This window comes from Trichechus manatus, unplaced genomic scaffold (genome assembly GCF_000243295.1).
Source record: "Trichechus manatus latirostris isolate Lorelei unplaced genomic scaffold, TriManLat1.0 scaffold00016, whole genome shotgun sequence".
In the NCBI taxonomy this organism is placed as follows: Eukaryota; Metazoa; Chordata; class Mammalia; order Sirenia; family Trichechidae; genus Trichechus; species Trichechus manatus.
Genome location: NW_004443952.1, coordinates 11872130 through 12016308, shown reverse-complemented (window position 1 = coordinate 12016308; position 144179 = coordinate 11872130). Strand labels below are relative to the sequence as shown.

At 42.3% G+C, this 144179-nt stretch overlaps 1 protein-coding gene across 2 annotated transcripts; it reads right to left on the bottom strand.

Annotated features, from left to right (window-relative positions):
- Positions 1 to 28823: 28823 nt before the first annotated feature.
- On the bottom strand, positions 28824 to 129962 carry PTPN3 (protein tyrosine phosphatase non-receptor type 3). Of its 2 annotated transcripts, XM_004372183.2 has the most exons (25): positions 129727 to 129962; positions 124858 to 124965; positions 124739 to 124781; positions 121174 to 121252; positions 114348 to 114392; positions 110437 to 110489; positions 105634 to 105754; positions 104308 to 104395; positions 101744 to 101832; positions 97244 to 97307; positions 95325 to 95497; positions 89116 to 89250; positions 86851 to 87027; positions 78505 to 78691; positions 78279 to 78356; positions 77036 to 77092; positions 75623 to 75779; positions 72507 to 72667; positions 44588 to 44678; positions 44239 to 44300; positions 42179 to 42325; positions 32061 to 32189; positions 31457 to 31602; positions 30888 to 31023; positions 28824 to 28901 (listed from the first exon to the last, which is right to left on the bottom strand). In XM_004372183.2, exons 1-25 carry the CDS (start codon positions 129862 to 129864, stop codon positions 28824 to 28826), a joined length of 2742 nt encoding a protein of 913 aa, XP_004372240.1. In that variant the 5' UTR covers positions 129865 to 129962. The 2 variants fall into 2 exon arrangements, with proteins under 2 accessions (XP_004372240.1, XP_004372241.1); XM_004372184.2 differs by lacking the exon at positions 89116 to 89250.
- Positions 129963 to 144179: the final 14217 nt, after the last annotated feature.

Below are 144179 nucleotides of genomic sequence, written 5' to 3'. Positions count from 1 at the left end.
GTGGCCAGGTGGGTTCAAACCACCAACCTTTTGATTAACAGCTAAGCGCTTTAACCAACTCACTACCAGGACTCTTTAAGATACAGATAATGAAATTTATCTGACAGATTTGTTGTGAGGATTAAAAGTGATGATTATATGTGAAGGAACTTAGCACAATAGCTGTCACGCGGGAAGCGCTCAGTGGATGTTGAATCTGAACCTGAACTCTGTCTCCTGGAAACTTCTATTCATTGGTCCCATATTTGCTTCCTGGAGTGACCCAGAGCATGTCCTTTATTTTCCTCACAGTGGTCCTCCAGACATTTAAATAAATGGGAATATCCCCCCTGAGTATTCTCTGTTTCAAGGTAAACATTTGCTGTTCCTTCAACCATTTTTGTTTTTCAGCTACTCAATCCTCCTCCAAACAATGAACTGCCTTGATCTTTGACCCCGTCTCCATGGTCAGAGTCAATTGGTACCACGGAGGTACTTGACTCAAGCCAGCCAATTAGATTCCTGGTCTGGGAGTTTTGAAACTGGAACTGAAGCAAGTCAGGTCCCTCTCCTGGGAGAAGCTAAGGAATGTGAGGTATCGAAAATGTCAGCAGCCGTGTTTCCTGCTGTGTGGAGGAAAGACTGTGCAATAAAGAGAATGAAGGCGACTCCCAAGAGGAGCAGAGAGATGGCAGAGAGACCACTGGCAGGGTTCAGGCATCTAGTTACTACTGCTCCAGAAGGCCAGTACTATATCTGCTCTTCCACTGGGTTATTGTTCAATCCTTCTTGGATTTTGGGAACGAATAAAGTCCCTTTTTCTAGCCCAGGTACCTGGGTGCACAAACAGTTTGCGCTCAACCACTAACCTGAAAATTGGCAATTCAAACGTACCCAGTAGCACCATGGGAGAAAGGCCAGGTAGTCTGCTTCCATAAAGATTACAGCCAAGAAAGCCCTATGGAGCAGTTCTGCTCCGTAACAAATGGGGTCCCTGTGAATCTGACTCAACTCAATGGCAACAGGTTTGTTTTTATGTTGTTGGTTTTGTCTATCCCAGTTCAAGATGGGTTTCTGAGACTTTCAAATAAAAGAATCGTATTGGCCATCTTTGAAAGCCTAGAGCATGGAGTTTGGAGCCCAAAAGACGTGGGGTTGAATCCTATATTAACTATTTACTAGCTATATGTCCTTTAGCAAGTTTCGGAACTACTAGGAACCCATTTTCCTCACTTGTAAAATGGGAATAATATTATATACCTCGCCATTTTACTATAAGGAATAAGAAAGGATAATGTATATAAAGTCTAGTTCTGTTCCTGACTCACAATAGACTCATCCCATTGGCGATATCAAAGTAAAATTTACCTTTATTATTCCTGAGTTTGCAGTTAATTCAGACAGCCACACAAACTGTCATAAAATCCATTTCCCCTGAACTTTGCACTGACTTTTTGAGCCTAATTGTAGGATTTTAAGAATTTCCCTGCTCAATTTCCCCTTTGTTAATTCCAGAGAAATTGTTTAACAGGAATGTAGAAATTTCTGAAAAGACAAATGGTCTTCTGTCCCCAAGGAAGCCCCTGACTTGAGTTGTTTTCATTTTCATGACCAGAGCAATGGCAGCAGTCAATGTTTAAAGAAGTCTTTCTCCTCTGCTGTGTATAAATTCTTGGGCCCTTTCCCAGAAATGACTTTCCAGAATAATTGTCCTAGAAAGCTGCACACAGACTGCCTGTCTGCTGAATTGCCACACACTGGAGTTAGTTCACAGCTCCTATCATTTACACACAACGGTGACGTGCAAAAAGCTCTCGGCTTGGAGTTAGAAGATTCTGGGTTCAAGTTTCAGCTCTGTTTACCAAGTTTCTAGTAAGTGTGTGCTTCAGGTGGAATGATTCATTCACGTGTAACTCATTCAACACACAGTAAATGACTACGTCTCATATCCCAGGCCCTGGAGGGGCTGGCGCTGGAGTTATAAGGATGAGGACCTGCTATTGACCTCTAACAGATCATATTCTGATGAAAGAGATTAGCAACATACATTTAGAATTTAACAGGTGTAGTAGTCAGGGTAATTAATGGTAGCTTCTACAACAAGCCCCCCAAGTTTTAGTGGCTTATCACAAAAAAAATTTATTTTCCTGCTCATGCAAAGTCCAATGTAGGTCACGTGGTCCTCTTCCTTCTTGTAGCTGCACCATATGGAACACATTGTTATCAAAGTAGGGAGAAAGAGAGATGGAGGAGGTACATTGGCTCTTATCTGTCTTGGTCCAGGAGTAACACCCATCATGTCTGCTCATAGTTCATTGACTAGAACTGGTCACATGGTTCCAAGCTAACTTCAGGGGAGTCTGGGAAATGTAGGGAGCGCATAGATACTTGGGGAGCACGAACTGTCTCTGCCACCCTAGGTAATGCTATGATACCAGTGAGCAAGGGACAGTGTATTAGTTATGACTTTTTAGAGTCAAGTAATAGAAATTAGCTTTGTTATCTTAGACAAAAAAGGAAGGACTTTAAGGGTTTTGAGGTGTCTTTGAGAAGTAAAGGGCAGAAATGCAGCTGAACGTCAGGAAGGGATTAGAATAGGAAATGCAAAGGCATTGGGATATTTGTCTTGTCTCTGTACATCTCTGTGAGGAGAAAAGGAAGCAGCTGGCTTTCAGCTTCACAGACACTCATTTGGGTGTCCTTTGCCAGTAGCTCAGGAAACCCTGAGGACAGACATTTAACCCACACTAAGGACAGAGGGAAGGGGCCCCAGTGGTGCAATGATGAAGTGCTTGGCTGCTTACCAAAAGGTTGGAGATTCGAACCCACCAGTGGCTCCACGGGAGAAAAGACGTAGCAATCTGCTCTTATAAAGATTACAGCCTTGGAAACCCTATGGGGCAGTTCTACTCTGTCCTATAGGGTCACTATGAGTTGGAATTGACTCGATGGCAGTGGGTTTGGCTTTGGTAAGAAGAGAGGGAAGGAGCCCTGGTGGTGCAATGATTAAACACTCGGTTGCTAACTGAAAAGTTGGCGGTCCGAACCCACCAGTGGCTCCTCAGGAGAAAAGACCTTGCAATCAGCTTCCATGAAGATTATAGCCTAGGAAACCCTATGGAGCAGTTCTACTCTGTCATATATGGTCATTGTGACTCAACAGCACCCAACAACAAGAAAGGGAGGAAGGAAAGGCATTCCAAAAGAGCCCGCCCTAAGTTTTGAAGGCTAAGAAGAAGTTTGTTAGGTGAAGAAGAAAGGCAAAGCCGTTCCAGCCAGCAGATACAAAGAAATGGATACATGGAAGAGCTTGGTAGAGAGTTTAGAGCGATGTGGCAGGCACTGTAAACTGACTACCTAATATATGCCTTTCCTTGTTCTTCTTGCTGACATATCCTTGATTTTATTTGAGGCATCTGAATCACCATTTCCAAGGTGAGCGTGGCAAGGTAATCTAGGTCACTCATGATAATTCTGCTCCTCGCTTTTTTAGGTTCTCTTGAAGCTAGAGGGAACCCGAGTGGTGCAGTAGTTAAGAGTCCGGCTGCTAACCAAAAGGTCGACAGAATCCACCAGGTGCTTCTTGGAAACCTTATGGGGCAATTCTACTCTGTCCTATAGGGTCGCTATGAGTTGGAATTGACTTGACACAACAGGTTTTTTGGTTGAAGCTAGGGATGGTCAGGGGACTTTGTTCTAGTCAATGAAAACCAAGCAGAAATCATCTAGGGGTTGCTACTGGTAAAGCTCTTGCTTTTCTAATAAAAGGGAAAGAGATGAAGCCAGTATGGTTCCCTCCTCTTTCTCCTTTCTTCCTGCCTTATGCGATGACTGGAACTGTAATAGCCATCTTAAACCATGAGGCAAGAAACATGAAAAGTGAGGCCAATATGCCAAGATTGGCACAGGGAAAAGATAGAAAGAGACAGAGTCCCTGATGGCATCGTTGAGCCGCTAAATCATTGCCATCTACTGCCCACCTCAAGATTTCTTGTCATGTGAGAAAAATAAATCCTTGTTTGTTTAAGCTAAGTTTCTAATTCCTGTCATGGCTGTGGTGAATTAGTCGGTGTGGTTCTCCATTCCTACCTTAATCAGGTTTAATTTATATACAATAAAATCTTCCACTTAAAGTGTACAACTTGAAGAAATTTGGCTATTGTATACAGTTTTGTAATCAATACCATAATCAAGATATAGAACATTTCCATCACTCTAAAAATTTCCCTCATGCCCTTTGCTCTTCCCCAGGTAATCACTAATTTGCTTTCTGTTACTATAGCTCTGCATTTTCTAGAATTTCCTATAAATGGAATCATACAGTACATAGTCCTTTGGGTTTGACTTCTTCTACATAGCATGTTTTTGAGATTCATCGATGTTGTTGCATCTCTCAGTAGCTTATTCCTTTTTTACTGCTAGTGTAGTATTCCACTGTATAAATATGCCATATATGTTTATCCATACTAGATTGTTTTTGGTTTGGGACTACTTTAAATAATGCTGCTATAAACATTCATGTACATGTCTTTGTGGGGATACATGTTTTTATTTCTTTTGGGTAAATACTTAGGATTAGGATTGGTTAATCATACGGTAAGTGTACGTTTAACTTTATCAGCCAGTTTTCCAAAGTATTCCCACCAGCAATGTAATGAGAGTTCCAGTTGCTTCCACACCCTTGCTAACACTTGTCTTGTCAATCTTTTTAACTTTAGCTATTCTAGTGAGTGTAGAGTTCTCTCATTATGATTTTAATTTGCATTTCCTCAATGAGCATCTTTTCATGTACTTATTAGCCACTTGTATATCTTCTTTGGTGAAATGTCTATTCAAAAATTTTTGGAGCATTGTTTATTGAGTTGTTTTTCTTGTTATTATTAAGTTCTTCATATATTCTGAATACAAGCCCTTTGCCAGTGTAAAATGGCAAGAGTAAGAGTAGTAATAGTGTGAGAACCTGCCTAACATCAGGGGGGATAATGTGAATCAAGATCAGCCCAAGGCTGATCCCTGTGAGGTAGAGGTCAGACAAAACTCCACCGTCCAACCTTTTTATCAATTCTGACACCAGCTGTCCTTCCCATGGCACTCTCTGCTTCTCTTCTGGGCTTGATAATACATTGCAATTGCCACACAGAACTCACAGACCATACTTACAGTTAAATGGTTTATTAAAGAACAGGGTACAACTCAGGATCTGGAAGTGTGTAGCAGAAAGTCTCCCTACTTAGTGCAGGACAGCTCTCTCAGCTCCTCTCGGCAGGACAGGCCTCCTTTCGGCCCTGAGGACAGGCTCCTCTTGGTTCCCTGAGGACAGGCTTCTCTTGGCCCTGTCTCTGTTACTGGGATTGAATTTAATTTCCAATTGTACTCTATAGTACATGTTGTCCTCCCCAGGGAGACCTCAGCCTGTAGAAAGCCCATGTGGTAAATGGGTAAGTGTTCTTAGACCACGTGCCAGGGATTAATCACCACAGCTTTTGTGTTCTGCCACTTTGAATGTTTTCTTCCACTTCCCCATGCCCCTACAACAGCCTCTAGGTCTTAAAAGTCCCCACCGCCAACTTTCCTCCTTCAGCTTTTTCCTTTGTGATACATTCTCATATCCAAAGAGGGGCTCACAGTTCCGTTTTTACGTGGCTTTGACCCCATGTAAACTGTGTGACAGAATCATGGCAAGAGGCATTATCTGCTATGGTAAGGCCTAGACAATGCTGTCCAGTATGGTAGCCACTAACCTCCTATAGCTAATTTAAATTAAAATTAGTTACAATTAAATAAAATTAAAAATTCAGTTCCTCAGTCGCACTAGCCACGTTTCAAGTGCTCGATAGACACACGTGTTTAGTGGCTACCATATTGAATAGCGCAGATACAGAATATTTGCATTATTGTAGAAAGTTTGGTTGAATAGTGCTGCCTTAAAAAGTGAGCTTCAAGTCCATGTCTGTCTTGTTCTCTTAGTAGCCCCAGCTCCTGCAACAGTACCGAGTACATTGCTGGTGTTCAATAAACAGTTGTGGAATGAATAAATTGATGACAAATCTTCACTGACAGAGGAGACAAAGAGACTCAGAGAGGCATGTTTCTTCTATGGGTGGTCCAGCAAACATGTGACAGGGCTGAGACTGCAGCCCAGTCCTCCCACCTCCAGGCACGGTCTTTCTCCAGCCCCTCCCTGCAGCTGCCTTTAGTTGCCACCAAGCTCTGTGACAGAAGGAAGTGGTCATCTGTGTTACCTTTGCAACCTCCTGCTAGTTGATTGGATAAGTCACTTTAAAAAATAGCTTGTGACTTTTTCCCCCAAGGTAAAAGGAATAGAAAATGTGGAAAAGAGAGACAAGTAGAAAGAAAAGAAAAATCCATTCATTCCTCCAACACTAAAAAATAGCTCACTTAACATTTTTGTATGTTTCCTCCCAATCTCTTTTCAATACAGAAGTGTTTGAGTTTTTCCACATGATTGTGTTGCTTGCTTTTGAAAATCAATTTTCCAAGAAAGTATCTGTTAACCAAACCAGAAACTGTCTGCTTTCTCCTCCCAGCCTCATCTTGAAGCATCTGGTCCCATTTTTCTCTTTAGATATCAGTATAGGCCAGAATCCATGGACATTTTCCCCATCTATTGTGTGTGCCACACTAATGCTATGGCAGGGACTGATGAGGTATCCAAACTGGGAAGGGCAAAACAACTACAACAAAAAAAACAAAAAAATGGGTGGTTGTGTCTGAAGATTTCATACCTGCCTGTGGCCAGAGGCTCTATGCTCAAAGTGGGGTGAAAATGAGTTGCCTACCTAAAAGAAGCTTGGAGTCACAAAGGGCTGCCTCATAGTGGAACCAGGACTAGAAAACTCCACCTCTTGGCTCTAGGCCATGTGGGGTCCAAGTTCATACCACCTGTATGGTATGGGGATTCTAAGTAGAGAAATCAACATAAAAACTTGCCCAGAACTGGAAAAACTTGAAGGACCTGAGGATCCGTGAAGCCACACGATAGGGACATGTCCATAGTCAGTGGTCATGTGCACCTTCAGAAATCCATGATGAAAATGAGTTTGAAACCCATTTACAAACCCACATGGGGAAATAAACTACACACAGAGTCAGCAGCTGCAACAAATAGGAGACTTGGCACCCCAAGAACCAAAAATAATAAAGCAACCTAAAAGAGACTTAAATTAAGACAAGCAGGTTTAAAGTTTGTTTAAAGGAAGAAACAGACACTTTAAGCCTTAAGACAAGAGCAGAATATTATGAGAAAAGAACAGACAGGTTTGAAAAGCATGCACATAGAAATTCTAGGAAAAAAGTAATACAGTCATAGAAATAAAGGGAGCCCATGAACTCAAGGCTCCATGGGTCCCTTGGGTTTCACCAGTTTTGGCGAAAAGTTTTGGGAAAGTTTTTATGTTAATTTCTCCACTTGGAATTCCCATGCCAAACAGGTGGTGTGAACTCACACCCTACATGGCCCAGATTTCAGGAAAAAATGAATATGGCTTTTTAAAGGATGTTTCTGTTAATGCTAACAATTATTAACTCTTCCTATGAACCAGGCACTAATTTTAAGCATTTCAAATATACTAACTCATTTAATCTGTACAACGACCTTCTGAAGTAGGTGGTGCTATTCCATATTAGAGAACATTCCAATGGACCTATGGATCAGTCATCCCCAGGATAGTTAAGGAATAATAATAAATTGTGTATTTAACCAGTTGTTATGAAGTGGATTCCAACTCATGGCAAGCCTGTGTGTATCAGAGTAGGACTGTGCACCGTATGGTTTTCAGTGGTTGATTTTTCAGAAATAGATCACCAGGCCTTTCTTCTGAGACGCTTCTGAGTAAACTTGAAGGGCCAAACTTTGGGTTAGCAGCCAAGTGTATTAACCATTTGCTCCACCCAAGATATCCAAAATTTAGTATTTAATATGAAAACCAAAACCAAAGCCATTGCCGTCAAGTCGATTCTGACTCATAGCAACTCTATGGGACAGAGTAGAACTGCCCCATAGGGTTTCCAAGGAGTAGCTGGTGGATTCATACTGCCACTCTTTTGGTTAGCAGCCAAGCTTTTAACCACTGCGCCACCAGGGCTCCATTTAATATGAGGTAATGTATAAAATACAGCACTTTACATGGATATCTCATTTTATAATCTCAATTATTTCTCATAACAACCCCTCTAGGCAGGTGCTATTATTACCTCTATTTTGTGGATGAGGAAATTGAAGTTTACAAATGTTAAGACATTTCCCCAATGCTTACACGGTCACCAAGCAGTGTAGTTAGGATGTAAATGGACGTAAACTGAATCCACGGTCTGAGCTCTTAACAACAATGCTCAGGAACCCAGTGGTTGTTCACTTTGACTTTAATTTCATGCATTACTTATTACCAAGTGGGTAAGACAGTCATTGATTCAAAATGTGCTAAAACGTGTATAGTACAACATCTCTCTCCCACCTCTTTCTCCCCCAGAGGTAATCAGTGTTCCCAGCTTCTTGTGTAACCTTCCAGAGTTATTTTATGCCTTTTAAGCAAGGGTCTATAGATATAGCAATAGACAAGTCTATCTGCCTACATGGACGGATATTCTGCTTCTCCCCTTTTCCACAGTTAGGGGCTTCCTCTACATATTTTTCTGTACTTTGCTTTTTTCATTTAATGTTCTAGCTTGGAGATCATTCTATATTAGTACATAAAAGGCTTCCTCATTCTTGTGTATGACTACAGAATTTTGCATTGTATGTCTGTATCATAATTTATTTAACCAGACTTCTATGATAGCCATTCAAGTTGGTTCCAATCTTCTGCCATTAAAAACAGTTCTGCAGTGAATACTCAGATGCATGGGCTATTTCATACACCTGAGGAATACATTCTTGAAGGTTGAATTGTTGGGTCATAGTAACGTGCATCTGTGACGTTAAAAAAATTTTGCCACACTGCCTTTCACTGAGGTCGTATCATAAAGCAATCTTTGACTAGTTAAGGTCGCTGTTTTTTTTAATGATCTTTTTTCTGATTATAAAAAAATATGGTAACTAAAATTATCCATAATTCATAAACATAGAGATAGTCACCATTCATATATTGATGTAATCTTTGGAGGCCTTTTTATATACACACATACACATGCACACACACTAGTATTGTATCCAGCCTTTTTCACTGAGCCATGACCATTTAAAAATGCTACTTAAGCATTCTTTATAAATGGCATCTTCGTGGCTGCATAATATTCCATTACATGGCTAGTCGATACTTTAACTCACATCTTCAGTATTGGACAATTGCACTGTTTCTGATTTTTCTGTATTTTATTTTTTAAATAATATTTTGTTGTGTTTTAGGTGAAAGTTTACACGCAAATTAGATTCCTACTTTAATGATTTTTATACAAACTGTTCTGTGCCATTGGTTACAATTATGACAATGTGTCAGCATTCTTATCATTTCCATTGATTTAGCATTCCTTCCCCTCCTTGCCTTCTCATCTTTGCTTTTGGGTAAATGTTGACTGTTTGGTCTCATGTAGTTAATTGTTTATGAGAGCATATTACTCATGGGTGACACTGTTTATTTTATAGGCCAATCTATTATTTGGCTGAAAGGTGACCTCCGGAAATAGCTTCAGTTCCAAGGTCAAAGGATATCTTAGGGCGATAGTTTCGGGGGTTCCTCTAGACCCTATTGGTCCAGTAGGTCTGGTCTTTTTTAAGAACGAGTTTTGTCCTACATTTTTCTTGTATTCTAGCCAGGACCTTCTATTGTGTCCCTGGTCAGAACGGTAGGTAGGTAGTGGTAGCTGGGCACTGTCTAGTTCTTCTGGTCTCAGGTTAGAAGAGGCCGTGGTTCATGTGGGTTATTAGTCCTGTGGACTAGTTTCTTCTTTGAGCCTTTGGTTTTCTTCATTCTCTTTTGCTCAGAAACTTTTAAGACCCCAGACACTACTCACTGAACTAGGATGTAGAACATGATCTTTATAAACTATGTTATGCCAATTGACTAACTTGTCCCCCTAGACTATGGTCCTAAGCTTCTTAACCCAGTAAATCAATCCTGTGAGTTGTTTGGATATGTCTAGGGAATCTCCATAACTGTGCCCCCTGTGTGGTATATATGGGTATATATGCAGCACACACAAACGTGTATATTCTTATGCCTACAGATGTACCTATACATGCATGTGCATTTACTCGCATATGCCTTCCTATATACATATATACATATCCATACATATCTACCTACATAACCACACACGTATTTTTGGTTATTGTTACTGTTGTTGCAAAATTGTATATGTTATGTATAGCATTTATCGAAATTGTCCCTTTTTCTTGTGTACTTCTTAGTGTCTTTTTTAACCTTGGTCAAATTGTGCTAATTTCACCCATATTTGGTATTGCCTTTCCCATCACCAAAAATCACAAGTGTCTACTATCTAGAAAGTGATTCCTCCTCCTTCTCCCTCCTCACTCCTGGTAACCATCAAAGAACATTGCTTTCTGTGTGTATATCTCTTTTTGGCTTTTTATAATAGTGGGACCATAAAGTATTTGTCCTTTTGTGATTGAATTATTTCACTCAGCATAATGTCCTCCAGATTCATCCACGTTATGTTTCGAGGACTCCTCATTATTCTTTATACTTGCATAGTATTCCATTGCATGTATGTTCCACAGTTTGTTTATCCATTCATCCTTTGATGGGCACTTAGGCTGTTTTCATCTTTTTGGTATTGTGAATAATGCTGCAATGAACATAGAGGTGCATGTATCTATTCATGTGACTGCTCTTATATCTCTTGGATATATACCTAGAAGTGGGATTGCTGGATCATAAGGTATTTCTATTTCTAGCTTTTTGAGGAAGTGACCTACCATTTTCCATAGTGGTTGTACCATTTTACAACGCCGCCAGCAATGCATAAGACTTCCAATCTCCCCACAACCTAGCCAGCATTTGTTGTTTTCTGCTTTTTTGATCATTGCTATTTTTGCAGGGGTGAGATTGTATCTCATTGTAGTTTTGATTCGTATCTCTCTAATGGCTAACAATTGTGAGCGTCTTTACATGTATTTGTTGGCCACCCGAATGTCGTCTTTGGTGAAGTGTCTGTTCATGTCCTTAGCCCATTTTTTGATTGGATTGTTTGCCTTTTTGTTGTTGAACCAATTTTTCTATATTGTAGAAGCCTCTGCAATTAATTTTTCTTTATATAAATCATCATTCCAATTTCTGTTTTATTTCCTTAAAATCAATGACTAGAAGTTGGGCTAAAGAATATAAATATTTTTAAAGTTCTTAATAGATTCTGTTAAATTGCCCTCCTCCAAAGTTATACCAACTTAGCTCCAACGTCTGAATCACCACTCCCTTACAAACATTGAGTCTTATCTTATAATTCAGGATATAAAGCAAAAAGTGGCATCTATTATTTTGTTCTTCTGATTATCTATGTAATGCTTGCTTATTTAAAAAAAATTGAAAAGACCAAAGTTTTAAAAAGAAAATAAAACTCATCTGTAATCCCACAAATTTGGGCTAATCACTATTAAAATGTTGTTGACTTTCTGCCTAGGCTTGCTCTATTCAAATGTTTTCCAGAAAATAGGCACTGAATATGTTTCAAAAACATGATTTATTTTTTGCCAAGTTTAAGCTAAAAATAGCATCTCATTTAAATTTGTCATATTTATTGCAAATATTTTTCTCAGTTTGTTGTTTGCCTTTGTATTGTGCTTACGGTGTTCTGAATTTTTATGCGGTCAGATGTAGACATATTTCTTTCATCTCCTCCCTCCCCCTTAAAAACTCCTTACAGAGGGGGTGGGGTGTTAAATAACATAAAAAAAGGAAGAATGTTGGTGATAACAGGATCTGGGATAGCAGTGTAGGAGAAAGTGTACCAGCCTATATTCATTCAATAAGCATTTATTAATGCCTACTTATGGGCTGGGAGCTGTGTGTATGTGTGTGTGTGTGTGTGCACGCTCGTGTGTGTGTGTGTGTGTGTGTGTAGGGGCACAGAGATGAACCAGGCATGATTCTCTCTCTAGTAGGGAGATAAGCTGAACATAAATGGTGACTCTAACACAAGGGAGGGAACCTATTCTGAGGGCTCAGAAAGGGTCAGAAGAGGAAACATGGCTTCCAGCTCAGAAAGGGGCAGTCAAGGAAGGCTTCCTGGAGGAGAGAGCATCTGAACTGGACTTGGACGGCTGGGAAGCCACGGGGCATGTGGATATGAGGAAAGAAGAAAATAGTTTTAGGAATCACTGTGGAGAGAAGTTGTCACATTCCTGCTAGGAGGGGAGCAAGAAGGGGACATTTGGCCAAAAAAACTTTATCCTTGAAGTGGCTGGCAAATACAGGCTGTCCTCAGCTTGCAAAAAAACAAAAGAAGTTGTGTTAAAAAAGGTCATCCTTATATTTTATATGTCGGTTTGAGATTTTAAATAGACTTATCCATTTAATCCACACCATGATTGCTACCTTAATTAGGAGAATACCTTATGGCAGTGAAGTTGTAAATCAAAATGGAAACCAGAAGGAAAGATTTCTATTTTTTGAAGATCAATCCTTGAGTAATACAGTTTTAATTTGAGTAACATGAGGCAGGAACTGGGTAGTTTTGTGACTCTGGAGGAGGCCTCTGGACACTCTCCAGGGCTTTATGCAATGAATCAAGCATGTCAAGTGCTTTGGCCAGTGACAGGCTCATTATACATATATATATATATATATATATATATAAACAAACCAGTTTGCAGTGCAGGGAATTACTTAATATGGCACTTCTAGCCATAGTCTTTGTACCTCCCACCAAAGGACTGGGAGGTACTACGCGAATGAGGTATATGGAACCTTAACGAGTGGATTGGTCAGTTTTGCCATCCCACTAGGCTTAAATTAAAGGGAGACACAGAGACAGAGAGAGAGGAGCTGTACCAGAGGAGACAGAGAGCGAGAGCTATAACTCCAGAGATGGCGAGAAGCAGTGGCAGCAGAATCAGGAGACTGTCAAGAGACTGCAGGAGACCTCCAGGAAACAATGTGGTGGGCTTACCGGCCCACGGAGTGAGAAAACTGAGTGCCTTTGGGCCGAGGCTTACTGGCGGAGTGAGGTGCTTCTGGATACTTATTGCAAGAGCTAAAAGAGCTTTGTAATACTTGCCTGAGCAGAGGCCAGGCCAAGGGACCGAGGGTCAGAGAAAGACCTGCTTGCAGGCATAGCTGAGAAGAGGCTGTTCTGATCAAAGAACTGTATCCTGAGCACTCCTGAACCTGAATTGTAACCTGTTCCTTCCCTATAAGCCCCATAATTGTGAGTATTGTCTGTGAGTCCTGTGTGGCCATAGCAATAGATTCTCAAACTCAGCAGAGTAGAATGAGCCACGGGAGGGACTGGTAAAAAGGGCTGGTGAGAGGAGGTATGTCTGAAATGTACCTCATAGGAATCAGCCTTGGGCTGTTGATCTTGATTCTCCTTCCACCTTGTGCAGTTAGAGGAGGTCAGACGCCTCTGCTACACTGTTTTTACACAGTTGCTGTTGAGTTGATTCTGACTAACTGGGACCCCATGTGTGTCAGGGTAGAACTGCACTCTATTGGGTTTTCAATGGCTGATTTTTCAGAAGTAGGTCACCAGGCCTTTCTTGGAGTGAATTTGAACCAGCAACCTTTTGATTAGTAGCCAGACACTTAATCATTTGCACCACCCAGGGACTCCAGGCCCATTAGAGAGCCCACCAAAATGTCAGTGCCCTTCAGAGTTTACCCAGGACAACTCTTTCTCTTCTTTGAGGGAGCAATTCTTTTCTCCCACTCTTGAGTCCAGTCATGGAGCTCTGTGTGGGTGGGTCTGTGACCCATTGAACAACCCCTGGGCCACAGTGATTGGCTCAAGGATAAAACACTTAACCCGAGCTAGGCCAATCAGAATGCTCTGAATTGGAACTGGAGGGAACATCGTCCTTCCTTTCAGGCTTTGGAGCTATGAGGAAGAGCCCTCTGAAAGGCCATTTGAAACCTCCAAGGTAATGAAGTCAGAGAAAAGCAGAAACAAAAGAAGCTACGAATTCAATCTTTCCATCCTGTACCACACACAAGTAAAATTATGCTGAAGATCTTTCAAAAGCAGTTGCAGCCGTACATTGACAGAGAACTGCCAGAAATTCAAGCTGGATTCAGAAGAGGACAAGGAACGAGGGATATCACTGCTGATGTTAGATGGACCCTGGCTGAAAGCAGAGAATACCAGAAAGATGTTTAACTGTATTTTATTGACTATGGAAGGCATTCGACTGTGTGGATCATAACAAATTATGGATAACATTGCCAAGAGTGGGAATTCCAGAACACTTAATTGTGCTCATGCAGAACCTGTACATAGACCAAGAGGCAGTCGTTTAAACAGAACAAGGGGATACTGCATGGCTTAAAGTCAAGAAACATGTGCATCAGGGTTGTATCCTTTCACCATACTTATTCAATCTATGCTGAGCAAATAATCTGAGAAGCTGGACTATGTGAAGAAGAACGGGGCATCAGGATTGGAGGAAGACACATAACCACCTGTGTTATGCAAAAGACACAACCTTGTTTGCCGAAAGTGAAGACTTGAAGCACTTACTGATGAAGATCAAAGACCACAGCCTTTAATATGGGTTACATCTCAACATAAAGAAAACAAAAATCCTCACAACTGGACCAATAAGCACATCATGATAAACAGAGAAAATATTGGAAGTTGTAAAGGATTTCTTTTTACTTGGATCCACAATCAATGCCCATGGAAGCAGCAGTCAAGAAATTAAAGGACACGTTACATTGGGGAAATCTGCTGCAAAAGACCACTTTAAAGTGTTCAAAAGCAAAGATGTCACTTTAAGGACTAAGGTGCCCCTGACTCAAGCCATGGTCTTTTCAATCACTTCATATGCATGTGAAAGCTGGACAATGAATAAGAAGGCTAGAAGAAGAATCAATGCATTTGAATTATGGTGTTGGCAAAGAGTTTTGAATATACCATGGACTGCCAGAAGAATGAACAAATCTGTCTTGGAAGAAGTACAGCCAGAATGCTCATTAGAAGCGAGGATGGTGAGACTTCATCTCACGTACTTTGGACATGTTATGAGGAAGGACCAGTCCCTGGAGAGGGACATCATGCCTGGTAAAGTAGAGGGTCAGTGAAAAAAAGGAAGACTCTCAACAAGATGGGTTGACACAGTGGTTGCAACCATGGGTTCAAACATAACAATGGTTGTGAAGATGGCGCAGGATTGGGCAGTGTTTTGTTCTGTTGTACTTAGGGTTGCTTTGAGTCAGAACCGACTCGACAGCACCTAACAACAACAACAATTAAAACATTAATAGACACTTGAATGTTTATTATGCAACAGGAATTGCCTAAACATTTTGCACATCAAAGTTCAATCTTCACAACAATCCTATGAGGTAGGTACTATTATTGCCCCCAGTTTACAGATGAGAAAACCAAAGCTCGGAAAAGCTTAGCAAAGTTAGAGAAAACAGGCTCAGAGAGGTTAACTTGCCCAAAGACACACAACTGGTGAGCAGTGAGGAAGTGGCATTCAAATCTAAGGCTGTTTGACTCCTGAGTAAGTATTCTTAGCCACCACATTATACTGCCTTTATCTAAGTTAGAAGCACATAGTTACACTATTCTGTAACTTGAAAGTCTTACTTATCAAAATATCATGGATACTTTCTGTGTATGGACATCTATAGCTCCCATATCAACTTTTACAGTTGCATTTTATCCCATAATAAAGATACACCAAACTTTACTGAACCAGCCCCACACTGGTGAGCACTGAGATTCCTTAAAATTTTTCACCATTATAAAATTATCTTGCTATAAAAAATCAAAGTAAAAAACTGTTTTTTGGAAAAGGATAGTGAGAATAGCAGCACAAATGGAAGAATGTAATCAATGTCACTGAATTGTACTTGTAGAAATTTTTGAAATGGTGTAACCTTGGCTATGTATATTTTCACAAAAAAAAAAAAAAAGGTCCTCCAAGGTCGAGAAGGGAGAGTGTTGACATGTCGTGGGGTTGTTAACCAATGTCATAAAACAATATGTGTACTGACTGTTTAACGAGAAACTATTTGTTCTGTAAACTTCATCTAAAGTACAATTAAAAAAAGTAAAAAATTGTTTTGATATAATAAAGCAAAACCTTAAGGTATTTCCTTAGGTCAGATTCCCAGCAGTACAGTTACTAGGTCGGAGGGTTTGCAAATGTTACAGCTTTGATGCCTGCAGCCTACCTGCCTTTCAGAACAACTTAAACTCTCCTTTAAGAGAGTTGAATTGAAGCACTTATTTCATTTTAGTTTTTGCATTAAAAGATTTTGAGATTAAACTAAAAAGAATTTACATGTGCAATTCACCAGTTTTTAGTATATTCACAACGTTGTGCAACCCTAACTACCCTCTAATTCCAGAACATTTTCGTCACCCAAAAAGAACCCACATATCCTTTAGCAGTCACTCCCCTCCCTCCTCCCTCTTGTCCCTGGCAACCACTAATCTACTTTCCATCTCTATGGATTTGCCACTTCTGGACATTTCCTATAAATGGAATCATGCAGTATGTGGCCTTTTGTGTCTCGCTTTTCTCACTCACATAATGTTTTCAGGTTTCATCCGTGCTGTAGCATGAAACAGTACTTTATTCTTTTTCTAACTTCTAAAAAATTTTTATTGTGGTAAAATATATATAACAAAACATTTGCCATTTCAACCATTTTTTACATGTATAATTCAGTGACATTAATTACATTCAGCATGTTGTGCAACCATCACCACTATCCTTCCCCTAATTATTTTCATCACCCTTAACTCAAACTCAGTACCTTTTAAGCAGTAACTCTCCATTTCCCCTTCCCATCCACTCCTGGTAACTACTAATACATTTTGGTGTGTATCATTTGTCTATTCTAGATGTTTCCTACAAGTGGAATTATATAGCATTTGTCCTTTTGCACCTGCTTCATTTCACTCAGTATAACGTCTTCAAGCTTCCTAATTTATCATAATCCTAATCAGAAGTCCAACTTCTCTCTGAACTTCCTCTGCCCACTCCTCCCCACCCCTCCGATACACGTTGTAGCATGTACCAGAACTTCATTTCTCTTTATGGCTGAGTAATATTCCATTGCATAGATATACCACATTTTGTTTATCCATCCATCTATTGATGGACATTTGGGTTGTTTCCACCTTTTGGCTGTTATAAATAATGCTGCTATGAACATGTTCTTTAGTTCTTGAGGCTATGAAGAAAAGACAGAAGAGATTTTCCTGAGGTGAATGAGGAGGGGTTTGAAAAAAGGAAAATGATCAAAGAATTTATGGGGGAGGGCTCCCCAGAGGCCACTTTACTTAAATATTGAAAGATATAAATAAGGGAGGTTGGTAGTGGGAGTGTCTAGAGGGAAAGGTTCAGCTCTTTGCCCCCTTGCACTGCTACGCTTCTGAACATTGCCTACATAGGCACAAATATAATCCCTACAAGGCAAAGATATAATCTCTATGATCTCTTTGTAACTGAGCACAACCCAGATTTGATGCAAGGAATGAGGGATTACTGAAAAACTCTAATATTTATTTTAGAATTTATTCTTCTAGGCAATTATCAGTTCTGTTTCAAGTTACTAAGTTTTTGCAGTTGGTTTATAAACAGTATGTCTTTTTGTTTAGGAACTTGACTTACTGGCCTTGATTACTATCAAGTCTGTTCTCATTTACACATCCCCTGAGTTTGCCAGGGAGATGTCTCACTGCAACCAAAACTCTGCACCTGGGTGAAATCTAAGAGGTGAGATAAGCTCCTCACTGGAGCCCAAAGGCTACGGTCAGAGTGACCTCACACTCTGGACAGAGTCCAGATAGCACCCCACTTTTGAACAATGCCTCTTCACACCACGTGGTTCTAATTTTTTCCTTGCTGAGTCATGTATATTTTAAAAAAAAATTTCATCTAATTTCCTTCTTTTCCTCCTTTTTCTTCTTACTGTTTTATAAGGTATACTGATAGTTGTCACATAAAATTTCAGCCATAGGTTAAAGGATAATGAAATAGGATTGTGATCAAATGGAAAAGGAATTGATATCCACAGGTCCTGGATTTAGGACCTTAGAAGTAAGTGCTGAGAGTTCTGGTTGACCCCTTTTGGGAAAGAGGCAAGTAGATTTTTAGTTATATAGGGGATGACTGTTCTATGTCAGGAGCTATCATTGTTATGTGTACAAAGTATGAAAAGGAGATTAGATAGCAAAAGGGGTGGACTATAGTAAACAATTGTTTTTGATCACCCAGCTTCTACAGTTGGAGACACCTCTGCCACATGAGTCAGGAATTGCCTCCCATATCTCCCATTTTAGATGCTCAAAGTGCCAAATGCTGGCTTTTCCAGCCTCCCTTGCAGCTAGACACAGGCACATGATCTAGGCTCTGCCAGTGAGAAGCATCTGCCCTGAACTCTGAATCAGAACTCAGAGATGCCAAGAAGCAGGGACTGTGAGATTCAGTTTGGTGAGGGTGGCAGCTGCAGGGCCAGCTACATCTAGTGTCCAGGGCAGGACAGCTGCAGTCTAGACTCAGTGGCTCAGCAGTTCACCCCACACTCTGCACTCAGGGCAGTGACAGTGGGGTCCTCAGGGACCATTTCTGAGATGTGATTTTGACATGGCCATACTGCTTTACAGGGATCACCATTCCTGTATGGGATCCTTCCTTTGTGTGTGTGTGTGTGTGTGTGTGTGTGTGTGTGTGCGTGTGTGTGTGTGTAGGGAGGAGAGGCAGACGAGAGACATTTCCTTCCTTTTTCACAGTTGTCTGCTTGGGTATTAAACTAGGGGATGCAAGATAAAGCCTCTGAGGCATGAGGCTTATTTTCAGTAAACATCTGTTCAATCTGAGCCTTAGGCTTGCTGTTAGGTAGTAAATGAGCAGTTTTGAAAGACACAGAAACTGTGGACCCATTTCTCAAAGCACAGGTGAGAAGTGGATGGAGTACTAGTTGGGGAAGAGGGTTTCAGCCTAAGCCAGAAACTCATCAACCACCAACGAGTTTTCTGCAGGATCCAGGGCATCTGAAAAGACCCAGAGGTTCCCATGGCTCTGTGTGAGGAAGCATGGTCAGTACTGCCAGCTTGCACAACCCCAGCGGGCACTATTCACATTTCCATCTACTGAGGAGCAAAGACTCTAAAGAGTTTAAGTTGCTAGTTGTTGTCGATCCTGATTCTGACTTATGGTGGCTGTGTGTGTGCAGAGTGGAACTTCTCCATAGGGTTTTCAAGGTTGTGATCTTTCAGAAGCAGATCACCAGGCCTGTCTTCCGAGGTGCCTCTGGGTAGGTTCAAACTGCCAACCTTTTGGCTAGTGGTTGAGTGCTTAACTCTTTGTGTAATCCAAGGACCTCATACAAGAGTGGGATGGGTCCTAATCATGCTGAATGGTGTCCTTATAAAAGGAGAAGAGAGAGAGAGGGAAGATGGCCAAGGAACACCAGAAGCTGAGAGACACAAGAAAGGATCTTCTCCTAGAGCTTTGGGGGAGGATACGGCCCGTTGGCACCCTGAATTCAAACCACTTGACTCCAGAACTGTGACACAATAAATTTCTGTTCTTGTAAGCCACCCAGTTGGTGGTATTATGTTACAGCCTCCGGGAAACTAATACACCTATGGAGCCACCTGGCCAAGTGATGGGCTGTATAACTCAGAGATCCAGCGGGGGTGGGTCCGCTGATGGGGCTGAAGGAGGGCATGCTCCCTCTGGGAGGGGGAGTGTGGTTTCTCCAGACTGGAGGGGGGCCAGGGTAAAGCTGAACACTACTAAAGAAAACCACACAGTGCCTGTGTCCAGACCATCAGCCAGCAGAGGCTGACAGCAGAGCCGAGACTGGGGATCTCTCCCAGCCTCAATGTGCTGCCCACAAGTGAGTACTTCCCTCTATGCCTGTCTTTGCTGCAGGCTGTAGAGGAGAGTGTGGCCCCTGAGAGTTCTGACAGACAGAGGAAGGGTGGGGAGAGGAAGTTCAGAGAGAACATGGACACCTGATAAGATTATGATGAAATATTAATTTGACTACATATTTGCTTTAGGTTATTTTAGAAACTGGGTTTGATTACAGAAATTATTTTTATTGGAGTAAAATTTAAACAGGAATGGCACAAAAGAAATCTCCTGTGGCAGACTGGGATGCTTGGGACTCAGAAATGTATGCACAGTCTTGAGAATAAAGGAAGTGTCATGTACAGACACAGATGCCTTGAGACTCCTCAGACTGGTTACACATGCGTCCCTAATGCTCGACTTCAGACCCAAAGAACAATCTCATCATCTTCCCCCACACCCAGTCCTCCTCTTTCTTGGCACTAGCATCCACCCAGTTGCCCAACCTAGAAACTGGCCCCATCCTTGGCTCCACCCTCTGCACACCCCTACAGTTATCAAGCTGTCACTTCTTCCTCATAAATCTCTCTTGTCTTACGACCATTTGCCTCCATCTACACTGCCACCGTCTTCCCCCCAAGCCTCTTCAACCATGTCCCGACAGGTCCTCTTACCTGGCTCTTCCTCTGGTTTGTACAATGATGTGGGAAGCTTTGGGGTAGCCTCAAGGGAAATTCTGGGGCCTTCCTTTACTCTGAGAGGAACCCAGAGGTTTAGGAACTAACCAGCAAAGGATATAAGGGTGGCCACAGATGAAGGAGTTTACCCTGTGTAATTTGGGGGTGGGGGATGGATAGGGCTCTGTGGCTTCTAGAAAAGAGGTTAAGTTTGCGTTATCAGTATATTCTTATTCAAGTGATTCGTTTATGTAATGGATGGCTGCTGGTCCTGTCAGGAGCTGTCAGTATTATAAGTCAAGATGGTGGGTCACTCTTGCTTAAAGGACATAATTATGTTTGTTTCTGTGTGCTGGATCTTGAGCAGGGTAACCCCTCGTAAGTCAGCCCTTCAGCAGATCGGAAGTCAAAGAATCTGCAGCAGTGGCTAATTGTGCCCTAATAATCATTCCCCCTTCTTCTGCAATAATATTTCTGAATTTTGGCTGGGTGAAGTGTTATCCAGAATAAAGGCTACATTTCCTAACCACCCTTGCAGCTAGGTGTGCCCATATGTTTAAGTTCTGGCCAACTATGTACAAATAAAGTAAGCAGTATATATAACTTTTAGGAAGTATCCTTAAAGGGAAGGAGCGTTCTTTTTTTCTCCCCTTTCCTCTTTTTTGGTTGCTGGAATGTGGATGTGATGGCTGGAACCGGAGTAGCCATTTTGGAGCATGAGGTGGAAGCTGACGATAGCAGAGCAACCAGATTGGAGAAGCCTGGGTCCCTGATGATCCCGGAGCCCTTGTTCCAGCTCTGGACTGCCAGTGTTTATATGAGAGACAAATAAATGTCTATTTTGTTCAAGCCACCTTTACTTTGGTTTTCTGATTCAGCGTTTGATACCTGAAAAGGGATGGTGCAAATCACATCTAAAATGTGATGCTAAGTGGAATTGTAAGCCAGCAGATGACAAGGATACAATCCTTTTATATAATGGCTAACCAAATGATGAAACTGTGGTAACCTGTGGAATGGACCACATGCTGACGGAGACCACAGCAATAGAAGAAATGGCAGAAGAGATACAGAAAGTGTGAGTGTTGCTTCTTGTTGCTTTTCATGAAGTCCTATAAAAGTGAGGTGAACTGGGGCTAGAGCCAGCCAGACTGCAAGCAGAGATGGGAGAGAAGCCAGCTTTGCTAAGGGAGGCCCTGTTGGCAGCCTGCATTAAGTTGATTAAAGTCTTGAAGAAATGAAAACGCCAAAGGTTTCTGTCCTTCAAACTGCAGCTGTTAAGAGTATTGACTTTGAGGTGGCAGCCTTAGCAGGAGCTAAGACTGGGGCAGCAAGCTGTTTTCAAGACTTCTCTGCCAGAAAAAGATGACTCCAAAGATCAGATTAAGGATGTTGTCTTACCCTCAAGCTTCTCTTTCAGGTGGCCTCAAGGTAGCACCTTTAAGACGAGAAAGAGGCAGGAGCAGGGCACAGAGGCCAGTGAGCAAAACACCAGCATCTAGACCAGACCTTGGGCTGTGCATACGTGATGGGATTCTATTGGCAAAGAGACCACAAGCCTGGTCTGCAAGAAACATTCAAGCAACCCTAGGGACTCAAAGCCCCAAATTGCTCCAGGCGTAAGCAGGCTACAAAAGCTGTGCCATTCTCAAGTGGGTCACCCTCTGCAGTCCCACCTCTGATGTGGCTATGGAGCCCAATGGACAAGGAGCTCCTTTCAGAGAGCAGGGCCGGGGCTGTGGTGGGCTGTTCAAGACGTACCGTACGGCCAGAGAAGGGCCTCTTCACTGTTCCTGTCTAGTGGGATTTGGTAACCTCTATGGGGCAGTAGAAGGAACCCTGGTTGCACAGTGGTTAAGCACTTGGCTGTTAACTGAAAGGTCAGCAGTTCAAACCCACCAGCCGCTCCGTGGGAAAAAGATGTGGCAGTCTGCAAGTTTCCAAGATTACAGCCTTGGAAACCCTATGGGGCAGTTCTACTCTGTCTTATAGGGTCACAAGAGTCGGAATTGACTAGACAGCAATAGGTTTACGGGACAGTGGGGAGTCCCTTGGTGATGCAAACAGTTAAGCACTCGGTTGCTAACCAAAAGATTGGAGGTTTGAGCCTACCCAGAGGTGCCTTGGAAGAAAGGCTTGGTGATCTGCTTCTGAAAAAATCAGCCATTGAAAACTCTATGCAAAAAAGAAAAAAAAAGAAAACCCTATAGAACACTGTTCTACTGACTCACATGGGGTTGTGATGAGTCAGAATCAACTCAACAGCAACTTTTTTTAAATGGAGCAGTGACAGGAATTTGTTTCCCATTTTCCCCTCTTAGGAATGAGTCTTCAATGGCTGTTTTCCTGTTTCTACTTCACTACTGTTTACGGGCTCTGCTGTCTTTTAGTTTATAGGTCATGAGATGATAAGAAGCCACTCAGGCCTGATGAAGAAGACTGCACGTTGTTTAAAGACCTGGAACTTTAGTTAAATGCCGTAATTGGGTGGGGTTTGAGTTTTCTCCCTTGGAGAGAGGATGAATGGGTTGTATGTGGGGGAAAAAGGGGGGTCAAAGGGTTGAGTCATGGCAGAGACCACTGATTGTCCCTCAAAATCCATTCTTTCTCAGATATAGAACCATTTCACCTCAGTTAGGCACATGGCTTCTTGGGAAAAAAAATGACCTTTCCCAGACTCCTTGCAGTAGGTATGGCCTGTGACTAAGTTCTGATCAATGGGATGTGGGCATAAGTAGTGTGTATAGCTTCTAGGACACATTCCTAAGGGAAGAGGTCTTGCTTTTCCTCTCCCCTTTCCTCTGTTCTCCTGGCTGGAACATGAACATGGTTGGAGCAGTCATCTTGGTCCTCAAGGTAGAAGCTACACACTGGGGATGGCAAAGCAACAAGTCAGAAGGAATGGGGGACCCTGACGACCACGGAGCCATCCTAGCAGCTGCATTAGAAAGTAAATACACATCTATTTTGTATAAGCTACTGTTGTTGCTGGCAGCTGAACCCAATTCTGATCTTGAATTTGCAACCCAAGGTCGAGGCAGAGAAGGTAATGTGCATGGGACGCCATGCTCCTGACCAGTGGGATGGTGGAGATGGGTAGAGCATTCGCCTCTAGAAGTTAAAACCCACTGCCGTCAAATCAAGCCCGACTTACAGCGACCCTATAGGACAGAGGAGAACTGCCCCATAGGGTTTCCAAGGAGCAGATGGTGGATTTGAACTGCCGACCTCTGGTTAGCAGCCATAGTTCACCGCAGCTCTTAACCACTGTGCCACCAGGGCTCCATCCAAAACAGTATTTATTAAAATAAAGGCAAGCAAAATGAGAACACTTCCCAGAAAGCAAGACAATTATTAAAATAAAAATGTCAACAGACAATAATAGTGTTGCATAGCTTCAATGTTTTTATATTGATCAAATTGTTTTTCAGTAGTCACTGATGAAAAACATTCCAAATTTACAGAAAAAAATATTGCTGATCAATTAAGATACTTTTCTTTCTTTTAAATAATATTTTATTGTTTTAGGTGAAAGTTTACACAGTAAAATAGGTTCTCCTTTAACAATTTTTATATAAATTGTTCCTTGCCATTGGTTACAATTTCTACAATTTGTGTCAGCATTCTCATTATTTCCATTGTGTTTGTTCTGTTTCCATTGATTTAGCTTTCCTTCCCCTCCTGGCCTTCTCATCTTTGCTTTCGGGTAACTGTTGACCGTTTTGTCTCATGTAGTTAATTATTTATGAGATTACATTACTCATGGGTGACAATGATTTTATAAGCCCATCTATTATTTGGCTCAACGGTGACCTCCAGAAATAGCTTCAATTCCAACTTCAAAGGTTATTTTAGGGCAATAGTCTTGGGGGTTCCTCTAGACTCTATCGGTCCAGTAGGTCTGGCCTTTTTTGGGAATTTGAGTTTTCTCCTACATTTTTCTCCCATTCTGTCCAGGACCTTCTATTGTGTCCCTGGTCAGAACAGTAGGTAGAGGTAGCTGGGCACCATCTAGTTCTTCTGGTCTCAGGTTAGAACAGCTTGTGGTTCATGTGGGCTATTAGTCCTATGGACTAGTTTCTTCTTTGAGCATTTGATTTCCTTCATTCTCTTTTGCTCCATAGGAGTAGAGACCAATACAGGCAGTCCCTGGGTTACAAACATCTGACTTATGCGCAACTTGTACTTACCCTTTAATGTTACGTAAATTTCCCCTCACTTTGAAATGACTGAACCAACCCCTACTCACAACTAATTCTTTATCACAATCACCGTCCCTTGTTGCCCTTGCAGCTTTTAAATCATTGAACAGGCTTTGAGCCTTTTCTCGCAATAAAGCAAGGCTAAATAAGAACCTGCATGCACCTGTTCCGACTTACCTACAAGTTCTTAAAGACACACTCAGGAACGGATCTCGTTTGTAACCTGGGGACTGGCTGTAGTTGTATCTTAGATGGCTGCTCACAAGCTTTGAAGACCCGAGATGCTACTCACCAAACTTGGATGTAGAACATTATCTCTGTGAACTATGTTATGCCAATTGACTAAGATGTCCCCGGTAAAATACTTTTCAATCTCCATGACTTAACACAAATCCTTTAGCTGCTCCAAACAGAATGTGAGCTATAAAGATGGTGGGACAACTCTGCCGTCAGACTTGCATGCATTTGATTCCCCAGGTCATCTTTACTGAGACTGGTCTCAGTTTAGGATGACAGGCAAGGACCAGAGGACGGCAATGGCAATCCTTGTCTTTGCATTCAACATAGCCTAGCTCTGAGGGATAATCCCTGGAGGACAAAAACTGTGATAAATATCTCTATAGCAGCTTTGGTTTAGGATTAATTTAGATTTTCTGGAATCTCAAACCCCCACCATGTTAATCTGGAAAGAACCAAAGAGCTCATGTAATCTAGCCCAATCTTCCCCTTTTACAGATGTGCACAGACACGGGCCAACAAGTGACACATCTTGCTTAAGCCTAGGTCTAGATCCAAGTCCTACCTCTTACAATCTTTCCCCATGATGCTGCCTCTTCATTGCCTCTAGAGAATGAAGAGGCCTGTTGCTTGCCCTCAAATGATAATTCCTACAGAATAAAAAATGTCAAATGCATCTACACTAATGTAAAAGCATACTTAAGTATAAATTACCGTGGGAGGAACTTAAGACCAGTAGAAGTTTGTGATCCACCCACCCCTACCCCCACCCACCCCAAATGAGTTGAATCTTTCTCTCTGGAAGGTCAAAACACCAAGTCCAGGTTCTACAGAGTGGCACCAGTGGGGATCTCCCACCTTGATTAACTCAGCACATCAGTGTGTCTAATTAAACTTCCTGAGAGCACCAGAATGTAGGATGTAAATGTCTTCTCCATTCACACCCAGCCAAATTTCCCAGGCAAAATATTTATCATGATTCTGATAAAATTCTTTACTTATGACTAAAAAAGCCTCCTTGAGTATAACTGCTTAAGTGTATAAGGTGGTGAAACAGGAATTTTGAGCTACAGAATTTAATTGGTAATATCTACAGTATTTACTTGTATATTTTGCCCCCATGAATGATTCTCTTGTCTTGTTCTTTCCCATTATTCTATGGATTTTCTTCCTGGCAACATCTGCTGAATCTGAACTGCTGACCAGCACAGTGGCAGGAAGACTGGCTGCAACCTTTGGTAAGCTTTTTAGAAATTTGTATGTAACAATAGTGGCAGCATTTCTGCAACCATATTAAACAACTTAAATTTGTTTTTTAAAAAAATACAGCAAATCTGTAAAAGCAGGGACCTGCGTAAGGTGGAAACCTGTCAGAGAAGGAAAATCCAAATATTTTCCACTAAAACGAGTCATAGAAAAGTGGTAAGACTGCACCCTGTCAAAGGTGGAAAACTTGCGAGACCTGGAAAAACAAGGCAGTCCCTCAGAGTTTCGGCTATCACAGGTTTCACTGTAATAATAAAAGACAAATCTCCAAACACATTTAGACCTCTCAGACTTTTAGCACACAGGGTGACTATGCATTTTCATCAAGTGGCAATCATTTGCTAAATATCCTGATGGCACTGAAATTTATGCTAGCGCTCCCTCTTCCCTCTTATTTTTTGGTGCTTTGCTAATAGAATTTTTGAGACTGAACTGAACAAAGGTGCTGGTATGATATTCCTTTGTGCTCTTGTTTTCCCTAGAAGAAAAACAATTTTCTCTTATAAAAACCCAGATGACCCTATTTGATATGTTTTTGGGCTAACTGCTTAACAAGTTAACTGTTCCACGTAACTCATCCACAGTAGTGTCAGTTATAGCCCAGCTGATGAAATTCACATTAATAACTTGATCCTACTCAATCCTCATAATCAACCTAATGCATAAGCATTGTTTCTCCCAATTTACAGATGAGGAAATAGAGGTAGAGCTCTTAAGCGATTGGGACTTGAACTAATTAGCACTGAGTAGGGTTAAGTACCAAATCTCCTACCCCTTAGCTCCAAATTTTCCTGCTCCCTTCTGCTAGCTGTTCTTGTTTCACAGTATGGGGTTACAGCACTGTATAACACCTCCCTTTTATCCCTCCCATTTAGCAATAAAATATTGGTGGGGAAAAGATGGGAAGTATGCAAGTAAGTTTGCTAGCTCTGGAGATAAAGAACCCTCAGAAACCTAGCCCCTGCTGTATAGGTTTTTTTTATCCATCTTGCAACCAGGAAACTACTCAACTGGTCCAGAGTTTGTAAAATAGCAAAATGGCTTCATTTACGTGCACTATAGTATGAAAGCATCCTTTTTCTATAAATACTGTTGAGAAACTGGCTTAGCTTCCTCTTCTGGATACACAAAAACAGCTATTTAAAAATACCACATTAAAATTTTCATGTAATTTATTTTCCTTAAATAATAATTTGCTACAATCCTGTCACAAATTTTAAAAAAATTTAACACAGTATTAACAAAGGCAGAATTCTTTAAGGACAATCAAAATCATGGTGTACTTAGAATAAATTAACATCGAATTGTGTTTATATTCAGATACTCTGATCCTCTCCTTTGAAATGAAAATGGAGACCACTGCAACTGAGGGTGAATGCACACATTTGTTCTTCTATACAGAGACTCATTCTTTATATAAACTCAACTGTAATTTGAATCGAGTTAGGAATCCTGAGAAACACTCACCCATGGGCGCACACACATGTACACACACCCACGGACGACCCTCCAGAAGCTGGGTTTCCCATGGTTCAATTACTAGATCTTTCTGAGAAGGGCCACAGATTCTGAATATTTCGATGATATCCTGTATCCCCTCACGACAATCATAATGTTTCAAGTGTCATAGCTTGAAGTAGCAGCAATACATGTAGTAGGTTCAGTAGTAAATGATTCCAGTCCTGGATTCTGAGTATACAGCAAGCGGTACGGAGAGGCAAGAGACACCTGCTTCTAAAACTAACAAACATGACGACAAGACTCCGAGAGTCCTAGTTCTCAGTCTCAACTGAAAATTCACCAGAACGTAGCATTATTATTCCGGTGCAGGCACTGCGCATGAACCTGAAGAGGGTCATTAATGCAGGGAGGAAGTCAGGGGGGCTGGGCATGGTTCTCACAAACATGACCATCGGAAGTGACAGGGAGATGGCACAAAGGAAGGGAGGGCAGAAAAGGTACTGCTCATTCTTCAGCCTGAAAGCCTACCCTCCTGCTGTTGTAGTACATTCATCAGGGGTTCCTTAGCATCGGAGGTGTGCCAACTCTAATTTCCAGCTCCACTTAGAAGCACAGAAAGCTCAGCCCTTATACTCCTATACACATACACACACAAAACATCCACGCAACCCTAAATAACCATACCACCGTGTTTCTGGGAGGTCAACAGCACTCCTGGCATTCCTTCTGCATTGCCCAAGGGTGGCTTACAGGGGTATGGTAATGTCTAGGTAGAAGGCATTAGGACAGGCCCCAAACAGAGATCCCCTTTGCTTATATCTCCATAGGGACAATGGGTCTAAGTGATGCTATATATAACAGCATGCGTATCTACACAATTCCTATGTACATGATACCTTTTCTACAGTAATTTAAAGTGCCTGGGTTCAAATGTGCTCATTCCTTTCCCACAGCCCACACAGGTTCCTCTTTCTGCTTCTAGAGAGAAGGTCTGTCCCTTAAGGAGGATGCCCCTGGGAAAGAGGAATGAATGTTTTCACAGTTGTCTTAGCTGGGATCCAGCATTTGGACTAAGCCTTCTTCATATACACGAAGAACTGCTTCACACACAAACTTGTACTGGCTCTGGAAAAGAAATACAGCAGTCAAGTCAGGCAGCTCCAAAACCATTGCACGATAGCATGTATGTGGTTATTCTTTCCCATCATTCACAAGTACTCACTGAGCGCCAGCTCTGGACCAGGCCAGACCTTGTGTTACGTGTCAGGGAAACATGTGCAGAAGACACACCCGTGAACTAATAATTCTTATCTGATGCGGGGGTGGGGGGGAAGTGCTCCAAGAGGGGTGGGCAATGTGTCATGCAAACACAACGGAGGGAGAAACTGGCTGTCTAGGGACATCAGGGAAGGCTGCGAAAGGGAAAGGTCACTGCAAGGTGGCCACGCTGGGCAGAAAGAGCAGTGTAAGAAAGGTGGAGGCCCACATGCTAGGCAGAGGGTGCCTACGTGACCAGCCCCCATTAAAAACCCTGGGTATTGAGTCTCTAATGAGTTTCCCTGGTAGACAACATTGCACACATGTTGTTAGAATTCATTGCTGCAGGAATTAAGTATAACCTGTGTGATTCCACTGGGGGAGGACTCTTGGAAGCTTGTGCCCAGTTTCCTCTGGACTATCCCCATGTATGTTTTCCCTTTGTTGATTTTGTTTTGTATCCTTTTGCTGTAATAAATCACAGCTATGGAAAAAAAAAAAAAAAACAGTGTCGTGGCCTCTCAGTCAGGGCTCACTGTCCTGGCCCAGGCTACTTGGCGTGGGGAGGAGAAGAGCCTGCACAGGTGGGCCGCCACCTAGTTGTGGGGGCCTGATGCTGGGTAGGAGCCTGGACTTAGTCGTACAAATGGCAACAGCCACTGAAAGCTGTTACACAGAATAAGGCTTTTAATATTAGCAAATACCTAAGAAACTTATTTAAGTGAAGTGTACAGGGCACAGGAAAGCATTTTAGACTGAGCTTCACCAGCTAGAAAATCTACCAAGACAACGCACTTTTCTTCCCTTTTTACCAGCAATGAGGGCTTCCATACAAGAAAACAAGGTAGAGAACAGCTTTAATAACCGAAGCCATTTTTTTCTCTTATCCAGAATTCCTGGTTACAAACTAATATAAAGCCTCAAGAGCTCATAATGTATTAGGGAAATCATTTAAACTTTGTCCACAAGCCTGTGAGGATACAGAGCTGGCTGGGACACAGAATTCCTGCTCCTTTCTTTGCTAACTCCTTCTCATCCATCCTGGGGGTTGTGCCTGAGAAGCCACTCTCTAGGAAGCCTTCCTTGAGCTCTCAAAGTCTGCTTTAGGCACCCTTCCTCCAAGTTCTCAGACCCTACTAAATGTCCCATCACTGATGGGACTTACAATTGACAAATTCAGTTCTCCTACTAGATACAAGCTTGGTCTCTCCAGTTTGTGCAATTATCTGTTGAATGAATGAATGAATGAACATGGGATGGTCTCCATTTTGCAGATGGGGAAACCGAGGCTTGGAGAGAGGTTAAAGGACTATCCAAAGGTTGCCCAGTATGTGGTGGAGTCTGAACTATGCTCTTTCCACACCACCACACTGTCCCTCTGGTAGTTCTGAGGGAAAGCCACAAGACTGCCTCTTGGGGACACTTGAAGTGGCAAGAACTCAGGTACTACATAAGTGGGAGAAAGCCCAAAGGAGGGAGTGGGGCTGTGTGAAAGGTCCACCTAGTCAAAGGGTCACCTAGAACACGTGGGTGGGTGCAATTCCCCAGGTGGCCTTGCTTACTTCTGATGGTTTGACAATGCAGAATGCAATCAGAGCGGCTCCTTGGCCCAGAGGCTGACAGGAAATGAACCACTGATGCAGCAGAAGGGAGGGCAGCGAAATGCAGAGGTTAGACAGGTGTGGGCTCTGGAGTCACTCAGCCCCCAACAAGCTCTCAGACCCTGGACAAGGGACTCAATCCCTTGAGCCTCAGGCTCTTGACCTGAAGAGCCCTCAGTGCAGCCTGGCCCAGGGTCAGCACTTGGTAGGTGACAGCCATTGCCACTGTTTTTATTACTGAATGTCTACTTACTGATGTCTGCACCATCATGGCACGCTGGTCTCGCATTTTCCGGACAATATCCAGTGGGTAGACGGGCAGGTTCCTCTCAATTAAGCACATGGCTGTTTCCATAGTGACCAACACACCAGTTCGACCTATTCCCGCACTGGAGAGGGGAGATGGAGAGACTTGGGATTTGCCCAAGCAGCACTTCTGCCCAGTCCAGCTTAACTCCTACCCAGTTCCCACGTTTGCTAAGAAAGAGCTTTCCTCTCCTCACCTTCCAGAATACAAAACACATCCTCCTCAGGGTGTGCTCTCAGGCATGCCTAAAGAGCCTATCTTCATATATTCTGAGGTCAGGGGGCTTAAGAACCAATGGAAAGAAACCTAGGGTTAAGTGCAAAATCCACCCCCTTGTTATTCACATCTGTTGTGAAGGTTAGTAGACACGACAACAAAGGTAAAGATGAGGATGGAACTCTCTTCTTCAGTTTTGCATTATATTTGGAAGTCTGTAATGTCAGAAATTCCCAGTCTTTTAAAACAGTAAAGAAATAAAGTAATACACGTACTTATGAAACAACAAGCCACAATACCTGCAATGAACTAAGACGGGCTCATTGTCTATTCTCAGGGACCGCATATGGTTTACAAATTCCAAAAAGTCTGAGGAATCATCAGGAACGCCGTGGTCAGGCCATGAAACGTACTGGAGATGGGTGACCGTGTGCTCTTCTCCTGTCTGGGGAAGACATGGTGCCCTTGGTGACTCAATGCAGACGAGCGGGCAAGCAAACCCCAGCCCCGCCTGGCCACCAGCCAGGATAGCCCTGTCTCCTGATGCTCCTTCTCCCACTATGCGTGGTCCTGCTGTGGCCCTGCTGATGCTGGGCTTCCTGTCTGTCTATCCACCCACCTACTCTCTCAAAACACCCCCCACCCCCTGCAGGAGTGCTTCTTTGACTGCTTCTGCCTACAGCCATCTCTTCCTGTTGGTGCCATGTGAGGACCACACATGACTGTTCTTGTCCGGTCAGTCTTGCGTAATTATTGAAATGCTCACTGGAGAAAATGTAGACCCACAAGTACGGCCCAACTCAGGACCACAGCAGATGCTGACTTAGTGCCTGTATCTAAGCTGTGCCCTCCCCACACCACCCACTGCCAGGCCCTGCTCACTGCCAAGGAGGCACTGCTCACCTCACTGTTGGTGACCAGCATTTCTCGGAATACGTAGGCGATGGTGCAATCCTCTGACTGGCACCGGATGTGGAAGCTGCCGTATTCCACGACATCAGGAGGGTTAGGCCAGTACTGGTGACATTTGGTCTGTAAGGGAACCACTGTTTGTCAGTTGGGTAGGGCTGGGCTATCAGGCCTCAAGAACCTCCTCTGCGGGTGTGTGTACCCAGTGGTTAACCATGGACAGACGGGTCGGGTGTTTGGGCAGAGTTCTCTCATTGCTCATACCCAGATACTCTGAGTGTGGCTGGGAGAAGAGAAACTCAGTGAGGCTGATCTGTGCTGTGTATGTTCTCTGCAGGAGTGGAGGAACCTCCTTCCTCTTTTGGAGTCTGTGGTGGTGGTCAGCCCAACAGGGGCCAGGCCACAGCCCTCCAGTCAGAGCTGGGCTGGAGCTTGGAGGCTGAGTACAAGAGATTCACCTTCAGGGCATGCCACAGACATGGGCATTAATTTTTTTTTATTGAACTTCAGATGAAGGTTTACAGAACAAACTATCTTTTCATTAAACAGTTAGTATATATATTGTTTCATGGCATTGGTTAACAACCCCATGACATGTCAGTACCCTTCTCAACCCTGGGTTCCCTATTACCGGCTTTCCTGTCCCCTCCTCCCTTCCAGTCTTACCCCTGGGCTGGTGTGCCCCTTTAGTCTCGTTTTATCTCATAGGTCTGTCTAATCTGTGGCTAAAAGGTGAACCTCCACAGTGACTTCATTACTGGGCTAAAAGGGTGTCTGGGGGCCATACTCTCAGGGTTTCTCCAGTCTCTGTCAGGCCAGTTAAGTTTGTCTTTTTTTATGCGTTAGAATTTTGTTCTACATTTTTTTCCAGCTCTGTCCGGGACCCTCTATTGTGATCCCTGTCAGAGCTGTCGGTGGTGGTAGCCAGGAACCATCTAGTTGTACTGGACTCAGTCTGGTGGAGGCCATGGTAGTTGGGGTCTATTAGTCCTGTGGACTAATCTTTCCCTTGTGTCTTTAGTTTTCTTCATTTTCCCTTGCTCCTGAAGGACTGGGACCAGTGAAGTAACTTAGATGGCTGCTCACAGGCTTTTAAGATGACATGGGCATTAATCTGCGATGACTTCTCTACTCTACCTCCCCACCACCCCCAATCAAGCCTACTCCAGTCCTTCAGGTCCCCTCTCTGCTCTCAATGCCCTCCCCCTCTACCTAATCCCTCCTCCATCATCCACCTCCCATCCTCTTGAGGCAGAAGACCTTGAGCTATAGTGGGCTTTGAACAAGCTATTTAACCTCTCTGATTCTCACAATTACCACCTGAAAGATGGGGACAGTACCTGTGTCATAGATGGAGGAAAGGCTGGCTCACCATGGGGCCAGGACAATGGGGGCCATTATTATTGCTGCTCTATTGGGCTGTGTGTCAACCTGAGCAGGGCTGACCAGGCATTTCACAAAAATCCAGATGAAAGACATCCCCAAACGGAGATGAATAACTCTTCTCACTTGAGCAGCATCTCTTGGGTCTGCAAATGCTTTCACCAACGATGGCTGGCAGAACTGATAAGTACTGTCCCTCCTCAAAGAATAGATGAGGAAACCACCGGGACTCAGCAGAAGTAAGCACAAGGTCACGGGACTAGGGTAACGCAGTCAGTGTTCTCCCTACTGCACCCCAGTGTCTCTGGTTTCCCCATAGATTCACTGGATTACCCTCCCCCTTTCCAGACTCTGTAGCTTGTCCCATGAGACAGCTTAATGCCTGCCTATGGCCTCTAAGCAAATTCAGAGCCAAGCTGTCCATCCCATCATAGTTCCTTCTGTCAGTCAAATTCTAGCTCACTAAGAAAATTAATATTTTCTAAGCCTATATTTGGGCCAACTTATATAAAAATTACATTTGCTTATCACTGAAAGGGGGTATGGTTTGTCTGGAAATAGCTTTTCTATTCTTATTTTCAAACATCACAGTGACTATTGAAATTAAAGCAAGCTGCTGGAAAGTCAGGTTTAAGATTTTACCTTTAAATCTTAAACACGGGCACCTCAGTTAGCAGCCACTTCCCAACTCTGCTTAGAGGTGAAAGGGTTGCTATCTATAGAACCCAAGGCAGAGTTGACAAACATAGGCCTACACCTGCCTCATGTGTAAGGAGGCGCAAATGCCTGTCCTGCAGGCCCCCAAGATCCTGTGCTCTCGAAAACTGGTGGGAAGATATTTTCTGAAGTGAACAACCGTGCAAGGCAGAGCTACATATATCTGTACTTCAGACAGTCCCCTTATTCCAGAGTGAATGTGACCAGGACTGGCCTCTCGCAAATTTAGTCTTTAGGTCTATTTGGATCTGAAAGCATGAGTAAACTGAGGCTGACAGAGATGAATCAACTTGTGTCAGATCACCCAGATAGGAAGTGGGGCAGAGCTGGAATTTCACTCTAGGACTGTGATCTTGTAGCGAGGATGATATAAAGTGAAATGACACAAAAACCGTCCTGTGAAGAAGGGCTGTGAGCATCACACAGTTAACGTATGCAGAGGGCCTAGCCTAGCACTGCAGGAAAGAGGCACCAATGGACAAAGAAGACAGTGAAGGTGCTAGGCCAGTATTGGCTGCTCTGAGTTCAGCTGGGACGGCTCAGCTGTGGCCCGGCCTGGGGGGGGCACAATCCTAGGGCAGATGCTGCCAGAAGACCCAGAACATTCTCTCCTTAGGGAATGCAGGCCTGAGTGGGGATTGTTTCTCTCTTTCCACTTCTAAGTATGGCTTTGGGTGAGAAGAGGGTTCAGGAAGTGAGAGTTGACCATAGAAGATGGCTTCTTAAAAGATCTGGTGTTCTGGACCAGAAGATACGACACTGGAAGTCTGGGCTCCTGATGGGAAAAGAGCATTATCTCAAGAAGATGAACAAGTTTAGGTTTGGTGGGAGAGTCATGGACCCAAGTAGCCTTTATAACATAATGCTTGTTTTCTTGCTCACTCAGTCAATCAACAAATATTGCTGGGGATGCTGAGATGAATTAGACATGGTGTGGCATTGTCCTCGAGGCGCTTTTAAGTCCAGTGGGGAGGGGTGACATGTATGAAAGATGGGGACAAGGCAGGGACAAAAGAGGCTCATGAACAAGGTGGAGTGGATGTCCTGGACAGAGGGAGCGGTGAGCTCAGTACTGAAGGGCTGACAGTTCACCATATGGGTGAGGCAAAGATAGATCAATTGAGGCAAAGGGAATGGGACACATAAGATACATAGGTATGGAAGTACCTGGTGTACCTGGGGAACAACCAACAGTTCAATCCAACTGGACAAAAGATACAAGTCAGGCTGAGGTGGAGAAGGTTAGGCTTTGCTCTGAGGATCTGGGGAGCCACCAAAGGGTTCTGGGCAGATAAACAACAGGAGCAGGTTTATACCCTGGAAAGGTCAAGCTGGAAGCCATATCAATGGACAGGACTCAGGGAGACTCTAAGCCAGGGGGCCACTAAGGTGGCTGTTGATTCAGGTGAAAGAGGAAAAAGTTCTGAGAGATGGCAGAGCTGTGGGGCAGAGAGGAGAGGGAGGATTTGAGAGCTGTAGAAAGCAGCCTGTGGGGGAAAACTATGATGAGTGGATGTGGGAGGTGAAGAAATGAGAGGAATCAACACTGAGCCCAGATTCCTGGCTGAGGTGACTTGATAGATAGATGCCATGGACCAAAACGGTGGGCACAGGAGACGGGGCAAGTGTATGTGTATGTGAGTGTGTGCACATGTGGGGCTGACGACTTCACTTGGGCATCCTGCCTGTGAGGACACTCAGGTAGATATGTCCTGCCGACAAATCAGCAGATGGGTGTGGGTTCAGGAGGTGGAATGAGTCAGTGCCCAGATCCATTTACTTAATCTCTCACAGGAGTGTGCTGACCAAACACAGTGTGTATGAAATGGATAATGAGAGCAAGAAAGTTTACAGACTTTCTCTTCCCATCACCTCACTCGGTCCTCATGACAATCCAGTGACCCTTAACACCTCACAGAGTAGCAAATCCATTTGCTTTAGCCCAGTAAGACATGGCAGGACCAAACCCAGGGTTACTAATTTAGGAAGAACCTACTATTGACAAGCATCGTGCAGGGGAGTTTATTCCTGACCCTAAGAACAACCCCAAGAAAGGGGTATTATCACCCCCTTTCTAGTGATGAGGAAAATGAGCCTTAGAGTCTTGTCCGAGGCTAAACAGTTAAAAGAGCTAGTGCTAAAATCAAATGCCTCCTCTGAATCCAAAGCCAGTGTCTCTGATGACCAACAGACTGTGATGGAAAGGTAGCTGTATTATAAATAGACATACAAACATTAATTTTTTCCACCCAAAGAAATATATTGAATGGGAGATAAGGGAAAATGACTTTTTCCATTAAAAAGATACACCATGGTAGGGTAATTCATGAGCCTGAGGGGAGAACACAATGAAGCCACTTTAGGTGGGAATAAAAAGGGAGAAAGCAAAGTAACAGCATTTCAGAGAGCACATAGCGACAACAGGCTTCAGAGGGCACGCTCTTCACTTGCAGACTTTACTGCAACACAGAGCAGCGACAGGGGCTTGGCCATCCACACGCCTGCCGGGAGTCTCACGCATTACATGGGAGAACTAAGCAGGACTTGCTGAAAATGTCCTCTCTCAGAAACAGAAAGGGGCAAAACTACTCACCTGGACTGACTACTAATCCAGAAGAACTGGTGGGTGGTGATGAGGAAGATAGTGACCTAATGATAAAGCGCTGGGGTCACCTGAGAATTTGTAATAGAAGTGGGAGGAAGCATGCACCCTAGATTTTAGAAGAACAGGTTTCTAACAATTGATAAAACGAGACAGGTGAATTCCCAGGGCCAGAGATTATAAAGGGAACGCTGTGACTCCCGAGAGATGGGAATCTCTAATGCAGGAAACCGATGGAACCAGACAGAACAGGCTCACTTAGGAAGAAAGGACTGGGAAACAAAGAAACCCATTGGGTCCCAAAGAAACCTCAGATGAGCTCAGGTTCAGCGCCAACACCAACAAAAGAGGAGAGGGACGTAATCATGGACACAGCAGGAGGGGCAGCACCATTAAGAGCAGGCAGAGGAAAGCAAGGCCTCTCGGATCACAGAAAGGGTCTTTTCTGCTAAGTTGGAATGAGCAGGATGAGGGAGAGAAGGGGACTGCTATCTAGGGCAGATCATCTGTCACTGACCGTAAGACAACAAACCATTCCTGTTGAGGCTCCCTTTTCTCTGAGAAGAATGTCCTTCCATCTGGAAACGGTACAGCAAGCTTTGTGAAAGGGGAAAGAGAAGGCTAACACAAGTGAGAAGACAGAGACAGCACTGAGAGGCCCTGAATGGATTCAGGCATCAGCGCTCAGGGATCGCATCATGAACTAAAAGGCCTTATGAGAGAGGCAAGTGGACATCCATGAATTGTTTCTGAGAAAACATGGCGCACCTAGGCCACTAGGAAGCAGGAGAACAAGGGACCAAAGAAGACAAATACAGTAGGGTTTTCAAATGGACTAACAAGTAGATTTTTGAAAATAACAAGGCAATAAGCTTGATGTCTGTTATCTGTAAAACGCCGAATGGCCCAGTCCAGGGCTTGCAAAGCATGGGATGACTGGGGATACATTAGCAGGAGAATGAATGTGCACTAAATAATGTTAAACCACACCGTGGGAAAGTGATTTTTTTCTTTCAAAATTTCTGACTGTGCCATGGAGACAGTCTCAATTTGGGTCTTGTATAGCTTTGACACCACCTCCCTAATGATTTTACAATCCACGTTATGGCCGCTAACCAAAAGATCGGCAGTTCGAATCCATCAGGTGGTCCTTGGAAACTCTATGGGACAGTTCTACTCTGTCCTATAGGGTAGCTATGGGTTGGAATCAACTCGATGGCAATAGGTTTGTTTTTTTTTTTGGTTTGGTTTGTAATAGAGAGTATGAGCAAGCAGGCTTCCGGTTCTAACTCTGGAAGGTAAAAGCATTTATTCAGAGTTTAACAGCACTGTTTTGTGGTCTCTGTATCTTTATATATACCTTCTATTTATGGCAAGTGATACTGGATTTCCATTTAAGATCTATCTTTTAAAGAAAATGTATTAAAGCAAAAAAGGTGAGAATTTAAAGAAAAATAATAAAAAAATAATAGTACAGAAAATAAAATATCATACAGACCCAGCAATAATTGTTAAAATGATACCCAGATTACTACTACTGTTGCTACTACTACTATTACTACTACTTACATAATGTGTATTATGTGCCAAGCACTCTTCTTGGTTACCTGGGTTAACTCATTTAATTCCCCCACAATCGCATGACTATTATTATCCCATGTTACAAACAGGTTTTTTAGTTTGCCTAAATCATGAATTTGGGAAGTGGGAGAGCCAGGTTTTGAACTCAGGAAGCACAGCCCCAGAGTCTGCAGTCTTAGCCTCTACAACACAGAACCGGATGGCAGCAAACACTTTAGAAGAAAAGATAGTACAGTACTGCATGCCAGCTGGGGTTCCCTAAGTTCAAAAAGAGAGTCCAAGAAACTTATTTTCCTAATAAAAACAATAACAAAAAAAATAAAAATAAAAAACAAGAGTCCTAGACAAGGAAATAAAGTGATGACACAGACATGATGTGCTGTGATTCCAGCAAAGCCCGTGACAAAGCCTCTCTAACTGTGTAGACAAGATGGAGAAACGGCGTGGGCCAAGAACAGAGCTGGGAGGATTAACCGCTACTCTCCAAGGAGTGCCCTCAAAGCTTCTGACTAACAGCATTCTAGAAGGAGGTTTCTACTGCCTCTTGAAGACCTTTAAATTTTTTTTTTAATTGTACTTTAGATGAAGGTTTACAGAACAAACCAGTTTCTCGTTAAATAGTATATCTATTTATTGTTTTATAACATTGGTTGATAACCCCACGACATGTCAACACTCTCCCTTCTCGACCTTGGGTTCTCTATTACCAGCTTTCCTGTCCTCTCCTGCCTTCTAGTCCTTGCCCCTGGGCTGTTGTACCCCTTTAGTCTTGTTTTGTTTTATGGGCCTGTCTAATCTTTGGCTGAAGGGGGAACCCAGGAGTGACTTTGATTACTGAGCTATGTCCAGGGGCCATACTCTCGGGGTTTCTCCAGTCTCTGTCAGGCCAGTAAGTCTGGTATTTTTTTTGTGAGTTAGAATTTTGTTCTATATTTTTCTCCAGCTCTGTCCAGGACCCTCTACTGGGATCCCTGTCAGAGCAGTCAGTGGTGGTAGCCAGGCACTGGACTCAGTCTGTGCAGGCCAGAGAAGATGTGGTCCATTAGTCCTTTGGACTAATCTTTCCCTTGTATCTTTAGTTTTCTTCATTCTTCCTTGCTCCTGAAGGGGTGAGACCAGAGGAGTATCTTACATGGCTGCTAGCAGGCTTTTAAGACCCTGGACGCTACTCACCAAAGTAGAATGTAGAACATTTTCTTTGTAAACCATGTTATGCCAATTGAGCTAGATGTTCCCTGAGATCATGGTCCCCACAGCCCTCAGCCCAGTAATTTGGTCCCTAAGGGAGTTTGGACTTGTCCATGGAGCTTCCATGACCTTACCCTGAACAAGTTGTGCTGGCTTCCCCAGGATTGTGTCCTGTCTTACCCTTCACCAAAGTTACCACTTATCTACTGGCTATTTGGTGTTTTCCCATTCCCACCCCTCCTCTCCCTTGTAACCATCAAAGATTGTTTCTTCTTGTGTGTAAACCTTCTCATGAGTTTTTACAGTAGTGGTCTCCTACAATATTTGTCCTTTTGTGATTGACTTATTTCACTCAGCATGATGCCCCCCAGATTCATTCATGTTGTGAGATGCTTTGCAGATTCACCATTGTTCTTTATCGTTGCGTAGTACTCCAGCGTGTGCATGTACCATAGTTTGCTTACCCATTCATCTATTGACGGGCATCTAGGTTGTTTCCATCTTTTTGCTACTGTGAACAATGCTGCAATGAACATGGAGTGTGTATGTCCATTCATGTGACGGCTCTTATTTCTCTAGGATATATTCCTAGGAGTGGGACTGCTGGATCATATGGTATCTCTATTTCTAGCTTTCTAAGGAAGCACCATATTGTTTTCCAAAATGGTTGTACCATTCCGCATTCCCATCAGCAGTGCATAAGAGTTCCAATCTCCCAGCAGCCTCTCTAACATTTGTTTTCTGTTATTTTTAATCGTGCCAGTAATGCTAGGGTGAGATGCATCTCATTGTGGTTTTGGTTTGCATTTCTCCAATGGCTAGCCATTGCGAGCATTTCCTCATGTGTCTGTTAGCTGCTTGATGTGTTCTTTGGTGAAGTGTTCATTTCCTTTGCCCATTTTTTAATTGGATTATATTTGTTGTAGAGGTGTTGGATTTTCCTGTAGATTTTAGAGATTAGACTTTTGTTGGCTTTGTAATAGCCAAAAATTTTTTCTCAGAAGACCTTTAAAATTTTTATCAGTGACTTAGGTGAAGAGATTCTGATCAAATCTGTGAGTGACAAAAATCTAGGAATGATAGCCAACATAAAGAACAACAGGAGTCTAAAAAGTCTCAAAGAGCCAGATCTGATGGCTGAATGCAACCAATGATGAAGACGAAGACACGCACACACCAAACAATAGCTAACATTTGCTGGACACTTGCAACATGAAGTTCTCTAAGCTTTTTAGTTTTTATAACAAACCTACAAGGTGGGTACTGTTATCTCCATTTTACAGATGAGAAAATTGAAGAGCAAAGAGGTTGAATAACTTACTCAAGAGGAATCATGCTTTGAACCCACATAACCTGATTCCAGAGCCTGACAACATGCTGTATGTGGGTTCCAAAACTCAAGGGCATGAGTACAAAATGGGGGAAACTGGCTCAACAGCAACATTAAAACAAAAAGAAAACAATTTCTGCTGACCACAAGCTTAATGAAATCCCAGTGGATGGCTTGGCTTTGAAAAGCCTAAGGTTATTTTCAGATATGGGAAGGGGAGTTATGAGGAAAAGAGGGATAGCTTATTTTGTGCTGATCCTTGAGGCAGAACGAGGTGGGGTGGAAGTCAAAGTGACATGGATTTTAGCTTGTGAAGAGGAACTATAGAAAATCAGGGCTGAACACCCATAGGATGGGCCCTGGAAGTGCCCTGGCAGAGGTGGGGAGTTGTCTGTCTGGGACATGGCATGTAAAAGCCCTTTGTAATATGTGAGGCTCTGTAGGATTAGAAGTTCTTATTTTGTTGTTTTGGGTGAGAAGGTCGACTATCTCAAACATATTATCCACTCGAATCCTGTGTATTCTGATTTTCAACACAGATTAATTTGGCATTCTGAACTAGATCCTGAGGAAGGGCCTCGGAGAAAATGGCACACAGATCATTCAAAGCAGGTGGTTCAAAATTAATTTAGATTTCATTTTGGAGTATCTTTAAGAATAGACATTTAATAATGAAGATCCAGCGCTATCCACAAGTTAGGGGATTCATCCAGCGTGTGCATGTACCATGTACACCTACTTCTGTTAGATAATCAGTGATTTGTTCCTATGGAAAATGCACGCTCTGTATGCATATGGAAGCTGCTATGCCCAGTACGGTACCTGCCACTCTCCTAATTAAGCCCTTCTCACCTCTTCTGCATCAGGCTTTGCTGTGACACATGCAGAGGTTGGTAGAAGACGTAATTTCTCCTACTTTCTATGGACAGTTAGCCTGGCACCCATACTGCTCTTCCCAGGACCAGCCCTTGTCCTGGGTGGGCAAGGCCCCAGCAAAAGCAGGGGTTCTGGGGCAAGGAAGGTGAGGCAAGGGGAACTGACTTCTGGCTTGTTGTAATGGAGCCAAGCCAGGAATGGGAGTGGCCGGCTGATCATTCTTTAGGGTCAAGCTTGGGGAAGGCCAAAGAGTGGCGGGAAGGAGTGCTGAGCTTCCTGTCATTGCAGGTGTCCATCAGTGGGTCTGAACAGATTTATGAGTTGCACAGGGGATGGACTGGGTGACATTTAAGACCCTTTCCAGCCCTGAGATTCAAATTCCACAAAGCGCCTCATGACACTACACACATTTGAATTGGAAATCAAGCCGCTTACCCGCCCTCGCTCCGTGAGAGTTGTCAACATGACGATGAGTGATAACTTCTGATCCCAAACGATTTGCCAAAACTGTGCACAGGTATGTGGCAGGGGTCCCTGAGTGGCAAGGTACTTGTTTACAAGGTTAGCAGCAGGAATTTCCATCTGACAAGAGATTATTAAGGAATTAGAATCTGTTACTGCCACAAGTTGCACAGGAAACTGGATTTTAAACTCTTCTACTTGGTAACTGACATCGCACCAGAGTAAGATCTCTCATCCATTTACAGCAAATGAGAAATGTCAAAGAAAAATTGACAGTACTCTAGCAATAGTTAAGATAAGTAGGCAATCATCAGAAATGTAACTACAAGATGGCAGAAGAGTTTTAAATGACTTTCATTGCTCTATCTTAAGTATAATCTGTCAGTATTGGTTATTTTGTATTTTCAGCAATGCATACCAATCCTCACCCCAAGTCTTTCCCTCTGCAGGGCTTTCTATCAAAATCTATTTACTTTTCTTTGAAGCACAAACTATACAGGCACATGCCACCAACCACCCGTGCACGTGGCTTTTTGCATTGTTTCCACTGCCTGCACCATTAAGTTGGTCAATCTTGACATTAACCAGTTCAAATGGTTTTAAGCGTCCTCAGTGTCTCTCTCCCATCCCACTCTGCTTTTTGCCTTCTAAACTGAGTCCTTTCTTAGAAAGAATACTCAGAACCTGCTGAGCTTTGGACTAGCACTGTGATTTGATTCAGGACTCATTCTTAAGTGAGGAAGGTAAATGGAAGCTCCTAATTCATGGTTTGGTTAGTGCTTAAGTCAATGGCTCCTCAGTCAGTCCTGGTCTCAGTCCCGTAAGGCTAACAGGAAGGGACTGGGCTGCATGGTCTTGCTGCCTGCACCATCTCTGACACTGAACAGGAAGTCAAAGAATCCCACGGGTGTGGAGGAAGTGGGACCACTGACCAGACTCATTTTTATTAGGGCAGTTCATGATACTCTGTGACAACTTGAGAACTTAAACTGAGAAATCATCTGTTCTTTTAGATCAGGAGCTGGCAAACTATGACCTGAGAAAAAACCTGCCTAAGTGACTGTTGAGTTAAGAATGGTTTTAACATTTTTAAATGGTTACATTTTAAATGGCTATACAAAAAAAACCTGTTGCCATTGAGTCGATTTGAACTCACGGTGACCCCATGTGAGTCCGAGTTGAACCGTACTCCATAGGGTTTCCAATGGCTGATTTTCAGGAGTAGATTGCCAGGCCTTTCTTCTGAGGTGCCTCTGGGTGGACTTGAACTGCCATGCCAACCTTTTGGTTAGCAGCTGATCAAGTTAACTATCTGCACCACCCAGGGACTCCTAAATGGTTATATAAGTACCTACTAATATCCTCGATTTTGCCTCTTGGCCTGCAAAGACCAAAATATTTACCAGCAGCCACTTCTTGGAAACCCTATGGGTCAGTTCTACTCTGTCCTACAGAGTTGCTATGAGTCAGAACCAACTCGATGGCACATAACAACAACAACCTGGCCTACAGGAAAAGTCTGCCACCCCTGGTTTAGATGATGAAATGGAGGTTCAGAGAGGTCCGAGAGAGAAATAATGCTTTCCCCACAACATGTGAAACCTTTCAGCTTCTCCTTTTGGGTTATATACATAGAAGAGATTTTATTTTTCTTATTTTTGGACAGGATGGGTAAAAAAAAAAAGATAGAAAATTACAAATGGACCACTGGCAAGGAACAAACACCTAAATAAATGTCAGCAGTGAAGACAGAAGGCACGTGGACTACGGAGTCAGGAACAGAATCCGAGTTTTGGTCCCACCTCCCGTTAGCTTTGTGACGTTCTCAAATTACTTAATCTCTATGAACCTTAGCTTTCTCCTCTATAAAATGAGACAATCCTGCCTTCCTTCATGTGGCTGTTGTGAGGCTGAAATGAGGTTGTGATCAGAAAAGCATGTTGCCAACCGTAACGCAGGATACATGCCATCATCATTATCGTTGGTACAACGTTCAACGTACTCTTTCTTATTACATAAGATTCCTAACTTACGTTCACATAACTCGCATTAATATAATCTTCATTTCCCTGCAATAATACCCGGGTGGCGTCATCTGTGGGGGAGAGAAAAATTTACCAATTATTCTGAGTGTTATTTTTATCATACCAAGTAAACACGAGTTTCTTTCCCAGCCCCATCTGTAGCGCTCGCCTTATTAGCATAAACACTATTCCCCAACTGTTCAGAGTCTGAAATGGCTGCAATAAAGACTGTGGTGTTTACAGACACACTGAAGATCGCTCCAGAATACCAGACAATCTGTTTTAAAAAGGGAAACGATATCTCACTGCCAGGTGGGGGTGGGGGGTAGGGAAGGAGGCATTCGTGCTGGATACTCACAAGGCAACACATCTTTATATCGGTTTTTGTCCAAATTCTGAGGCAGCTTTGCAAACGTGATGGCCAGACCAGGCTTCTTTCTGTAGAGTTGCTATATAACAAATAGAGAAGTAAAAAAATCATTGCAGAAAACAGCTATGAAAGGAATGTGAAAATGTACTTTACAGTAAAGCTCACAGCACTAAAATCTTAAGATTTAAAAGCTGATTATCAGCTATACATTAAAAGAAAATCTTTCCAAAGAAATTCTACAGTTTCATGGGAAATTGACTAAATTCTTCAATAATTTTTTTCTTTTCTAACATGAAGATCTTTGAGAAAAAAAAAAGTCATAGGAATGGGTCTGAGTCACAGATAACGGATCATGGTGAGTAAAACCTTATTTTTTTTGACAAATGCTAAAAGCAAAAAGAGTAAAAAAATAAATAAATAAAAAAGAATTCTGAATCAAAATTAAAGGGAAATCATCTAAATTAGTGGAAAAACAATTTCCTCCAATTCAATACAGCGAACCGTATTCTTTGCTTAAGAGTATTTCATTCATCATTTCAGACGTATATTTCTACAGTAAAAACATCCATCCCAATATGTAGTAAACTTCATTTAAAGGGGTATTTCCTTGTACACGCAATCACTATCAAAAAGTTTAAATACTCTTTGCATGTGTACAAGCACATTAGACACTGTACAGTACTTAGCATGATTTTCACAACAGCCCTGCGAGAGGTATTAATAGCATCCTTATATTGCAAGTTACAGTCAGAGGACAAATGCTTTGCTGAAGATCACAAAGGAGAGGAAAAATTCAGATCTGACCTCAGTGTTCCGTTCTCTTTTTTATACAGTTGTGTCCCCCACCTTGAACAACAGAGTTGGGTCCTACTCACCATAGGTTTTTATTAACTCTATGGGAATTTAAAAACAACATAACTTTTTTTTCTATGTTGTAAGTGATCTATGTTTTTCCCATTAACTTTGAGAAATTCACACACAAACACACACACAAAATTACGAGTAATCTCACAACCCTGAGATGACCTTTCCATATGTCTTCTCTAGTTTATTTTTTCTGTGCACGACCAAAACCAAACCCACTGCTGTCAAGTTGACAGCATAGTTGACAGAATAGGGCTGCTCCATAGGGTTTCCAAGGAGCAGCTGGTGGATTCCAACTGCCAACCTTTTGGCTGGCAGTCAAGCTCTTAACCGCTGTGTCACCAGGGCTTCCTTTCTCTGCATACATGTACACAAATATGCACATATACAAACACATGTAATATACACAGTGAAACCTGTGAGAGATGGAACTCGACAGGGCTGCCTTGTTTTTCTGGGTCTCACAAGTTTTCCACCTTTGACAGGGTACAGTTTTATCACTTTCCCATCACTCATTTTAGTGGACAATACTTGAGTTTTCCTTCTCTGACAGGTTTCTGTCTTACACAGGTGCCAGCTTTTGCAGAATTTACTCTATATACATGTCTTAGTCATATAGTGCTGCTATAACAGAAATACCACAAGTGGATGGCTTTAACAAAGAGATATTTATTTCTTCATAGTAAAGTAGGCTAAAAGTCCAAATTCAGGTTGTCAGCTCCAGGGGAAGGCTTTCTCTCTCTGTTGGCCTTCTTCTCATCAGTGTTCCCCGGAACTAGGAGCTTCTCCGCATAGGGACCCTGGGTCCAAAGGACACGCACTGCTCCTGGCACTGCTTTCTTGGTGGTATGAGGTCCCCGTCTCTCTGCTCACTTCTTGTTTTATATCTTAAGAGATTGCCTCAGGACACAATCCAATCTTGTAGACTGCATCCTGCCTTACTAACACAACTGCCACCCATCCTGCCACATTAACATCATAGAGGCAGGATTTACAACATATAGGAAAATCACACAATACCAGGAATCATGGCCCAGCCAAACTGATACACACATTTTTTGGGGGACATAATTCAATCCATGACAATATACATGCATTTTTAAAACCAAAAAATGAGATTGAACTATATATTATCACTTCTCATATTCTACAGAACTCAAGTGTCCTGAAAGAAGCTAACAGGTATTTTTTTAAAAAAGTTTCATGATCAAAGATATTTGGGAGATACCACAAATCATACTTTTTTGGAGATTCACAGAACATAAATCCTGTAGTGCATAAACCTAGTTCTGATTAGCTGAGTATTTCTCAATTTGACCTTGGAAGGTCTCAGCATTTCAAACAAGTGTTTAGTGAAATACTACCATAGTTTGGAGACTGTTTTTTCCTGATTATATAGGTTTTTAATAGTCTCTATACACATGATTTTTAACGGTTTGATGATAATCTACCATTTACTATGATTTAACTTTTATCCTACATTTGAATTAAGCTGTTTTCAATATTTTACTCTTATACATTCCTAGGAACAGAATTACTGCATCAAAGCATATTTTTAAGAACTGTGATATAAATAATCAAACTGCCCTACAGAAAAGTTATATCCGTTTACATGCTCACAGCGTAAAAGAATGATTAGTTCACCAAATCGTGGCCAACAGAATCAACTAAGGTGTCTCTGTAATTTGAGTGTGGAGGTTGAACATTCTTTTTTCCCATTTTTGAAATTTTTACTTCTTGTTTTGTAAGCCGGCTCCTGTTGGAGATTTTGGGCCATAATAATAGTGCCACATCAGATTCACTTACAAAATGCTTAGAATTTCCAAACTACAGGAGCTCAGCTACTGATCATCATCATGATTTCAGTTTATAATGATTAAGGAGCCACTAAATAACTTCTTAAATAAATATCTGCAGGCTTTAATGGACTGTCTGCACTCATTCTAGAAACAAATTCATGATTTATTGGAGGTTTTGGTTTAGTTCCGGCAGGAGGAGGATATGTGAGTCAGTCAAATTTACCTAAATGGCATCTCAGTTATAATTGATTAACTGCATAGAAGTGAAATCCAATTAAGTGAATCTAATCAGTAAAGCTGATCTGGAGGTAAAAAGAGGTTTTTTTTTCCCTCCAAACAACAAAAATGTAAATGCAATCAACTTGAGATGATTGAGCAGAAACGCACAGATCTAGTTTTAATTACAATACAATTTTAAATGTATCTTGGCAGTAATGATCTGTTGACAGGACTGTAAAGTACTAAAATAGATTTTTATTTGTAAATAAAATACTACGGCAGCGTTTTAAAAATTTTAAATGTGCGCACTTTGGGCTTTATTTGACGGAAGTACATAAAAATACATGTCAAAAAAGTTTACCTGCAGAATTTTTTTTATTAGCAGAAAACTGTAAACAATGTCAACGTTCCTATATAGGAAGAAGTGTTGATTTAAATTATGGCACAGTCATACCACAAAATTCTGTGCAAGTAATAAAACAGACTAAAAGTACAGACTTGAAAGGATGTTCATTCATCTATTTTTAAGTTCAAAATGCAAGTTTGAGAATAATATATACAGTGGTGATTCCATTTATACACATATTGGCACACATGTATACGTACACATTATGTGTAGATACACACAATCCTGTGTGTGTGTATACATTTATGCATATGTAAAAATATATTTGCATGAGCAACGGAGTAAGTATGAACAATATACATCATACTATCATTTATAAATTATAATAAAGAGGAAGAAACTGAAGGTGGTGGAGGTCAGGAGACAATTCTTCTTTGGCCATTTCTGAATTACTTCATTAGCATAAGAGTGAGAATTAACATTTCTTAAATTAAAATGACTGAAATGATAAGAAGAACTACAACAAAGGAAACCTATTTATAAAATTAAAAAATAAAACCTTTTATGAAAAACTAGGCAAACAAATCTAGTTTTTTTTTCTTTTGGCAGGTTTGACAACCCACTCAGATTTATGTATGCCTTGCAAAGTCCAGTGCTGAATCCTACTTCCACTGAATTGCTGCAGTCCTATTCAAACAGTTAGTGTCTGAAGTGTTAAGAGTTGGTTGTCAAGCTCCTTTAAAGTCAGTAGACTCGTCTCCAAATCTTGGGGGCTGCCTGGCAGGCTGGGTATGAACAGACTGCTCTGAGAAAGAGGGAAGAGAGTCGAAAGTACTGCATAGGAAACACAGGTAGGTCTTTCTGGAAAGGTCAAAGATGTGGAGGAAAATGAGTTAAGGCTTTATTATATTGGCCAGAATCTGAGACAAAGCTTTTTAAGGAACTACTCATTGGAAAAACACAATTTGCTTAGTTAATTCCTGGGCTGGAAGTATGTGAGGCGGACAAGAGCTTCCTTGAATGAGGGTGATCAGGAGGCTGAGAAGCAGGGTCATGGGACAGAGGGTTATAAACCACTTAGTTGAAAAACTATTAATTTTTATGTCTTAAAATGCTTTGTTATCATCCTATCTAAGAAGCTCTGAAACTAAGGCTAAGTTATAAAAAGATTGGCTGAGAGGGGTTGCTAAGGAACAGTTGTATTTAAATTACAGCATCAGTATCAACAGCTCTGGCCTCCAAAGACAAAAAATTGAACAGTAGGAGCTGGGTTACTCTAGTGCAGTATGGTGGGATAGAAAAGAAGAGATGGTTTTCCAGTTTAAATGTTTCTTATTAAAATAAGCCATTTAATATTAGAGAGAAGGCATCAGGAGATGACTCTGATCTCCTCAGACTTCTCACCCAGTCAAAGATGTGAAATCTAGTAACATGCCTCAGATGAGGGCTTTAGACACCCAACTGGTTGCAACTAGTGGATGTTGGCAAGGCCCAGCACAGTGGAAGGAAAAGGAAACTCTCAATGAAATTCTTGAAGGCTGAGAGCCCCAGACCAGTACCAGTTGCCACTGAGTCAACTCTAACTCATGGCAACCCCACGTGTCTTGTCTCAGAGCAGAACTGTGCTCCATAGGGTTTTGATTTTTCAGAAGTAGATCACCAGGCCTTTCTTCCGAGAAGCCTCTGGGTGGCTGCAAACCTCCACCCTTTCTGCCAGTGGCCAAGCACATTAACTGTTTGCATCACCCAGGGACTCTAAGAAGCCCAACAGGAGGAGGAAAAAGAGAAAAGACAGACAAAAAAGAAGGTGGGGGGTGGGGAGGGGTTTGAGGGAACAGTGGGTAAGGAAAGAGCAAACAGCAGAAGGCCTTTCACGCTCTCAACAATGACCCAGAGTCCACCTCAGGGCAACAACTTTCAAAATAACTATTTACTGTCAGTTTCCTGTTTGAACCACTAAACTGTGGTCTTCAAGAAGGAAACTTACTTCTTTTTGTCCACCACCATAAATCCTGAGGCCAGCATTACACCTGGTGCATAGTAGGTTCTCAATAACGATTTGTAGAGTGAAGGAATAATGGGATCTGCTGCTTTAAAAAAGGGAGCAAATGTTCTACAGTCTACCTTCATGGTAGCGTCTAAGGTCTTAAAAACCTACCTGTGAGCAGCCATTTAAGATACTCCACTGGTCTCACCCCTTCGGAAGCAAGGGAGAATGAAGAAAACCAAAGACATAAGGGAAAGATTAGTCCAAAGGACTAATAGACCACAACCACCATGACCTCCACCAGACGGATGGTGCCCGGCTACTACCACTGACTGCTCTGACAGGGATCACAACAGAGGGTCCTGGACAGAGCTGGAAAAAAATGTACAACAAAATTCTAACTCACAAAAAAAAAAAATGACCAGACTTACTGGCCTGACAGAGACTGGAGAAACCTCAAGAGTATGGCCCCCGGACAACCTTTTAGCTCAGTAATGAAGTCACTCCCGAGGTTCACTGTTCAGCCGAAGATTAGACAGCCCCATAAAACAAAATGAGACTAATGGGGCACAACAGTCGAGGGACAAGGACTAGAAGGCAGGAGGGGACAGGAAAGCTGATAATAGGGAACCCAAGGCCGAGAAGGGACAGTGTTGACATGTCGTGGGGTTGTTAACCATTGTCATAAAACAATATATGTACTGTTTAATTAGAAACTATTTGTTCTGTAAACCTTCATCTAAAGTACAATTTAAAAAAAAAAGAATGCAAACCAAATTAAACCGTGAAAAATAAAATGCCAAGTACAATTAGAAAAAAAAAGAAAGGGAGCAAACCACTTGAATAAAGCATGACAGGATGGCAGTCTCTGCTTTCAGATATGGCACCTCTGCGTACACATAATTAAAATCAAGGGTAACTCCTTTTTCATAAATGTTCTGAGAGGCTGTTTCATTACCACTTTGTAAGCAAATTAACCATTCACTACTCACAGGTAGCTCATCCTCATTGGTTACATCCCTTTTCCTTTGTACCTGACCCAGCCAGAAGGCAAGAGATACTGTCTAGAGGGGCCTGGAGCCTCTACCTACTTTCCCATAAAAGTTTGCTGAGTTGAACTGAAATTGTTGCTGGTAGTTTTGGAAACTTAGGTAGTGCGACTTTAAATGCAATCCCAGGTTTAGATCCCCCTGCTAGCATACTGGGAGTCCCTGGGTGGTACAAATAGTTGACACGCTTGGCTGGTAACCTAAAGGTTGGCAGTTCGATTCTACCCAGAGGCACCTTGGAAGAAAGGCCTGGTGATATGCTTCCAAAAACCCTCCGGAGCCGAGTTCTACTCAGACACATATAGCGCCACTATGAGTTAGAATTGACTAGACAGCAACTGGTAACAACCTGTAAACTAGCATATTTAACAAGTATTCTTCCAGAGCCCCTTTCACAGATAAATATCTGACAATAAGTTGGGGCAGCACTTTCCTTTACATGGGCCCTTGGCTCTTGAAATGTGGACTGCACACACAGCCATTCCAATTTGCCCCCTGTATCCCACACACGTTATATTGATAATGTGTTTCCTGTCTTCAAAAAAGGAAAAAAAATTTTTTTTTTAAAAATGCATCCTTTTAAGAGATAGGTTCTAATCTTGAAGGTACAATTGCCCTAACTTCTACATATGTCAATTTAAGTCTTCCATAAACTCTTCAATTACCATTGCCTTTCCAAATGTACCTTTTATAGTTATCATAGGAGCCAATGAGTTACTTGTTTTGACACCGTACAAGGGAATTAAAAAGAAAAAATTGAGATACCTAGTAAGATTTGAAATGGCCAGTTTCAGGACTGAGTGCAATTCCTTGCTTGCTGGTTCCATTTTCACCCTAGCAGCAGCCATCTTCCGTACTGTTTCTAAGCGAAGAATATCTCATAATGACGAAGTAACTACACTGTGACTCCTCCCTGGACTCCTCCCTGTCACCTGTGTAACTGCCATACCGTAACCAATCTAAAATAGAGACGTAAACCCTTTTAAGCCAATTGCCCTATAGAGCTTGGAAAAGGAAGTGCTCCTTACAAGTTCGGCAACAGGAACCCATCCTTCACGAGTTCTACCACCGGAAGCCACGCCTTAAATGAACTACCAATCAAGTAGTTCCTTTTGGTGATCTAAGCTTGTAACTACCAATCAAGTAACAGGTGTCATAGTCATTGTTTCACCTCCTATAAAACGTCAACGCTGAGTTGCCATTTTGAATTACTGGATTCCACCGCACGGAGATCAGTCTATTCCTAGATGGAGCTACTGGCGTCGTCGGTAGGGTTCTGAAGGAATGTTATCTTCTGCATTCTCGAGAGGCCGCGGAGCCGGCTCGCTCTGGTACCAGCAAGGGCCCTTTGCGTCCAGAACTGTCTCCTCGAATTCTCGGGGCCACAGAAGGTAAGCCCTTCAGATCAAAGCCTCTGCTTATTGCGAAGATGGCTCTTTGAGAGATTTATCTATAGCTCCGTTTTTCTGCTCAGTCTCCTGAGTGTCTCGTTGGGTTCGTTATTGAACTCTTTCTTTCTGGTGCACCGTAAAGTTTTTCGCATGCATTTAGGTCTTTATACTTGCAAGGTTCTCAGTAAGACTGGGAATGCCATGTCCAAGACTGGTGCAGGAACGCCTAATGGGACTCCTGCAGATCCTTCTCACCGCGGTTCAGTCTTGTGTTTTAGGGTGAAGTATGCACTTGCTGAGGGAAATATAAAAGACTGATGGCCACTGTAGGGGTTATTTAATTTAAATAAATTAATCTGCTCAGTACATTAGAAGCTAAGGGCCCCCGTGTCAAAACTAATGGGAGGCATTTTTTAAATTATTATTTACTAGTACTTGGAAGCTTCCCGAAGAAATCAAAATGTTCATTTCGCCTCCTTACAGGGGACTGTTTCAAAACAAGCTAACAAATGAAAAATTACAGTGTCAAAGCTCTGTAACCTCGCCAGCTACCTACTCTGCAACAACCCCTCCCTATACCTTCCCTTTCCCAAAATGGCGGAGTTCCCAGTGTCTATCATTCACCCCTAGCCTCAGAGGCCCAGCTTCCTTCCCCTCCTTCCACCTCTCTGGCAGTCACTCCTCTTTACCCTTTACCTCCTACCTCCTCTGAAAATACCTTATCTGAACTCTCAAACTACCGTAAAGAACCTTTAGAAAAACTAAAACCCATTTTTGAAATGCTTTTTCAAATGAAATATCCAGAACAGGCTGAGGAACCTGCTCATGTTACGTTAACCCCATAGTCTAAAGTAGAACTTAACGTCACTGTCAAGAAGTTTCCCAATCCCTACAAGTAACCCCAGAATTTAAAATTTTAGCTGAAACTTATAAATCTGGCCTGGCACGTAAATAATAAATATGTTAATCAGACTAAGCCAATTCGTGCTCCCTTTGTCCCGATGCCCACCCGGCCTGCTGATTAAACCAACAGGGTGTCTCAGAGAGAACACGCCTCAGCAGCTCGTAGATGCCCCGGATGGAAACTATTGCCACATAGCGGCGATATGCAGGCAGAAGGGAAAGGAGGCAGTCGGAATGTCGCACAGTTGTCCCCTACTCCCCGCCCCCCTGCCTTGGCTCTAGAGGCTGTATAGGTAAGTTAAACGTGATGGCTTAAGCCCCCTGCAGCAGCAATGGCTGGAGGCAACAGCACAGGGCCCCAATAAAACTGTTCACAGGCTGGCTGTGCTTGAGCCTGGCATCCATGTAACTGTCGCAGAGAATGTGCGCGCTGCAGAGTCCACCTGCCTGCTCCCTGTACGTAAACAAAAGTGGTCTAGACAGGACGGCAGTGGCCACAGGCAGCAAGATTTAAAAAAAAAAACAAAACAGCAAAACACCTGGTATTGGGACAGGGCAGGGAGCAGGGCGGGGCCGTGGCAGCCAGGTCTTAGTGCGCTTGCCCTGGCTATTGTGCCGATCAGCTCGGTGAGAGTCGCCCAGCTGCCCAGGCCCCTCGGAAAAGTTTTCCCCACAACCCCAGGGCACCCAGCTCTAGCCCCGTGGCACCCTTTGTTACCTGGGGTCGGCAAAGAACAGCACCCTCCCCCCCCCCCCCCGCCCATGAGCGCCTGCAGCCCTGTATTGTTCCTGGGTCTCCAACGGTAACTGCAGATACTGGGCCCCCTCGGAGTCTGCTCTCAGTATCAGAACGCTAGGGCCAATGTATGGTGAAAGACACCCGCCTGACACCCAGGCCTGTGATTTAAAGGACTAAACCAAACCCATCATCCCAGACAGCTTTTGTAATCCTTGAGGGGGAAAAGAAAAAAAAAGATGGTCCACTTCTGTTGACTAATTTGAATCTCTGGTTGTACAAAGGGTCTGTCTACATTGTTGCAATAACTTAATAATTTACTGGGTGGTTCTAACTCTCAACAGGCATGTCTTACCAATTGTGTCTTGTTGTTATAGCGTTTGGTCAGACCTTCACAAGGCCTCCAAAGAAAAATTACAGTTAGCCAAATCTCCTGTTAAGTACTTGAGACATAATCTCAGCAAAAGGAGTCATTGTAAACACCAGAATAAAAGACTATCTTACTTTATCCTGTCCCTACTACAAAAAAAAAGAAAGGATTTTTAGAACTCTGCAGTTACTACAGAACTTAGATCTAATTTTTTTTTTTTTTTAACTGATTCAGTCTCTTACCATTATCTTAAGTGTTCAAAGTCTAACCCCTTTCAACTATCTGAGGATATCCATGCCTACTCTAGGGTTTCCTAATTATAATTCAGACTTTTCCATTTTTTTTCCACAGGGCTTCTAAAAATATGCCAGGACTCCTCCTTCGAAAACACAGAAGACAACCGGAACTAACTGGTTATTATTGTATCTAGCCGAACCCTGTAGCAATGGGCTACCTTCCTTGCCCTAGTGCAGTTGCTACAACCACTAGACTAAGTAAGACCACATATAGTTTTGAGTAATTTTTTTTCACCTTTATGTTCCTCAGAGGTTGGCAGCGATTCTAAATTTAACATTAGCTCAACATCTTTCAGCAAGCAGACTGACTTCTTATGAAGTTTTCCTTTTGGCAGCTTCTAGTATTCACTTATATACTGTAACTTTTCTGAATCCAGCTATGTGGTTACCTTTACTGAATAACAATAACCATTCATCTCATGACTGCTTAAATCTTACTAAAGTTTTGTCTGCTAGGCAAGATTTACAAGAAACCCTGTTAGCAAATCCTGATTTAATCCTATTTGTTGATGAGTCATATTTAATGGTTAAACCTACCAGGTCTCATTACCAGGGAGGATATGCTGTGGCCACTTCGACCGAGGTCCTCGAAAGCAGTGGTGCCCTTTCTGACATCATTTCAGCTCAACAAGCTGAACTGACCGCACTCACGAGAGCTTGCAGACTGAATACACAAATTCAAGTTTGTTTGTTTTTGTTAATTACTCATGATTTTGGCATGTTACGGAAACATAGGGGGTTCTTAACTTCTCCTAGGACCCAAGTTAAAAATAGCCCTTTAGTAGCAGACCTCCTAGAAACCTTTTGCTACCTTCTGAGAGTGCTGTAATTAAAATCCAGGCCCACCAATCCAAAGGGGTTCCACGAACAGGAAATTAAACCAAACAACTTAGTTGATACAGCAGTTAAACAAGCCACTTCCCAATTACCCTTTAAAGATGTCACCCTCATTCACGACCACAGTAATTCCACTCGTGATCATGATAAAAAGGAGAGAATAGATACAATAATAAAACAATCAGGACACCTGCAAATGTGGCACTTGTAAAATGCTACCCACCAGAATTTTACCTGAAAGAAATTTCAGAATCACTTTTTTAAACACCAACAATCAGTCCCTGCAGAGGACATTAGAAAATGGAAACAGGCAGGGTGTCATCAAGATCCAACCACTGGATTGTGGATCGGGCCTAATGAAAAAAAAAAACCCGTCTTGCCAGAATGCTTACATGTTCCTATGGTTAGAAGTTACCGGCATGATAATATAGGAATAATGACAGATGAACTAGTCAGGGCTTTAGAATCCCACCAGTGGGGAGATTTTTCTGTTGCTGTAGACCATGTTTTTTCCCATAAAGATCACATCCTTCCCTCCCATCCCTTGTTTCAATGTTCCTCACAAGCTTTTAACAGTTATCTATGGTCCCTTACACTGGGGGATTGTTTCAGATGATGAACAACCTTTCAACATGCTTGTAGAGAATCCTTCTAGGCCTGAAGAAATTGCCTTAAAGGATTTATTTGAACATCAAAAATCAGCTCCGCATGATGAGGTTGAAAAATGGAGGAAACACGGTTGCTCCCAATTCCCCACCTCTGGAGTATGGATGGGACCCAGTGAGAACTTAGTTTCCCTAAATCCCTGCAAGCCCCTGTACTGGAGGCATTGCACATGAACATTCATTTGGGAAGAAATGAGATGATGGAGATTTTAAAGAAATAGTAGTGGGGGCATTTTTATGAAGCTGCTGAACACGTGGCTTCCCAATGTTTGATTTGCTCTGTTTAATTCAGGTAAACCTTATAAAGCTCCACCTGGCAGATTTCCCTTGCCATCAGGACCAATGCTTGAATGGCAGATTGATTTTATCCAACCCTACCCGGCCCTCCCCAGCGGTTACAAGTTTGTATTAGTAATGATTTGTAAATTTTCTCATTGGGTAGAAGTTTTCCCCAGTCACTGAGCCAATGCTGTGTTTGTGGCTAAGGAACTTCTTGAGAACATCATCCCCACCTGGGGAGCCCAAGGGTCGTTTGTAGTGACTGAGTCACCCATTTTACTGGACAAATAAGGAAATACATAAAATCTTAAGGATATATGTAAAATCTTCCCTGTTTTTTCAAATACTTCATTGTCCTTATCACCCTCAATCCTCTGGTCTAGTTGAAAGAACTAATGGTATAATAAAAACTCAACTAGCCATACTTCTCAAATCTTTACATTTGCTTTGGACTAAGGTGCTGCCTGTGGTCCCTTTAAATATAAGAATTACTCCATTTGGATCTCACAAATTGACTCCTCATGAAATTATCACTGGACAGCCAATGGCCCTCTCCTACTGGGCAACTTGCCCTGTTTCAAATTAGATTCAATCTGATTTGTTTCAGTATTGTAAATCTTAAATTCAGTATTCTAAGCTTCTGATAATCAAAAGCAAGAAATGTCTAAATTACCTAATATTCAACCTAGAGTTTATGCTTACTGGAAAAGATACCAATTAAAGATTCACTCAAACCTTGATAGACGGGAACTTACCTGGCCCTTCTCACTAATCCTTAGACTGCTAAACTACACGGATTAGGGTTTTTGTTTTTTGCTGTAGAAGTGTTGGATTTTCCTGTAGATTTTACAGATTAGACTTTGTCGGATTTCTAATAGCCAATTTTTTTTCCCCCAGTCTGTAGGTTCTCCTTTTACTCTTCTGGTGAAGTCTTTCGATGAGCATAAGTGTTTAATTTTTAGAAGATCCCAGTTATCTGGCCTATCGTCTGGAGTTTGTGTGTTGTTAGTTATGGTTTGTATCCTGTTAATGCTGTGTATTGGGGCGTCTAGCATTGATCCTATTTTTTCTTCTATGATCTTTATAGTTTTTGGCTTTATATTTAGGTCTTTGATCCATTTTAAATTAGTTTTTGTGTATGGTGTGAGGCATGGGTCCTGTTTCTTTTTTTTTTGCAGATGGCCATCCAGTTTTGCTAGCACCCTGGCCATCCAGTTTTGCTAGCACCCATTTGTTAAAAAGACTGTCTTTTCCCCATTTGATGGGCTTTGGGCTCTTGTTGAAGATCAGGTGACTGTAGGCAGATGAATTTACATCTGGGTTCTCAATTCTGTCCCATTGGTCAATGTACCTGTCGTCGTTACCAGTATTAGGCTGTTTTGATTACCGTAGCTGTATAGTAGGTTCTGAGGTCAGACAGTGCAAGTTGTCCTACTTTATTATTTTTCCCTAGTGCTTTACTTATCTGGGGCTTCTTCCCTTTCCACATGATTAGTTTTTCCATCTCTTTAAAGAATGTTGGTATTTGGATCAAGATTGCATTGTATTTGTAAACTGCTTTGGGTAGAATTGTCATTTTCACAATGTTGAGTCTACTTATCCATGAGCATGGTATGTTTTTTCATTTATGTAGATCTCTTTTGGTTTCTTGCAGTAGTGTCTTGTAGTTTTCTATGTATAGGTCTTTTGCATCCCTGGTTAGATTTATTCTTAAAGTTATTTTGTCTTTTTTTAGTGACTATTATAAATGGTGTTATTTTCCTGATTTCCTTTTTATCATTCTCTTTTTTGTATGTTTTATCTCGTATCCTGCAACTCTGTTGAATCTGTTTTGTTCCACTAGTCTTCTCGTGGAGTCTTTTGGGCTTTCCATGTATACTATCATATCATCCACAAATAGGGATGGTTTTACTTCTTCATTACCAATTTGGATGCCCTTTATTTCTTTTTCTTGCCTTACCGCTCTAGCACTTCCAGCACAATGTTAAATAGGATTGGTGATAAAAGGCATCCTTGTCTTAGTCGTGTTCTCAGTGGGAACGTTTCCAGTCTCTCTCCATTAAGAATGACGTTGACTGTTGGTTTTGTATAGATGCCCTTTATTATGTTGAGAAATTTCCCTTCTATACCTATTTCATTGAGAGTTTTTATCAGGAATGGGTGTTGAACTTTGTCGAATGCCTTTTCTGCATCGATTAAGATGATCATGTGATTCTTTTTATGTAGTGGATTATGTTGATTTTCTAATGCTGAACCATCCTTGCATACCTAATATGAATCCTACTTGGTCATGGTGTATTCTGTTTTTGATATGATGTTGAATTCTATTGGCTAGAATTTTATTGGGAATTTTTGCATCTATATTCATGAGAGATATTGGTCTGTAATTTTATTTTCTTGTGGTGTCTTTGCCTGGTTTTGGTATCAGGGTTATGCTGGCTTCATAGAATGAATTCAGTAGTATCGCTTCCTTTTCTATGTTCTGAAGTAGTTTGAGTAGAACTAAGCTCTTCTCTGAACGTTTGGTAGAATTATCCAATGAAGCCATCTGGGCCAGGGCTTTTTTTTAATTATCATTACCTTTTCAATCTCTTCTCGTTATGGGTCTGTTCAGATTTTCAACATCATTTTGTGTTACTCTGGGTAGGCAGTGTGTTTCTAGGAAATGTATTCATAATACTCTGTTATGACGCTTTTTATTTGAGTTGAGTCTGTTGTCACGTCCCCCTTTCATTTATTTGGGTTATTTGCATTTTCCCCCGTTTTTGTCAGTTTGGCCCAGTGGTTTGTCAATTTTTGTTAATTTTTTCAAAGAACCAACTTTTGGTTTCGTTGATTCTTTCTCTTGTTTTTCTATTCTCTATTTCATTTATTTCTGCTCTGATCTTTATTACTTCCTTCTTCTGGTGGCCGTGGGCTTCTTTTGCTGTTCTCTTTCTATTCGAGTTGTGTGGCTAATGTTTTGATTTTGTCTGTTTCTTCTTTTTTGATGTGTACATCTATTGGTATAAGTTGACCTCTGAGCACTGCCTTTGCTGTGTCCCAGAGGTTTTGGTATGACGTGTTTTCACCCTCATTTGATTCTAGGAATTTTTTGATTCTGTCTCTGATTTTTTCTGTTACCCGCTGGTTTGTAAGCAGGGTGTTATTCAGTTTCCATGTAATTGGTTTTTTTCCCTTGCTCTTCCTGTTGTTAATTTCTACCCTGACAGCGTTGGGGTCAGAGAAGATACTTTGTGTTATCTCAGTGTTTTGGATTTTGTTGAGGGTTGCTCTGTGGCCTAAGATGTGCTCTGTTCTGGAGAACATTCCATGTGCGTTGGAAAAGAATGTGTACTTTGCAGCTGTTGGGTGCAGTGTTGTATATGTCTGTGAGGTCAGATTGGCTAATTGTGCCCTTTAGATCTTGTGTATCTTTGCTGAGTTTCTTTCTAGATGTTCTGTCCTTTACCAAGAGTGGTGTGTTGCAGTCTCCTACTATTATTGTGAAACTGTCAATTTCTCTTTTCAGTGCTGTTAGAGTTTGTTTCATGTATTTTGGAGCCCTGTCATTGGGTGCGTAGATATTTATTAGGGTTATGTCTCCATGATGGATCATCCCTTTAATCATTAATACAGTGTCCTTCTTTGTCTTTTAAGGTGGATTTTGTTTTAAAGTCCATTTTATTTGAGATTAGTATTGCCACTCCTGCTCTTTTTTGGTAGCTATTTGCTTGATATTTATTTTTCCATTCTTTGATTTTTAATAAATTTACATCTTTGTTTCTAAGGTGAGTCTCTTGTAGACAGCATATTGATGGATCCTGTTTTTTATCCATTCTGTCACTCTCTCTTTATTGATGCCTTTAGGCCATTTATGTTCAGTGTAATTATTGATAGGTGTGAGTTTATTGCTGTCATTTTGCAGTGCTTTTTTTTTGTGGTGCAGATGTTTTCTTTGTTCCTCTTACTCTCCTGGGCAGAATTCCTTTTGTTGGTGGATTTTTTTTTTCTTTTTGTTTGTTTTTGTAAATTTTGTTTTTACTGAGACTTTATGTTTTTCTTCTTTATTTTGATGAAGTTCGTTAGCTTTCTTTGTGGTTACCTTGAAATTTACCCTTACCTTCCTAGGTTTGAACCAGTCTATTCTGACTTAGTATTGCCTTGCCTTCTCCATTAGAAAGTTCTATATAACCTCTCTAGATCCCTGTTGTAAATCTTTTGGTTTTGAATAGTCCTTGAGCATTCATTTCCTAGGTTGGTATATTGCTAGTGCGATCTTGCATCCTAGATTAGCCTGGGGTCTGACGTTGTTTGTTCTCAAACCAAAGGACTCCTTTAATAATTCTTGTAAGTTTGTTTTGTTTTTTACATATTCCCATAATTTGTGTTTATTTGGAAATGTTGTTAATTACACCATCATATTTGAACTAGAGTTATACAGGATGTATTATTCTTGGTTGGCAATTTTTTTTTCTTTCAAGATTTTATATATGTCATCCCATTGCCTTCTTGCCTGCATGGTTTCTGCCAAGTAATCAGAGCTTAGTCTTATTGTTTCCCCTCTGTATATGACTTTTCATTTTTCTCAAGCTGTTCTCAGGATTCTTTCTTTGTCTTTGGTTTTAGCAAGTGTGATTATGATATGCCTTGGTGATTTTCTTTTGGAGTCTATCTTATATTGGGTTCGTTGAGCTTCTTGGATTGTCAGCTTTTCATCCTTCATGATATTAGGGAAGTTTTCTGTCAGCAGTTCTTTAATAATCCTGTGTTTTCCATTTTCTCCCCGTTCTGGAACTCTGATCACTCGAAGATTTTTGCTTTTGATTGTATCCCACATAATTCTCAGTGTTTCTTCATTTTTCTTTGTTCTTTTTTCTGATTTTTCCTCAAAGCTGTATCTAAGTATTTGTCTCCGTTTCGCTGATCCTGTCTTCCACTGTTTGAAACCTGCTCCTCAGCCCGTCTATGACACTGTCCATTTCCAAAATCTTGTTTATCTTTTCAATTTCTTATTCTTGTTTTTGTATGATTTCTAGTAGTGAATTTACTGACTTTTTGTTCCTGTATTATTTTCCTGAATTCTTCCATTTTTTGGTATGTATTTTCCATGAATTTGTCCATTTTTTTCTCATTTTGTCTGCTTTTTCCTTCAACTCTTGAATAGTTCTGAATATTAGAGATTTGAATTCCCTATCAAGTAGTTCTAGTGCCTTTTCTTCTACTGGAAATTCATCTGGTGTTTTATTTTTGATGCCCACTGGAACCATCCTGTCCTTTTTTTTGTTTTGATATTGTCTGCTATCTTTGGGACATTGAGTAGTTATTTCCTTTTGATTGTGTATTTGTTTCATCCCACTTTTTTGTTTTATTTGGTTATGTCTGAGCAGGTAGGCTGTGCGTTCTTTGTTGTGTGCTCGTCTGTGGGCATGAGACTTTTCACCTCTTTGTCCAATGGGCAGGGCTGGGTGCTCTGCTATGGTGTAGCAGGGCAGGTCCAGCTGAAGGGGAGGGGCTGGGATGGGTTGTTTGTGGCACGTACTGGGGCTTACAGGGCGGGCTGGGGGTCAGTGTAGGGCAGGTTCCAGTAGGCTGTGCCTGTGCTGCTCGGGGATGTGATGCTTAGCACATGGTGCAGGTAGGCAGGAGGGAGGAGGGAGGTTGTGATGTGTGGGGCTAAGATGGTATGGGAGAGGAGAGAGGAGAGAGAAACAGGAGCTAAAAAAACAAAGTGCTGAAGGAGCTTGCCGTTGGAGTGGAGAGACGAGAAACTGATAAACAAAAAGTAAAAAGAGGAAAAAATAAATAAAAATTTTTTAAAAAGGGAAATACCCCCAGGGAGCCCACCAGCGACCAGGGAAGTGGCTCCCAGGCCTTGAGGCAAAGCCCATCTAGAGGGAGCAGAGATGGCACATAGCACCAGGTATTCAGGAGACAGAAAAAGAAGGAAAGCAGAGAGAGATGAGAAACTGAGAAATGAAGAAAAACAAAAAGGAAAAGAGAAAAGAAAAAATTCTCTCAGGGATACCACTGGCACAGCTGTGCAGACTGGAGAAGTGGCTCCCAAGCCTCGAAGTACAGCCTGGCTAGGAGGAAATGGCACACAGCGGCAGGTATTCAGGGACAGGAAAAGAAGGTAGAAAGAGACAAGAAACTGAGAAATGAAGAAAGACGGAAAAAAAATGCCTCCAGGGATCCCAGTGATGCAGCTGTGCAGACCAGGGAAGTGGCTCTGAAGTCAAGCAGTACCGCCTGACTAGAAGGGGCTCCCAAGCTGCAAAAAGACAAAATACAAAAAGGCCCCGGGTATGCTATCAGCATGGCAGCACAGAGAAGAGAAGCAGTTCCCTAGCTGAGCGGTGCTTCACAGCCTGTCGAGAAGCAAAGACAGCACACAGAGCCAGGTGTTTGAGAGAAAGGAGAGGGAGGAGTGAGGGGCAGGGAAGAAACCAAAAGAAGCCGAAAAAAGCAACACCAGCAATAACAAAATGGCACTGAAGGAGCTGGCTGGTGTGGGCAGGGCAAATCCAAGCAGCACAGAGCCACAGCCTCCCAGCCAGCAGAGCAACCTCAGCCCACTGGGAAGTAGCAGAGGCCGAGCAGGGGGGAAGAAGGGTAGAAGGTGGGAAACTGTGTATCACTGGTTACCGAGTGCTCTGTCTCCTGCTGGGAGCTCCACAAAGCTGCCTTGCTGTACTCCCTGCCCACCAATCTCCGACAGGAGACCAAGATGGCGAATCTGTGCTGCATGAGCTTATAGAGGACCTCCGCTTGTATCTCTCCTCACTCTGTTCTCTGTATAAGCTTCTTATTCCATTTGGTGCTTGGCTGAGTTCTTTAACTCTTCGGGTTCCAGGATTGATGTTTGTCTCTGTTTTTCTTAGTTTTTCAGGTCTTTGCTATGGAGGGATGGCATGGTATTTCTGTCTATAGCGCCATGTTGGTTCTGCCTGAGGGTTTTAGCTCTTTTTGAATTTTCCTTAGTCATCGGGATCAAATTTTTAGTTGTAAGTATTTTAATGGTTTTAAAGATGTAACTCACTTGTAGTGCTATTTTCTAACCATTATAGTCATTTTTGCTTAATTTGAAATTATAACTTGCCATTGCTTTTAAAATAGCTTTTTGTGTTATAAACTTGAACTTCTAGGATGGAAAAAAGATAGCTGTACCAGGAATTTGTTTTCCGATTATCCTAATCCTTTTTATTGTCATTGGACTTCAAATGTGGTGTAGTATTCCTTGTTTTAATATTTTGTTCTTCCCTTGAAAACTCAAACCTCTTTTTGTAACACCAATTTTAGAGAACAGTTGATTTTGTCATTATTATTTTTATGCTGATAGCCTTTTTTTAAACTCACTTAGGTAGTTGCATGATCCACAAATCTAACTGAATGCTAGATCTGTCATTCTTTACCCAAAATTGTACATGATAACTCAGTTCTATTATCTTTCCCTATACCGAATTATAGCTTTGTTCCCCCACTATCATCAATTGTAACATCACCCCTAGGCAAGCCATACATGTGAGACTGTGGCATCCTTCTGAGCTACCGACTGTAATCCCAAGTTCCATGTTTCAGTCTGACTTGGCTCAGAGTTACAGAGTGTTCCAAAAATACCCTTGATATCCTCTTCAGATTGTAGAAAAATGAGTCCTTAATTTCATATAATGCCCTCCCAGATACAGAAATGTGGCTTTTTCAGGAAATTTAACAGCATGTCTACAAGGAAAAAGGTCTTTTTGTGTCCAAATGTGGAACTGGCCAAGATTAGGATGACTGTCTATTTGTTTAACAACCCCTTGACAGAAAATTGGCTTGAGAAGATGAATCAAACCGTCTCTCTCCCAGGTAAAGGCGTCAGGATTGGCGTAATATGTGCCCCATATGAATATGTATTCTTACGTGGAGGATCATGATACCCCACCTTTGCTAATCTGAATCCAAATAATGAGTCCTGTACCTAGGGTTTATCCTGTTGGGATGGCTGGAATATGACAGGTTAGTGTACCTTAGGCCATATGGGAATCCCTTTAGACAGCCATTCTTATGATGAGAGTTTACATGGGACTGACCACTTGAAACTATTAGAAAAGAGAAGAGACAAATAGTCAAGAGATGAACAAGGGAGAGATGGATGGAATCCCTTAAAGGAGTTCCCTGGTTTAGTTTTTGAGGATATTCCTCCCTTGGTACAGAGTGGGAGATTTAGAACACACCATCTGTAACATCTTCAGAACTATGGAAGGGAACAGTAGATGATGTTCCTGATGCTATGACTGTCCAAGAGAAATCATTGAACTCACTTGCCAGAGTAGTTTTGGATAATCAAATTGCCCTAGATTTCCTGTTAGCCTAGCAAAGAGGGGTCTGTGCTATACCTAACACCTCCTGCTGCACCTGGATTAACACCTTAGGAGAGGTGGAACAAGATATTAAAGTAATTCACCAGAAGGCTACTTGACTCCATATACCTCCATCTTCCGACTCCCCTTTTTTAGATATTTTCAGCTGGCTACCCTCAGGTGTTAGATCATGGATTAAGTCTATGTTGTCAACTGGATTAACAATATTTACTGCCATTGTAATAATCATAGGAATTGTTAAATGTTGTATTAAACTTCTGACAAATGCTGTTACCCAAAAGATCCATTTAATACCTAGGAAAAGAATAATGTACATTGACAGTACTTATACTTCAGATGGACTCGAGCTCACTCCTTGAATAAGTCATCAGATGTCAGGTTATTCGTCCAGTGTGGTGTGGCTTGCACTAACCGTTAAGTAGTAAAACCACAGAAGCAAGAGGCTAAAGCTATGGCATGGTGAAGACGTCAAGTTGTGCCCAGCTACCTTTTCACAATGTTCTGCTGCTATTTACAGTCTTGATTTCATTTTTCTTGAATCCACTGCTGGCGCCCCTGGAAGCAGCAGTCAGGCTCAAACAGTGTTGTTGCATTTGGACAAATCTGCACAAGACCTTCTTGGAAATGTTAAGAATTGGAGATGTCACGTTGAAGACTAGGGTGCACTTAACATGGAGTATACTTTCAGTTGTTTCATATGCATGTGACTGTTGGGCAGTGAATAAGAAAGAATGAAGAATTGACACCTTTGTATTAGGGTGCTGGTGAAGACTATTAAATGTGCTGTGTACTGCCAGAAGAGCAAACAAATCTGTCTTTGAAAGAAGTACCAGGCAGGAATTTGTTCTGCTGTGCGTGGAGTCACTAATAAGTCAGAACCAGCTTGATGGCACCTAACAATGATAACAACCTTTTCACATACATAGTACCCAAGGTGTTAAAGACATGCAAATAAGTAGCCATTCAGAATAAATATATGCTCAAAGTCCATGCAGAAGAGAGCCTTCTTTCAGAGTAGTAGTTAGTGAATTGATTAAAGAATGTCTCTTAAAATCCTTGATCAAAAGGAGGGAATGTGTAAGGGAGTTAAAAAAAATAACTAGGGTGCTTAATAAGATCTGAAATGGCTAGTTTGAGGAGTGGGTGTGATTCCTTCTTTTATGGTTGTTTTCACCCTAGCAGCAAACATCTTCCGTACTGTTTCTAAGAGACCTGTTTCTTCGACCCCTCCCTGTCACATATCCATGTAATTGCCATACCGTAACCAATCTAAGAAAGAGATGTATACTCTTTTAAGCCAGTTGCCTTACAGAGCTTGGCACAGGAAGTCCTTACAAGTTCGGCTACAGGAATCGATCCTTCATGAGTTCTGCCACCAGAAGCCCTGCCTTAAAATGAACTATCAATTGAGTAATGTCTTCTGATGATTGTCATAGAGTGAACTGTGTCCCCCCAAAATATGTGTCAACTTGGTTAGGCCACGATTCCCAGTATTTTGTGGTTGTCCTCCATCTTGTGATTAATATAATCTTCCTCTGTGTTGTAAATCCTAATCTTTGCCTATGGCTAATGAGGGAAGATTAGATTATGTTAAAGAGGATTAGGGTGGGATGTAACACCCTTGCTCAGGTCACATCCCTGAACCAATATAAAGGGAGTTTCCTGGGGTGTGGCCTGCACCACCTTTTATCTTACAAGAGATAAAAAGAAAGGGAAGTGAGTAGAGAGTGGGGGACCCATACCACCAAAAAAGCAGTGCCAGGAGCAGAGTGAGTGCTTTGAACCCGAGGTTCCTATGCGGAGAAGCTCCTAGTGCAGGGGAAGACTGAGGAGAAGGACCTTCCTCCAGAGCCAACAGAGAGAAAGACTTCTCTTGGAGCTGACACCCTGAATTTGCACTTACAGCCTACTAGACTGTGAAAAATAAATTTCTCTTCGTTAAAGCCATCCACTTGTGGTATTTTTTAGAGCAGTACTAGATGAATGAGATAGTGATCTAAACTCGTAAATACCAATCAAGTAATGTGTTTCATATCCATAGTTTCCCCTCCTATAAAACATCACTGCTGAGCTGCCATTTTGAATTATTGGATTCTGCGGCATGGAGTTCAGTCTATTCCCAGCTTGAGTTGCCTTTTTTTTTTTTCAATGAATCTCTCAGTTTTACATTATTCAGAGTATGGATGGTTATTCTATGACAACACTAATGGATGTTTCCTATAATGGGTGATAATGCAAGTGTGACTTGAGGACAACAAAGTGAGAAGATGAAGGTTCTGGTTGTGGTAAAGATGGATGATGCTGAAGTGGGAGGAATGTGTCTGAGTTTGACATGGCCTTTGGTGATGTAGCCAGCTGGGGTCCTTGTTTTAGATCAGCTGCATTCCACAAGTCTCCAAAGAGATCTTAGCTAACAGAGGGCAAGGAAGCAGGGAAATTGTGAGTCACCCGGCTGCTGCATGAGAATGGACACAGGGTGCTTTGTTTGCTGGGAAACTGGTTCTCAAATGCAGGACAAGTTAGCATGATCACTTAGCTTTTATCACTGAGAGTCTGTACAGAATGCACATCTTTTCCCTTGCTTAACAGAAACTTCAATGCAGGGAAAGCATGAGTTGGGCCACAAATACTCTCAAGAAGGAAGAACATCGTGGAAGTGGGAATAGACTTGGAACCAATTTAAGTCCTGAGTCTGCTCCTTTACACAAGAGAAAGAGAAAAACCCTACTTTCACTGAACAAGATACAGTACTGAGGCAGTCTGAGGCAGAGTCAGTGCTGCCACATTGCTCACACTGGAGGTGTAGCTACTGCAGGGAAGGGCTAATTGCTGAGGGTGGGTGAAGACTTGGGTTGCACCTGGCAGCAGTGAGCTGCTGCCAACAAACTAGATTTTTTTTTTAAAACATATATTCTGGTTTTAGCTCTGTATCTGACTAGCTGTACAACACTGGGCAGGCAAGTCACTTAGCCTCTCTGAGCCTCATTTTCTCCATCTATAAAAGAGTGATCCTAATAGCTCCAGCCATATCTGCTTCACAGATTCTATGAGGATCAACCAAGACAACATATGTGAAAATACACCTGGTGGATTCCAAAGTGCTATAGAAATGCTAATTATTATTAAGTGTGATTTTTATTACAGCTAGGACCATATGCTTTGCAGAACACATTTGTAATTGTTTACTGAAAGCCATGGGAGGGATGGGTAATTCCCTTAATGACAAAAATGCTTCAAAACAAGCTTTGCTGGAAATCAGCAAAGGGTTGCTATCTATGGCCCAGCTACTCCACTGCAGGACCTTTGTGTTGTGGAGTGGGTGGTCTGGGCACCTACTGTAGACCCTGCTGGGGAACAGCCCCTTCTTCCTCTTCCTGTCCAGAGCACATCCCCCACCAGCCAAGCTGTTCACCTGCTAACAGCATTGGAGGTAGCAGGTAGAAAAGCAGAACAACCACGACTCTGGCATCAGACAGCCCTGGTTCCAAACCAAGCACGACATGAGTACTTCTTGTGTGGAGCGTAGGCATATTCTTAGACTCTCTTTATTTATAAATAATAACAGTTGTTACTTTTTACTGCACTCGTTAACTGTGTGCCAGACAATGCATTTAGTATTTAATCTAACCCCTAAAACTAACCCATGAGATACCCAATTTATAGATGGGGAAACAGAGGCCACAGAGGTTAAGGAACATGCCTGAGGTCACACAGGAAGTGGTAGAGCCAGGATTTAAATCAAGTCTGTCTGGATCCAGGTGGCTAGACAACCTCTCAGATCCTTTCTAGCTCTGTTGTACTATTACTAACGATTATCCTCACATGTAAACAGCATTTGTTGTTTCCAAAAGTCATACAGTGGTTAAGTGAACAGGCTTTTGAGTTAGCCTGCCTGGGTTCCAAGCCTGGCTCTGCAATTTACTGTGACCTTGAAGAGGTTACTTAACCTCTCTGAGACTCTGTTTCTCCATCTATATAATGGGGATAACGACAGTATCTGTATAGGGCTGCTGCAAGAATTAAGTGAGGTAATATATGTAAAGCCCTTGGCACACAGTAAGTGCTCATTAACGGCCACCTCTGTATTAGAGTTTATTTGATCCAATCTCCTTCTCCAGCAACTGTCTAAGACATCTTTCCCCCTCTAGAGCAGTGCTTTTCTAATTATGTTCCATTTAGCTGAGGGTTCCTTGTGGTGGTGTGCAGGGCAGGGGAGACTGAAGAGGCCAGGCTCCACGTACCCCCAGCTCCATCACAGAACAGTTCTGGGGTTTTTTTCCTTCCCATTGGTAAAAGTTTGCACATTTATTTGATTATTCATTAGAAATACAAAGTCAAGACAGAAGTACTTTTGGTTGACCTGGTTTTAAAAAATCCCCTGTGCCAAAAAGAAGGGATCACCTTCTTGTGAAAACACTTAGAAGGGGTGAATTTTAGGTGAATGGTCAGGGTGAGAGGAAGTTTTAAGTGAACTGGAACAGCTCTGCTTTCATGTGTTCCGAATTTTAGAATTCTGCAAAAGATGTTATTTAAAAAGAAACATATAGAATGAAGAAAATGTGTACATACTGAAATATAACCCAAAAATTGGTATGTTCTTCATTTTTTATACTATAACCCAACTATGCCTCTGAAGAAAAGACTTAGGATGAGTAGCAGCAGGATAATGGTTCTAGTAGGATCTCTACCCTCTCATTCTCTGGATCAGGGTGTGGATCACAATCTCCTGGTGATCTGGTTAACAGTACCAATATCTGGGTCCCAGACCAGAGCTGCTGCTTGAGTAGCCGTAGGTTGGGCCCCATTTTAAAAAGCTCTCCAGATGATTTCCGTACAGGTAATCAGAGGGTCACCCTTAGAGAAACACTACTCCAAAACAAGTGCGGGATGGGGTTGGGTACTTCTCCCTAAAGCATTTCATCCTTCTTAAAAAACCTGATGGAACACTGTTCAAGGGAAATTCTATGTGTGATTCCCCTATTTAATAAAACACGTGTAAGTTAAGCCACCTCAGTGAAGGGGATTTTATGCAGTACTGTTTATGTCTAGGCTTTGAGTGGTCTTTTTACTCATTGACAGCCCACAGCACCTCCTTGTGGACTCTCTGATCAAACAGAACTGGTTCCCATTGGGTTGAAGGCGTTCCATCCGCTGGAGACACCTCCCAGAACACTCTGCCACACTGCCCAACCCAGGTAGGCCTATTTCCTTATGCTGCCTCACACCTTATGAGCTTAGGTCTATATTCAGGCCTTGACCTTTCTGGAATACCCTCCCCTCCACACTTAATCCCACCCATTCTTTATTAATCCTACATCCCACTCCAAAACCCCCTCACCTCCAGCTCCTACAGAACATGCTGTTATACTGTTAGTTGCCATTGTGTCAGCTCTAACTCATGGCGATCCCATGTACAACAGAATGAAACACTGCCCAGTCCTGCACCGTCTTCTTGATCACTGGTATGCTCAACTCCACTGTTTGGCCACTCTGTATTCTGAGTGCTTTCCAACCTAGGGAACTCATCTTCCAGTACTCTATTGGACAGTATTCTTTTGTGACCCACTGTCTAATTTTTGGAAGCAGGTCATCTGGCCTTTTTTCCCAGTCTGTCTTAGTCTGGAAGCTTCGATGAAACCTGTCCACCATGGGTGAACCTGCTGGAATTCGAAATACCGGTGGCATAGCTCCCAGCGTGACGGCAGTATGCAAGCCACAACAGTATGACAAACCAACATTCCATGTATAAAATCTTGTCCTATCTTGGTCTTTAGCTGTTTGAGACTCATGTTTTCCCAAATATTCCAAAATTAGAATGTAAGATCCTTGGGGCCAGAAATCCCCCTCCCACTTTTCCTTCCCTCATCGCTGCTCCTGGCCCAGGGTCAGGCATATAGTAAATATCTAATATGTACTTGCTGAATGAAGAATGACTCTACTGTGCCTTTCTCCCCTTTCATGTCCCCTCCAACACCAAAAAAGAATAAATCTGATGTATTCTGTGGCTGCTTTTTAAGTTCTTCCTTGTTTAAATTATTTTGGAGAATGTTTTAAAATTTTAATAAGTTTTATTGTCTAAAGTACATATTTCAATTTTGAACTTTTTTTGCAATGCAGGACCAAAGAACATAATTCTCTACATTTTTTTTTCTTTTTTGAATTTTAAGCCTACATAGATAGCCTCCTGCAGGCCACTGAAAAAGGGGACATTTCTGTTTGTAGAATACAATCCTCAGTATATATCAGCTCTATACCAAAGTGATTATTGCTCCTGATTTCATTTCCACAAAATGTTATTGTTGTATGACACTGAGTTGATCCCAACTCATAGCAATCCTACAGGACAGAATAGAGCTGCCCCATAGGGTTTCCTATGCTATAATCTTGATGGGAGCAGATTGCCAGGTCTTTTTTCCCACAGAGTAGCTGGTGGGTTTGAACCAAGGATCTTTTGGTTAGCAGCTGAGTGCTTAGCCATTGTGCAGCCAGGGCTCCTTTTCCACAAACTACTTACTTTCTGTCTATATTATCTGTCAAGGAAATTAATTAAAAGTTTTAAACTCCCTATTAATTTTTTCTCTGTCAGTTACCTTCACCTTTCCTTTGTGAGTTTTTGCTTTCCAGTGTTGTTCAATACACACTGCTCTAATAATATGTTTGGTTTACATTCTCTTCCTTATACCATTATAAAACAAACGTTTCTCTCTCAAGGCTTTGTGCTTTGCATTATATTTTGTTCGATACTCCTATTACGCATCTTTCCTCAATCAATCTGCAGTCAAGTACATTGGACAAACTTCTTAGTTTTGCTTCTGTGTCTTTTTTCTGATATGGCTTTCTAACAAACAACACATTGTTGATTTCTGTTTTGGAATCTGATCTGAGGTTCTGGTTCTTATGAATCCAGACTCCGTGTGTTATTGTTAATCATGATCTGTTTTCTTGTAGCACCTATTTTATGCTTCTTTGTGCTCTTCCTTCTGTTATCTTTCATTGTATGAAAACACTGTTTTACCTTCTAAGTGATTTGGAAGATAAACACATCCTATTTTAATTGTTAGTGATTGGTAAAACTGACTTAAACCCCAGTCTCCTTTGGTCCTGATTTGTTTTGTAAAAAGCCTGTGCATGTGTCTTTGTCAGTGGTCTCAATCCTATGGGGTATATGTTCCTCCTGGGAAGACAGGGTCTGACTTTGGTTTCTACTCGTGTGCATACAGGTTCCGGGGGACTTAGGAAGGCAAGACATGATGCTCGCTTGGGATGATCTCACTGCTCTAAATTACCTAGCATGGCTGGTGGGGTCAGAGGCTCGGCCCCTTCGTCATCCCTCAGGCTGCTTGGCCATGCCACCTCTCTGTTACCTTCTACTGCTGAGAGGTTTCGAGCTTTTATGTTAGCAGTTAAACATGCTCTGAGTCCCTCCTCCTCAATTTCTGACATGTTTCTCCATGACTACGGAACGTTACTAGAATAAAAGGTGAGGCAGAGTTCAGTGACAGGCAGTGGTCCCGATCCTGCTTTCTCAGGTTCACTCTGCTGTCTGCTCTGATCCCAAGAGGGTGGCTGCCTGCTGTGTACTCATACCCCGTGCTGAGTGCAGGCCTCACCCCATCCGTCCTCACTGGGACTCAGCTGATTCTTTTAGGTTTGTGAATCAGATAACCCTCTCGACTTCAGGAGATGAGGTTGTGTCCCCGCTCCGTCCCTCTGCTGTACTTCTCTGTGGTTCAGCAGTGGTCAGGCGCCACACAGGCCTTGTGGAAGTAGCCCAGGCCTGGGGAATCAGTCCTTACCGGGCCACGATGAGTTGAATCTTACCTCAAATTGGATCAGCACTGTCCCACTTTCGAGGCCCTTCTTGAGCTGTTCCATGGATCCCTCTAGAGTGTCCCCACCCTCTGGACACACAGGGAAAATGGTCTCTGGGAAAAGCTGGTTCAGTTCATCTTCAGATTTGATATCAGCAAATGAGTGGACAACTGCAATGTACAAAACACAGTGTGTCTGGCTTGTGGAATAACACTCGCGCTTATCAGTTTTCCTCAAAAAATTACACTTACAACTCCTGAATGTAGATCGTTTAAAACATCTTATTAAATGATTTAGCACCACTAATCATTTTCACCAAAGACAATACTTCTCACTGAATGATTCAATATGTGCTAATTATACAAAATGACATACTAATCTTCCTGGTTTGTTTTAAACGATGGTGTTTAGTGCTCAGAGGCTTTTGCCAAAGGTAAGGGAATGAGAAAGAACGTTGTTTCAAGAAAATACAATGTTCCTCTTTGCTCTCTCTGAAGTGGCTGTTCTTCTACCTGTCCCTCCACCCCTGTGCCTTCCTACTTGGGCTCCTTTTCTTTTGCTCCCTTAAAATGGCATTTTCCAGGGTGTCAGCGTGAGGTTTGGTGGTTTCTTGGTGACACAATCTGACCCTGAGAGTTCAGTTTCTAACTCAAGGTCATTTCCATGTGGGAGGCTCCCAGGTAAACACTTCTAGTCCTAACATCACTGAGCCTCAGCCCTACCTCTTTAGTAAAAATTCTCCCTTCACAGCACACACAATATGGGTAGAAACCAATCTAACACTCCCTCTTCTCCCACCCTGCACAAAGCTTCCCCGACCACACATGCCTCTTTCTGTTGACTGTCCCTTCCTTCTCCAACCCCCTAAACTGAAAACTGGAATTATCTCTGAATTTTCCCCTTCACTTAGAAAGGGAAGTCACTCCTTTACTCAAAAGCCTTCAGTGGCTCCCTGCTGCCTTCAAGATAACAGGAAAGGACAGACTTAATGGTCTGACTGAGACTGGAGGAACCCCAGAAAGCATGGCCCCCGGACTCTCTACTAGCCCAGAACTAAAACAATTTCCGAGGCCAACTCTTCAGACAAAGATTGGACTGGACTGTGGGACATAAAATGATACTCGTAAAGAATGTGCTTCTTAGCTCAAGTAGATACGTGAGACTAAATGGGCAGCTTCTGTCCGGAGGTGAGATGAGAAGGGTCATGAGCTAGTTGAAGGGACATGGGAAATCAGGGGTGGAAAGGAGGAGTGTCACAGTATAGGGAGAGCAATTAGGGTCACATAACAACGTATGTATAAATTTTTGTATAGGAGACTAACTTGAAATGTAAACTTTCACTTAAACTACAACAATAAACAAACAAAAAAAGATAACAGGAAAGGAGAAGAAAGTTAACAACTGTTGCGTTTCTCCACATAGTTGAATTGAATTCTTATAATAATTCTGAATCAGTTGTCATTACATCCATTTCACAGATGAGGAAACTGAGTCTCAGGGCAAATACTCTGTCCAAAGTGACTTTGCTTGTCAGGGTGGGAGATGGAACTTCTGTCCACATCTATCTGACCCTAAAGCACACATTCCTTCCACTGCACCAAGAATTTCAGCTCTTCTGCTGCAACCTTTGTGACTTCTGTCCTATTTGCTAGTCCCTGTGCTACTGTTTACTTATCAGTTTTTCTTAAAGTCAACTACTTTTCTTTAAATCAGCTGACTTTTTTGCTTAAAATAATCCTATTATCATTACAGTCACTAGAAAACCAGCAGCACTATCCTTTTAGCTCGAATAGTCTATAAACATCAGTTTTTTTCACCTCAAGCAGGTGCCAGGCCCTTCCAGGGACCAGTAGAGGAGGACTGCCTGCCCACCTGGCCAGCAGGCTGTCCTGCAGGCCCACTAGACTTCAGTGGGTCACAGGGTGTGTTCCTGTTTATGAGGACGGTTGCTCCTAACCTTTGAAATTCCTCCAGCCCCTATTATCATGGGGCCTTACCAGTCATTTGGCAGCAGGACAACTTAACTTCTCCGAGACTTGGTTTCCATTTCTTTGCTTGGGGATACTGCTACTACCCTTATAGAAGAATTGAATAGGATACTCACGAAAAGCTGTTACAATACTGCAAGTACATCACTGGCGCTCCACAGACACCAGCTACTGTTACTACTGGACACCTACTGTGCACCAAGCACGGAGCTAGGAATTGGTGGGGATGGGGAGGTGGATGGGAGTGGGTAAGGATGCGGAGAGATCAGGTAAGGCCTCATGGAGAAGGTGGGCTCAGAACTGGCTCTGCTGGGAATAGAGAGAAAGCAAGAAAACACATGCATGGGGGCATGGGCTATGTCCACACAAGGGAGGCCAAGAACAAAGAGATGCAGGGACCAAGCTGTGCAGCCACATACCTCATGTACTTGCAGCAGTTTAAAGCTGGCTTATGATTTTATAACAACGAGCTCAACTATAGCAGTGGTACTCAGTAGAGGCCATCCTTCAATTGCCTCCCATGTCTCAGGTGCAGAGAGGGTGCTTTCGAGCACAAGTATCATTTAATCATCACAAGAACCCTGTGAGTTAGGTACTGTTTTTATCCTCATTTTATATTTGAGGAAACCAAAACACACCCTGGGTAAGGAATTGTTGTTGCTCCCTTACCCTGTAAGAGGCAGTGTTGGGAAGCACCCAAGGCAGCCTGGCTCAGCCCCACTCTGCTGACTGCCTTCCCAGCAAAACCAGATGCACATGAATCAAATATAACCTGGTCCTCAAGAAGGGGTTGAAAATGCAAACGTCTACAGGGCCAGGCAGCTCAGAAAGGCGTGTGATATGAGCCAAGTTGGGCCTGGGAGGAACTGGCAGGCTCATGCCCTGTTTAAAGGGGGTGGTGGGTGCTGCCAACCTGCAGGACTAGCCACAAGGGGCCAGGTGCCATGTTGGCAGATATTCTAATCTTTCAAGTGAGTAGCCAGACGTCTAGGTGGTTACATGGACATTCTTGATTTCAGTGTTGGCTACAAATTCAGCATCTTCAAAAACATCCCATGAGCCAGATAAAATCTGCTTTGCTAAGGCAGTGCCCTCCCCCCCCCCCCCCCGCCCCAGCTTCCCACAGGTGGCTGTTACCTTTCCTCCTGATCACCAGGGCCAGCTCCCTCGTGTGGGACTCCCGGCTGGCTTTGATGAACATCACCACTTGGTCATGGGTGTGTTCAGAGATGTCCCGGCCATTGATTAGCACGATTTGATCCCCTTCGTTCAGCTTAGGAATGCAGGTGTCCGCCTGTGTGGAGGACAAGGCAAGTTTCTTCGGTTACCATAACGCGATCCTCAAGGGGACCCACACTGCCGTGCTCTGATCCCAGACACTTGAGACCATGAGGTCCCCATGAGGGACCTTTACTCCCTCAGGTATCACTGTCATTATTTTTACATCCATTGCTATGTTTAGATGGTAGTTGGCTGTGGGATCTTAAAGAAACGCTGCTGGGAATGTAAATTATGAGGCATTTTAAAATAAGGCTAAGAAAATTGCCAAAGCCATTTCTCTACGGCAGCCAACCTTTACTTGTTACAACAATGACTATCATGTTCCCCATCTTTTATTTTCTAGACATACTGCTGGAAAATGATTTGCCAGTTAAAAGTGAGTCTTTATCTCATAAAGGAGAAAGGCTTTGTAAGCGTGCTGCCAGAGGCAGAGCCCATTGTGGAGAGACGTGATGAGCTCAACAGTATAGCTCTGAAAGCCTCCTTAGTTCATAGAGGCCACAAACAGCAATACAAATAAACTACATGCTTAAGAGCTACTAAAGAGTAAAGCCCTCAAGCTGGTACCCTCTTAGAGTGCACCCACTCCTGCTGCTGTCAAGTCAGCTCCAACTCATAGCAACCCTGTAGGACAGAGAAGAACTGTCATAGGGTTTCGAAGGCTATAATTTTTATGGAAGCAGACTGCTACATCTTCCACCTGTGGAGTGGCTGATGGGTTCGAACTGCCGACCTCTGGGTTAGCAGCCAAGGGCTTAACCGCTGTACCACCAGGGCTCCATCCTAGGAGACACAGTGTCTCTTTAAAGCTCTAATGCTGCTTTATAATAGCAAATGAGCTCCTTAGGAAACCTAAACAGAGAGCTGAGGGTGCAAGAGGTGGGATGGTAGAGAGGAAGGCACAGGGTCCATGTCCTGCTCAAAGTGGGCAAGACAGAGCAAACTCTGTGCCCCAATTTCCTTCTCTTGAGCAGCAGTCCTCAAACTTCATTGTGCATGCACATCACCCAGGGATCTTGCTGAAATGCAGAGTCTGGTGCAGCAGGTCTGGAGTGGGCCCCAGCTTCTGCATTTCTAATAAGCACCAGGTAAGGCAGATGCTGCCGCTCCATGAACCACACTGAGCACCGTGAAAACATGGATTCTACACTTCCCTCCAGCTAGATGCGTGCATTCACACACACACGCTGCTGCTGGCAGAAAAGAAACAGAACACAGAAATAGAAACCTGTTAGATTTAGGGGAATAACACAGAACATGTTTACTTACAGGTGACTCTGGGTTTATCCTTGATACCACAAGAGGCATCTTCTGATCCACTCCTCCCTATAAACATTTTAAATTAAAACAATGCTTCAGCTCATAGCAACAGAGAAGCACAGATGCCAACAAAGTGGGTCCTCCCAGCACACGGGAGGCCTCGAACTTCACTCTGACTTGTTCTAATCACAGGGTCGGCACCCTTTCAGAATCATGGTACAAAATTCCCGACCCCTCCGAGTCTAGTGTGCTAACCAGGAGTAGACTCTGCTCAGAAGCCTCCCACCACCAACCCCATTCTTCCTGAACTAGCGAGGCACAGAGAGGGAGCAGGTTCCTCTTCTAAAATGCTAACACTCCTGAGGAAAGGGCCCTCCATGGCACATCTTCTAAGTGCTGCTAGAAAAGGGAGTTTTCAGTGGAAGAGAGGTACTTAGGAAAGGTCACATGCTGTGAGGGCTTCTGACACCTAAGAGCAGATCTTCAGCTGGGCTGCTGGGGTCTCTGGGAGCTGTGAACAACGGCAGCCGGGAAGTGGACAGTACAGAACACCTGCCCTTGAGCAGGGGTCAGTATGCTTTTTCTGTATAGGGCCAGATAGTTAATATTTGTTGTAGGACAGAGGTCTCTTGTAACTACTCACCTCAGTCCTTGTGGTGCAGAAGTAGCCACGAACAGTCTGTAAACGAGTAGGTGTGGCCCTGTTCCAAGAACGCTTAACTGTATTTATGAAAACATGTGGGACCTTTACCCTGAAGGCCTGCAGAGGAGGGTGATGAACTTGGAAACAGTTGTTTTCTTATCAGCTTAAGAAATGCTGAGGGGTTCTCAAGTCTGTTTTATTAAATAATCCCTCTTCAGGGGGTAGACCTGCTTGCTAGCTGTGTGCCTAACCTCTCTAAGCCTCAGTATTCCTCTGTTAAGTGGGTATAAGCATACCAACTTCACAGTTTATTAGGAGTCAGTGAGGTGATATAAATCAAGTGCTCAGCAGATGCCAGGCACCAAGCAGGCACTCAGGATGAGGCAGCTGCCATGGCAACATACCAAAAAAAAAAAACAAAAAAAAACACATACAAACCCGTTGCCACTGAGTCGATTCCGACTCATAGCGACCCAAACTCCCAATTCTGAGGGCTGAGCCAATATCCTTACATAGCTTTAGGTATATGGCACATTTCCAATGGGAATTAAAATTCATCTAAAGATTGCTTCATAGTATAAAAATCTGTTATAAATACACACAGTGTACCTTAAGATTAAATCCGAACTTTCCATCTTCATCTGGTGTGATACGGATCAAGAGTAAGTAGCCATCACCATCATCGTTCTGGAAAGCATTGGAAAGTGGTCAGTTATGCTACTTCTCTCTCCAGCTGTTGATGATAGATTTTTTTTTCTTTCAGTCATAAGCACTCAAATGCCCACGAAGCACCTTGGCACTGGAGCTTGTGTGGGCCACCTGTCCACTCGCTCACCTTGTCACAGTAGTACTGGCTGGAGTCCTCAGTGGAGACCCCTTTGGTCACCCTATGGTAGTCCTCTAAGAACTGCTGGTCAACACCGTCTGGTGAGCAGGAGCCTGGAGCATTTGAAGATGGAGACACAGAACTGGATGACTTCTGGGTCAGGCAGCTTTGTGCTGGATTGTTCTCGGATATGCTCCTTTGTCATGGGGAAGGAGGAGATATTTTAATAACCGGATTGATATTTCATCAGAGCAAACATTACTGACTGTTGGGGCTTGGTGTCTCAGGGTTGTCCAATATCCCCTAAACCTTACAGAGCCCCAGAGTTCAACCCCAGGGCTCTCACACACCACCGGCTGCTGCCCTTCCCCTCATCTGGCCCAATGTCATCACCTTTGGTTTTGGAGGAAAAGGGGAAAGAGGGCAGGGAGGATACAAGAACAGCCGAAAACCCAGCTCCCTTCCCTGCTGCTTTAGAAGGGCGAAAGGGGCATGGGTCCAACTATAGGTGGTTTAACTATTGAACCAGGCTCTGCCAGGCAAGCTTAGTCAGATGCATAGGTTTCTATTCCTTCCAGAAGCTTTCTTTCCCCCCTTTCATTCCTGCTAATAGCTATGCTTCACAGGACTCTTGGCTACCTGAAGGAAATGGGACTACTATTGTATGTTCAAAATAATTTATATTATTCCCAGTTTGTATTATTTGCCTACAACATGCATTGGACTCCCACAATGAGATAGTATGTTTTATTTTTCTCTAATATTAACTAGTTGCTGCTGAGTCGATTCCTACTCATGGCAACCCCACGTGTGTCAGAGTAGAATTATACTCCCCAGGGTTTTACATGGCTGATATTTGGAAGCAGGTCTTCAGGCAGTTCTTCTGAGGCACCTCTGGGTGGACTTGACTCTCCAGTCTTTTGGTCAGCAACCAAGTGTGTTTACCATTTGTACTTCTGTATCTTAGAGCTGCAGAGTCTAATACAGGAGCCAGTAGCCACACATGGCTATTTAAATTTTAATAAATTATTATTAGAAAGTTAGTTCCTCAGCCATATCAACCCCACATTTCAAATGCTCAATAGCCACATGTGGCTAGTGGCTCCTGCACTGGACAGCACAGACAGAACATTCTCATCAGCACAGAAAGTTCTACTGGACAGCACTGTCTTCGAGAATCACGGACTATTAGAACTTAATAGTCCTCTGTGGTCATTTAGCCCAACTCCACCTCACAGATGAAGAAAGTGAGGTTGAGAAAGGCCGTGTGACTTGCCCAAGTTCACACAGATTTTCCTTTATTCAGTGGGCAGGAGTCTGATGGATGTGTGCTCCTGAGCATTCTTTCGTCTCCAGACCACACCAAGTCTGCTCCTAAGACCCCAGCTCTGACCGCACAGGGCCACAGGTGTTAGCCATCTCAGCCATAACTGTACAGGGAGACTGACTTTTCTGTATCAACACACCCCTACACTAAACCTCTTCCAGAGCCAAGCCTAGAAAAAGATGTCTTAAAAAGCCTATGAAACATGGGGTTCTCCCTCTCTCTACAGACTCTACCACATTTTAACCTCACATAAAGGTTAACTGATGGGAGAGGTGACTGGATGAAGACAGGCCCGTGAAACGTAAACAGAAGGCAGCTGTTACCACCTCTTAACTGGCTGCTGTCTACTCTGACTCAGGCGCCTAGGTATGTCGGAGTGGGACTGTGTGCCGTAGGGCTTTCCATCGCTGGTTTCTCCGAAGTAAATTGCCAGGCCTTTCTTCCGAGGAGCTTCTAGGTGGAGTTGAACTTCCAGCCTTTTGGTTAGTAGCCAAGTACTTAACCATCTGCACTACCCAGGGGTTCCTACTACCTCTGACTCAAGCTTTATTTCAAAGGCCGTATCCAGGGATTTTTCATTACAATAATGCTCTTTTTCCTAGAAAGTTCAAATTAGCCTACTTTAAATATAACATAATATGATATCCGTATTATATTCATGCAGAAAGATTCACAATCTCAATCTATTTGAGTAAAACACCTCAGTGGCCGACAGTGTAGAAACATACCTATAAGCAAGAGAAGAGTTTGGCTTTAAAGTTGTTTAGGGCTGCATTGCCCAGTAGGAAGAAAGGGTGTTATGGAAGGGAAGGCATTTCAGTGAAAGGATATTTTGGAACTGAAGTTGTGTACTAGTGGGAAATTTTCAGACCAAAAGTGAATAAGACTTTAATTTACTTAAAAGGGTGCTAAAAAGATTCCCCCAAGTAGGGCAACTTTAAGAAGACTTATTGTTTACAAGAGCACCACCTAGTGGCAAAAAGGGACCTGAACCTTGAATGTGAAGAAGTTGCAAATAGTACCTACAACGGTTCAAATGTCTGGAAGAATGTGAAGGGTGTCAATGATGAAAAGCGTGAACAGCATATAAACAAAAAACTGAAAAACAAGGTAATGAAGCAAAAGAGAACAGACTAATTTCAATACAATTGTAATATTTAAAAAAATATTTTTTTAGATTATTAAAAAACAAAACAAAACCAAAAAAACCCATGCATGGTTATCTTCAATTTGTGGATTTCACCATATGAGGTTTTAAAGTATTTTTGTTTGTCAGTAAAAAAACTTAATGGTCTATCTAAGGTAGTCCACAGTACTAAAAATAATATATTCAAGGCCATCATATGCCTGAACATATTTTCTAAGTAAAGATAGAAAGGTTACTTTTAGACACTAATTTATTTAAACAAACGATGTTTTTTGTTGGCTGATCAACTGCAGGCTGCAGGAACTTTCTGCTTAGTGTGGAGGATGGACAGACAGATGGTGAGGAGGACATCAAATAACGAGAAGCAATGAGAAGGCAGCAAAGACAGGAAGGCAGGTAGGATACTAATGCAATGGCCCATGCAACAGACAATGGTGGCCAAATGGGCAGTGCAGGCAGGATGGTGGAAGGGTCAAATTCAAGAGATGCACAGGAAACAGAATTAACAAGGTGACAAATTAGATGAGGAAGGTAAAAGGAAAAGAGGAGTCAGGGGTGACTGAAGTTTCTAACAGGTGCAAACTGAATAGTATTCAAATGATGGTCCCACTCACCAAGATGCAGCAGGAGCCATAGGTTGGACATGAAGGGAGATGATGAGTTGAGATTGGGCTGAGTTGGATTTAAGGTATTTGTGAGACGTCTACATGCAAGTGGGCCAAAATCAAGTGGAAAGATAGGCAAGTTCCAGAGAAAAAAAACACAAAAACTTAATGAATTTCTGTCCCTGGATGCTGTCCTCTGAGGGAGATGCCCAGATGGTATACAAATCCTCTTCCCAAAATCAACTCTGGGTGTCATCCTCTAATAAAGGACTGAGGTACACTCAGAGAGTGGTGACTGAGTGGGTGAAGAGAGGAGAAGGGTTGAAGGAATTGGAATGGTTTAATTTAAACAAGTTGAAGTTGTCAGGTAGAACAGGAAACAGGTTGTATTTGTGTTATTCTAGCAGCATGAAGCAGGGACCTATGGATAGCAATGCTCATGGTGGCTCAGTGTCATGAGAAGACTTTCAGTACAGCTAGGGAAGAGCACTGGACAACTGACCTGTCCAACAACAGAATGGGCTGCCATATTGGAAGGGAGCCCTCTGTCACTGGTAGGCTTCTTAGGCCTTGGATGACCAGATGATAGGGTGGAGGGAATTTTTCCACTGCCAATGTGGCTGGAGAAGGGGATCCCCAAGGCCCCTTCCAATAAGCAGAAGTTTTGAAATAAAAAAGTGACAGCTGCCCCAAATCTTGTGGAACAAGACAAGTTCTAAATTAAGAGGCAAACAAATTAACAGCAAAGGAGTTAGGATGATATGAAGCCTCACTCACTCTGAAGTGACCCATCAAAACAGCTCTGATAAAATAACAACAAAAAATGACTTTTCTCCCCCTTTTCCTGGGCCAGGGATGGTGGGGTTGTTTTGCAACGAAGAAAACTTATTTCTCTGCAGAATTTGGTCTTTGCTCTAAAGGAGGGAAAAGAACATAAAACGGTTGATAGAACCTTGGGAGTAACAAAAGAGTACAGCCTACTTTTGGCACAAAGCAAACTGCCAAGGATTCGTAACTATAATCATAAACTTTGCTCTGCTGCTATAAATATGAAATGAACCGGCGAGTGACTCATCCTATTCAGAAAGCTGAGCCGTGTCACTTTGGGTTTAGAGCCAATGTCTAACCGTGTTCCTTCTTTCTTTCCTTTTAAAATGGGTACAGAACATTACACTTAATTCTTCTTTCTAAAAAGAACCCTCCTCGCTGTCTGTGATATAATTCATCTGATTTCTCTGACATAATACTTCTTTTTGCCTCTTCACACAAATCTGCTGTATAAAACATGTCAAACATTTCTTAAACATTTTGCAAATACTCACTGAAGTACCAAACAGTTTTTCCCACCAAGTACAGACCAAACTTTCCTTCTTGCGTTGGGCAGTAGAGGGTCCCCCGGCCCTGAAAGGCCAGCTGCCTCTGAAGACCCACCAGGAGGCTTCTCTGCCAGCAGGAAGAGGGCCCCTACTGAACTGAGGTGATAAGGATGCCAGTTTTCCAACAGTTCATCCCACTTGCAAAGCACAGCTGCATGTTCCTCCTGACTTGACGCTGGGAGGTGTCTATTGTCAGTGCACCTGGCAAAGCCATGACAAGGAAGGCTGCCTTTGAATCACCATTATTTGCTACTTTTGAAGTTAGCTGCAAAGTAAAGAGTGCCCCAGGATGACACATCTTACAAGGTCTCACAGGAGTTTCAAAAAGAATCAATGTGCAATGCGGAGAGGTGAGTCGGGCCAGAAATTACTTGATCAGAACCTGAGGAAGTAAGTTTTAAATCTTATTTAATTTTAATTGATTGAAATTTAAATAGCCACATGTGGCTATCAGCTCCTGTACTGGACAGTGAAGGCCTGGAGGCATTACAATTCCACACTGTGACTGCAAACCACAGTAGGAAAATCTGACGTAGGAGAAATGTAATTGGGCTTTCAGAACCCTCAGTTCCCTAAACCCTCTTCTTCCAAAAAGTGACAGAGCCCCACACTGTGACAGTGCAATCATAAGGGCTGCTGATGTGCTATTTGCCCAGCTGACCTGGTGGCTCTCCGAAGGTGAAGACTAATTCACTTCAGTGTTCCCCTCAATGACCAGCAAACTCTGCTGCGGAGCGCAGGAATGAATGCATTCCTTTAAGACGTCCATAAAACTAGCTGCCTTCAAATCATCTCTGACTCATGGCAACCCAATGTGTGTCAGAGTAGAACTGTGCGCTGTAGGGTGTTCAATGGCTGATTTTTCGGAAACAGATCACCAGGCCTTTATTCTGAAGAGCCTCTGGGTGGACTCAAACTTACAACCTTTCAGTTAACAGCCAAGCGCTTAACCATTTGCACCCCCCAGGGACTCCCAGATGTCCATAAGTCACTGGAAAGAATTCATCTCTCCTCCACCTGGCAATGACTGTGTAATGAGATATCTGAGGATGCTGGGCCTCAGGGCTCTCAGAAGCCAACCATCCACCCTTTGTTCCACAGAGGAGCAGCAAGATGGTAGAAATGGGAGAAAGCCCATACTGCAAGTTAACAGATGATCCCAAACCCACTCACACTCAATTTCCATTTGAGAAATGCCCTTTTAACTTGCAGACATTCTGGGGGCTTAGTCTAGATAAGTGCCATCCAATGGAACTTCCTGCGATCAGGGAAATATTCTGTATCTGTGACGTAATCATTGAGCACTTGAAATGAGGCCAGTGTGACTGAGGAACTGAATTTTTTAATTTAATTTCAATTAATTTAAGTTTGAATAGCCACATGTGGCTAGTGCTGACTATGCTGGAAACTCTACAATTCCATGATGTGAGTGCAGACCACAGTAAGAAGATCTGACGTAGGAGACACGCAATTGGTCTTCTCAGAGCCCTCAGTCAGGTCCCTAGGATCCTCTTCTCCTTTCACCAAAGTGACACAGCCCTCACTGCAGAATCAAACTGGCTCTACTCATGCACTCCTGCCTTGTATTTCTAGACTTGCTTGTGGTTTCCAAAGCCACAGTGTCACAAAAGGAACTCACAGCCTCCACTGTAGCCTCAACTAGGCAGCAGGCTGCAAGCTGGAGCAAGAGGTAGCATCATCCAAGCTCAGGAGGTCACAAGAAAATAATGAGCAGAGGGATTATTTAACCAGAGGTGTTAAGACCACAGATAAGCTGGAAACCATGTTTGCTGTGTTCAGGGACACAGTGGAGGTAATGACCTCACATGTAAGAGGGAAGCGAGATTTGCAATTCACCTGTGAATGCTCAGTGGATGATCAGAATACATTTAATCCTTTAAGCCTAGCAGCTGAAGTGATAGACATTTACAGATTAAATAAAGAGCCTTCTTGCTAATCCTTTGTTGTTAGGGGAGGCATTATGTTTCTGTATTTTGGGCCAAGTATGGCACTTAACAGAACGGGTGCACAATGAATACGGCTGACTTCCTAACAGTTTATCCTTTCCTATCATATTTTGGCTTACAAAGTCATTTTATGTATGTATGATCTATATCTTGTCTACTTCAAATAACGATTTGAGATAGCTTACCCTGAAAGGTATAGATATAGTAAAACTTTGACTTCATTAAAACAAGAGGAACAAGTTAAGACTCATATAACGAAGTCAAGGAAGGAAGAGAAGGGACTTCATCAGAAACCTGGGCTAAGAGAAGCTACTACAAGTGAGCATAACACATAGCTCTGAGCTCCCTGGTAATCAAGACAAGAAGGGAACTAGTGGATTGTTGTTGTTAGGTGCCATCAAGTTGGTTCTGACTCATAGCAACCCCACGTACAATAGAATGAAACACTGGCTGGTCCTGCACCATCCATATAATCGTTGCCATGTTTGAGCCCATTGTTGCAGCCACTGTGTCAATCCATCTCGTTGAGGGTCTTCCTCTTTTTCACTGACCCTCGACTTTACCAAGCATGATGTCTTTCTCCAGGGACTGGTTCCTCCTGAGAACGTGTCCAAAGTACTTGAGACGAAGTCTCGCCACCCTCCCTTCTAAGGAGCATTCTGGCTGTACTTCTTCCAAGACAGATATGTTTGTTCTTCTGGAAGTCCATGGTAAATTCAATATTCTTTGTCAACACTGTAATTCAAATGTGTCAGTTCTTTGGTGTTATTCATTGTCCAGTTTTCGCATGCATATGAAGCGATTGAAAATACCATGGCTTGAGTCAGGTGCACCTTAGTCCTCAAAGTGACATCTTCACTTTTTTAACACTTTGAAGAGGTCTTTTGCAGCAGATTTGTCCAATGCAAATATGCCATTTGAATTCTTCACTGCTGCTTCCGTGGTGCTCATTGTGGATCCAAGTAAAATTAAATCCTTGACAACTTCAATCTTTTCTCTGTTTATCATGATGTTGCTTCTTGGTTCAGTTGTGAGGATTTTTGTTTTCTTTATGTTGAGGTGTAATACATATTGAAGGCTGTGGTCTTTGATCTTCATCAGTAAGTGCTTCAAGTCCTCTTCACTTTCAGCAAGCAAGGTTGTGTCATCTGCATATCACAGGTTGTTAATGAGTCTTCCTCCAATCCTGATACTGTGTTCTTCTTCACATAGTCCAGCTTCTCTGATTATTTGTGGATTAGACATATCTTATTGAATAACAAAAGCACTCAAACCAGTATGTTAGGAAAGATATATTTTTTCCTGGCCTTGAGCTGTGAGGGGAATTTGTCACATTAAAAAAAGGGGAGAATGGAGACATAAAAGAATAGAGTGTAAGCTGTCCTTGACAAATTTTTAACAAAGAAAATCAGAGATATTCCACACATGCTTTTTCTTCATAGTAACCATTAATTAAAACGAAAGCCCTGAGGGCATACTGTGATTCCAAGAAGGCTTTGTGTGGAGAGATAGAAGTGAGCATATTCCCAGAGATATGAAATCATGCTGAGGTAAAACTTGGAGAATCTAGAGAAATAATAGTCAACACGGTCCTAGAGTCTAGACCTCTCAAATACGGAATGATTTAAATTGGGCTTTGCTCACGAACTAGAGAGGAGACTATTCAAGATTGCTAACAAGAAGTTGGAGAGTAGAAGATCTTTTTTGTAGACAGAAGGAAGTGTAAGCTCTGGACATCAGGCACACAGGCTGTCTTCATGTGGGGGAAGGTAGAGAGTCTGACTACGTTTTGATCCTGGCAGAGAGCTATGCTGGGGAGTTGGCTGTAGGGCCTGGCCCTTGATTCCTCTCAAAGGGCAACCTGGGTCTGTGAAAAATCCTCAACAGTCAAAATAAGCAGATACAAAGAAAGAAAATAACATAAGCTTCTTACTCTCGGAGCGGGCTTCGGTTCTGAGAAACCTCGGAATCGCTGTCTTTTGGGGACAGAGAGCCCTTGTATGTATAAAATACATCTTCGGTCTCTGTAATGTATGTCATTTCATTGGCAAGGTTGTCTGCAGAAGAGTGCCGTAGCTTTCGGATTTCATGCCGGAGCCGAGGACTTCGCCTGAGTTGGGGAAAGGGTGAATGTAAATTGTTAAAAGCAAATTCCATTTAAAATGTTTTAGACATCAGTGATCTAACTTTGTGCCCTGAACGTTCTGGAAATGACCTGATTGGTTGTTATTAGGAATCAAGAGCCAGTTAACTCATTACTATACCAGGAGGATCTGGGAAGGGTGACACACATCCCCAATACTATCAGCCAAGTGGTGTGGCCCTGGAACAGGAGTTTCAGCTTCATGGTTAGGCAGTACTGGCTTGGTTTATGCCCTTTGGGAAGATGATGCATGTTGATTTAGAGTAAGTTATTCTTCCAGGAAGACTGAAGCTCTCAAGACATAGACCATATTGACTGCCGATCAGACAATTTTTCTGATTCACTCGAACAGGTTAAAGGGTTGAGGTGCCAAAGTACGTTTCTTTGCAAAACTCAATCCTTATTTCTACCACATTTCTTTGGGTGAAATGTAGAGCTAGATGGGCAAGGGGCACAGCCCCGTTTCTCCAGTGGCAGCAGCAGCCATGTACCTTAGACACATCATGTCACCTCTCTGGGCCTCACCTGTACCTACCTGCTCCTGAGAATTAATCAAATGAGGCAATATTCTCAGAACACCTGATACAGCACCTGGGTGTTGGCTCCTCCCATGGGTGAACCAGGCTGTGAGCTTTCTAAGTTCTACCGTCTCCTACTTTTTCTATCTTCCCTTTCTTTGTTAGCCATTTCTCCTTGGGAGGGTCAGGGCCTCTGCTATTTGCAACCCCCCTGGACCTGGATAATCAATAATGCTGAGTCTATGTCAGAAGTAGAGGCCCTCATGACTCTCAGGAGACCTGTAAATAGTCAGAAGCGCTCCAGGCCACGAGTGTGGCACCACCTCGCCACGCCACCATCCTGGCTTCTGTCCTGGGCCTGTTCTTTGGGTCGCTGGCGTTGCTGCTTAAGATATTTCCAGATAAATTAAGCTGCTACATTATAGCATAAATTTACCTCTTTAGGACAAGGTGCCTAAACCTTGGGAACCAAGAAACAAACCTATCCAGTCATGTCATGATTTTTAGCACTATAAATACCATCATCATCCCTGCCAGGAGCATCTGGCCCCCAGGGAAAAGTCCTGGCCCAGCGGCCCTGTGCTCCTCCCTCCTCTTTTCACCTCCCTCTTACAGTTTCCTTTAGTCACAGTGGACACCTGCTTGGGAATCTGCAGGCCCACCCTGTCTGCAGTGTTAACGACCAGAAAACCATACTCTTTTTGAAGAGTGGAGTTGGGGGCAATGTTTCCTGCTTGGTTTCCCCTCCTCCCAAGGCCTGGCTTTTTGGAGGCATTTGCAAAAATGGCCTGATGTCTTTGGGGAGCAGGATAAGAATAATAATCCCCCCTGATGCTTTTTTTTATAAGCTTACAAAACACTTGTACATTATTATTTAATTTGTGGTGATTTTTGTAATCCTTTTACAGATAGGCAAACTGAGACCAGGGTGGTAAAGAAACTTGTTAGTTAACACAAGAGCCAAAAATCTGTATCTGGGTGTTTCAGCTTTGACCTAGTGATCTTTCTACTTTGCCAAACTGCCACTTCCTTCCTTTTAGCTGGGCCTATGTGCTTAAAAGTTAGTAGGCAGCTGTTCTACCTGCATTTATTTGCTACTGCTGCTTAGGGTCACACATCCTTACATCAATTCTATCATGCACCTTTATTAGCTTTTCCCAAAGTTTATTTTGTATGATATTAATGGGAACATGAAATTAAATAAACCTGAATGTGCTTCTTTATCCCAGGATAAAGAGCCTTTAATATACTAATATGCACTGTCATTCCAAGAGGGGCATTTCATCATGCTGCAGTTCCCAATTTATTTAGATCAAATAACTTTTTTAAAAAGAATGTCAAAGCATTATTACACCATGGAAAATGTTTCGCTAGACTTGTATACTTCATGGAAACAGTTCCTTCTGCGATAGCCAAAAATGCAAATGTAAACTCAGACTGTTGACCACCTATATGTAGGAATTTATGAAGTTGCATTTTTATTTTTAAAGGAGATAAAGTGCTCATTAGTGAGTAGGACAAAAAGAGGAGGACATACCAGTTGGGAGTAACAGGAGGGGATCGAGAAGGTAGACTCTTGGTTTCTAAATGTTCCACCGATAAAGATCTCCGCATGGCTGGGTTCCACACCATCCCTCCAATCACCTTTTTGCAATACTGGTTATTTACAGACCTGAAAAACCAGATGTGGGTTCACTTTCTACACTGACATGGTCAACAAAAAAGAAATTGTGGCATATGTGAAACAGAGTCTACACACACTTCTTCCCTGACGGACACCTGGTTAAGCCCTTGGTGACACCAACCAAGGTTAAAAGGAGGAGAGATATACAAGTCAACAGTGATTCCTTTTTGTCTTGGTTTTTATTTATGATTATTTCATCTCTTCTGGTGAAAATGCTTTCTTGTCCTTACTACTGCAAGCAGTAAAACCTTGTTGGATTAGAAGGAATTTCAGAATAATATAAAAATACAGTTCAAGCAACTGTGGGGAAATCTCATTTTACTCACACCAGCATGAGTAAAACATTGGCTCTCTCCTTCAAGGTGTCCTCTGTCACCCTAGCTGGCAGATGCTGTCACTGTAAATCAATGATAGCTCTTTGAGACAGGAGCTAAGAATATGGTCAGAAATTATAGTTTCAGGCCACACTCTCTGAATGTGCTACCCTGAAGGTTACTTTTGAATTTTATGAGAATTCAAATCTTAGCTAGCTAGAAAACTCAAAAAATGAATTATTTGAGAGAATGGTATTTGAAGTAAGTTTAGGGGTAACTCAATTCTGGAATTTCTAAATTTTAAACTATGTTTTAGTGTCTTATTAAAACATTCCACGCATTTCCTTGTGGCCTAAAGCCAACCATACACAAAAAGAAGACAGAACACAAAATAGCAAGAATAATACAAAGCACTCTCTAGAATATCAATGTACTAATTTACAATAAGAAATACTGTTGTCACCCTGATCAGGATGCTCATGGTAGCATCATTAAAAAGCTCTCCTCTGAGGCAGGCCTACATCAGAAACCAACCAAAAAAACCAAACCGGTTACTGTGGAGTCGATTCCAACTCATGGCACCCCCATGTGTTACAGAGTAGGAATGTTTCATTGGGTTTTCTGGGCTGTAATCTATAGAAGCAGATTGCCAAGTCTTCCTCCTGCAGTGCTTCTGGGTAGGTTTGATCCGCCAACCTTCAGGTTAGCAGTCCAGTGCAAACCATTTGCGCCACTCGGGAGACATTATCACTAATTGAGAGCACAGAGGAGCAAGCTGGATGATTCAAAGGTTTAATGTAGCAGTTCCTCAAAGTTCGTGTCACAGGTCATTAACAGGCACACCTCGTAAAGAGTGTTCTATCGCCCCATAAGCTAGGAAAATATCAACAGTTTCTTTTGTGCAGACCTCTCAGAGAGTCTAAAGGGCAAAGGTATATGTGTATCTCTAGGGCTTGGGCAAATCACACAACCTCTCTAAATCTCAGTTTCCTCGTCTGTAAAAAAGAGATTATGAGAGCTGAAATTCTCCAGGATGCTGAAGCCGGTTAATGAAGAGCTGTTGCCCTGCACCTCAAACCGTCCCCAACATCCCCCATGACTCCCTGTGATGGATTAAAGATGACTGCAAATTCTCTGACTCTTGAATCTGGGCTGGCCTGTGACTGCCTTGACCAGTAGAGTTGCTGTGCCAATTCTGGGCCAGTTCTGGGCCTAGCCTTTAAGAAGACCAGCAGCTTCTGCCATAGTCTCTTGAAACCCTAGGTCTCTGTGTAGGAAGTCCAACTACCCTGCTGGAGAGTCCACTGGAGAGGTCCTGAGATTACAAGTAAAGGAAGAGGGGCCAGTGAGCCTAGTCTTCCAATCGTCTCATCAAGCCACCAGGTATGTGAGAGAAGTCATCTTGGACCCTCCAGACCAGCACAGCTACCAACTGAATAACGCCGAGAAAGTGCAGCTGACACCACAGGGAGCAAAAGAATCATCTAGCCAAACCCTTCCTGAACTCCTGACCCACAAAATGTTGAGACATAATAGGATGGCGGTTTATTTTAAGCCACTAAAATTGGAGTCCTAAAGGCGCAGTGGTTAAGAGCTTGGCTACTAACCAAAAGGTCAGCAGTGCGAATCCACCAGCTGCTCCTTAGAAACCCCATGGGGCAGTTCTACTCTGTCCTATAGGGTAGCTATGAGTCAGAATCGACTCGATGGCAATGGGTTTTTTTTTGTTTGTTTATTCTGTAGCAGTAGGTAACAAGAATACCCTCTCATGCTTTGTCTGCATTTTATAGATGAGGAAATTAAAGAAGGAAATTAAAACTAAAGTGCCACACATAGAATATGAGCCTAGGATGCTCAGCAGCAGTGTCCCTGCTTTTAGTTGTCTCGCTATGCCACATCTCATGTGGCCTGAGAATTAGGCCCAACCTAAGTAAATACTGTATTCCAATAAATTATTTTCATGACTTGTTCAATAATAGCTATTGAACATACAAAAACACTGCTGTTCTTGTTGTTAGGTGCCATTGAGTCAATTCCAACTCACAGCAACCCTATGTATAACAGAATAAAACACTGCCTGGTCCTGCACCATCCTCACAATTGTTGCTATGTTTGAGTCCAGTGTTATAGCCACTGTGTCAATTCATCTTGTTGAGCGTCTTCCTTTTATTCACTGACCTTCTACTTTACCAAGCATGATGTCGTTCTCCAGGGACTGGTCCCTCCTGATAACATAGCCAAAGTATGTGAGACAAAGTCTTGCCATCCTTGCTTCTGAGGAGGATTCTGGCTGTACTTCTTCCAAGACAGACTTGTTCATTCTTCTGACAGTCCACGGTATATTTGATATTCTTCACCAACACCATAATTCAAATGCATCAATTCTTCTTTGGTCTCCCTTATTCATTGTCCAGTTTTCGCATGCATACGAGGCAACTGAAAATACCATGGCTTGGGTCCGGCGCACCTTAGTCCTTGTTATGGACTGAACTGTGTACCCCTAAAATGTATGTCAACTTGGCTAGTCCATGATTCCCGGTATTGTGTGACTGTCCACCATTTTGTCATCTGATGTGATTTTCCTATGTGTTGTAAATCATACCTCTATGATGTTAATGAAGTGGGATTACTGGCAGTTATGTTAATGAAGCAGGACTCAATCTACAAGATTAGGTTGTGTTTTAAGTCAATCTCTTTTGAGATATAAAAGAGAGAAGTGAGCTGAAAGACGGGGGACCTCATATCACCAAGAAAGTAGAGCCAGGAGCACGCATCTTTTGGACCCAGAGCCGACAGAAAGAGAAAGCCTTCCCCTGGAGCTGGCACCTTGACTTTGGACTTCTAGCCTTCTGGACTGTGAGAGAATAAATTTATCTTTGTTAAAGCCATCCACTTGTGGTATTTCTGTTATAGCAGTACTAGATAACTAAGACAGTCCTCAAAACTGAAATCTTTGCTTTTTAACACTTTAGAGAAGTCTTTTGCAGCAGATTTGTCCAATGCAATATGTCATTTGATTTCTTAACTGCTGCTTCCATGAGTGTTGATCGTGGATCCAAGTAAAATGAAATTCTTGACAACTTCAATATCTCCTCCATTTATCATGACGTTGCTTATTAGTCCATTTGTGAGGAGTTTTGTTTTCTTTATGCTGAGGTATAATCCATACTGAAGACTGTGGTCTTTGATCTTCATCAGGAAATGCTTCAAGTCCTCTTCACTTTCAGCTAGCAAGGTTGTGTCATCTGCATATGGCAAGTTGTTAATGAGTCTTCCTCCAATCTTGACGCCACGTTCTTCTTCATATAGTCTAGCTTCTCGGATTATTTGCTCAGCATACAGATTGATTAAGTATGGTGAAAGGATACAACCCTGACGCATGCCTTTCCTGATTTTAAACCACCCAGTATCCCCTTTTCTGTACCTGATCTATGTACAGGTTCTGCATGAGTACAATTAAATGTTCTGGAATTTCCGTTCTTCACAATGTATCCATAATTTGTTATGATCCACACAGTCGAATGCCTTTGAATAGTCAATAAAACAGAGGTAAACAGCTTTCTGGTATTCTCTGCTTTCAGCTAAGATCCATCTGACATCAGCAACGATATCCTTCATTCCACATCCTCTTCTGAATCTGGCCAAATTTCTGGCAGTTCCCTGCTGATGTACTACTGCAACCACTTTTGAATAATCTTCAGCAAAATTTTACTTTCGTGTGACACTAACGATGTTGTTTGATAATTTCTGTATTCTGTTGGATCACCGTTCTTTGGAATGGGCACAAATATGGATCGCTTCCAGTCAGTTGGCCAGGTAGCTGTCTTCCAAATTTCTTGGCATAGACAAGTGAGAGCTTCCCGTGTTGCATCCGTTTGTTGAAACATCTCAAATGGTATTCTGTCAATTCCTGAAGCCTTGTTTTTCGCCAATGCCTTCAATGCAGCTGGGACTTGTTTACCAGTACCATTGGCTCTTGATCATATGCTACCTCCTGAAATGGTTGAACATCGACCAATTCTTTTCGGGACAGTGATTCTGTGTATTCCTTCTATCTTCTTTTGATGCTTCTTTTGATACGCTGTTCAGTATTTTGCCCATAGAATTCTTCCATATTGCAACTCATGGCTTGAATTTTTCCTTTAGTTCTTGCAGCTTCAGAAATGCCAAACGTGCCCTTCCGTTTTGGTTTTCTAACTCTAGGTCTTTGTACATTTCATTATAATACTTTACTCTGACTTCCTGAGCTGCCCTTTGAAATCTTCTATTCAGCTCTTTTACTTCATCATTTCTTCCATTCTCTTTAGCTACTCTACGTTCAACAGCAAGTTGCAGAGTCTCTTCTGACATCCATTTTGGTCTTTTCTTTTCCTGTCTCTTATACTACTGCCTAGTAGAAAGATACTAGACAGTAGTATAAAAGCTAAAAACTTTTAAAATATATTTGCTCTTGGTTCGGCAGAAGCTGAGAGTATCTAGCACCATAAATATTATCACTGATATTAATAAAAATTTGCTCTTACTGAATCTATATCTTACATGATGATTATCAACTTAATAGGAAAGTCATTTGAATAGTCTGATGCAGTGCCACATATCAAACAGTGGCTCAGACAGCGGCATCATTTAGTTATTAACAGCCACATCAATCACATCAGCTACAACAGCCACATTCACCAAAAAAAAACCCACAAAAGCAATTTTTAAGAAACTAATAAATGATTTAGAAATTATAATAATAATTTGGTAAACAATTTCTGCTACATCTTATGTAACTTAGAAGGTAATCTTATAATAAACAAATAAACCAAAATATAAACTATATGGTTTATGTAGAGAATAAATTTTAATTTAAATAAAACTTAAAAATTTATATATTAATTTTTCTTACTGTACTAGTCATTAAATATTTTGAATATTATCCTTGTAGTATCATTATAAGGACTGTTGTAGGAATTAAATGTAATTAAGAGTGTGCCTGGCACAAAATAAACATTCAGATTGTCTGCTATGATTATTATGATTATTTTATAATTGTGATATGCAATACATCCCAAAGTCATTTGACTCTGTTGTTGTTGTTTGCTGTCGAGTCGATTTTGACCCATAGCGACCCTACGTGACAGAGCAGAACTGCCCCATATGGTTTTCTAGGCTGTAATCTTTATGGAAGGAGCCCTGGTGGTGAAGTGGCTAAAGCGATCGACTGCTAACCGAAGGGTAGTAGGTTCGAAACCACCAGTGGCTCCGAGGAAGAAAGATGTGGCAGTCTGCTTCCGTAGAGATTTACAGCCTTGGCAGAAGGCCTGTGGGGTCACTATGAGTCAGAATTGACTCGATGGCAGTGGGTCTGGTTTTTCAACCTTTATGGAAGCAGATCTCAAGGTCTTTCTCCATGGAGCCACTGGGTAGGTTTGAAGCAACAACCTTTTGGTTAGCAGCCGAGCACTTAACCATTGTGCCACCAGGGCTTATCATATGACTCTAGAGATCTTTATTTCCACTCATTAATTCATTCATTCATTTTTGTGGAGCATCTTATGGAATTAATGTCCTGGAAACACACTTTGGGAAAGGCTGGCTTAGTGGCATTAGCCTGGAAAGCCCAATTTGCTTGGCATGTGATGATTCTCAGAGTCGTCGCCATGTACTTCCTTGACTGTGACGTAGTGTAGGGCAGTTGCAGCTCTCTCTCTCCTCTGTCCATATCTCACACTACTGTTGATAATGCCCCTAAAGCATACTCACTTTTTAGGGTTCCTAGAGCCCAGAGTCCAGTACTGAGAAAGAACATTCTTTTCCTGAGGTAGTAGCTTCTTTGCCTGAAAGAACGTATGGTGCTCGACGCAGGATTTCCATAAGTTTTTGCAAGATCGGTAATTTAACATGTTGAAGGCCACAATATGTTCCCTGGATTCAGTCTGGGAAGGAAAACACAGCAGTGATTTTATCTGTACAGGTGTAGGAGGAAGGCCTCACTAGCATTTTATGCCCATAGTGGTGATGAACAGGTAAGATGCAACAAACAAAAAACTGGCTTCAAAATATCTTAGGCTACAAATCAGCTTTTTAAGAAAATTTAAGAGCAGGATTTGTTAACCATCATTGTTGTTGTTGGGTGCTGTCGAGTCAATTGTGACTCATAGCAGCCCCATGTGACAGAGTAGAACCTCCCCATAGGGTTTTCATGGATGTAATCTTCACGGAAGCAGAGGCCAGGTCTTTCTCCTGCAGATTGAACCGCCAACCTTTTGGATAGCAAGGCGCTTAACCGCTGCGACATCAGGGCTCCCTTAACCATCACTATGAGTGTGAGAATAATGATAACCAGTATCTATTCTTTATTGTCATCTGTGGTCCTTCACAAACATTTTCATTTCAAGTTTGCTTACATTTCTAGGTTGAATGTATATGGAACAACCAGGTAAGGGCCTACCACATTCTTTTTAAAATTTAGCTCCAGGGAAATTTCTCTCTTGAAGAACTGATCTTTCTCCTATCAGACAATAGGGATTTTATAATCCTTTGAATTTCTCTATTTGCCTTCCACAAAGCACAGAGTTAAATTCAGTGTTCATATCTAATAATCACTTTAATTATTTGCTTTGCCTTCATCCTACCTGAGTTGAGGTTTTCTGTTTTCATGTTAAATTACCATCTTGTGCATTTCTGTCCCACCTCAAATCTTACACTGGATATCGGGAGAACCAGATTCTAATCCTAGTTTGCTCTCAGCTTTAGTGTTCTCATTTCTAAGAGTTCATTTCTACGTTGAGTCATTTTCAGTAATATTATCTTTGAAAAACTGGGAAATGGACATAGTGACAGTAAGCGAAAAATAAGCACCATACCAAGACGGAGTGTGATGGAGTGGGAAGAGCAGGAGTCTTGGATTCATAAAGACTTGGGCTCCGATTCTGGCTCCCCCACTTACTAGCTGCAGGAGCCCTAGTGTCCTCACATCTCACTCTGACTTTTCCATGTAGATAACCAAACTGAGCTACCTAGAGAGGCTGGACTCCTCTTATGAAACACATACCCAAGGCCATGTGCATTTTAAACATAACGAGGAAAGGCACTGCTCTTGCTGACATTTATTGCTACTCCGTGGCAGGTCTCTCGGCCAGGTGCTTTGACTAATGCTATTTTATTTAATCCTCATGATTCCCTGAGAAATGGGCATTACTGCATTTTTGTAAATGAGGTAACTTGGGCTAGGTGAGGTTAAGTAACTTGCTCAGCTGGTAAGCAGAAGACTTGGGTTCTGAACCCACTGTCTCTGACTCCAAACCAGTTAATTTTCCAATCAGATAAGGAAAATGAATTATCTAGAGAACTCCAGACTCCAAAGTCCATTTTCTTTCTACTGTGCCATGTTAACCAGCTGCTGTCGAGTCACTCCAACTCATGGCGACCCCTCGTGTGTCAGAGTAGAACTGTGATCCACAGGGTTTCAATGGCTCATTTCTGAGAAGCAGACTGCCAGGTCTTTCTTCCAAGGAGCCTCTGGTTGGACTAGAACATCCTACCTTTTAGTTAGCAGCCAAATGTGTTAACTATTTGTACCACCCAGGGACTCCTTCCCTGCTACCCCTTCAACCCCTAAAGAACTAAGAGCTGAGGTGACTAAAAACACAAAAAACAAAGCAATTGTAGACATAACTCACCTGTTTTTGTCGTTGATGTATAAAGAACTTTTTCCTTTTGAAAGAAATTTTTAGAATGTTCGCCCTATTAAAAAACACAGCAAAACACAAAGCACATCAGTGATCAGCCAGGTTGGAGCTGTGGCCTGTATTCCATAATCATGATGACTGGGGACTCACAGTTTCCTAGAGTTGACTTTCAGTGTAGGAATGATAGGCGGGGCGGCCCATTGCCTCAGCCAAACATCAAGTAGCTGAATGAAGCTCAGCATCACTTAAGGGCCAGTGGATTATGATTTAGCTTTTAAACAGCAAGAAACATGAGCCATACACTCTGTTTGCTGTAAGCTTCTTTTGTGATGCTGGAGTGTTGCATGAGCTGGTATGAACCTGGACAGACAGCTGACAGCAGTGTGGTGCATCAGGAAGTGGACAGAGTAGCTGGACAGACCTGGGTCCCCATTCCAGCTCCATTACTTAATAGCCGTGTGCCAAGTAACCTAAATTTGCATAACTGAATAATAGCCACCATTAACTGATCACTTGTTACAGACCAGGCCCCCTACTGAGAGCTTTACAAGCATCCCCTCAATTAAGCCTTGCAACAATCCTGAAAAGTATGTAACATAATATCCAATTTTCAGATGATGACACTGAGGCTCAGAGATAACTCCCTAAGTGCCCAAGATCATTCAGCTAGGAATCCCTGGAGTCAGGATCTGAGCTCGGGTCTTGCCTGACTGCAAAGCCTGTGTTCTTAACAAGTTGTCCAGACAGCAGGGATAACACTGCCTTTCTCGTAAGTTGTCTAGTGAAGATTCAAGTGGATTAGGCATGGAAAGCCCCTAGTATGGTGCTTGACAGATGGTAGGCCCTCAATGTTCATTTCCTATAATTAAAATTGATTTAAGGGTTAACAATTTAAATTAATTCATCTACTTCATTATGTCAAACTACTGTAATCCATTTAATTCATCATGTCAAACTACTGTAGCCTATACAAGGGAGGCACATTTCCACACTGGAGTCTTTACTTCTGAAATACTTTGAGGAAATGAAGGAATTCTACCATTCTCTAGAATCATATGAAAACCCTGGTAGAGCATTCCAGAACAGAGGGTCTGGGTAGGTAAAATAAAAGTTTAACTACTCACGTAATATTTCCCCCGTTAAATCAGTAACATACCTATATTAAATATTAAATGAGCTATGATTCATCATAACATTTAAATTAAACAATGCATTGACAGATGCATTATTTGACAAGTGAATTTTATGGGTGACTGAAAGTTAATAATCTGAAGGACCAAAAGGGTGTTTGGCCCTTAGGTACTCTCTCTAGTGGATGTTACACAGTGCCTTGCGGGGAGATGCAGAATATGCTGGCCTGTTCTTGTGACTTGGGTCACAGTTAGCAGGGTCTTTGGGTAAAACAACAGACTGTGGGAGAAAGTCACGGTGTCTCCTTGCCACTTCCCTGAGCCAAAGGACAGATGCAGGCATTCCTGTTCTCAACCCAGCTTTTGAGATCTCATCCTGTCTTGCAGGGCCTATGGGATCTGTGCACCCCTTGCCCCACCAGCTTCACATACAGGGGGGCCTCTGCTGGACCTCCTGCAGTTCAGTGTTCCAGTTCAGTGCTCCCTCCTTCCCACACTGACCCCAATCTCTGTATTTGACAGTGCTCTCTCCTTGAGCAAACCTGATTAAGTGCAGACAAGATCTATGTCGTTTCCTGGTTTAAGGTCCTACAGTAGTTCCCTACTGCCCTTCACTCATTCTTTAAGGCAAAAAATGTACTGAGTGTCTAGAAAGTAAAAGTGATGTGCCAGGCCTTGGGGACACAGCGTGAATAAGACAATCAGTCACTGCCATTTTGAAGCTCATAATCTAGTGAGGGAACAGGTCCCAAATAAATAATCAGAGATATAACTAAATCACTATAATTGTGATCATATCATGCAGGAAAGTTCAGTGTCTCTTAAGAGTCCCAAGGATTAAATCTATGCTCCAACAGTCCTCAAGCTCCTGCCACTCGCCACTCCCACACCATGCTCCAGCCAGACCCACTCACCTTTCCTTTACTCATTATGCTGTCTTCTCTCTTGTCTCCTGACCTCCACACATGCTGCTCATTCTGTCTAGAATTTATTCCCTGGGGCTAAAGCCCAGTGGGTCTTCAGATAAAGCTTAGAACTCACCTCCACCTCTGTGGGCTTGGGGCCCTTCCTTGGTGCTGCCCTTCTCTGGGATGTGCCCGTTTACATCATACTTATGGTCCTTGGGTCACCATCTGCTGCCATCTGCCTCCTTGCTAGTCTGTGAGCTCTGTACCAGAGGCAGAGGCCAGGTCTTGATTTTGAAGGGCAAGGGTGACTTGGTGGGGGGGGGGGGTCTATGTGTAAGCCTAGGGGCTGGAGGGGTTATAAAGTCTCTGCAGGCTCTATTAGAGCCTCCAAAATATATGTTGAGTCCTCAACTCTCTGCCTGTAAATACGACTGTTTGGAAATATTAATGAGGTCATACAGGAGTAGGGTAGGTTCTAAACCTAATCACTTCTAAATGGTGTCTTATGAAAAGAGCAGAACAGATAGACACACACACACAGAGGAAATGAAAATACCAAAGAATGCGGAAGAACTCTTGGGGCCACTGACAAGGAAGGACCCTCCTTAAGAGCCAATGCCCTGATTCGGACTTCTAGCCTCCAAAACTGTGAGATAATAAATCTCTGTTCTTTAAAGCTACCTACTTGTGGTATTTGTGTTATAGCAGCATTAGGAAACTAAGACTCCTCCTGAAGTGTCTTCATGGGACTCACACCCTCCCGAAACGTGCCAGTGCTAGAGAGAGCTGGGCCCCGGGGATTCAGGCCTGTGGTATTCTGGGAGAAGCCCTTGGCATGTGGAAAGGCTTGGTGAGGGGAAATGAGTCCTGTGCCCTTTCCCCACTCGGCCCCCTGCTTGGCCTGACCCAGGTCCTAAGCAGGCTGGAGAGCTGCCCAAGCCACATCCTAGTTAACCGAGGGGTCACTGAGGTGAGCCAAGGCTGGGGTTTCCTGCTACAATAAGCCTTTTAACAGAGTCGAAGGGAAAGAAAGATGGCAAGAAGACCCTTTACCTGCCACACTGGTTTTACTGTGAAATTGAATAGAATTAATACAATTTTTTTGTTTTTGTTTTTGAAAACAGATATATTGTAAAGTTAATTGAAAACTCAGCTTCTACAAGTGCATTCCTATTAAGCATTTTCCCACGAATGTAATTTTTAATGGTGGAATAAAAGTACAGGCTCTGGGGCCAGACTATTTGGGTTGGAATTTCAACTAGACCAATCATTAGCTGTGTGACCCTGGACAAGTTATTACTCTTTGTGCCTCTGTTTCCTCCTTTGTGAAAATGAAGATAACAACAGTGACTATCTCAGGTTTAAGTAAACGCTTAATCGTCAGTAAATACTTAGTAAAGTGACTTCAACACAGTAATAAGCATTCAACAAATATTACTATTTCCTCTATAATTTTACTTAATTTACTTATAGGGTTTTTATTCTTGTTGTTGTTATAAATAATGCTGTGATGAACATCTTTGTGTCCCAGGTAATAAAAGTTCTATGTTGCAAAGATGATGGAGTAAATTTAAATGCCAAGGACCAAACTGTGTGACAGTTGATCTGTCTCCAAATATTCTCTTATCCCTTCCTCCTAAACATCTTCCTTGCAGTCACTATTTTGCCAAAACCCTGTGTTCTTTTACATTCCAGACTTTTGCTTCTGCATCTCCTATTGCCCACAGTGACCACTCTCCTTGAGTCACCTGGCAAATCTGCATTCTGTACATCATTACATTAACATTTATAAACATGGTATTTTTTCTTCTCTTTCATTTTTTTTTTAAGATGGTATTTATCTTATATTGTTTCCCCTAGAAGGAAGATCCCTACTGCCTGACACATTAAACTCCAACTTCTCTCTTAAAAGTCAGTTCTACTCACTGAGTTCACCTGATATTTGTGTCTTACACTGTGAGAATACAGAAATTCTCTCTCCCCACCAGGCTCACGAGCTTACAGGGCAAACTCTGCTGCACATGTCTTTTGGGTCCTCTTAGCATTTAGAACGGAGCTGGACTTGGTAACAGTTCAATTGATGACAGAGGAACAGAACTGAGAATACAGGCCCTGCCCTGAGGAAGCTCTTCTCTGACTTCTGGCCAGTGCATGGCCCAGGGAGGATTCCTTAGCTCCAAGACCTGCCTTGTGCCCTTTTATCCACCATGTCTCCACAGAGTATCCCAAACCACCAGGTGACTGGGGGCAAAAGGATGTCAATGAAAACCATACTATAATTTTCTCAAATACCCAATCTGGATCAAATCAGAGGGCAGAGGTAAAAACCTGGGGGGAAAAATCCCTTCCAACTGCTTTAGAAAGAAAAGTTTAAAATCAGAGCTAACATTACGTTTGTTCAGCATATTTTTAAAGCATGATTCAGAAAGTAATTAGAACTGGTTTGCACTTACCAAGGATAGAAACTTGTGCAAATATATTTTCGGTACAAAGCGATGCCCGCAGAAGCAATTCCAATCATCAGATCTAAATTGTGCAGGTCCTGTGAAGAGGAAGAGCATAGATTCACAGCCAGTACAGTATGCTTATGCACTCTGGCAGCTTTCAAGCACCCATGCTTTTATAAACAGTAATATGTATAAGCTTTAAAGGGGAAAATGTTACTGAAAACATGCAGAAATCCCTGCTTCACAGATACTTAAGATCCAAGTACTTAGCAACGAATTGTTCTAGGGTGAACACACACAGCCTGACAGCAACCCCTGGATCCCACTGGTTTAGAAAGTTACCAGATAAGCCCATTCATTTCACAGAATCATTTAAAGGAGTATTCAATTTCAACAATTAATATTAAATAACCATATTAAAATCACAAAGGCCTCTCCCTACCTCCCAGCCTTATACACATCTAGATTCCCAGCACTGAAAAGTCTTTAGCTATTATGATAGGATGACGAAAATTTAGCAGTGTAGAAATGCTGACTGTAAATCCAACTAAGAAGTAATATTGCTTGTCAATCCAATACATTCTTAAAAATAAAATTTCCACAATATTAAATTTGTGTATGAACTCAAGAGCTTCATTTTTCAGTTCATGAGCCAGGGAGCGTCTGGTCTGGAAGTCAGACAAGACTTACCTTGTTCATGAACTGAAAAAATAAAGCTTATGAGCTCATACACAAATTTAATATTGTGAAAATTTTATTTTAACAGTTTTGACAACGAGGATGGGATTAGGAGGAAATTTTGAACCAGGTTAAACAGATCAATCAAGTCCTGATTGGCTAGCTTATGCTTTCATTCCTGGGAGAGTCAACTGATTGAACTGGATTTTGGCTTCTGGGAAGGTTAGGTATTTACACAAAATAGAAACTTAGGTTTCGGTTTGTTGACATGGGGCTCAGCACAAGTAACTCCATTTTGAGGCTGGTATAGACAAGTTAAAAACATTCAAGGCTTATCAAGAGCCTACGTGCTAGGCGTTGCCCCAGACACTGAAGATACAGGAGAAAGATAAAGCACCTATGAGCTGTTTGAAATCCTTTTGAGAACAAGGTGAGTATAAAAAAAGAAATTTTTAAAACATAACAGTTCCTGTACTGGGTTATTTGCATTCCTATTTCCCACGTGAGATGTTTGAAATTATACAGAAGGGGCACGGTTTGAGTCAGTTAAAACTGTGGGTGAACCTTAGGCCTGCCACTTCTAGCTGTGTTATTTTGGGATCTGAGCCTCAATTTTTCCTTTTGTACAATAAAGATTAGAGAACCCACCTCATAAGGTTTTCATCAGGCTAAAATGAGAGAAATAAAGTACCTACAATAGGGCTTGGCATGTGGTAAGTGTATAACACAGTAAAACCTGCAAAAGCCAGAACCTGTGTAAGGCAGAAACCTGTCAGAGAAGGAAACTCAAATAGTTTCCACTAACAGACAGTGATAGAAAAGTAGTAAGACTGCATCCTGTCAAAGGCGGAAAACTTGCGAGACCCAGAAAAATGAGGCAGTCCCGTCGAGTTCCGGCACTCACAGGTTTCACTGTAAATGTTCATTCCCTTTCTCTCTCAAGAGATAGTGGGACAAATCATTTAAGAACAGCAATGTAAACATGAGGAGTTAGAGAAAGGGGCCGAAGAAAACAGTGCTGATGAAAGTGAGAAGTCCAGAGAGTATTCACTACTGAGTATTCAACTGAAATCACATATTTAAAGCAAAATCAAACTCGCATGACAAAGAGCAGGGTTGCAATTAAACAATATTAAGTAGGTGGGAGAGAAGGACAAACAGACATATGATACCAAAATTTAGTGTATAACTTAGGGAAATAAGTGAATGATTTGGGTGGCTGGAGACTCAGGTCTCAAAGCATCTGGATTTGTAGTCTTCAGTCCGCACCTCAACCCTGCAGCAGAGACAGTTACTGCTCACTAAATTTCCATGCCCACCTCCACATTTCCCAGCCCCATCTGCAGAAGGCAGGGCCATGTGACTCATTCCGGCCAATGTGCTATGAGCAGAAGTGATGTGTGTCTCTTCTGGGCTGAAGCATTTAAGAGCTAGTGTGCAGCCTTCTAGCTTCCTCCTCACAATAATACCACCACCATAATAATTTTAAAAAATTATCATATTCAGGTAACTAGCTGTAAGTTGAGCAGAACTTGAAATTAAGTAGGAGAATCTCTTGGCTCATTAAATTGTCACTTGGAAAATGGGTTTATAAACTTTTTTTTTTGCCCCTTCAACCATAATATGAAGACAGTCTCACAAAAATTACTTCTGTTTAGTCCCCCTGACGCCCCACAAAAGGAAGAAGCCTTCGCATACCAACGCAAACATGGAAAAAGCAATAGAGTAACCAGCAAACTTCAGCATTACTTCATAAAACCTTCCACACATCTAAAAAGGGTTTTGTTTGTTACACTAGAAAAGAAATCGTTTCATCAAAGAACGTTTTCAAACTTTCAGAAATTAAAGCCGAAATAGAAATTCTGAACCCAAACTCAACAAGCATTACCTACCCTTCCACTGTGCAGTTCCACTCCGTAGAAGTCCAGGGTCCTCGCTATGTTGATATAGCAAGATTCTGCTTCTGACTGCTTTAGACCGCTATAAAAGAGAAGAGAAAATACAGAGTACACCCAGTGAAAAGAGCAAATCAAACTCTTAATTTTTAAAAACAGTAAAAATTTAGAAAATTTATAACATTTCTTTAGAATTATTAAATGCCTTGTGTTATTAATCTTAAAAAAACCATCAAACCCTCAATTTTACTAAACCAGATTTTTCTCCTTGCCCACTGAATTTGACTTCATTGAGCCCTCTCATTTCTTTTCTAAACAATACTTCCATTTAGTGGGCTCTCAACATTCAGTTACAGAAAGCTGTCATCTTTCAGAATTCCCACCCCTTTTATTCCAACTTGCTTAATGAATGCACAATCTTTAGTTCTTTCTACTCTTATTCTTTTAGCAGTGGTCTCAAACTTCCAAATGTCACTGGCCCAGGAGTATTTTAGGATGCCGACATCTGCCAGAGAAGTAAAATTCTGGGAGAAAGGCTTGGCAGCGTCTTTTTAGAAGGGACACTGGTTGCTTTGTTTTTTATGGCCTCCCCAAGAAGCGTGAAGTCCCTTGAGAGCTGATCGTCTCGGTCGGCTGGCCGTTATTTAACCTACACTGAACAGCTGCCCCTACAGTTCAGGAAAATGAGGAAAGAAAGGGAGGAGGCCAGAACTGGGCATATCTGTTGGGAGTTGAGGCTTACCCAAGGCATGTGCTGAAGAGTGGTGCTACCTAAGAGGAATTAAGGCAATTTTCACTAACTGAACCCAGAGAGGGCTTGGAACTCACCCTGCCTGTCAGCATTTTAGGTCTCTCTGTGGAGCAGCTCTACTCTGTAACACATGGAGTCACCATGACTGGAACTGATTTGACTGCAATGGGTTTTTTGGCTTTGTCTCTCTATTCAACATTACCTAAAAATAGCCCATTTTATTAAATATGGCGAACTGCTAAAGGGTTTAAAAAGTAGGGCCAATGTGTGGTGCAACTGGATTTCAAAATAGGCCACTTCATTTAGAAATTAACTGATTTCAATGACATTCTAAGATGGAATACAGCAACCATCACCCTTAACTCCTACTGTACTCTACGCTCTACAGAAATGCTAGGTAGGCCAGCTATATCTGTCATCAGAACAGTTCAAAGCTTTAAAAACCCCTAGCATCCTGAAAGAGGATTCATGAGCAAAGGAAGAGGAGGTCGCATCAAACACAAGGTTGTACAATGTCTATAAATACCCAACCTAGGTTCCCAAAGTAGGCCACTCCGAGGCCCTCCCCTTACCTGTGCTGCTCATGGAGAGATTCCACCTTTGTTAAAAAGTCACCGTTCTGGTATGGTATAAACTGACTATCAGAAAGGTATCCTGAATGATGTATGGAAGAATTATAGTCTCCAAAATGAGCTATTAAGACAGAATAGGGGGTGGGATCATAATTAGGTTTGCCTTTTCAGCATGGTCTATATTAAGAAGCATCAAAAGCACCACAAGAAAAACATCAATTGAAAACACCCTTCCTGCAAGTTCTACATCACATGAACTGGAGCTTCTCATTAACTCCAGGTTCTACATTTACTCTCTGAACCCTTACCATGGGATAGGTACTTTCACACACATGGTCCAACCTAATTTTCACCTTGCCCAAGGCCACACAGGGAGGAAAAGGGGAAATGGTGTTTGAAACTTGGTCTTACTCGTCTCACACCTCTTCCACACTCTGTGGTTAGTACAGCAGTTTGTGCTCATGCTCCCAAGATAAAAGGAAATAAGAAGACCCACCGGAAAAATGCCACCCTCTGTATGCCAGGCGCCATGTAAGCTCTCTCTTTATTGAGGCTGCACGTGCCTGGCATACAGTTCCTGCTCTCAAAGAACTCACCTTGTAGAAACCAAGGATACTGCAACATTGGATCCACCTGCTCTAAAAAATGGATGTGGGCAGAAGAGAGCTCATATCGACATTACTACTGTGGGCATCCTGACCCACCATCTGGGATTCAGGGAGGTGTGGAAGACAGGGGACCAGATGCCACAGGGGACTCATGGGTCAGTTCTGGAGGGAGGGTTGGGGAAGGGCAGGAAGTCAAGTATCTAGGCAGGCCTGGTCAAGGTTAGACTAGAGGCCATGATGGCCAGCCAAAGGTGGCCAAGCCACAGAAGGAAATGTCAAGGTTATATGATGTGGGCACAGTGTGGCAGGTGAGTGTATATATGGTTAAATGCACAATAGTGCATTTGCTGTTGTTGTGTGCTGAGTCAATTCCGACTCATAGCAATACTATATGACAGAGGAGAACTGCCCCATTGGGTTTCTTAGGCTGAAATCCTTATGGGAGCAGATTGTTCGGTCCTTTCTCCCGCGAAGCCATTGGGTGAGTCTGAACCACTGACGGTTAGCAGCTTAACCATTCTGACACCAGAGCTCCTTATGGTGCATTTATAGAAATCATCTGGATGCCCTAACACAGGATCCTCAGCAAAGAAAGCTCGAGAAAGACTCAGAGTCACCTAGTTCAAACCCCTCATTTTAAAGGGGAAGAAACTGAGTTCCAGGGAGGAGAAGGGACTTACCCCTATCACAGAGGCATTTTTTTAGCAGAGTCCAGACCAGAGTCCCAGCTGGTGCTCCTCCCACTCCACCAGCCTGACTGCCAGGAAGGGGCCTTCGAGCTGCTGTTGGCCAGTTGCTGATGACAATGGTCATGTCCCAAAGGGCAAACAAATGCTGCAAGTGACTTTCCTGAGCCTCAAGGCAGAGTCCTCTTAAATTTTACTCTGTTGGTTTCATTAGCTCGTGAAGATCCTTCTGGATCTTGATTTGGTCATTCACCATATCAGCTAAGAGCCCCAACACCTGTGCCATTCTGCAAACTCGAACTGCAAGGTTCTCTCTTTAGTCACGTCATAAACAAATGTTTTGAACTTAACGTACAACCGATGAACCTCCCCGTAGGATTTTTTTTCTGTACGAGCCCTCAGCAACTCTGTGCAAAGCCTTGTACTAACCACTAGAGGGAAACAAAGTTAAAGTCATACAAAACATTTGCAAAGCAGGGGGTGGTTTCCACATAGGCTCAATTACATCATCCCATTTGATACTTATTATAACCCAGTGATAGGCATTGCTTGTATTCCCATTAAACAGATAAGATAATTGAGACTCAAAGAAGGGACCTGCCCATTGTTGCTCTGATGGTAATTTGGAGCCAAGATTCTGATCCCAGAGCCCATACTCTTGTTTGCTATGCCACTTGCCCCAAACACCCTGACTTAAACAGTTTTCCTATTTGTGGGGCAGATGACACATGCAAAAGCTAATTACAGCAGGAATAAAAGGAAATTAGTGCTTATGTGGGGAATATCTTGTCTTTTACATTCCATGCATTCTTACTAGCTGATAATCTTTTATGTTTTGCAGCAAAGAGAGAGTATGTCCCAGGTCTCCAAATGTGTGGCATTTTAAGCTGTCAGGCTGTTCTGCTGGGAAAGCCTTTTACCTGTTGTTCACCCAACTGCAACTGGTTCTTAGAGGCTCTTCTCAGGGGTCATCCCTAGGAAGCTTTTCTGGACTTCCTCCCCTCTCACCCAAGCAGAATGGAATGGCATCCTCTGTGTTCATCCACACTGCTACCACTATGGGCTGCTCCACACCTGCCTGCCTCCCTCCCTCCTGGGCTGTAGACTCCTTAAGGAGAGCAGTCTGCTTCATCCATCTGTGCGCCCGGAGGCTCCTGCAGTGCCTGCACACAGCAGAGGCTCAGAGAACATTTATGGGATAAACATAGACTTTCAAACACTTTATTGTTTGAGCCTCATAAATCGTTGACAGGCCACCAGCAATCTCCCACCTTCATGTCTTGTCTTTTCAGGTATTTTACCTATGGGTCACTTTATTTTTTATCTAATGAGAAAATGTACTTTTTTGTGCACTGATTACTGGTAGAATTTATCTTCGTATTAGACATCTCTCTTGGGACAATTTATCAAAAAGTATCAGATAAAATTTAGGCATACCCTTTTACCCAGCAATTTCCTGTCTAAAAATTAATCTTCTAGAAATGCATGCACAGAAGAACGCAATAAATATATTTTGTCTTTCAAGTTCCACGTGTTCTTCTAGCATATATATCCCTTGGTATACGCGGAGGACTGGTTCCAGGACCCTCCGTGGATACCAAAATTCTAGGATGCTCAAGTCCTTTTTATAATATGGTGTAGTATTTGCCTATAACCTATGCATATACTTTAAATCATCTCTAGGTTACTTATAATGCCTAATACAATGTAAATGCAGTGTAAATAGTTGTTACACTATATCATTTAGGGAATAATGATAAGAAAAAAGTCTTTTTTTTCCCTGAATATTTTTGATCTGAGATTGGTTGAATCCTCAGATGTGGAACCTGCAGATATAGACGGCTGACTGTATATATTAACTGAGGGTGTAGGAACAAAGAATTTATGCTTAAAACAGCTTGCAGGACAACTCATTATTTTATTGGCATGACCATCATGCTATATTTCCACTGAAGTCAGTTTCACTTTTTAGGTACTTAACAACTTTCTTTAGCCTTGGTTCTATCAGTACTTTGCAGAGGTGAACCTGACTAGTGAACCTTGGAATAGGATTTTTCATTTGGTTCTTAAATTTTACTCTGAACAGAGTCTATTATTTACAATAAGCAGTTCTTCAGATGATCTTCTGGGCAGATGTGAAAATACACTAACAGTGAACACTTGCCACAAGTCAGGCACTGTTCTAAGAGCTTTATGTATATTACCTCATTTCATTTTCACTACAACACTATGAAGTAGATACTGCTATTATCCCCACTTTACAGGTAAAGAAGTTGAAGCCTGGAAAGGCTCAAGGTTATGCAGGACCCAGAGTAGGGTGAGTAGTTCAGTCAGCACTTGCTCTAAGACTTGACTATCTTGCTCCCTTAACTCCCTACCATGCAGTTGGTCAAGAGGGTAATAGGCCAAGATAGTTTCAGGCTTAATGGAAGGTAGAAGGGCCTTCTTAAGTCTTGTTACTATGCAGCTCTACACAAGTACTATGTTGGTGTACCGTTTTGGTACCACACAGCTAACTATTAACTGATACTTCACACGTAACCATGTACCCTTTTCATTTTGTACACCCAGCATCTACCACGGGGCCTTAAATGAAATATGTGCTCAATAAAGCTTTGCTAACTAATGAGTGAATATCTACTCCAGCTTCAATGGCCTTGATGGAAAATTCCATCTGGACGTTCTATCCCATATGGTAACCACTAGCCACATGTGGCTACTGAACACTTGAAATGTGGCTAGTCCAAACTGAGATGTGCTGTAAGTGTAAAATCCAGACTGGTTTTCAGAGGCTTCATATTGGGGAAAAAAAAAGAATATAAAATACCTTGTTAATAATTTTTACACTGACTACAAGTTAAAATGATAATATTTTGGATATACTGGGTTAAATAAAATTTTAAAAATTATTTTCCCTTCTTTTTATTTTTTTAATGTGGCTACTAGACAACTTCAAATTATATATGTGGCTCGCATCATATTCCTATTGGGCAGTGCTGCTACACACCAGTTTATAATCAATTAGCTATAATGAAACTCTAAAAATAAATTCTTAAGACTCCAACAGTGTTTTAGAGTGGCATAAAGCAAGTAGCAGGAGTGACGTTCAACAAATCCTTAACCTAGCTGGCCCTCAATTTCCATGTGTATAAGAGGTGACTAGTAGAAACATTTGCCCCCTTGTGGTTCTTACAGAGATTAAATCCAATAATCTGAGCAAAGGCTCTGGAAAATGTAATGTGTGGTATGTGTTTGCTGTCTCATGGGCTCCCCTGGGAGAAAATACCACCACAGCTCATCCACTCCTTTGCCCTTAACCACGTTACTTAATCCAACAGGCCCCTGACCTAGAGGAGAACGTAAGTCAGGGTAAAAGTAGGACTTGATGCCCAACAGGATTCACGGGGAAGAGGTGAAAGGACTCGGTCAAACAGGAGAAGACAGTGACTTTCTTAATACATTGGTCAGAACAATCTGTCCATCGTGAAACACTTCCCTTCATGACTTACATTGTACTGCATAGGATGCTAGGACCACTGCTGAGTTAAGAGGGCAAATTAACCTGTTAGGAGAAAAACATATTAGGAAAGTCACAAGAAACAGCAATAGCCTGAAACACTCACAGATCATGGGTAACAGATGTCTTTATTTTCTTGGATTAACCATTAAAAAAAAAAACAAACATGAATCATAACAAAGTCAATTTTATGACACAAATCAATTTCAAATAGCAAAGACAAATGTAACACGCTAAAGGCTTTTAAGAACAAAAAGAAAACCTTTTCGTGTTTAAAATACTGTATTTTATTACAAATACCCATGAAGCTAAAGGTCTAATGTTGGCGAGAGTTTTGCCTGTTCAAGAAAGGTCAAGCACATATCACTATGAAGAAAAGTGAGATAAGTGTACTCTAACGTCAGCGAACAACCTTCATCTCTTTCCAGTAAAGACATGAGACTTTTTTGTAGGGCTAAGTAAATTCCTGGGTTCTACTGACACTAATGAGTTCAACGGTCTGTCTACTTTTCTGTTTTCCTGCCATCCACTAGAAATCAAAGGACTCAAGGTTGGACTTGTTCTCTTTCTTTCCTCTTGAACTTACAGTCCTTCTAAATCCCATTTCTGCCAGTGACTCCACCTCGTATTATCGTATTTCAAATCCTTCTGATTGCTCCCTTTTCTCTACTCGGCCATCCATTACCTGGTCTGCCCAGGAGCTCTGCCAATAGACCTGGAGCAGGGATCACTGCTCCATGGAGGAATGTGGTGGTAAAAGTCCGATCGTAAGCAGCTGGGGCCTCTTAGCTCAAGCAGATACAAGAGACTAAACAGGCAGCTTCTGTCCGGAGGTGAGATGGGAAGGCAGAGAGGGTTAGGAGCTGGTTGAATGGACATGGGAAATCAGGGGTGGAAACGAGGAGTGTGCCGTCACAGTTTGGGGAGAGCAATTAGGGTCACATAACAATGTATGTATAAATTTTTGTATGGAAAAAATAAAAAAATAAAAATACAGCATCCTCTCACTGCCCCATGATACAATGTTCTGATTATCTGATGAATACTATCAATCTAGCACTGAGAAGAAAACTATAATTCAAGTAGGAGCCAAATTCTAAAATTTATGCCACTATCATCTATGTTCAAGCTTGTCTTTTTCAATTTTCTAAACCTAAAACTTTATTTTTAAATTAAAAAAAAAAAAAAGCAGCAGCAGGGGTGAGGGCTTGCAGGGTGGGTGGGGAAGGGTCTGAGAAAGCAGGTATTATTAACAGCTAACACTGGGAGGCACTAATATTTTTAAAAGCATTCTTCCCTGCAACCCGGTGGGAAGTGGAAAACACAAGCTGTTTCCATGGCAGCCCATAAAGTTCCTAAGATGTGAGTCACTCCACCTCTGTGACTAACATGGTGGGCTGGCCAGGGGTTCCCTTTCCTGTCCACTGCTCTGTGTGCTGGTCCTGAAGCTGCATATGAAGGAAACTTCCCTAACTTAGGGGCCTCCTCTTTCCTTACATAACTATGTTCCAGCAAGAACTTCTAAATGATCTCTCCAAGTCTACAGACACATCCCAGGGATACTCACCACCTACAGTTCATGTGGAGACCCACAGTGTCCATGGGGAAAGCAGGCAGAAACTTCAAGAGTATCAGCCATTCGATCTCCTACCAAGATGGACCCCAATTAAATCTAAGCTACCGTCTTTGCTAGAGGAAAGCAGGTGAATGGGACTGGGGGAACAACTTAGGAGAGAGGCTAAGGAGGTCCCATCTAGCTGGAAGAAACAATCCTATGAGGAGGATGTCAGAAAGTAAACACTTCCAAAGGAATGGTGGTGAGAATATTGTTAGAAGGTGGCCATACTGAGAAAGACTGAAGGCCTGTGTTCTACTCTCAACGTGGCCACAAAGAGGCTACATGTTCCTAGACAGATCCGTTTCTTTTCCGTCAAGTGAGGGCCTTGAACTAGATTACTTCTGGAGCCTGTCCAGACAGGAAGGAGATGATGCATTGGGTAGGAGCTACAATTCCAACAGTCAGTGGATGAGTCCAGACACCCAGGAAAGATGCTAACTATGCTCAACCCTGTCAAGAGATCCACAGCCACAAATGGCCAGACGCCACCCAGACACATGCCTGAGAAGCAACTGGTAGTGGGTGAACCTCTCCTCAGAAGTGGTGAGGGTCAGCTGCAGACCTAACAAGGAATGCCAGGGATCTAACCCTGGACACAGCCGTCAACAGATTTCTATTGATTCACACAGAAAGAACAGGGGATATTTCATTCGGAGAAAAGAAAAATGAAAATGACCAATTTCTAATACCTGGAGAGCTAGAGTAAAAGCTCTTAGAGGACAGGGGCCATGCTTTATTTGACCAGCAAAGTACCCATCTCATAACAGATGATTGCAAAATATTTGTGGAAAAAATTATGTTTCTCTTGCTGCAGAGGGCAGCCTGGACCCAAGAGAGGGAAGGTCATTTCAACCTAGAGTTACCTAAAAATGTAATACTGCTGCCTCTGGAGGGTGAGCTCCCCATCACTGGGAGTGGTCAAGCAGAGGCCCAAAGGCTGGTCCGTTAACGCTAGAGAAGGGACACATTCCTACTTAGAGAGGATGAGCTAAATTACAAAAATTCTGTATTTCTTTGACTGCTGAACAGTCAACAGGTTCTGATGATCTTTTCTTCGAGATGTCTCCTGTTCCTAACTGTTCCCCCACCCCCAACCTCACTGCCACGCGCCCAAGCTCTGGGCTGGGTGTACACAACAGCTCCTCAAGGGCCACCCCATCTCCAGTCTTCCCTTCTGGACATTGACACTGTCTTTGTAGACGCTGCTCTGGCCACATCGCTCCTGCTTAAAAACCTTCAACAGCTCTCTGCCTACAGGACACAAGCTGTAAGTGTAACGAGGAGCCCTCTATTCCCCTGCAAGTCTAAATGACCACTAACCCTCAACATGGGGTTTCCAACTAGGACAGTAGGGGGCTCGGGGGAGATGTCTTCTCACTGAGCAGGGAATCCTAACTCCTCCCCTCCTCTCTATTAACCCCAATTCTGACTCATCACAACTCTACAAAGACTTTTCCAAATGTTCCAGCCCACACTACCATCGCCTTCTTCTCAAATCTTGTGACAACTGTGGTCTCTGCTGCCCATATTGTTTTCAATTGTTTCCTAATTACTTCATGGGCTTCTGTCTCATTTCCCCAACTGGACTGCAAACTCCCTCATGGCACAGCAGACAGGAGGCCTCCAATTAGCCTCCTTACTAGAACTAAACTGACAGGAGCAAAGAGGGGTCAAGACAATGGGAATACGTTGTGGCTGCTTCCACCAGTTTACCTGCTGAAGTTTCTTCCCTTTGAAAAAACAAAGAGTTTGGAGGAGGTAGCTCAAGGACCACTGGTTTGGAATTTCCTATCCCTTACTGGGCTATTCTCAGATACTTTTCAGCCACTGAGATGGTCCTGATACACAAGAAGTGCTGAATCATAGGCAGATGCTCATGTCTTTGAGCAAAAAGCTTCCCAGGGAGAAAATGAATTATCCAGGTACTAAGGGGCTCAGAAGTTGACCTAAATTAGGCCTGATCTGCGTTCCTGAATGAAGCCCATTTTATATTCTGGGTCCCACCCTCCCTTTCAAATTTCTCAGATCTTTACCAAAAAGATAACAGCACCTTTTGTAATAAAACGGAAATACCCTGAAATGAACTTTATCAATCCTTAGCCTCTCTAAACCAAGTCAGAGTTAAAAACAGACGTCCAAAGCCTAATGTTGTACAGGATGCTGCCTTCAACATCCATTCTTTGCAGATTTAATATTGTTACCAGGAATGCATGCTCATTTGATTAAAACTGGAAATTTTGCTAGTCTGGCAACCCACAGAAAGAAAAATTCAAAATTCTCATTACCTTCCTTCACAAATATCCATCTTCAGTTGCAAGAAATACAAATGCCTACAAAAAAAAAGTTTTCATTAATTCATATTCAAACTGAAATAAATACAATTTGGTAAGGACAAGATCTGCACATTTGAAAAACTGAATACTAAAACCAAAACAGAAATGCATGTTTGTCTAACGCATCAGGCTCTCTTTGGCACAATGCAGAGCCGCCCCTTCTGTAACAATAACTCGAGCTGCTGCCTTAAGTCTCGAATGGGGGTGGGGGCAATTTCCAGCCAGCCTCAGCCCAGCACATGCTCTCATGGGACAGCTGAACTCTGGGAGAATGTGGAAGCAACACGCCACCGATGGGCTGCTGCTGCCAGGGAGCTGCCCGCCCTTGGCCTGGGCCATCCTAATCAACTCAGGGAGCCACAAGCACCAGGGCCCATGTGCCTTCTGCACGGGCAGCCCCCACACCCTGATGAGGCACTGTTGGGAACAACGTGCCAGCGTTTGCACACCCACGGTCCCTCTGTGGGAAGCTGCTAAGAGGAGGAGAGTCTGCAAAGACATCTCCTTGGCTGGGGTGCAAACACCCAGCTGGGTTTTTTCCTGTGTCCCAGGAACTGTGGGTGCTCAATAAAAAGTATAAACATCAGTAAACTAAAATGCTGCCAGGACCTCCAAGCTGAATCCTAACACCTCTGTGAGGTGCCAGCAGATGCAACTTCAACACTGGGACTTGTCTTGTGGGCAGCAAGTAGGCGCAGGCCCCTCAGCCTGTAAGTCTGCTCCTCCAGTGCGATGCTGGCCACCAGTCCCGAGGAGAGATTTATATTTAGGGATGCTGCTCACATGTGACACTTGGTCATTAGCTCCCACTCTTTTTTAAACCCAGATTCAAATGGGATACACATTCCAGTGTCTGGCCAAGATGACAAAAGGGAAACCTCCTGAAACAAAATACACATATAGCAGAAGTGCTCAGGAGCAGGAAAGAGGTAATTTTGGCAATTTAGACCAGTCAGTCTTATTATTCCTTCAAATTTACACATTTCAAGGTCAAGGTGCTGGCTTTTGGTAATAGGAATGCTTCGAATGGTATTTCTACTTCCTATTTGTACTCTTCTGGGCAGTGTGCATGGTACTTTTTAACATATCACCTTATGTCAGCCTCATAAAACCCCTGCGAGGTAGATGCCACCATGCCCGTTTTACAGATGAGGAAACTAAAGCTTGGATAGGTTATGTGGGGCCAGCTATATCTTATTTTAACCTAGACACTCATGCTATGAAAAAAAATCTGACTATGCTACAAATTTCTTATATACATTTAATGACTATAAAGCTTAGGATCAATTTCATAACTCTGATATTATGACTTTGGTTATAATTATCATCAGCTACCCACAATGTGTTAACACCCAGCACTGGGAGACTGTGTAACATATATTTGCTGATTCACACCTATTCGTAATGGAATCTATCTTTTCCACCTAGGAGAACATAATTAGTCCTTTCTAGTTCATTTTTATGTTTATCCAACTTGACATTCAACCAGAATTAAGCATTCTCTCCTCCTACAGTGTGACTAAGAGAAAAGAAGAAAAGGGAGGGAGTTGTAGATAATCCAATGGTAATCCTGGGCTTCACTGATAAGCCTGGATAATCAGTATATCTTCCTAGAGATATACATCAGAACATGAACCTGGAGATCACCATTCACCAAATGCTACCTACCTTGCCATATATTCAGCAAAGTTTCTGAGTCAACCTCACAAGGTCATACTCAGATAAATCAGAATAGTGGACTGTGACCCAAACTTAGGAGACTTCCTAGGATTCTCTAAGAAGTCTAACTTTAATTTGAGAGTTGCCAGGTAAATGAAATTCTAACTGTTTAGAATGGTCTAAATTTATCGGAAACAGCAGTTGTGGAGGCTCACAATGAAGTAAGAAGACATTTATTTAACAATTAGAATAAAGGAAAGTTATTTAGAAGACATACTTGGCATGCCTTACTTCATAAATGCAAAGATCACTCCTAGAGTATATTCCATTCATGAACTCAATTTCAGAAAAAAGCAATAAATGTCTCCCTGCCTAGATCCTTAAAAAGAAAAAAAAGAAGCAAAAACATCAACAGCAAATACCACTTTATACGCTTTGTCTGACTCTTGTGAGCTAAAGCTCATCAAAAAGGGAATTCATTTTTGGGCAGACTAGAAAGCTGGAGCTTAATAAGATACTATGTGCCAGGAATAAAGGTAAAACCCTTCATTTAAGTTAAAGAGAGACGTATGAATTAACGGTGGAGGCTTGACGTAGCATTAAAAAAAAAAAAAAAATCTGGCAGTCCTGGTGGTCCACCAGCTCTACAGAAGCCACTGAGATGAGAACTGCCATGACTCCTGCTGCATTAAGAGAAGTCTGGTACCCAAATTCCAAGGGGTAACAGCTATACTCCACACTGAAGGTACCACTCATATTAACACTGAGGTTTACAGAGACTCAAAGAAGAAACTAGTCTACAGAACCAACAGTCTACATGAACAACAACATCACCTACCTCGAGACCAGAAGAACTAGATGGTGCCCAGCTACCACTACTGACCGTTCCGACCAGGGACTCAATATCAATAGACAGTCCCGGATAGAATGGGAGAAAAACGAAGAACAAAACTCAAATTCCTAAAAAAAGACCAGACTTACTGGACTGGCAGAGACTAGATAAACCTCCGAGACTACTGCCCTGAGATAGTCTTTAAACTTGGGACTCAAACTACTCCCAAAGGTCACCTTTCAGTAAAATGGCAGACTGGCCCATAAAATAAATAATATCACCCATGAGTACTGTGCTCCTCAAAATAATCATCTAGATGAAACCAAATGGTAAACATTTACCCTAGACCAAAGATGAGAAGGCAAGGGGGGACAGGGAAGCTAGATTAATGGAAACAGATCAACCAAAATGGAAATAATGAAAATGCCAATATATTGTGAAGAATGTAACCAATGTCACTGAACAATATGCATAGAAATTGTTAAATGAGAATCTAATTTCCTGTGTAAACTTTCACCAAAAACACAATATTTTAAAAAATATATTGGTGTTTGGGGGTATCATTTCTGAATCAGTACATTTTAGGAGGAACATGGACAAATTGAATTTTATCTAGGATTTAGGTAAGAACTCTGCTAAAGAATTCCTCCTCCTTTTAAGGGAAAATCTGCCTCTCTGAATCCTCCACCCACTGGTCTTAATTCTGACTGAGCACGTTGGCCTCCTCTCTCCCCATGACTGCCCTTTGGACATCTGAAGGCAGCATTTGTTTCTTCCTGAGTCTTCTCTCCACCCTGAACACCTACATTTCTTCAGTTGTCCCTCAAATGACAAGGAAGCTCAGCGGGAAGAAGATTTGTGTCAGCTCCAGAAAGGAGTCAGCTTCTTTCCCATGAGATAAGGAAGTGGATGGCCAATGACCAAGAGGGGTCCTGGAGAGGGACTCCTGAGTTAGGCTGGCCCCAGCAATCTCTCTACTCAAGTTCTTTCACTGCAGAGCTCTAACATGTCTTTTGTGGCCCACTGCGTGCCCAAACCTGTGCCTCTAGCAAACATGGAGGAGGCAGGGTGATGTGTAACAATTGCTGACTTAGGCAATGCAATTCACATTTGGGGTAGGAACCCATTAGATGGTAGTAAAATCAATTTCATAGACCATAATAGGCATTCAAAAAAAAAAAAATAGAAACTTCAGAGTGTTTTGTACTTACTGTTTCGGAAAACTTTTGTTTCAGTAATTTATATATATCTGTGTACTAAGTTATGAAGCAAAATAAATTTTTTAGCGTTGGGTTGTAATTAAAAAAAAAAAACCCCACCGGTTAAAACTACATATACACACATATGCATACATATGCATGGGTATACATATGTGTATGTGTGCGTGTGTGTGTGTGTGTGTATACAGTCATCCCTCAGTATGTGCAGAGGATTGGTTCCAGGGCCCCCTGCAGATACCAAAATTTGAGGATGCTGAAGTCCCTTATATAAATATGGCATAATATTTGCATACAACCTATGCACCTATCCTCCTGTATACTCTAAATCATCTCTAGATTACTTATAATACCTAATATAATGTAAATGCTATGTAAATACTTGTTATACTATATTGTTTAGGGAATAATGACAAGACACGATTTGAACAATGTTCAAACAAAGTGCTGGAGAGAGACTGAGGATCTGTGAAATGGTGGGAGGTTACAGCAGGGTTATATCTACACATCACTTCATTTGTGTGGATTCGAGTAGTGCTCAGCATGTGGCAAACTCAAGTTTTGCTTTTAGGAACTTTCTCCCCCCGCCCCAAATATTTTCAATCCATGATTGGTTGAATCCACGGATGCAGAACCCGCGATATGGAGGGCCGACTATACATAAACACATATGTATATCTATGTGTATGCATGTACGTGTGTATATGTATACACAAATACATATACACAAGAAACCTTGGTGGTACAGTGGTTAAATGCTACTCTGTCCTGTAGGGTCGCTACTGAGTCGGAATCGACTGGACGGCAACGGGTTTGGTTTTTCTTTTAAATATATACACGTATGTGTGTGTGTGGTGTGTGTGTGTATATATACAATCATGTGCTGCAAACATCCATTTAGGCAACATCTGACGCGTATATATCCGTGGTGCCATAAGTTTAGAAATCTCAATTGGAGAACGGGACATAGCAGACATAACTGGATGTAGCTAGGAAGGAGCTGCCACCTTTGCGCCTCGAACCACCTTGTGCTTGGGGAACCTATCCTGGGCTTACCCTGTGCCCCTAGACTTCATTCTCAGGGAACTGGGCCTGCAGGGCTGTCTGGGCCTCTAAAGGGCCTACCGCCTTCCTGGGTGCCCCAGGGCCTCGCCTTAAGGCCCACTCCCCAGGCTTCGCCAACTCAACGCATGTCTTTGCTACCCCCCAGGCATGTAGCCACCGATCAGGGCCTGGACAGCAGTGAGCACAATTCCAGGCCCTCCCTATCCCTTGGTAAAGGGCACTTTCGCTACCTCAAAGTTGCCATAAGAAAATAATATGGTGTTCACACAATGTCCAAATCACATGATGTCCTATTTCACAGAATGTATCACGGACGTTAAGCGACAGATGACTGTATGTATATATTTACACACACACACACACACACACACACACACACACACACACACACACACACACGAGCTCTGGTGGCGCAGTGGTTAAGTGTTGGCTGCTAACAGCAAGGTTGATGGTTGGAATGCACCTGCCGCTCCACAGCAGAAAGATGTGGCAGTCTGCTTCCTTAAAGATTTACAGCCTGGAAGCCCTATGGGGCAGTTCTACTCTGTCCCATAGGGTCACTATGAGTTGGAATTGACTCAATGGCAACAGGTTTGGGTTTGGTATATACACACACACAACCACACACACACTGATATATATAATCCACCATGCCATTGTTTACGCATCGCTTGAGTAGAACTTGATATTTAGTAATGACCTGGGGAAACCTTGGCAGGGTCACGTTGAACACATCTTCTTATGGATTACATCACCAACTTTGTGTCCATCAGCCTATGAACTGACCTACTGTGTTGAGCACTCCTATACTAGCCCTCAGTTCATCAACATAAAAAAAAAAAAAAAGTTGTTGTGGGAAAAACCAAAAGCACAATTTGTACTTCTATGCAGTCACCCACTGAGTCATGCAAGACATTTTTTCTGCTGGCTTAAAACTTAACTTGATGGTAAACATAGCCAAATCTCCAGTATCTGCTATTTTAGAGGAAAGAGGTACACAGAGGCCAAAACAGAGTAACAGTCTAATGTTTGGCTTTTAAACATTAAAATGTGGTCATGTGATTACCATTAAAAAAAGAAAGAAAGAAAGAAAAAACAAGTCAGCACTCTGTATATCTGAGTTAATTGGTAATGGGTTTATGGCCACGGTAAGCATATATAGGTAACAGGATTCAATAATCCTGAGCATTGTTGCTTTTTTCTGTGAGATACGTAGTTTCTATCGATGATAAGAAAAATAAATGGATCAATAATAAAAAGGTTTAACGCTGCCAAGGGGGAGAGAAAACACAGTTTTTTGCATAGTTTGCATTTAAAAGCAACAACTTCCCAGCGTCCTCCCCCTGCATTCCAAACACCCTGTCCCCCACCCAGAAAACCCACATGCCAGTACAAAACAGGGTCAGGACAGACTCCAGGCCCTTGGGGGTAAACAGCCCTCTGCTCCTTATCTGGCTCACCTGGTTCCTGCTACCGCTGATTTACCAGGGAGAGAAGCTGGGCCCCAGCTTGCTTTTCTTTTCTAGCTGCTCCGAAGTAGGGATCTCATAGAACATTCTTAGTAGAGACTTCTTGTTATCCTAAACAGTCTCAATTCTAGCCCTTTAGATATATTGTGCCATTTGACCTGTGGATGACTGTTACACAAATTCATCTTCCAAACCCTGCTTGTATTAGAAGAAAATGACTGTATTCTTGAGCACAGTGTGCACCCAACGGGTAGGAGGGTCAGGCAGGTGGAAGGAGGCAGCGGAGGTGGGAGGAGATAGATGTGGGTGTGCTGGGAATTGTACCAAATCAGGAGGTGAGAAGTAGGCCCCAGACTGAAAACTCAAGTAGCCGATTAAAATTTCATTATGGTGTAACTACAATTTTTACTTGGATCATAATTGTTGGGGCAGTTATACACAAATGTATTTGGCCATAGTTACAAAACAAAGAGTACATTTTTTAGTGGTTACTCGTTTTATATACTAAATAGGAAACTTAGAAAAAATGTTATTACCTGGTTTGTTCTTGCTGCAGTGTGTTGGGATCAGGTATAAAAAATCTTACTCGAAAATGCAGGGTACAGGGGAAACCTCCTACAACATTTTTCAAAAACAAATTAAATTTTCCCTTAAAAAAATAAAAGTATGTAAGTTGCTTCTCTCCCATAAGTAATGCATTTTTCACCAGACCACATTTTTTTTCCAGCATAAAAGGACTAATTTCAAATAAGGCGTGCATAAGTGAATCGATTGTTTCAGACATCTCCAAGTCTACAAAAAGTAAAATATTTATGCAACATCAACTATTACATGTTTAACACAGGGTTATGGTCAAACTATTATCTGTATTAAGTATTGAAAAAAATCATTAAATCATGTATCATACAAAATTAACTAAGAAAGAACAGCTTATATTTATATAGTGATTTACACTTTTCAAACATTTTCATGTACATTCTTGAATTTAAACGCTACCATGACTCTATAAGTAGGCCAGGCTACTACTGATAGCATTGCTTTACACACGAGCAAACACGCTTAGAGACATAAGTGACTTGCCTTAGGCCACGTGGCTAACGACAAAACCAGAATTTCAGGACACCAAGGCATCTGATTCTGTTATGACACATTTCAAGATCATTTTTATACTAGGAAATATTTCATGCTTTTAATGTAAAGCAAATCCCAAAAACAATGAATATACTAGGGAATATTACACAATCAACATACTCAAACATGGCTTTATGCATCAACACCAAGAGCCAATTCACTTGCATATATAAAATCAGTCCATTTCTTTTCCTAGATAGGGTAACAGGAGAGAATCAGATTGTGTTGCTAAGATCCTGGGCTTGTCTTCACATCAGTTTCACCCCTTGCCAATAGTTGGCAAACATTGGCAGTCTGTGTGTTTAGCACTTTCTTGCTCGCTGAAACTCACTCAGTCCTTTACCACCCTGCTCCCTTCATGGCCCCTATCCCTGCTACTTATTTCCTCTCTACCTTAGTTCATCCTGGGCTCCACCCTCTCATCTCTTTTCATGTCTCTCATCTTTATCTCTGACTGTGCTCCAAGAATCTTTTGTGGTGCGTGTGGACCTATTAGTGGATCTCTGTACATGTGTGTGGGTACTGGTGGGGGCACTGTAACTCTGTGAGCAGGATGACCACCTGCACATCAATGGACAGCTGAGTTACCCCGCCCCCTGCCTTGGGATGCCCTTTCATCTTCCACCGTGCCCCCTTCTATAACTTGTCATCTTTTTGCCTCAGGCACGACTTCTTCCACGAAGCCTTTCTTATCCTAGTCTGTGCGCCCAGAGCATCCTATCACGTGTGGAGTTTTATCAGAGAGCTGTCCCTCTCCTGGTCTGTGGCCACACATTTGGCTGTGAGCTCCTGGATCCCCAAATCTCAGTCAGCCCTGAACCTTGCCAAAAAAGTCTGAGCACATGTTTGTCGAATGAGTGAGTGAGTGAGAAAATGCCTGTCATACCTTGTGTGCATTCATTCCTCTGTGAATCACATAGGGGCAGGTATTTATCTCCACAATGGCTCTGTGGCTCCCTGTGGCTATTTCTGAGTGCTTAATGACACACCTACTCATGGGAGGTAAGAATTCTGGGGACCCTGCTGCAGGTGAGGGCAGCAGTGGTAGAGAAAGAGAGGTCATTCCCAGGATCAAAATAATGGCTATCTGTCTCTACTCCTTCCCATCTGGTGGCTGGGGCAAGTGATGGGATGTGGCATTATGTGAATGTAAACTTGTGTGTACAAATCCACCTGCCACTCACCCCTCAATCATTCACTGGCCACCTCCTGTATGTCAGGCACTGCGAGGAATCAGAGAAGAATGTGGCAAGGGCCCTAACCACAAGGAACTTGAGGGAGATAAAGACAATCATAAGAGATGAGGGAGAGTGTTCAGAGCCATGAAGCAGATAGTGACCAATGTAAGCGGGTGTAGAAGATCATGGCTTCTAGCAGGAAAGGAGATGGGATATAAGCAGCCTTGAAGAACGGTAAGATTTGGATAGAGGGAAAACCAAAAAAAAAAAAACCAAACCCATTGCCATCAAGTCTATTCTGACTCATACCGACCCTACAGAACAGAGTAGAACTGCCCCATTGGGTTTCCAAGGCTGTAATCTTTATGGGAGCAGACTGACACATCTTTCTCCTGCGGAGTGGCTGGTAGGTTTGAACCACTGACCTTCTGGCTAGCAGCTGAGTGCTTAACCACTGCACCACCAAGGCTCCTCTGGATATAAGGAAAGGAGAGGGAAAAGCATTCCAAACAGAGGGAATGGACTGAGCAGAGGCACAGAGGAGTGTGTGAGGCTCTGCAGATGAGCCAGACTTGTCTGGGGTGTTAAGGTGAATAAAGGGAAACAATGAAGCCCATGTTGGAAAACCAGGCTGAAATTGGGTCTGGGTGGACAGTGGGGTAAAGTATGGCTTGAACATTCACCTAACTGGGCGTTCACCTGCAGCACTGGGAATCCACTAGTGGTTGATGAGCTGTATTTTAAGATTAATCTTTTACAGTCAGTCCTCATTACTCATGGCTTCTGTATTTGAGAAGTCATCTATTTGCAAACATTTATTTGTAACCCCAAAATCAATACTCATGGCACTTCTGAGGTCATCTGTGGACAGGGTCAAAGTGGCAAAAATGTGAGTTGCTTGAAATGCATGTTCCCAACTGAGGTCAAGTGATACTCTGCCTTCTCGTTTCAGTTCTTATACTTGTACACAAGTGTCCTTTTTGTTGTCTATGTAATGTCATGCTTTTTGCGTTTTTGTGCTTTTTGTTGGTGATTTGGCTGTTTAAAATGGCAAAGTGCTGTAGAGTGTTCCTAAGTGTAAGAAGGCTGCACCTTGCATTACAGAGAAAATACTAATGTGTTAGACGAGCTTCGTTTAGGCGTAAGTTATAGTGCTGCTGGCTGTGAGTTCAACGTTAATGAATCAACAATACATGTGAAACAAGCTATCTTTAAACAGAAATACACATAAAACAAGATTATATACTGATCAGCTGATGAAAATGTTGTGACCAGAGGCTTGCAGGAATCTTGCTAACTCAGTGTTTGTAACAACTTTATAGAACAAATACCTTGGATAACGATAAAGAGAATGGACTGTGTATTTGTGACACTATATACCTATGGTTTGGGTCCTAGTGAATGTAACTGTGTTGTTGGAAAGTGCTAGGGAGGGCAATGCATGTGTGTGTCTGTCTGTCTCTTTCCCACTCTGACTCCTATATGGACTGGAAAAGGCCATCATCCTTCCCTTTTCTACGTTGTAAAAATAAATTTGGGTTCCCTTATGCTTAGCTGCCTAGTCTCCCCTTTCCTTTTCTTGCCCACAGCTGATAAGGAGCCCTTAGGGCTGATCTGGAGCCATCTCTGCTAACTCAGAAGTCAGACCGGCAGCAGTCAGCTCACTCACATCTCCTGGACCACCTGGAGTCCAGGTACCAGATGTTCCAGACAAGCTGATGATCAGAGGAGAGAAACAGACCACGATACATTAACAACTAATGGTCAAGGGAAACGAAGAGATCACACCAACCTTTTAATTGTTTCCTGATGGGTTTGCTTGATTCAAGCCATCTCTGTTGAATAAGAAAACAGAAGATATAAAACCAAGCCATGCAGGAATCCTGTACATCTTAACAGGATGGCACTTACAGCAGAGTCCACCGAGTCGTTGCCATGTTGCAAACCGAAATATTCCTTTTCTGTTACACCCAGGTGGTTGTATGCCATATCCAAAAGAACTTGACCAGTATCTTGTTTCTAGGGGAAAAAAAATCACCAAGTAAGCAAATTATTTAGAATTAATTAAGAACTGGTGGTGAAAAAGTCTTTCTTGCAGGCAAAAAGGAGTTAAAATACTCAGATTTTATGCATACACATTTTTCACAGTAAGAAAATGTTTAATAAATTTCAAGAAGTCACACAACACATATGGGAATAGGGCTAAGAAAAATTACCTAAATGTGACTGAAGACAATTAGAGTTTTATTTAATTTTCTAAGATTTCTTCCTTCCCCTTAGCTGAGATTCCCCAGGGCTGACGTCTAACCTGGAAAAGTCAGCCATCCTAACTACAGTAAACTCTCTGTGACCTGCCCGTGGATCATCCACAGCAAAACGCTAATCCCAGGTCAGGTTTGGTTGCCTCTTTTGCCTGAAGGAGCCACGGAAGTGTGCACAGGGAAGAAAACTCTCTACTTAACAGCAGAGATGAAGATGGCTAAAAATACCCAAACGCCGTCCAAAATACCCACAGAGTGATTTGGCATGAATCACCCTGTGGGATTATCTGCTTCACTCACATCTGAAGTGAGAAGCCACTTCAACCATATGTCACTTCCAGACCAGAACTCAGGCCTTCAACATTCAGTGTTGACGAAGCAGGCACGGAGTGGGTATGGGGACCAAGCTGTAATACGTCCCCCTTTCCCGTCCTCCCCGAGAGGCTAGGCATGGAAGCAGAGACTGCAACACAGTATGGTGAATACTGTGAGGCACACAGGGTACAGTGACCACACAAGAGGACAGCACAAATGGCCAACTCCACCTAGGGAAAGCAGAAGGACCCCTTGACCTGGGTCTGGAAGGATGAGAGGGTGGAGTGCTGCCCCTGGCCCTCCAGGTGCACAAGCTAAGAAAGGGCATTGCAAGCAGATGGGCCAGCACACACCAAGGCACAGGGTGGGAAACAGCACAGCTCATTTGGGAAACTGCAAACTCTACTTTTACAAGCAGACTTCTCAGGAATCCTTTGAACCCACCAACCATTTAACTTAAGGACAATATGAGTCAGAAATAGATTATGTATAGAACAGGCAAAGGTAACTTTTTCTGAGAGTCTGTGAGCTGCAAATAGGTCACAGTGATGGGAATGAGGACAAGGAGATAATTGTCAGCTCCCCTACTGCACGGCCACTTCTTTGGGGCAGCCTCACTACTATTTGAAGTATGGGAACATGAAACCAACCCACTTCCTGAACACGCCCTCTTTCTCACCTGAGGGCCCCTGTACCCGCTGCTTCCTCTGCTTGAAACACCTTCTATCACAAGAGAACCACGATGGGTGTGGAATGACCTGCGCCACAGGTTCTGACACTGGCTCCCCAATTATGAGATACTCTTCATGCTTCAAAGAGCTGTCTGCTCCCCTTGTTGAAATTATTTATACATGATTTTCTTTTCAACTGTTCTCTAAGTTTATTCGTTCAACATATGGCTGTGTGGGACTGTCCAGGGTTTTTCGGTTTTTGTTTTTTTAGCTTGTAAAAATATATATATAACACACTTGCCAATTCAATGTTTTTCACATGTACAATTTAGTGACACCATTACATTAATCATGTTGTCAACCATCACCAATAACCACTGCCGAACTGTTATTTATATGTAATTTTATATTTTATACATATTAATAAAAACTATAATTATTGAGCATCTACAAGGAGTCAGACATAATACTAAGTGCACTTTTTACACATGACCTCTAATCTTTGAGGCAACGTTGCAAAGTAATTATCACCATCCCTTTTGGAGATGTGTAAACAGAGGCACTGAGAGTCTACCTGCCTTGCTCGGTCAGCTAATGGATGGCCTGACTGCCTGACGCAGATCTGCTTGAGGCCAAAGTCCATATTTTGCCACTATACTACATCTCTCTCCTCTGAAGTGCATACATAATTCATTCATTTGGGTAGTGTCTGCTGAACTCATCCAGTTCTCAAAAGGAAATGGAATACAATTTCTCATGGAATCCAGACTTTCTGCAGTCATAGAGGCTGGATGAATCCCCAAAACTATTGCCCTGAGATAATCTTTAAACCTTAAATCTTAAACCAAAAATATCCCCTGAAGTCTTCTTTAAACAACAGTTCAGTTTAATTAGGAAAGAAAGTCTGCCTTCCTTCTAACCTGGAACAGAAGCCATTCCCAGAGATTACCTTTCAGCCAAACAATAGACAAGCCCAAAAAATAAACAATAACATCCAAAAGGAAAATGTTCCTTAAACAATCAATTATATGAGATTAAAAGGACAACATTGGCTCAAAAGCAAAGAAGAGAAGGCAAGAAGGGGTAGAAAAACCAGACAAAAGGAACGGGAACCCAGGACGGATGTGGAGAGAGGGATGACACATCGTGGGGAATGCAACCAATGTTATGGAACACTTTGTGTACTAACTATCGAATGGGAAACTAACTTGCTCTATAAATTTTCAGGTAAAGCATAATAAAAAAGAAAAAAGTCTGCCTTGAACACTGTGCTCTTGTAAAGATCTATATGAGATCAAAATGACAACAGCAACTCACAAGGTTAGATAAGAAACTTAGGGGGCAGTGAGTTCATGACAATGGTGGAGGAATAACTTGGAAAAAGAGGATGAGAATGGCTGCACAACTTGAAGAACGTAATCAATGTCACTGATAGATGTACTTGTAGAAATGGTTGAATTGGTGTATGTTTTGCTGTGTACATTTTCAACAGAAACCAAACCCCCTGCCGTTGAGTCGATTCCGACTTACAGCGACCCTAGAGTACAGAGTAGATCTGCCCCGTAGGGTTTCCAAGGAGCTGCTGGTGGATTTGAACTCAGACATTTTGGTTAGCAGCCAAGCTTTTAACCATGTGCCACATTTTCGATAACAACAAAATAAAACTAATTATTTTTAAAAAAGAAATTGAAATATAATAAAAGACACCTTTATAATAAGAGCTGGCCTCACAGCCCTACCCCCACTGCACAAGAGGTCATCTTTGCTGATACCAGGTGGTCACTAGTGACTGGCTTGGTTCTTGGGCTGGGGCACCAAATAACTGTTGTCCAGACAGTGTAAACAAGCCCCACAAGGAGACAAATACAGAGAGATGGAGATTCTAAGCTGTCACAAGGCACTCAAATTCTCCAAGTCCGATTTGAGTCAGCTGTGGCCCAGGCTGCCCAGAAGTTTGTGGCTGGCAGCAACATGACAACAACAACAATGTTCATAACTGAGAATGACTGGGGCTCACTGTGCGCAGGGCTCTGTTCTGAGGGCTTAATACGAGTTATCACTCAGGGTAGGTACTTCTCTTAGCCCCTTTTTACAGGGCTGATCACTCCTCCTCCTTAAAACACATTCTTGCCTTGGTTTCCCAGGTATTCTTTCTTGGTTTCCTCCTTCCACACTGGCTCGTCCTTCTCACTCACTCTCCTTTAGAACTTGCTCCTCATTTCTCCAATCTTTAAATATTGAACCCCACATCTTCTGTCTATACGTATTTCTCAGGTGATCTCATCCAGTTTCATGGCTTGAAATAGCATCTCTAACCTGGTACCATCCAAATTTGTACCTGCAGCCTCCACTCATTCCTGAAACTCCTGACTTGTTTATCTATCATTTCTGCATTTCCACTTAGATGAATAAATATCAAAACTAATTTCTGTCAAGTTGATTCCAACTTATGGCAACCCCACGTGTGTCAGAGTAAAACTGTGTTCCATAAGGTTTCCAATGGCTGATTTTTAGAAGTAGATTGCCAGGCCTTTCTTCCAAGATGCCTCTGGGTGCACTCAAACAGCCAACCCTTCAGTTAGTAGCTGAGCTCCTTAACTGTTTGCACCAGCCCGGGACGCCAAGATAAATAATAAGCATCTCAAACTCAACATGTCGAAAACAGAACTGGTGATTTCGTCCCCCAAACCTATCCCTCCTGCAGTCTTTCCCATTCCTATAAATGGCAACTCCATCTAGCCAGTTGCTCAGGTCACAAACCTTGCCGTCACCTTGAGGCCTCTCTTTCTTTCACACCCCAAATCCTATCTATCAGCAAATCTTATTGGCTCCACCTTCAAAATTTTTCCAGACCTGGCTTCTTTTAGCTACCCCTACACCACCACCCTGGCCGATCACTGCTATTGTTCAAGCATCTTACCGCTGGTCTGAGAGATTGGAGGCCTGGTTTCTAGCCTCAGCTCTGTCATGGGCTTGAGGTGGGATAAACTACCATCTCTCTGAGCTCTGTCATTTGTGAAACTGACTGTCTCACAACCCTCCAGATAGGACCAACCCATTTGTACATTGTACGTGAGCTGTGTGCTCGGGCTTGGGCCAGGCACAGGGGAAAGGAGACCATTCTTGTCCTCAAGGAGCTCATACTTTAATGAGTGGCATATCACCTAATAATTATAACTTTTTAATACAATGTGACATGGGCTCTAATAAAGCATATGCAGAGCACCACTAACAGAGAAGAAGCTCTGCTTCTGGAAGGTGACGAGGACGTCACAGAAGAGATAACGTCTAAGGACTATCCACTTTAGTCACAAAAAAGAGGGCAGAAAGACACTTCAAGCAGACGCAAGAAAGTGCGCCGAGTTTTAAGAGCATTTCCAATCCAATCTCAACATACAGGCTCTAAGAGGTAATTGAAATGATCAAGCTTTCATTTTGAAATATTTTTTTCCTGCATTTTGTAAAGCATCTAAGAGATAAAAACAATTTCTTAGGAGCATTAAGTCAGTTAAAATAAAATCTGGGAAACTTACGTTAACTTTAAACGTCTGTACCAAGCCATCTAAAAAGCGGATGCTGCAGACGACTTCGGATCGAGTTTTATCTTTGGGTAATTCTGAGGTGCGTATATTATTAATTCTTCCACCCAACGCACGTAACCGGGAGGTCATAACTATCGTTGAATAACCTGTAACATAAGATATACCCGTTAGCCCTTTGATGTCCAAATTTCCAGTTACATGTGAATGCACTTCACAGCCTACCAAGTCCCTGCATATGTATGTTATTTGATCCTCACAATGCTGTCGGAGGTAACTCACAGATGACAAACCATGTTTCCATTTGAGCTTTGACTTCTAAGAAGCTCTAAGCAAAATGTATTACTCAATTGTAAGAGAATTATATTATATAATTATGGTCTAAATCTCTTCTAATTTATATTTTCCAGGCTTTCTACTAACTTCTACTCATGTTTTGTATTTTATATATTTGTTTATACTGCCCTTAAGGTTTTCCAGAACTAAATGTGATATAAATATGATTTAGAACATGAAAAGATGTACTGATAAATTGAACTACATTAAAACTAAGAACTTCTATTCATTAAAAGAAACAATTAGAAGAGTAAAAAGGTAACCCACAGAGAGGAGAAGACATTTGCAATACATATGTCCGCAAAGAATTTATAAAAATCCCTACAAATATATAAGTGAAAAAACAAACAACCTGCAGAAAACATGAAAAACGACTCAAAGATACTCAACCACATTAGCTGCCAAGGAAATGTAAATCAAAACCACAAAGCAACAGTACCACATAGCCACCAGAATGGCTACAGTGGAAAGACTGACTAAACCAAACGTTGATAAGGGTGTGAAGCAACTGGAACTTTCATGCACTGCTGGTAAGAACGTAAATTAGTATAGCTACTTTGAAAAACAGTTTGGCAGTAACTACTAAAGCTGAACATATGCATGTGTATATATCTGTGACATAACAATTCTGCTCCCAGGCATATTCCCAGCAAAAAACTGTACACTTATTCACTAAAAGACATGTATAAGAATATTCAAAATAGCCCCAAACTGGGAAATACTCAAATACCCATCAACAGAACAAATAAATTGTGGTATAAGGTGTAGTTATACAGCAAAAAAAATAGATGAACTACAGTTACATGTAAAACATGAATGAATTCTACGCAAACGTAATGTTGAGCAAACGAAGCCAGACACAATAAAGATTATCTAGTGCGTGGAAACCCTAGTGGTGTAGTGGTTAAGAGTTATGGCTGCTAACCAAAAGGTCAGCAGTTCGAATCTGCCAGGCGCTCCTTGGAAACTCTACGGTGCAGTTCTACTCTCGTCCTATAGGGTCACTGAGTCTGAAATGACTCGACCGCAGTTGGTTTGGTTTTTGTTTGTTTGTTTTTTTTTTTTTTGGTATTGCATGAATCCCTTTATGTCAAGTTCAGAACACAGGCAAAGCTAATCAACGCTGAAAGAAGGCAGGAAAGTCGTTACCTTTGGGTGTAGTGACTGGGCGGGGGCACAGGAGGCTTCTGGGGTGCTTATAATGTTGTACTGTAGACTAAAACATTGAAAAGGTGCGCAACTGAGCACTGGTAGGCTGTGGTCCTATAGTACAGGTGGAAGGTGGCGCAGGCTCTAGACCAGCTCCTTGGCTTGAAGAAAGAAGGCCTAAATCTGGCAGGGTTGGGCAGAAGATAATGAGGGTGAAGCTTTCTATGATGAGCTGAGTCTTTGCATATGCTATTCCTTTTGTCTGGAAAGCTCTTTCTGCTCTTCACCCGATCTATTCATCCCTCAGCACAAGCACTGCTTCCTTAGGGAAGCCCTCCCTGCTCTTCCTTTTGTTATGGCAATGAGGCCATAACAGAGTTGTTTTTGTTAGTTGCCATGGAGTTGATTCTGATTCTTGGCGACCCCACATGTGCAGAATGGAACTGCTCCATAGAGTTTTCAAGGCTGTGACGTTTTGGAAGCAGATCACCTGGCCTGTCTTCCGAGGCTAGTCAAGCACTTAACTGCGCCACCCAGAGAACCCTCCCCTGCTCTTCCTAACTAGTCATGTATTTGTATAGACTCCCCTATATGGTGCATTGGAAACCCTGGTGGTACAGTGGTTAAGAGCTACATCTGCTAACCAAAAGATCGGCAGTTCAAATCCACCTGGCGCTCCTTGGAAACTCTATAGGGCAGTTCTACTCTGTCCTGTAGGGTCGCTATGAGTCAGAATCGACTCAACGGCAATGGGTTTATATAGTGCATCATTAACTGCTAGTGATTATTATAATCACAACAGATGATGTGATTAATATCTGCTATACCTGCTAGACATTAAGGGTAGGAATCATGTCTGGGTTTGCTCTCTCTAGCTCTAACACCTAGGTCTGGGAGGCAGTCAATAAATATCTGAACAAACCAATGATGAGACGAAGAATAAAATAAAAAATGAAGCCAAGATTTATAGTCTGGAAAAAGAACAGTCCAACTGATAGGCAGACTTGGGTTGACAGGAGAAAGAGAGAGAAGGGATGTGATCAGAGTGAGTGCTTAATTTAAAACAGGGTGATGTCCCACAGACCAGTGTCTCTCAAACTGTGCATAGGGACCACGTGGGGATGCTGTTAGAAGGCAGATTCTGATCCCATGGATCTGGGGTGGGCTTGAGAGTCTGCATTTCTTACAAGCTCCCAGGCAATACAGAGGGCCACACAGTGAGTAACAAACCACAGACAAGTGGAAATGCAGGGTCAGGTATCAGGTTAGGGGTCAGGGCTAGAGATAAAGACTGTGCAAATGGTTAATGTACTCGGCTGTTAACTGAAAGGCCGGAGGTTCAAGTCCACCCAGAGGTGCCTGGGAAAAAAGGCCTTGTGATCTACTTCCAAAAAACTCAGCCATTGAAAACCCTATGGAGCACAGTTTTACTCTGACACACATGGGATCGCCATTAGTTGGGATCAATTCGATGGCAACTCAGCTCTCGGAAGGATGAAGACAAAGCAAACTGCAGACCTGAGAACCCTGCCTCTGGGAACCACAGAGGCACAGAAAAGGGGTAAGAAGAGGAAACACAAAGAAGATGGCTGTGTAGGCAGAGAGGCAGAAGATATATTCAGGAAGATAAGGATCCCATGCACCCAGTTCCTCATCATCTTTAAGGAGCTCCATATAAACCTCCAGTCTTCTGTAGATAAGGACAGGCAATCTCAAATATTAATAAGAAATTTCAATAGTGGAAGGAAACTTGTTCAGTCATTTATAAATTTCCACCCACCCAACACCCCCACCTTGCCCTTTTGAATGAAAATGTCATCCGAAGCACGGATGCATTTTCTGAGTAATATAAAAGTTACCAAAAACAACAAATGTGTTCAATAATGCTTTAACCACACTGAATTTAAATGTCAAATTTATTGTTTAGTTCTTGTCTAAGAATTTGTGGTGGGTTACAATTTTTTTATTTTTAAAGATACAATAGAATCATTACAAGTGTGGTTCTTAGTGGAAGGTGCGTGTCGGAATCACCTGGGGAGCTTTTAAAAAATATGGCCTGGCCCCACCCCCAGGCTGTGAATCAGCAGCCTGGGGTGTGGCCCAGTAGTGACACTCCCTTTGAGGAGCCCTCAAAGGGACTGGCAGCCAACGGCTAGTGTGTTTGGGATGGTCTCATTTAGAATATATGCTCTGCACACAAGTCCTCTATGACACACATGGGGTCTCCATGAGTTGGAGATAACTAGACAGCAACTGGGTTTATGCTTCTTGCAGTGTATACCCCCCCAGCGGCAACCACTCTTCTGCCTTCTATTACCTTTGATTCGCTTTGCCTGTTCTTGAACTTCATATACATGGACTCAAACAGCACGAGCTCTTTCGTGTCTGGCTTCTGTCACCCAGCAAAATATTGATTCTGTATTCACTTGCAAATACAATTCTCAAGTGCTAAATTCCAGTCAATAAATAAAACCGTCAATCAACAACAACAACAAAAAAGAATATATGCTCTGCGGAATTCAAATCATTCACAGTGGGGGCACTTGTCACTCCCCAGAGCAGCTGAAACTGAGAGATAATCAAAGCTTTCGAGCACTGCCCATCACACAATGACACTGAACAGGTAAAACCAGCAGTGATTTCAAATAGAAGCCTCCGGATGAAAGTTACATGGGCCGACGCTCCAATTACAGGCACTGATTTTCAAACCGCTCCTCGCCTGAGCAGCTCCAAGTAGCTGTGTGGGTAATGGTGGGGGACTTATTAATTTAATCACGGTTAACAATGCTCCCAGCACAGTCATACACTCAGCTGACAAGTAGACCAGCAACCCAGAAGAGACATTACTTTTTCCTTTTCACATCAATCTCTGATTGTTACATAAAGGGACTGGAACCTAATGATAATGTAATAAATAGCTATTTTATGAAAGTTGCCGAAATGCCCTTCCTACAATTGTTCGTAAATGCAAACCTTAATAAGAGCGAGCCTGATGTTGAATAACCACATAATTGAGCCATGTGGTGTTTTCAGATTGTCTTGAAATTGTATCTTAAACAATCCAGTCAGGACAATAGATGCTGACTAACTGCCCTGTTTCCTGTACTACAGCAATTGGGGAACTCAGGGTTTCTATGGCTTCCTTTATAAGCCTCTTAATTCTAAACAAAGCCATAACCCAACTGGGAACACACTGGCCTCTCCAACCACAGATGAGTACAGTTGCAGCTGATGCATTTTACAGTATGGAACCTAAGCTTGTTCTTTGCATAATTTTTTTAATCAAACAGTTAATGGCTTTAGAATGTCTTTTGCACAATAACAACAGAGGCTCTACTGTGACTATAGCTGTTATCAAAGATTATACTTACGAAGTGCATTATAGAAGGAGGCAACATCTATCTGGGTTTGCACAGAGTAGGGGCCCAATAAATACTCTGAGGGTTGAGTTAGCATGTATAAAGTGCCTGGCACAACGTGGGACACATGGTAGGTATTCAATAAGAGGCATTTTATTAACAGTGCTAAGCTTGTGATACCATCAAGGTGCTGACTGTAGATCCTGGATTTTGAAGGGCAATAATTCTGATTTCAATACTATGCAGATATATAAATGTTCTGTTTCTTCTCAAAACTTTATTCATTTTAATAGAGACAACTTGCTAAAGTTAAAAAGGTAATTGTTATTATGGGTTTGTGATATACCTCTGTTCCGCTCTACAAACTCCACGGCTATAAATTGCCAAGCCTCGGTCAGGTTGAGTGACATGCCTTGTACTCTGTTGGATCCCTTGACTCTCTTGGGGCTTGAGACCGGGAAGGGGTGAAAACCAAAAACCTGTTGCTGTCAAGTCAATTCCGACTCACAGTGACCCTACAGGATAGAGAGAACTGTGCAGTGGAGTTTCCAAGGAGGGCCTGCTGGATTCGAACTGCTGACCTTTTGGTTAGCAGCCATAGCACTTAACCACTATGCAACCAAGGTTTTGAGAAGGGGTGATGTCGCTGCTTTATTTTCTAAGGGTCTACATGCTGATCCGGGAACTCTGTTCTTTCACAAGCCAACGAACCACACAGAAAGGAGAGGAGTACACACAAGTTATAAAGCAACTCAATTCCATTTTGATATTTTTGAAAGAAGTGTAAATAATTTCATATACCTGTATTTAAAAGAAAGAAAGGAATTTAGGTCTCTAATACAAGAATTAAAGCTTTGGATTAAAAAAAGAAAGAAAAAGGGCAGCCCTGATTTATAAACCCTGAGTAAGAGTCCCTGGGTGGCACAAATGGTTAACCATTCAACCATGAGCCGAAAGGTTGTTGGTTCTAATTCACCCAGGGGTGTCTCTAAGACATGCCTGGTGATCTGCTTCTGAAAGGTCACAGCCTTGAAAACCCTACGAAGCAGTTCTACCCAGCACACATGGGGTCCTCATAAGTCAGAATCGACTGGATGGTAACTAACAACAATTTGTTAACCTATATAAATGAACCACGGGTGGCTTACTACGGGAACCAACCTGAATAATAATCTAGCTGATTTAGGCCAATGCTACCACCTAGTGGCTACCAGAGGAAAATACCTCATCTCCTACCTTCTAACTCTTCAGGGTAAACATGGACAGCGGTGCTCTTTTCTTGTTTATTGCTCACCAAACCAATCCAGTTGCTGTTGAGTTGATTCCGACTCATAGCAATCCTATAGGACAGAGCAGAACCGCCCCATACGGTTTCCAAGGAGAGGCTGGTGGATTCGAACTGCTGACCTTTTGGTTAGCAGCCAAGTTGTTAACCACTGCGCCACCAGGGCTCCTTATTACTCACAGTTCAGTTTATTTCAATAATCTCTTTTTCACAATGTATAAGGTCTTCTCTGTAGCCCCATTCCATTTTCCTAACTCTTCTCTGTCCCTTAGTGAACTCGGAAAAGTTCTCTCTCCTTTTTTTTTTTTTTTTTTTGCTATTTATGAGCCAAACAGATGACTGATCTCCTACAGAGGGTCATCTCTGGCAAGGGAAAGTAATAAACGCTCATGTACAATCAGCTATGCTAGACGGATGACTCATCAAATTAAGTAGTTCTTTCCATCAAATACTAATATTTAACGATTTAGGATACTTTATTTATTTAGCTGCTAACTAATAAATGAACAATAGGGGTCCTGGTGGTGCAGTGGTTAAGCACTCCGCTGTTAACGGAAAGGTTGCCAGTTCAAACCTACCCAGCGGCTCTGAGGGAGAATGAAGCGGCAGTTGGCTCTGTAAAGATAACCCTATGGGGCAGTTCTGTCACATGGGGTCACCATGATCTAAATCAACTCAGCAGCACCCAACAACAACAGAACAATACTGCTTTCTCCTTTTTACTGTAAAAACACAGAAGTTGGGCTGCATTATGGGCTAACCAAGCTTCAGTAGTCAAGTTGGGGCCCTAACAATCACTCGCGACTTTACTTCGTACTCAACACCAAAAAAAGAACAAACCCACTGCCATGGAGTCGATTCAACTCAGAAACCACACTTTCCAATTGTCTGCATCTATATAAGGACACCTTCTAGCTCTGTTCTGTTTTATGCCCATGCCTAACAGTGTTCCTTAAACGTCTCTGAAAATAAGTGGGGTATATGCTTCTAAATTTTTCAGCCATTTGGGCAGGGATTTATTTGTCATAGGAGCCCAGTAGCACAGCGGTTAAGTGCTCAGCTGCCAACCAAAAGGTTGGCAGTTTGAACCCACCAGCAGCTCCACGGGAGAAAGACCTGGTGATCTGCTTCCTTGAAGATCACACCCTTGCAAGCCTTATCGGGCAGTTCTACTCTGTCCCATAGGGTTGCTATGAGTTGGAACTGACTTGATGGCAGTGGGTATGGGTTATTTATCGCATATTAAGCATTTATTTAGATCAAATGGTAAGTGTATAGTTAATGAGTAAATTACTAAAAAAATAAGTGATTAAAATTAGATTTTCTTTTTAACTAGTGACTTACATAAATCTTTAGTGTACATAAGGATCATCTGGAGAGCTTATTAAAATGCAGATTCCTGGGTGGTACACACAGATCTTCCGGTTCAGTAAGGGCCCAGGAAAATGCATTTTTTTTTAAAGTTTTTTTTTCCCCTAAACTTATACGGGAGTTGCAAGAAAAACAGAAAAAACTCCTGCAGATTCCTTTGCTTGGATTCAACTATTAACATTTTGCCACAGGTGCTTTCTCTCTCTTTCTCCACACACACACTATCATTTTTTTGAACCATTTGAAAATAAGTTGTAGATATCATGCCCCTTTCACCCCTAAATATTTTAGCTCACATTTCCTAGGAACAAGGACATTTCATGACCACAATACACTCAGGACACACTGAGGACATCTAACACTGATATAACACTACTATCTAACAGACAGTCCATTTTAACATTTCGCAAATTGTTCCACACCAGGATCACACCGTGCTTTTGCTGTCATACAGAAGTTGCACTTTTAAGAAGCACAGCCAGGTAATGCTAATGCCAGCACCTACACAGTGGAAAACATGCAAAGAAATGATTTCCAGGCTCCTTTGGGTTTTGAGGGTCTGGGCCTAATGCCAGGTTAGGTCAGCGCCCTCATACCGGTTTTCCTGTCTATATTACAAGTCACGACTCAGAGCTAAAATGAGTTTCTGTAGCTTAGCAGCTGTCCCATCACTCAGTTGGGAAAAAGCACTTCCTAGTCATTGTTGATGAAGTAACAGACTCCCCAGTCTACATGTCAGTGCCAGGATTAGTACTGTTGTCAAAATAAAGAAGAAGAAAAAAGCATCATGAAAATTAAGTTAGTTCAAAAAGGATTCTATCACTTGATATCATGCAACCAGATGTCTTGGCTCGTTCAATGAAATTAGTTCACATCTTTCACAGACACCAACGCAGTAATTCATAATACTCAAGTTATATAAAAGACCACAGAACCTTCTGCTATGCCACCCTTTTCCCAGAAAACAGTGAGTCAACTACCATTGTCTTAAGGAAGGAAAAAAGCAATGAAAGAAAAAGAAATAAATACAAGTATGTTGTATGATTTATTAGGACTTGCAGATGTTATAAATGAAAATCAACCCAAATAATTAAAAATTAGTGATTTTAAGTTTTACTTTGTGAAAAGCCCACATATCTTAGAAAGCACTTCCATGTACGTTTCACTTTATTAATTTTAAATATGTGCAGATGGTAGCAAAATTACCATACAATTGATATATGAAATTTAATCTTTTTCCTCATGACTCTGTAATTTCCATAATTTTATCAGCACTACCTCCTGCCATTTTTTTCCACGTTCTTGGCTTTTTTAATTTCCAAAGTACAACAGTACATAACAATACAAAGATGATATGCTGACTTATCTTTTACATTGCCTTTTAATGTAAACATAATTACTAGTGAACATTTACTAAAATAGGGAAAAATATTCATTAAGGGGGGCATTCTTATATTGTTAATTCAACATTAAAACCAATAAATTAATTTATCCAGAGCCTATATACTGAAAAATGAATTTTTAAATAACATCTTTAAAGCTTAAAGCTTGATAATGAATATAATTATCACAGCTGACAATAGAGGTATTGGTGCAGAAAAATCTTATTTTTAATTTGGGTATGCATCTATAAAAGTATTTAATATCTTTTATTCACAAAAAAATGCTTACATGTATGCATTTATGAAAGTATTTATAACACTCTGACTTTACATTATCCTCTACCACATGGGAGAAAATGCTCACCCAAGTCACCCTACCAGTACAGCTCAACACTCAGATTAGCCTCCAATTATTAATCCTAACACTCCAGAAATACAATCTTGGGGTCACATCATTTGTCCCATAGATCTTGTAATGTGTTTAGGGACTGGATCTCTGACTGGAGGCCCTGGGAAGCAGGGGTGGAGTAATTTGTAGGATTAGTTATAGTCAAAGGGAGACCCGTCATTAGTGCTCTCATTCCCATACAACTTCAAAATGTCAAATAGTTTTCTTATTATGGAGTCCGAGTTTATTTATAGGCTCAACACCATGACACTTGCAAAACTAACAAAATAAAAAAGTTATACTTGATACTGGGAGGATAACAAGAAGTAGTTTTAAGCTCCCTGAAGGGCAAGATAAAGAATGCTCTGGAGCTATGGGCAGTTTCGGGAAAGAGGTAATGTTGCTATAAAGAGAAACAAACCTCTAATGTTCCATGAGCTGAGTTTTCTGGGTTATGAGAAGCCAGCTAACTTAAAACAAACAAACACACAGTTTGCTCCGAAACCATCAGACAACTCATGATACAGCTGTGGGTATATTAAATGAAGTCATTAAATTCTTTCATCAGTTTTTTCTTTAAAAATTTCTTTTCTTGAGTATCAGAGAAAAAAAGCCAAATTCCAAGTGTCCAGCTCTCAAGAAACAGAATGATTTCCAGCCTGACAGAAGGCACCCTTAATGCCCCATTCCAGCCAGGGGTAATCAGTCTCCTGATATATCCATTTTCGTGAGGTATTTTAAAAATCTCTACATATATGTATTTATGTGTTTATACATATGCATGCATAGATATGTTTAAGAAAATGTTATCAGGGTAAAGTGCTAAACTGTTGTAGTTCTTAGCTACCACTGAGTTGGCCCCTGACTCATGGTGACCCCGTGGACAACGGGATTGGACTGTTGTGATTCACAGGGTTTTCACTGGCTAATTTTCGCAAGCAGATCGTCAGGCCTTTCTTCCTAGTCTACCTTAGTTTGAACACTCCACTGAAACCTGTTCAGCATCATAGCAACATGCAAGCCTCCACTGATACAGGCGTGGTGGCTGTGCTGGAGGTGCACTGGCCAGGAATCAAACCTGGATCTCCCGCATGGAAGATGAGAATTCTACCACTGAGCCACCATTGCCCTGTGCCAAATAAAATGTACATTCCCACATTTCACAGGTCTCCACTCTTCCACAGTCATTTCTCAGTGTACCCGTAGATGTTTTTGGTGGCTTGCGTAGTGTGGCCACAAAGAAATGAGAAGGGCTGAGATAAGGCCTCACCCCATGTATGCCTTTGAACAGTAACTAGCAGACTTTCTTCATTACATGTCACTTTGGTGAACCCAGAAATTTAAGAGGCCAGCAAACCTACCTCCTAGGAGAAAAAGGGGACAAATACCAGCCCAAGGAGGGTTTAATTCAAACTGTACAAAACGACTTCCAGGACTTAGCACTAGAAAAGCCGTCCCAACAGCCTCCAAGCAACCAGCCAGATTCCAGCCTCAGACTACAATTTTACAGACCTGTTGTTCTTGTTTATAATTACTTTCTATCTCCTTTGTTATTACTTTGGCAAAGGAGTTCAAGGCCATTTACTTACTCAATATTCATTTGCTCAGCACCTTCTCTGCACAAGGTCAAGGAGAGGGGTGGGGGTGGGGAGAGGTAGAGGTGCCTAAATTTCAAGTTCTAAAGGAGATGAAAGCCCAGGGTGCTGGAAGAACATGGGAGGGCACTCTGGCTGGGCCGGTTCACAAAGGCTTCATGGGGAATCATGAAGGATAAAGGGAGACTGGCTGGGTGGAGGAAGTGGCATTCCAGACACTGCAAACTGTTTATGCAAAGGCTGTTGTTAGCTGCCATCCAGTGTGCCCCTGACTCGTGGCAGCCTCATGCACAACAGAATGAAACACTGCCCAGTCCTGTGCCATCCCCAGGATCAGGTGTGGATTTGGACGGTTGTGATTCACAGTGTTTTCATTGGCTGATTTTCTGTAGATTACCAGGTCTTTCTTCCTAGTCCCTCTTAGTCTGGAAGCTCTGCTGAAACCTGTTCAGTATCATCGCAACATGTAAGCTTCCACTGACAGACAAGTGGTGGCTGCGCATGAGGTGCACTGACTGGGATCTGAACCTGGGTCTTCTGCATGGAAGGCAAGAATTCTGGCACGGAACCAATACTGTCCTCCGTGGGCAAAGGCAAGGAGGGGAAAATGCACGCATCTTTTAGGAACTCCATAAAAACAGATCTAGCAGGAATGTAAGGAATAACTGAAATCCTTGAGAAATCTCAGGGAGGATGAGATTGTGTTCTTCAAAAAACCAAGGGGCTGTTCACACATAAAAGGGTGGAGGATACAGTGTGGGAAGGTCACAGCATTGGAATTAGGCAAATGTGGGTTGGAACTAGTCGTGTGACTTTAAAAATGTTGCTTACCCTCTCTGAGATCCAGTTTCCTTATACATATAGAAAGAGGCGGGGGAAGGATTCTCCTGCTTTCCAAAATTGTTGTAAGCAGTGGAGATAATGTATGCAAATCAACTGGCACCTAGCAGGACCAAATTAATGGTAGTTATCATTAATATCGTTAGACTGATTTTTTCAGGACCCAAGGGTTCAATGGGTGGAAGATGAAAGAAACATTCCCACTTAACAGAAGGAAGAGCTTTGCAGCACTCAAGGTTGCACAAATATGGAAGGGACTTCCTTGGGAGGAAGTGAGCTCCCCATCACTAGAGGTAATCAAGCAGAACAAGTTGATGGGGAGAAGGTTGCAGAGGGTAGGCCAGCAACAGAGGGAGTGGGACAGATAAACTTTGAGGCTCCAGGACTGAGAATCTATCATGACTTCTGTTTCAACAGTGCCAAGGTTAAGTTTCTGGAAATTCAAGCCCCACTTAAAGCAGCATCATCCCAAATTAGATTTCCTTATGGATTTCTCATGGAAAATAATTCTAAATGGATACCTCACTCTCAGAAAAAACTAAAATGGGGGTAAAAGAATATGAGCAGACAAAAAGTAAATTACAAAGCTCAAAAAACAGACGATGGAGTAAGTTTTATATTTAACTGTTTCTACCAAAAATTAAGCTACCAATCTGTTTTTATTCTCCCTCTGAATAGTTCCACTGGGCCCCAAGCAGGCTGGAAAACAGGATGAAATAAATTTACTCTACGGGGACATGAATCAAGTTGCATAAACTTTACAAAAATACTGTGCTAATATTTGCCCTCGGGGCATAGACACACCCATTTGGGTGTCAGTCCATGGTATTTCTCTCTCAGGCTTCAGCCCCTGCCCCTTTACAACCAAAAGCAGCAGAAGCCTTCAGACAAGAAAACAGCTAAAGTCACTTTGAAAGCTTTGAGATGTGCTAATCACAGCGCATCCCAGCCAAGAAGCTGGAATCTCACAATGGGACCATCTCCAGTCCGCATTCCAGCCAAGAAGTGTGAAGCCAGCAGCAGCCTGGCCAGAGAAACCCAATCCTCACCACCAGCAGCCCTCGCCATAATTTTACCTCAAGGAAACACAGAAAAATACTAAAAGAAAGAAAAAGAAGAAAGCACCATCCTATTTCTATCATTGATTATCATCTGCCATTGATAATCCTGCCCAAATCACTCTTCCATTTTTCTTTGGCTCAGTTTCCCAGTTTAGATCCCTCTAAGGCTCCTTCCAGTTTTCAAATCCTATGCTTAAGGTTGTAATCCAAGGGGCCAGCTCAGGTTATATTACATAGTAACCTTACTGCTCACCAGATCCCCTAGGCACCAAGATAAATGTATTTTTATGTAGCCTACTCAGATTTCCAGGGCTTTGTGACTTGGTAAGATGGAGTCAGAAAATTAATGAAAGAAAAGCTGCATTAACTTTAAAAAGGCTTATAAAGGCATGTCAAAATGCTCATCAGAAGAATAGTATTTAGGAATAATTAGATGAAAATAATATATTTTGTTGCTGTTGTATACATCCTGGGAGCCGGAGACACAGATATAAACATCCCATGCCTTGTTTTCAAGGCATGCACCTTTACTCGGACTAGAAACACCTCTGCCTAGGGGCTCTGGTGTCCCAAGCTTTCAGTATGCCAGCTCCAACTTGAGGTCTGAAGGAATAAGCCAGATGTGGGTTCCTGTCTCTGCTCTGCCACTCCCAAGCTGGTAGACCTTGGGCAAATTACTTGGTAAGTCTCGGTTCCTAATCTGTAAATAATTCTGAGAAGCAGAGATAATATACCTAACCCAGTGGAGGGTCTAGCCCACCGCAGATGCTTAGTCAATGCTAACTACTGTGAGTCGTACCTCCACATTATTGCCATTTCTGTCTAACTCGATCTTCATCCCTGGACCCATTCCTGTTCCCAGGCTTGTCCTGAGGAATAACCAAGGATCCTACAGGGCTTCAGAGTTTATCACATACTTTTACACCCATAACTCCTAACTTGTCCTGGCTGTTAGCACTGCTGTTCCCATTTTACAGGTCGGTAGATTAGACTCAAGAGAACTATGGTCAAGTCACCCAGCCAGACTCCACACTGGGGGATGATTCCAAGCTCAGTCTGGGGCATCACACACCTCATTGAGTCCACTGATTCACATGACCAGGAGGAAGGTGAATTACAGTTGAATCACTAGGGGGAAAAAGGCCCCACTTAATCACTATTGCCTCTGTAATTTACTGACTAAAGGTACTTTCTTAGCCTTTGAGATTTCACAGACACTCCCCACAGCTCACATGTTGGTAAATTTCCTCTTAAGAAGGAAACCATCCACATGGTCCAGAAAATCTTTTTCCTCCTAATTAATTCCACAACATCAGAAACCTGAGTAATGATTCAGTAATATTTCCTCTGTTCTAACATGACACGATTGATTTGATAGGACTCCCAGAAAAATTATTTTAAAGGAACAGTATACCCAAAGTACCCTTTAAGAGTCATGCCAACTTCATAAAGGTTAAGATGTGGAAAACATGCCTTCTTTCAGAATTGAGGAAATGCAGTACATAACTTCCTCAGCTTTTGCAAAAGGTGGGGCTGGAGGGTGCATCCATGATGTCTAAAGGCCTTCCAGCCTGTCAGGCAGCCATCCCTGGTTTAATTATTAGCAGCAGGGGGTGGGGTGGGCCACCTAATTTCCTGAAGCCTGGCCCAGGTTTGGCCTTGGGCATCTCCTACCCCTGCT

Bases quoted from the DNA above. Each gene is read 5' to 3' on its own strand.
- PTPN3 (XM_004372183.2), bottom strand. From the start codon at position 129,864: ATGACCTCCCGGTTACGTGCGTTGGGTGGAAGAATTAATAATATACGC. The intron at 124,782-124,857 runs GTAAGTGCCATC...CTTATTCAACAG, and splicing joins ACGACTCGGTGGACTCTGCT to AGATGGCTTGAATCAAGCAA. The intron at 121,253-124,738 runs GTTGGTGTGATC...AAAATGTTGTAG, and splicing joins CATCAGGAAACAATTAAAAG to GAGGTTTCCCCTGTACCCTG.